This window comes from Podarcis gaigeae (genome assembly GCF_964106915.1).
Source record: "Podarcis gaigeae genome assembly, chromosome: 6".
NCBI lineage: Eukaryota > Metazoa > Chordata > Lepidosauria > Squamata > Lacertidae > Podarcis > Podarcis gaigeae.
The window spans coordinates 96,591,249-96,727,437 of record NC_139682.1 but is presented as its reverse complement, the minus strand read 5'-3'; the positions used below and the strand labels follow the sequence as shown (position 1 = coordinate 96,727,437).

The window sequence follows — 136,189 nt, the reverse complement described above, 5'->3', positions numbered from 1 at the left end:
ATCTGAAGGCAGCCCTGTTCTGGGAAGCTTTTAATGTTTGACAGACTATTTTATTTTCAATATTTTGTTGGAAGCCGCCCAGAGTGGCTGGGTATAAATCATAAATTATTATTATTATATGATGATGATGACTGTGAGGTGTTACAAGTCATTAACTTCAAGCCACACAAACCATCCCAGCTTTTCAGAGCTGGCTATCATGGCTTCTTTAATCTTTGTGTATTGCTCCACCATGTGGCTGAATCATATAAAGCACTGACTTTTGCATATCTCTTGACCTCTAATTGCAAGAAGATCTCGTTAACTTGGATTATAATCTTTATCAATTGGAGTTGTGGAGCAGGTCCTCGAGAGTGGGGGGGGGGGGCTCCCACCATTCCTCCTTTTGATGAAAGGGAAACTTCTGACTTTGGAACAAAATTGGTTGTATTTGCCTATATGGCAGACACAACTCTCCCCATCTTTTGCAGTCTTTGCTGTCTGATTATCATTACCTATAGGCTTAGCCAGCTACCTGTGGTGTGGCTTCATCCTGTCTTGGAGAAAGCAAGAATTTGCTCTTAAGCAGGTGGAGCCAAAGTAAAATCATGGCTGGCCTGTTTGACACCCCTGTCATGGAACTGGAAGAGAAGCTTATCCTTTGAGACAAGAGCAGATGAATCTGAATAATTCTTTAGTTCAGGATGTGACTCTCTGAGGATCTATCAGAGTTAGCATTTTTTTTCCAAGCTTGCTCCTCCTACTTTAACAAATCTTTTAATTTTCTGAAGCTCTTCAGTGTTGTTGTTTTTTTTAAAATGCAATAATCAGACATAGCTCCCTCTGGTCCTCATGATGACTAGCAAGCCTACATTAAAAACAAGCCATTTTCAATTATCCAAATAAACAATATAAAAACACAGTAGTAGTCACAGAACAAAACAGAAAATGCTGTCTGACAAATGCAAGATAAAAACACCGAAGCAAATATTCATAACTGGAATGATTTTTTCTACCACCCTACCCCAAATCCATTAAAACAAATTGAGCTTTAATAATATTTCTTTTTATTTATTTAATCAAAGACTATACTCCAGATGTTGTATGACAACATCTCCAGATGTTGTATGACAACTCCCTTCATCCCTGACCACAGGGAACACTGGCTGGAGCTGATGGGAGCACCGGCAGAGCAAGCCAGTTGGGCACCTGGGGTGGCGCACATGCCCTGCGCCCAGGGGCGGGGTGAGCCAGGGCAGGATGCTCCGCAGGGCCTCCGGAGTCTGGCTGCCTCCTCCCACTCAGCAGCCCTACAGCTGGGGGGGAGGCAACGGGAGGACTGTTTGGGCATCGCGGAGTCTGCGGGCGCCCAAGCCACTGTGTCGCTCCCAGGAGAGACGTGTGGCTCAGGCACGCTGCAGGCTCCGCGGTGAGTGTCGCCCAGCATTTTGTCACCCCCCTCAGTGGTGACACCCAGGTCAGACCACCTCCACCGCACCCCCTTCCTCCGCCCCGGATGCGAGTAGGAGTTGGGCCTGATGTACTCATTTCCTACACTCTTGTGTACACTCTACCTCTCTTTTAAATCAGAACCAGTGAGGGCGGTGAAGGTCCTGTGTGTGATGGCCTGGGATTCCGATTCAGAGGCTGAACCAGAGGAATCCCACCCTGCACAGGAGTCCCCTCCTCCAGGGCCGGCTGAACTGGGGCAAGGCCTAGATGCTGAAGAGCCTGCACCTGTGGCAGAGCACCAGGAGCTGGCCCCAGGTGAAACCCTTCTGGCCCCAGAGGGGCTTGAGGACTCAGTGGCTACAGGTGAGCCTCCTCCAGGGCCCAGTAACCCTTCGGCCTCTCCTGATCTGCAGAGGCTTAGGGCAGAGAGGCGAAGGGAACTGGTTGCTCCCAGGAGGAGTGCTCGCCTTAAGGCCAGGGGAGGCGGGGCTCCTGGGGGCCGGGACCGCCCCCGGCCTTAGAAGAGGATAAAGGTCAGTCAGCCCGGTCCCAGGTTGCGGGAGCAACGTTGTTGTTGGCTTCAGACCTTCCAGTGTTCCTGTTTCCTGCCCGGCCTCCTACTCCTGACCTTCCAGCGTTCCTGTTCCCGCCCGGCTCCCAGCTTCAGACCTTCCAGCGTTCCTGTTCCCGCCCGGCTCCCTGTTTCGGACCTCGCCTCTCGTCTTGTGAACTCGGACTACGGTAACGGTACCGTCCCCCCGGGACCAGCACACTGTGTGAGTGTCTGGAGGCGGTTGGAGGATGGATGGCAGCTAACAGATTGAGGTTGAATCCTGACAAGACAGAAGTACTGTTTTGGGGGGATAGGAGGTGGGCAGGTGTGGAGGATTCCCTGGTCCTGAATGGGGTAACTGTGCCCCTGAAGGACCAGGTGCGCAGCCTGGGAGTCATTTTGGACTCACAGCTGTCCATGGAAGCGCAGGTCAAATCTGTGTCCAGGGCAGCTGTTTACCAGCTCCATCTGGTACGTAGGCTGAGACCCTATCTGCCTGCGGACTGTCTCGCCAGAGTGGTGCATGCTCTGGTTATCTCCCGCTTGGACTACTGCCATGCACTCTACGTGGGGCTACCTTTGAAGGTGACTCGGAAACTACAACTAATCCAGAATGCGGCACCTAGACTGGTGACTGGGGGCGGCCGCCAAGACCATATAACACCGGTCTTGAAAGACCTACATTGGCTCCCAGTATGTTTCCGAGCACAATTCAAAGTGTTGGTGCTGACCTTTAAAGCCCTAAACGGCCTCGGTCCAGTATACCTGAAGGAGCGTCTCCACCCCCATCATTCTGCCTGGACGCTGAGGTCCAGCGCCGAGGGCCTTCAGGTGGTTCCCTCATTGCGAGAAGCAAAGCTACAGGGAACCAGGCAGAGGGCCTTCTCGGTAGTGGCGCACACCCTGTGGAACGCCCTTCCAGCAGATGTCAAAGCGATAAACAACTACCTGACATTCAGAAGACATCTTAAGGCAGCCCTGTTCAGGGAAGTTTTTAACGTATGATATTTTACTGTATTTTTGGTTTTTATGGAAGCCGCCCAGAGTGGCTGGGGAGGCCCAGCCAGATGGGCGGGGTATAAATAATAAATTATTATTATTATTATTATTATTATTATTATTATTGAATGGGTGCAGGCATCCCTTGTTTGAGAAAAAGCCCACTGTAGAATCTGGCACATATGAATGTGGGGGAAACTGTTGCTCTTTTGGTTTGAGTTGAGTTGGGGGTATGCATAATAAGTGGGAACTAACAAATTACCGTTTGGGAGTAGGAAAAGGAACCAGCAAAGATTTCATGGAGGAGCAAGGAGAGAACACTGCTACTTTTTAGCAATATGCTCCTTTGCTTGTCATAATCTAAAGCAACCTATATTCAAGCCACACAACATTTAAAAATATATAAAGTCCCATTCCTGAAAGTTGTAGTGATGGGATTTAGTTTGGGTGACTTTTTAAAAGGGTTAGACTGACATCAGTCACAAATTTATTTATAAAAATGATAGCTACATGGAAAAAAATTCAGAGAGGTAGCCATCTGTTGCAGGGGTTTATGGCACCCTAGATATGTTTGCAGAGAAGAGTCTTCTTCCGATGCCTCGATTTACCCTCAGTTGACAGGTATAAGCACATGGCAGAGGAGAGGTGACCTGAAAGTGAAATGCAAAAAGATACAAAATGCAGCACTTGCAGTTAAGCATATATATGCAAAATAAGCACAGTGACTACACAATATTTAACTATATTGCTAGGTTAATCAACACCTGTAAGTGGGATAAAAAAGCATTTTCACAATTCAGGCTAAAGGTGGCAGTATAGAACTGCTTGAGAAACAGGTCTAAGTTCTTGGTACTTTGATGTGGTAAAATAGCTTATTCTTCCTGCACTGGACTGTGCTGTGTGAGTTGATCAGCAAAGCTGACATGCGTTAAGGATGCTGCTTCTATAGCTAAGGATTTTATTCAGTAACACTTGCTACTTCCCTCACCCCTCTGTAGATATATATTCTGCTTCCCAAATCTAAGTGTGTTGCTATTCCTTAAACCAGCTGAGAATAGCAAGGGTGGAAAAATGTTTTGTTTTTTTTTTTAATTAGTTTCTATTCAATATTTTATTGTGTTACAAAATAAATAAACAAGGAAAAGTGCATACAGCGTCTTCACTTTCAATTCATAGTCTTTTTCACAGTTTGTTGATGTTCAATATAAGACACTGTATGTGGTGAAATGTAAAAGAAAAATCCCATACAGTAAGATATTAGAGAAGCTTTGTGCATCGGGTCCTCAGCTAGAGACTGCCCTTGGAATAGCTCACTGGCTTCCATAAGGTAGTGAAGATAGAAATCAGTTATGTGAAACCTGGCTGCCTCTTGTAAATTTGTCTTATTCTTAATAAAGACATCAGGAAGTGCACCTAATCTGATGTTAAGATTTGACAGTATCCAATATATGGGAGTCCCTGCAACTAAAAATCTTTCAGAGTTATGCTACCACAATTTTTGCCACTTTCTTAAAAAAAAAATCATTTTTATGGGAAAATATACATCAGTCTGATAAATACCAGGCTTTCATCACTGGGCAGAAATATGTTATTTATTCATTCTTAATATGTACATGTTTGGGGGAAATCAATAAAATAAAGTAATTATTTTCAATGCTCGTTTTTTGTATGATTCCCTTCAGTTGTGTGTCCCCTGTGTCCTCAATCTTTCTATAATCTGAATTGAAATATAACCCTGTACTAAAATAAAGACACTTAGATCCTAAAACCCTTGTTTGTATAGTTGTTTTATTATGCTGAATTTTTCAATAGAGAATGTTTATTAAAATACTATTTTTTAATAGTATGAGTTATACTGGAGAAAATATAAGAGAAAAGCTTGATGCCCCTGGCTCCTTGGGGAAGAAGGGCAGAATATAAATTTAATTAATAATAATAATAACAACAATAACAAAGCCTCTGGTAATTACCAGACTTTCCTCATTTTTATAGATAGGTGGGGGCAGGCTGAAGGTTCTCTGACTAGAATTGCCTGGGCTGCTTTGCTCAACAAGAGCGGCAGCGATAGAGGTTTTCACTACCCATGTAATAAATAAGTAAAAATTATAGAATAGAATAATAGAATCATAGAGTTGGAAGAGACCACAAGGGCCATCGAGTCCAACCCCCTGCCAAGCAGGAAACACCATCAGAGCACTCCTGACATATGGTTGTCAAGCCTCTGCTTAAAGACCTCCAAAGAAGGAGACTCCACCACACTCCTTGGCAGCAAATTCCACTGGCAAACAGCTCTTACTGTCAGGAAGTTCTTCCTAAGGTTTAGGTGGAATCTTCTTTCTTGTAGTTTGGATCCATTGCTCGGCGTGTCCGCTTCTCTGGAGCAGCAGAAAACAACCTTTCTCCCTCCTCTATGTGACATCCTTTTATATATTTGAACATAGCTATCATATCACCCCTTAACCTCCTCTTCTCCAGGCTAAACATGCCCAGCTCCCTTAGCCGTTCCTCATAAGGCATCGTTTCCAGGCCTTTGACCATTTTGGTTGCCCTCCTCTGGACACGTTCCAGTTTGTCAGTGTCCTTCTTGAACTGTGGTGCCCAGAACTGGACACAGTACTCCAGGTGACCAGAGCAGAATACAGTGGCACTATTACTTCCCTTGATCTAGATGCTATACTCCTATTGATGCAGCCCAGAATTGCATTGGCTTTTTTAGCTGCCGCGTCACACTGTTGGCTCATGTCAAGTTTGTGGTCAACAAAGACTCCTAGATCCTTTTCACATGTACTGCTCTCAAGCCAGGTGTCACCCATCTTGTATTTCTGCCTCATTTATTTTGCCCAAGTGCAATACTTTACATTTCTCCCTGTTAAAATTCATCTTGTTTGTTTTGGCCCAGTTCTCTAATCTGTCAAGGTCGTTTTGAAGTGTGATCCTGTCCTCTGGGGTGTTAGCCACCCCTCCCAGTTTGGTGTCATCTGCAAATTTGATCAGGATGCCCTTGAGTCCATCATCCAAGTCGTTGATAAAGATGTTGAATAAGACCGGGCCCAAGACAGAACCCTGTGGCACCCCACTAGTCACTCTTCTCCAGGATGAAGAGGAACCATTGATGAGCACCCTTTGGGTTCAGTCAGTCAGCCAGTTACAAATCCACTGAGTGGTAGCATAGTCAAGACCACATTTTACCAGCTTCTTTACAAGAATATCATGGGGCACCTTGTCAAATGCCTTGCTGAAATCAAGGTAGGCTACATCCACTGCGTTCCCTTCATCTACCAGGCTTGTATTTCTGTCAAAAAACGAGATCAGGTTAGTCTGACATGACTTATTTTTCAGAAATCCATGCTGACTATTGGTGATCACAGCATTCCTTTCTAGGTGCTCACAGACTGTTTGCTTAATGATCTGCTCCAGAATCTTCCCTGGTATTGATGTCAGACTGACTGGGCGGTAATTATTTGGGTCCTCTCTTTTCCCCTTTTTGAAAATAGGGACAACATTTGCCCTCCTCCAGTCTGCCGGGACTTTGCCTGTTCTCCAGGAATTCTCAAAGATGACCGACAGTGGTTCTGAGATCACATCTGCCAGTTCTTTTAATACTCTTGGATGCAGTTCATCCGGCCCTGGAGACTTGAATGCATCTAGACTAGCCAAGTATTCTTGTACTATCTCCTTAGTTATTCTGGGATGTGTTTCCTCTGCTGAATCATTTGCTCCAAATTCTTTATAACAACACAGAAGCACTCTGAGCACATGTGGAGAGCATTTCCCTCATGATAGAGTAGCAAAAGCCTGCAACCTACATATCCTGACTCAAAGCATTATGGCAATGCACACCTCTGGGAGAAAGCCCCATTTAACGCAAGGAGATTTACTTCTGTATATTGTGTTAGTTTTATGATGTGCAATGAGGCCGGCTCTGGCCGGGGAGGGCAGGGTACAAATAAAATTTATTATTATTATTATTATTATTATTATTAAGAGTTATATATAGTGCTAACTATATATATATATATATACTGCTAACCAAATAAAACAATATAAGAACACCAGAAAAGAAAAGAAAATCTCCAATCAACAGCAGCTTAAAATAATAAGACACTTTGGACATTAGCAATGTTTAAAACCTTGGGTAAAGAAAAAGGTCTTTGTATGGCTTAGTAAATGCAGTATTTGACCACAGATCTACATGTGGCCGAGAGGCCAGAGGGCTCCTGGTCTGCAGGGCTTCCCAGACACCCCTTTGCGTCCTTCCTTCTCAGAGGACTAAAAAGATTCCCAGGGCAACAACTGTTTCACCTGGTTCCTTATTGGCAGCCGTCCAAAGCCCAGCACTGACACTTGGGAACTGCACACGAGAAAATGTCGGATTTGACCATTCGCATCTTCGGTATCTGACAATGGATGGTGTTGTGTATTGAGTCAAAGGATTTTATATCTGTATTATTACTGTCTGTATTGCATTAGGGTAAAGTAACTGCCTTTTGGTTCCAGAGGGTACAGCTACTATTGGTTCATTTAAGCTGCTGTATTTAGATCCTCTGTCTTATTGGTTGCCTCCAAAAGGCAGGACTGTGATTGCCTGATATTGTTCCCTCCAAAATTGTATCCTTTCTAGCTGGTTCCCTGTCCCTATAAATGTAGCTCTCCCCTCCTCAAGTCTTAGTCTTGTTGCTATAATAAAGAAGTGTTACTAGAGAACTGTCTCCAGCATATTATGTCAAGAGAGCTGAAATCACAAACCCCACGTCGCAACAACTGGCGACGAAGGTGGGATCCGGAATGCTGAGGTTAAACACAGCCCTGCCTCAGAGTCCGGATTGTAGCCAAGAACAAGACTCACTGGCCAGCTGAGAAGACGACCCTGCCCACAGGACAATGGAGAGTCCAAGGGCATTGGAGCCCTTCCAGCCATCAGAGCCCCACACGTGGGAAGACTACGTCGAACGCTTCGAGTTCTTCACAGAGGCTCAAGGAATCACCGATGCCAGCAAAAGAAGGGCCACATTCCTGAGCTACTGTGGGCCTGAGATCTTCACGCTGGCCAAGGCATTGCTTGCCCCAGCGAAGCTAAGTGAGACATCTCTCAAAGATATTCTTGCCTGCCTAACAAGTCATTTAGCGCCTACTGAGACCAAGATGGCCCGGCGGATGGAGTTTCATAAGAGGCAGCAGCGTGCTGGGGAGTCTGTATCTGCATTTCTAGCGGAACTGCGGAAGCTCGCTCAGCACTGCGACTTCCAAGATCTGGAAGAGACTCTCCTGGATCGGTTTGTCGGTGGTCTGAGCAGCAAGAAAGCCAGAAGACGCATCGTGGCTAAAGAAGAGGTTACCCTTGCTTCAGCCTTGAAGGAGGCCACCGCCACGGAGAATTATGAAAGAGAGGAGCTTGATGCCAGTCGCAGGGCCCCTAAGCCACAGATAGAAGTTGTGCATGCCATGGACGAGCTAGAGGCTACTTCGAGCCAGAGCCCAGTCCGTGGGGTCGAGTCAGTGCGTCAGGCCTGCACAGTGCACAAAGATCACCGAGGCAGGTGCCCTGGTTGTGGCGGAAACCATGAGCGGAAGAGTTGTCGTTTCCGGGATGCTATGTGCCGGACGTACGGGAAGACAGGTCACATCGCCAGGGTCTGTAGATCGGCGGCGTTGGGAGCGACAGGAGCACCTAGACTGGAGCATCGCAGATCGGCCACAGCAAACCATGTTCTAAAGGACTGCCACTACGTAACGGAGATCAACGGGAGGGTCGTGCAGTTTCCAGCGCAAGGCAAGACACACGTCAAGGTGAAGATTGAGGGTCAGCTGTGCGACATGGAGGTGGACTCCGGATCTGGATTCACTATCGTGTCGGACCAGACCGCGAGGACATTCTTCCCCAGGGGTAAGTTGCCCCCTCTGGAACCCTTCCCGGCAACTTTGCAGTCATACTCAGCGGGCCGCATCCATGTCATGGGAATGTGTGCCATGAGAGTACAGTTCCGGGACAAACAGGCGGTACTCAAACTGGTGATTGCGAAGGGCAGTCGCCCCAGTCTCCTGGGCACTGACTGGTTCCCCGCCCTGGGACTGAGTATATCAGGGCTTAATTCAATCCAAACCTGCCCCGAGATGAGCGAGGCATTATACAAAGAATTTGCTGGTCTCTTTAATGGAAAACTGGGTTGTTATAAAGGGCCCCCAGTTGACTTCGAATTGGACCCTGGGGTGGCCCCAATCCGACTCAAACCAAGGCGAGTGCCATTTGCACTGCAACCCAAGATCGATGCAGAGCTGGATAAATTGGTCAAGCAGGGAGTTCTCTCACCCGTGGACTCCGCTAAGTGGGAGACTCCAATCGTCACACCCCTTAAAGCAAATGGGGAAGTCAGGATCTGTGCTGATTACAAATGTACTATCAATAAGGCACTCAGGGGAAACTCATACCCCATTCCAGTCGTATCACATCTGTTGGCTAAACTGGGTGGGGGCAAGGTGTTCGCCAAACTTGACCTGGCACAAGCTTACCAACAGCTGCCAGTAACCCCACGATCAGCACAGACTATTGTCACACATAAAGGGGCGTTCAGAGTTAACAGATTACAATTTGGAGTTTGTGTGGCCCCAGGGATTTTTCAAGGGCTCATGGAACGCCTGTTGAGAGGTCTGCCGGGGGTCTTGCCATTTTTTGATGACGTTTTGATTGCTGGAAAAGACCCACAGGAACTGGTTGCGCGTGTCCGTGCAGTGCTGCTCAAGTTCAAGGAGGTGGGGTTGCAAATAAAAAAAGAGAAATGCAGTTTTGGGGTGCCAACTGTGGAATTATTGGGGTTTAAAATTGATGCATCAGGCATCCACCCCACAGATGCTAAGGTTAAGGCCATCATCGAGGCACCACGACCACAGAACAAGACGGAGTTGCAGTCATTCCTGGGACTTATTAACTTTTATCATTCGTTCTTACCCCAGAAAGCTTCGGTAGCTGAACCATTACATAGACTGTTGCAGAAAAAGAATGTGTGGCGATGGGGGCAGGAGCAGCAGAAGGCTTTTGACTCTTTGCGAGGAATGCTGAGTAGCAAGAGCGTCCTTGCTCATTATGATGAATCGAAGCCGCTGGTCCTGGCATGTGATGCCTCTCAATACGGCCTGGGGGCAGTGCTGAGTCATAGGGAACCGGATGGGTCGGAAAAGCCCATCTCTTTCTATTCCTGTACGTTGTCGCCCACGGAGCGCAACTATGCTCAAATTGACAAAGAGGCGCTTGCAATTGTGGCAGGAATCAAAAAGTTCCATGATTATGTGTACGGTCGCCATTTCTCCATTGAAACGGACCACAAACCACTGTTGGGGTTGTTCAACCCGAACAAACAAACGCCACAAATTCTCTCCCCCAGAATGTTGCGTTGGTCTATATTTCTGAACGGGTTCCAGTACACCTTGACCCATGTGCCGGGGAAACGGTTGTGCCACGCTGATGCGCTGAGTCGATTGCCCCTGCCTGGCGGGAGCAATGAGGATCCTACTCCAGCGGAGCACATAATGATGCTGGAAACACTTCCGGGGGCTCCTGTAACGGCTACTGATATTGCTGAGAAAATGAGGAAAGATGCTGTTCTCTCCCGTGTGCTCACTTGGGTGGGGAGGGGGTGGCCAGGTGGTCCGCATGAAGACAAATTCAGGCCTTATGCGACAAGGCAGCACGAGTTGTCCATGCATAAGGGTTGTCTCCTGTGGGGAGATAGGGTGATCATCCCAGCACCACTGAGAAACAGGGTTCTTGAGACGCTTCACATGGGACACCCGGGAATGGTCAGGATGAAGTCGCTAGCCCGATGTTATGTGTGGTGGCCTGGAATGGACCAGAACATAGAACAATGGGTATGAACATGCAAGGCATGCCAAGAGGTGCGGCCAGAAGTGGCCAGAGCACCAGTTCACTGGTGGGAGCAGTCCAGATCTCCCTGGAGCCGGCTGCACTTAGATTTTGCTGGGCCATTCCAGGGGAAGGTTTTTTTGGTTATCGTTGATGCATATTCCAAATGGTTAGAAGTGGCGGTGGTCCCTAGCATGGCATCAGCTGCTGTAATCAAGGTGTTGAGGCAGCTGTTTGCAACCCACGGGTTACCTGAGACCATTGTATCAGATAATGGGGCAGCTTTTGTATCCCAAGAATGCAGGGCATTCTTGGCTGATAACTTCATAAGAGGGGTCACATCCGCGCCCTTTCACCCATCCTCCAATGGGCAGGCGGAGCGCATGGTAAGAACAGCCAAAGAATCCATTGCGCGCTTAATGGAGGGTAATTGGTCAGCTCGCATCGCACGAATGTTATTTTTGCAGCATGCGACGCCGTGTACTGCGACGGGCAAGTCGCCAGCTGAGCTGCTCTTGGGTAGAAGATTGGTAACGGTGCTGGATTATGTCCACCCGGATAAAATGCCAAACCGCAATGCAAGAGCAACCCCCCAGGCTGAGACTGACACAACAAGGTATCTCGCCCCTGAAGATCTGGTCTGGGTGAGGAACTATTCACGAGGTTCGCGGTGGGTGGCTGGTGTGGTCACCCGGGCTAGTGGACCTGTGTCCTATTATGTGACCTTGGAAAATGGGCAAGTTTGGAAGAGACATATAGATCAGCTGAGGCACCGGGCGCTCAGCAGAGAGGAGTCTGATAATTCATCCCTGGCTAACGACGCAGAGCTGCAAGACCAGAGTGAAAATGGCCCAGAGGTGCAGTCACCAGGGGCTTCAGCAAATGAACCAGGGTCTGCTGGTCCTCAGGATGACGAGGTACAGGTAGGGGACCCTGAGATGTCTGGGACTCCATCTGTTCCTGACGAAACCCCTATAGCAGCCCCCCTACCACAGGTGACACCCAATCCAGAACCGGCAACACCTGTTGTCAGGAGATCAAGTAGAAGTTGTAGGACCCCACAGTGCCTGAGAGATTCCGTCTGCTGTGCTCACTAGGGGGGAGGGGTGTTGTGTATTGAGTCAAAGGATTTTATATCTGTATTATTATTGTCTGTATTGCATTAGGGTAAAGTAACTGCCTTTTGGTTCCAGAGGGTACAGCTACTATTGGTTCATTTAAGCTGCTGTATTTGGATCCTCTGTCTTATTGGTTTCCTCCAAAAGGCAGGACTGCGATTGCCTGATATTGTTCCCTCCAAAATGTATCCTTTCTAGCTTGTTCCCTGTCCCTATAAATGTAGCTCTCCCCTCCTCAGTCTTCAGTCTTGTTGCTTTAATAAAGAAGTGTTACTAGAGAACTGTCTCCAGCATATTATGTCAAGAGAGCTGAAATCACAAACCCCACGTCACAACAGATGGTGTATGAAATTTGTTACTTAATGCCTGCAGATATCCACACCATCAAGAGAAACCAGCAAGTCTAAAAACATTGAGGTTATGAATCCTTAGGCAACATAATTTTAACTTCAGAATTCTGCAAAGCTTCACATCTTGGAGCTTTTCGAACATTTGCAAATATCTAGCTGAGCTCTCTTAGCAGCATGATGTGTTCCCAAGATCCAGCTGATATTTCAGCATGAGAACGTTCTCCCTAGGTCAGTGGTTCTCAGCCTGTGGGGCTGTGGACCCCTAAGTTATCTCACAGGGTCTGTGAGCCAGAGCTTGATGGATTTCGCCTGCCTTCCCTCTCCTTCTTCACAGCAGAACCCCCAGGAGCGCCGTATGATTTCTGAAGCCTGTGACTACTGGAAAACGCAGGAACGCAGTCCGGTAGCCTTCACGTGTGCTTTCCCCGCTAACCTCCATTGGTGTTTGGTGTGAGGTGTACTTAGAAGAGCTTGACAACAAGGCATGGGAGTGCAGTGGGTTTTGGTGTTGCAGCTTTGCATGAGGAGGCCTGTGGTCTTTTACATTGCACCTATTTTTATTTCCATAGGCTCTGCCCTGTGGATCGTTGGTGGGTTTTCTGCCTCCTAATTAATGGTTACCTTCAGGATTCTTAGTTTTTGGCATTATTGGGGTTTACTTCTGGTGCTTTGTTGGAATAAATCATGTGAATGGAGGTTGCCTGATTCCTTGGGGGTTCTGGCTTTGGGGGCTGACCATTTGGGGCCGTCTGTGGTTCTGAGTAGCATTTGCAGTTCATGCCCATTGGCTTATTAAAGAAAAACCACAAATACAAATAATAAATAGATTAATTATATACATAAATAGTTTTGCTTACAAGGGATGAGGGATTGCATTCGTTTTATTTTTATGCTGCTTTTTTTTACAAAAGACATCATACTCAAAGTGACTTACAACAAAGAAACAGGTGCATTTCATACAAACACTACAAAAATGATTCCATAATAACATAGCAAAACAAAAATATTGTTATGAGCTGGAGGCGTGTGTTGAACCAAATATGAAGTGTTTCAGAAGCTTCACCATTTTGAAAGTCAATATAACCTCACAATTAATGAGCTCATATATGTTTGTAGTCACTTGCTTTGATATACACTGATTGGCTGGCTATCCTTGTCTGTGGGTTTGGGGTGCTGGGCTCTGAGCCCAGAAAGGGGAGCTATCTGTAAGACTTGGGTATTTGCCGCCTACGCCCTCATCTGGTCAGGTGGATAGTGAGGGGCCAAAGTGATGTCTGCTGCTTTGTGCACAAAGGATGTAATGCACGTTTGCTTGGGTGCGGAGAAGCCATCTCCTGGCTGCAGTGCCCGTCCCGTGTCTGCAAAGCCTGAAAGACCTGGCAGGCTGAGCTACACCTTTATTTAATAAAGCACTAGAACTGGTGTTTTTGGCAACCTTCTTTGGTAACCACTCTCACAAGCCCTTCTTTGGGCCTGTGGTTCAGAAGAAGGGGGTAGGCTGTGTGCAGAGACCCTTCTAATTCCTGCATCTAGCAAAGGATTTGTTAAGCAAGGATTCAAATTCCTGGAATAGCCGGGATAGCTTCCTGATGAGGTAATGGCCCTCTAAGCGTGGGTCATTACGAAAACAAAGGAAGTGACTCTGTGCCAGACAGAAAATGGGTGGTAATTAGAAAGACAAAGGCAGAGTGGAGAGTTGTTCTGGGAGCTGGAAGCTGGAAGCTGGCAGGCTGAGAGACAGAGCCATGCCTAATTTCTTCTGGAATCCAAGGCTGTAGCTATGGGAAAAGCAAGACCCTCTTAGGGTATTAATGTTGTGAACCCCTTCATCATAGGCCCAGGTTGTCTATATGTGTAAACACACCAGATATCCTGAAGACACCACAGTCTCTACTGTCCCTCATTCCAAAGGAAACACAAAAATTGTGTAAACGTCTGGAGCCCTGGGATTTTGCACCTCTAGGAGACTGGGATGGTGTGCAACAACACAATAACATACAACAAAAAACAACCTCCCAAAATTTAATACTATTAATATAACAAGATTACTTAAACAACATGCAGCATTCAAAAGCAGAAATAACAAGGGGACCTCACAGTTTCCCCTTAGACTCAGAAACAGCCCCTCTCCTGCAGCAGCTACGTTAAAGGCTTCCAGGAGCCAAGGAGGGGGGCAGCTAGAAAAACACCTCCCATGATTTCACTGAAGTAATTAAAGTTTTAATTTTAATTCTTTTGGGGATTACTTCAGCTGAGTTCATTGGAAATAAATAAATACATTTTGTTTACATACAGGGAATTAAATGAATTCATAATTATAGATAAATTTATCTTTCATGTCTTTTTGAATTGATTAATTGAGTTGATCAGTGGGTATATTGGGGAAATAAATTAATTTATATTTTTGAATAAATGTATTCGTTTCAGGATTAATAGCTTGGGTTGTTAATTAGTGGGCCCAATGGGGTGGGGAATGGATTTTGCTGCTGCTCTGATTTCAGTACATTTGAGACTTCATTTAACAGCATTACAGAGTTCACTACAGTTTTTTGTCTTCATTATTTTCTCGAGTTAATGTAGTCTGTTTATTCCTAAAGGTTGGGAACCATTGTCCTAGATTGTTATGAATTTTTTGGGGGAGTCCCTGGGGTTCTGGATCCAGCAAGGATTGAAATCTGATGGAGGACTCAACTGTTGAACTAGTTGGGTGTGTTTTTTTGTGAGAGAATGGCTCTAAGGACAGTCATTAGTATAACAAAAGAGGGCAAGTGGGTAGTCAGACACCAGTAGGCTAGGGGAGAAGCAGGCAAAAGTCCGAGTGAGAGCCATACTTGATTTCTGCGGGAATTCAAGACTGTGACTAGGGGGTGTTAATACTGGGAGCCTTCTCCGTGTTAGGTATCAGGTTGTATATATATGTAAATAAGCCATAGATCATAAGCACACCACATTCTCTGCTGACCTTCGTTCCAAGAAAACCCCTTGAGCGCCTGGAATCTCTCATCGCTCCGAGACTGGGGTGGCCTGCAACAATATGTTCCTGACTGATGCCTAGTCTCTTGCTACTTAAACCATTATTATCACGCCACCATCTGCAATCCCACCGTGTAAAAATGGTGGGGGGAAGACATGTTGCTAATATTTTTGTTAAAAACACCTTACAGCTCATCAGTCACCCATATTGATATTTTTCTCTCAGCTTATTCATTGACGCTTTGCAAGCCAGTAAAACATGCCAAATCCTCTGATTTGGGTAAAAGAATAAATAAAACACGAAGCATATTTTTAATATAAAAAAGCGGACTGCATAGATCCCTGGAGCCTGTTTGCTACAGCGTCCCTCCGCTTGCAATGAATGAGTTTTGCCATAAATTATAGTTTAGCTCAAGTTTCCTTGAGTGAAAGAAAAAAGCCTCCAAAGAGCCAGCTCCAATTGGTGACTTTCTTCCCCCTTCTCGTTCCCTAATTGAAACCAAATGTGAAATATGTTGGATTGTGGGATTTCTGGCCAGGACCCAGGAATCCTCAGAATGCTAAATCGCTCGCAAAGGCATCTTGCATCAGCCTGAAGAAGTTCCATTCCAGCCCGGCCTCTCCATCTAGGGCGAGAAAGCGGAATCTGCCTCTTCCCCTTAACCCAGTGGATTAAACTTCTGAAAACCTCCTGTCTTCTTCCCCTAAAAGTTCATCTTAGCATCCAGGTATGGACTTTATGATGTTTTTGAAAAACAGAAGGGTCTCCCCCTTCTTGTCCATCTGAGCGAAGAAGCAGAAAGGCAGCTCGCCTCCTTCCCTCAAACAAAGACTAGTCCAGTTTGCAATGGCGTAAAGCGGAGAAATAAGAGTATGAAGTGAGGGGATAGAAGTGTACGTTTCCCAGGCAGACCTTTCATACGAAGAATTATATATATAAAGATTGTTTGCATGCCAGGCCAAACTGCTTGATTACAGATTCCCTTGACGGTTATGAAAAATGGGAGGCATTTTCAAAGAGGAGGCTTTGGAGCTAGAGGAAAATGGAGGTGGAAGGCCCTTTTAGCTTCCGCGGCTTATAAATTAGAAGTTATTCAAGAGTTGAGGATTGCAACTTGTGTAAAAGTGCTTCCGTTGAGAGGCTATAACATACACAGCCCCCCCTTTTTTTAATCGGACGCGTGTGTGTGTCTCGTGACAACCCTGTTTTTCATTACTGCTCCTCCTTTTGTTGGTGGCGCCGACAGCTCATCCAAGCAAAGGCGGCTGGTCCAACCTCTGAAAAGCCCCAAGGCCCAGAGGTCTTGCAACAGAACCGTTGCTCTTCTGGAGCCGTGATTCAGGAAGGCCTGGTTGGGAGAGCGGAGGGAGACCTTTAATTCTGCTAGTTACAGAATCTGAATGTGATTTTTCGTTTTACATTTGCACTGGCACATGCATCTCCAAATGCTAAAGGCCACTACACACGTGACTCATTTTAGGTGTAGCTCACAAATGATTTAAGAACATGCCTCAAACTATACACATAAATTTAAACCATCTTTGTTTACATTCTCATCAGGGATTGACTCCAATTCCTTATTAAGTGTATATTCACATTTGCTGTTGTGTAGTGAGCGAAAAAGTCCCGGGGAACATAAAAAGTAACATAAAGTAGCATATATTACAATAATATGTTATACTTGGTGTAGAGAAAGTGGATAGAGAATGCATTCTTCCTCTTGAGACTTGACCCTAAAACTTGTCCCCCAGTAGAACTGATGGTCAGTAGTTTCAGGACAGACCAGAGAAGAACACATGATAAAGCCATAAGAAATGGCTTTAGTTATCATGGCCATTGATGTAGACAGGGGCAGAGGAAGGGGGTTCCGGTAGGTGTGGTCTGACCCGGGTGTCACCACTGAGGGGGGTGACAAAAGGGGGGTGGCACTCATTGCGGGGCGTGCAATGCCCCTGGGAGTGAGACGGTGGCTTGGGTGCCCGTAGGCCCCGCGCTGCCCAGATGGTCCACCCTTAAGAAATGCTTTAGAAAATATTAATATTATGAGAAAATGCAATTTTGGTAATTAGGCAGATTGTCGTGTTTTGATATAATAATAATAATAATAATAATAATAATAATAATAATAATAATTATTATTATTATTATTTTATTATTTATGCCCTGCCCATCTGGCTGGGTCCCCCCAGCCACTCTGGGCAGCTTCCAGCAAAGCACTAAAATACAATAACCTATTAAACATTAAAAGCTTCCCTAAACAGGACTGCCTTTAGATGTCTTCTAAAATTTTGGTAGTTATTTTTCTCTTTGACATCTGGTGGGAGGGTGTTCCACAGGGAGGGTGCCACTACCGAGAAGGCTCTCTGCCTGGTTCCCTGTAGCTTTGCTTCTCTCAGTGAGGGAACCACCAGAAGGCCCTTGGCGCTGGACCTCAGTGTCTGGGCAGAACGGTGGGGGTGGATAAAAATACCATGAATAAAAATAATAATGATAATAGCAATAATGATACTCTCACCTTTGCAAATCAACAAATGCAGCATCTCCCTTCCACTCGAGGAGAAGCACTAACAATGCTGCCAAAGGAAGTTTTCCTTAGTATAGTTTTCATCATATTGCAGTCAATTTTCTGCAGTTTTGACTTGGAGAGACCCCCCGGTTTTGTCAAGCTGCCAACTGAGCTCAGAGCAACTCAAATCCTTGCTGTTAGATTTGTTTAAAATGTAGCAGATTGCTGCCAAGAGCCTAATCCTTAGTATGGAAGTGCAACAAAGGGAGACTACAATTCCCAGCATGCTTTCCTCACTAAGCCTGAAGGGGCCTGTTAGCATTCTGTCCAGGAGCTAAGAGCCAAAATCCCCATTTTCAGTTAACTGCTAATGTATGCAATGTAGGTGCGCTCTGGCTTCCGCCACGGGGTCCAAAAGCGGTTGCGTCCTGCTGGCCACATGACCCGGAAAGCTGTCTGCAGACAAATGCCGGCTCCCTCGGCCAGTAAAGTGAGATGAGCGCCACAACCCCAGAGCCAAATTCAACGGGACTTAAGCATCCAGGGTCCTTTACCTTACTTTTACTTAATGTATGTGCCTCTAAAAGGACGATGCCCCAGCTGATGTGGGCCCTAAAATATGGGATAAGTAACTTGTGTGTGTGTGTGTTACAAAGGATTGAATCTTTAAAGAAAAAGGTGGGGGAGGGTTCTGTTTTCTGAGTTTACACATTGCTGCCAAACACTCAACACTCAGCAGCCAGATGATTTCTTCTGGAAATTTATTAGGTTCTGTATTTTTAGTATGTAATGGGGAAAGGGAGAAATTGTTCAGGAATTACAGAGTGACTGAACATATATAGCAATGCAGTCTTTAGTAAGATGTTATTCTATTCTTAGTGATGTTTTAGAATATGTGGAATACTTTTTAATGGAGTTTGACTGCTGCTTTAGAGTTTGACCCTCAGCAGGGTTCTGTCCCTTCTAAACATTTCATTTAGAGTATGATTTTTTAATTGAGTATTTATTCCGATTTGCTCACACAAAGTTTATGCAGAGGCTAGATCATATGCAGTCATTTACTGAGCATTTGTTCTTATTTGTTTGTGGGGTATTTAAACATCTTCTCATTAATCATTTGTTCATCCAATACCTTGGTTATTGAACTTAATCTGTTCTGGGAGTCGGTTTGACTCCTGAAACGTTCGAAAACCAAGATGTGACTTCCAATTGGCTGCAGGAGCTTCCTGAACTCAAGTGGAAGCCGCAGCAGAAGTTCAGCTTCCAAAAAACGTTCACAAACCGAAATATTTACTTTTGGGTTTGCAGTGTTCAGGAGCCGATTTGTTTGGCAACTAAGCTGTTCAATAACCAAGGTACAACTGTACTTTTCAGTGCATTTCCCTGTCACTGTCTAAACCGAAAAAGGCCCAGTTCTTAAAAAATAAAAGTGGATTTATTGTGTCAGGGCAACAGAGCATTTTAATCCCATTTAATTTTGCAAACCGGGGCGGGGGGGAAACCGATTGTTTTGAAAATGTTTATGTTTATGCTTATCTCCCCCTCTTGAAATTTGATAAAATATTTAATTGTATAAACCCAAAGTACCTCTAGAGTCTAGACTGTCAGTATATTTGGGGGGCTAGGGGATTTTCAAGCACATACCAAAACTTTGTTTGCACATTTAAAGTGTATTAAAGGTTCCTGCATAACCTTTGTGAAAACAAATCAGGATGAATTATGAATAAACAGGTTGTCCTTCCTACAAATCATGAGGGCTTGTCTACATTTCCACTTGTGCCATGCTTAGAAAGAACTGGTCTGAGCTGTTTACCTTTAGCCTGCTCCTTCCCAAGGGAAATCCTGCTCTTTAGTGATAGATCGGAACAAATGGCAATCCAGGGAAAACCCAAATTGCTGTTTGCTCCAACTGAGCAGTAAAGAGCTATTTCCCCCAAGGGAAGGCGGCTTGACAGGAGGAAGTGTGGCATCCTTAGATCCAAGATCCAGAGCAATTTCTTCTTCTTTTTTATAGCATTTGGAAAGAAAGGTGTTGCTTACCCCACTTGAGTTTGCAATGTAGCCCCTGTTCAGGTGGTCAAAGAAGGCACAGGAGAGCACCCACTGGTCTCTCACCCTCAACATTCCTGCTCCTATAATCCCCACTCTTGCGCATTCCAATCCCATGCAAGGTCCAAAAGGCAGCTTGTATGCACATTTAGCAGAACATGTTTGGGATGTCCCTTTGGACCTTCACATGAAACACTTGAAGAACTGAAGAGGAGGGTGTAGCCTGCACAGGGATGTTGGGAGTGGGGCCAGCATGGGTGCCCCCAGCTGCCCCCCCAGTTTGTGCCCCCCCCAGTTTGTGGATGCCTGAATAGGGCTTAACTAAGACATAAGACAACCCAAACCAAATGAAGCCCCAGTAATGACCACTAGGAGCTCACTATGCCCACAGATTTTTTATTTTATTTTATTATTTATTTTGGTGGTTTTTTTATTAAATATTTTCTTGATTTACAAAACTGTATGCAATGTCTCTCTCCCGTATTTTTCTCCATATAACATTTTTACAATTCAGTTTCATTTGTTGAGACATTAGGAAGAAAAGGGGGGAAGAGGTGGGTGGGGGTGAGGTCAGGTGGAGATGTTTCTATTTTATTTACTATATGTAGGGTTTGGTATCAGCGTTGCTTGTGCAGGTTCTCTGCTGTTCACTTGTGTTCCTTTGGTGGTGAGAGAGGTTGGGGTTGGCCCAGGGTGTGGCTGTTCATGTGTGGTTGGCTGTGGTGGTCTTTGTTTGTGGGGTGGGTGGGTGTTTTGGATCAGGTTAGCCATGTTGATTTGTATGCTGTTGGTGGATTTTTGTCATTGTCTTGTTGGGCTGTGTATGTGATAAAGGGGAGCCATACAGGGGTGAAGGTGTCTTCTTCTATTTGTCCCCGTGTCAGTTTCACTATAACCACAGGTGATGGCTGGGGGCCTGCATTCAGCTCGATACATTAGGGAGGTTTACAAATCTGCCCTAAGTCTTTGCAAAGGATTGCTTTTAGTGTGTGTGCCCCCCCTTGCAGGACTTAACTTCATTATTACAGGGGATCAAGATGGAATTCTGTTCAGGCCAACTGCATTTTCCCAGTGCTTAAAAACACAACTTTTTGTTGTTGTCAGCATGTGATTGACTTCTTAGTTAGATCCAAAGAGCCATGTTAGTCTGTTGTATCAAAAACTAAAAAGTGCCACAATACTCTCTTGGTTAGTATTTCTGTTGCAACTGAGGGTATATCCACACTTCTGTTTGCCCTGCCACTTTCTCTTGGGGAGAGCCACAGTTTACCGCTGAATCGAATCCAAATCAGCAGTAAAGGGTGTTTTCCCAGGGGAAGTGGTGGGACAAGCAGAAAACCTCTCGGATTTCTAGGTATAGAACAAGCAGGCATATGGATGAGCTCTGAAAAGCCAGCAAGATTGGACTGCTTCTTCCTCCCCTGTCATCTGGTTAGCAGCCATCCCATCAGGCTCCCTCAGTGGGAGAAATGAGAAGCAGGGCTCCTTCCATCAGGTGCCTCCTACCTGTGATCTGTTTCCATTCCATCTTCGCATTTTAAGAACTGCTGTTCAACATTAAGGTCCACTCTTTTTTTTTAAAAAAAAGATTTTTATTAGGGTTTCAACAGATTTTATCATAACAAACAAAACAAAACAAAACAATAACAGACAATAAACAATATAACACAAAAAATCAAACAGAAATATATAAGTTCAATTCTTAATTTCATGTACCTTACTTTCCCGACTTCCTCACAGCTCCCTTTTCTGTATTCCAATTTCCAAATTAGTTTCAGCAAACTCTTCCATTATTTTGTCTGATTTTAATGTTACTTAATTTCTTTTAAATTAACCATTGCCACTGTTAACCACTTATCTTCTAATCCCCCATCATTGATTAATTTTGCTATGTTTCTTTACTTGTTACTTATAAGACATCTTTGCACGTTCCTTTCAACTTTGTCACTAATGCCGCACTATCTCTATATCCTGCATCGTTTTAACATTCAAATAGTTTACAATATTTTTGCAGATAATCTTTAAATTTCATCCTATCTTCTTCTGTTTGTTCTTCTCCCAAGTCTCGGATTCTGCCAGTCATTTCTGCCAGTTCCATGTAGTCTATCAGTTGCGTCTGCCGTTCTTCCAAGGTGGGCAGATCTTGTGTCTTCCAGTACTTTGCGATGAGTATTCTTGCTGCTGTTGTTGCATACATGAAAAAGGTTCTATTCTTCTTTAACACCATCTGGCCAACAATGCCCAAGAGAAAGGCCTCTGGTTTCTTAAGAAAGGTATACTTAAATACCTTTTTCAGTTCATTATAGATCATTTCCCAGAAAGCCTTGACCTTTGGGCACGTCCACCAGAGGTGAAAGAATGTTCCCTCAGTTTCCTTACATTTCCAACACTTATTGTCAGGCACATGGTATATCTTTGCAAGCTTGACTGGTGTCATGTACCACCTATAAATCATTTTCATAATATTTTCTTTCAAAGCATTACATGCCGTGAAATTCATACCAGTGGTCCATAACCGTTCCCAGTCAGCAAACATAATGTTATAACCAATGTCCTGTGCCCACTTAATCATAGCTGATTTGACCGTTTCATCCTGAGTATTCCACCTTAACAGCAAGTTGTACATTCTTGACAATACCTTAGTTTCAGGTTCTAACAATTCCATTTCTAATTTCGATTTTTCTACCTGGAAACCTATTTTCTTATCCATATTAAAGACCTCTCTGATTTGGTAATAGTGTAGCCAGTCTCGCACTTTATCTTTTAATTTCTCAAAACTCTGCAATCTCCATGTATCTCCATCATGTTCTAGTATCTCCCAATATTTCGGCCATTTGGCCTCCATATTGAGTCTTTTCAGAGCCTTAGCTTCCATAGGTGACAACCACCTTGGGGTCTTGTTTTCTAATAAATCTTTGTATCTTGTCCAGACATTAAAAACTGCTTTCCTGACAATATGGTTCTTAAATGCTTTGTGAGCTCCAACCTTGCCATACCACAAATATGCATGCCACCCAAACGCATTGTTGAACCCTTCCAAATCCAAAATGTCAGTGTTTTCAAGAAGTAGCCAGTCCTTCATCCAGCAAAAAGCTGCTGATTCATAATATAACTTCATGTCCGGCAGGGCAAACCCCCCTCTTTCTTTAGCATCAGTCAGTATTTTAAATTTTATTCTGGGCTTTTTGCCCTGCCAGACAAATTTAGAAATATCTCTCTGCCACCTCTTGAAACAGTCCATCCTGTCCACAATCTGCAAGGTCTGAAACAAAAACAACATTTTTGGCAATACATTCATCTTCATAGCAGCAATTCGACCCAACAAGGAGAGCTTCAAATTTGACCATATTTCTAGATCTTTTTTTACCTCTGACCAACATTTTTCATAATTGTCTTTAAATAAGTTCAGGTTTTTGGCTGTCATCCCTAGGTATTTCACTTTCTTCACCACATTTAAATCTGTCTCTTTCAGAAGCTTTTCTATTTCCGTTGAAATCATGTTTTTCTCCAATACTTTAGTTTTTTGCTTATTTAATTTAAATCCAGCCACCTGACCAAATTCCTGAATCAGTTCTAAAACTCTTTTCGTACTAGATTCTGGCTCCTGCAACGTCAAAACCAGGTCATCTGCAAAGGCTTTAAGTATATATTGTTTGGCTCCGACCTGAACACCTTTAACCAACTGGTCCTTCCTAATCATATTCAAGAGCACCTCCAGGACCGAAATAAATAGCAATGGAGAGATAGGGCATCCCTGTCGTGTTCCTTTTTCAATTTTAATCTCTTCTGACACCACATTATTAACTATCAATTTTGCTTTTTGTTCCGAATAGATTGCTTCTATACTATTTTCAAACCCTCGTCCCACACCCATTCCCTTGAGGTTTTTTTTCATGAAACTCCAAGAAATATTATCAAAGGCCTTCTCCGCATCAATAAAAATTAACACTGCTTTTGTATTGGTGTTTGTCTGCAATAACTCCAATATATCAATAATGTTCCTTGTGTTATCAGACAAATGTCTACCTGGGAGAAAGCCTGCCTGATCTTTGTGTATTACTTCATTTAGCACTCTTTTCAGTCTATTGGCTAAAATATCTGCAAAAATTCTGTAATCCACATTTAACAGGGATATGGGACGGTAGTTTTTAAGTTGTGTCTTTTCAACTTCGGATTTTGGTATGAGTGTGATGAAAGCTTCTTTCCACGACTCCGGTGCCTTCTTCCCCTCCATAATCTTGTTGCACACCTCCTTTAGTGGTTGAATTAAATAGTCTTTCAAAGTCTTATAGTACTTGGAGGTTAACCCGTCCGGCCCTGGAGACTTGCCCAATTGCATGTTCTGGGTGGCACCTTCAATCTCCTGTTCCGTTATCTCATAGTTCAGGATTGTCTTATTTTCTTGAGATAATTTTTGTAGTCCATTAGTTCTTAAAAATTGGTCTATATCAGTCTCTTTCTGCGGCCCCTGTATATAAAGTTGTTTGAAGTATCTCTGGAAGCACTTTCTAATCTCCACAGGATTCTGTATGTTTCTCCCTTCTATCTCGAGGTTGGTGACCATATTCAACTTCTGTCTTTTTTTCAACTGCCATGCCAGCAGTTTTCCACATTTATTTGCCGATTCAAAAGTTTTTTGCCTCATTTGCTTAATTTTCCATTCAACTTCCTTATTTACTAATTTCATATATTGTACTTGATATAATTTAATTTCTCTCAAGATCTCCTGTGACTTTGGTTTCGATCTTAGCTTTCTCTCTCCATCTTTTATTTTTTCCAAGATTCTGTCTTTTTTCTCATTTTGAGCTCTCCTCTTTATTGCATTCTGCTGTATCAGAAACCCCCTCATAACTGCTTTGCTTGCGTCTCAGATTATTCTTTTTTCCACTGTAGTTTTCAGATTTACTTCAAAATAGTCCTTTAAATTTTTTTGGGCCTTCTTAACAATCTCTTGATCTCTTAGTAAGGTGTCATTCATCCTCCATCTGAAGGAACCAGTCGTAGTTAGTCTCATTTCCATCTTTACTGCATTATGGTCGGAGCATGTTTTTGGGCAGATTTCCACTTTTCTAGTCTTCGGTGCCAGTCCTCTAGTTATCCATATTTGGTCAATTCTTGTCCATGTCATTTTAGCTTCAGAAAAGCAGGTCCCTTCTCTTCCTAGGGGGTTTTTTGTTCTCCAAATGTCAATCAAGTCCATATTGTCAGTTAGTTCAAAAAAGGTCTTTGGTAGTCTGCCCTCTTTTCTTATATTTTGGCTTTGCGCTTTATCCATATACGTAGATACCAACCCATTCATATCTCCCATCATAATGATGTTATTATAGTCAATGTACTCCAGCATTGTCTCGTGCAACTTCTTATAAAATTCCGACTTCCCCTCCGTGTCTGAGCACCTTCCCCTTCCACCTCATTTGCTCCAGAGCTTTCCTGTTCTTTAAAGCTTAATGAGAGCAAACAGCTCTCCATGGGAAACTCAAACTGATGTTTGTTCTGATCGAGTTCTAAGGAGCAAGTTTTCACAGGCAAAGCTTTGGGGCAAAAACACAAACACTCGGACGGGGAGCTTTAAAGGGTGGAGCAGTGCCTGGAAAAAGCAGGGCAAAAGGTAAGTGTGGATAAGCCCTAAATTTTGGCACCAAAGTTAGCTTTTCCTCGCTTCCCTCCCTGCCCCTTTCCTCATGAGTCATGCCTTTCAGATGGTAAGCCTACAGCCAGGCCTTGTCATTTAAAAACTGATGATACGTGAGCCCCTCTGCAGAGGCATAGCATGGGGGAAGGCTGTGGGGGCCTTGGCCCCAGGCACAATTTTGTGAGGGGCGCAAACAGGCACCCCCACAGCAGGTTCCTTCATCGGAGCCTGGCTTTGCATAAGGAGGAGCTGCCCCTTGGCTGTGGCGTTCATGCCTGGCGCAGCTCCACCCCCAAGTCAGGCCAAGAACAGGAAGTGGGCGGCAGCGCTGCCACACCCTCCTCAGCCACAGCACACCTTGCGCCCAGCCGCCCACGTCTGGCCTGGCGGTGGAGAGCATCCCACCTCAGCCGCAGCAAGGCACGCCTGGCCGCAGAGAGAAGGGGGAATGTGGGCAGCAAAGCTGCCTCCCACTCTCTTTGGCTTTGGCCTGGCTGTAGTAGCTCTACCACAGGAGCAGGAGCAGGCAGCTCAGCTGAGGAGTGCCTAGCTGCCTTCAGGTGGTGCAGGGGCTCTCAGGTGCAGCTTCCGGGCTGCCTCCACCTTCCCCAACCCCAGCACCTATTCAGCCTGGCTGCCTTCATGGGGCTGCAGGGGATCTGATGCGGAAGTGGGGGCTCCTTTAAACTTCTCCCTTGAGGGGAGTGCAGCCGTGAACCCCTCAATGGAAAGTGTGATGGAGCCTGCACTTCCACAGCTGAGCAGCCCGATCCTACTCCTACTTGCCTGCTAGCAGGAGCAGGCTGAGGGGGGTGGGGTGGCAACATCCCTTGCCTGCCCACTTGCCACCGGCCCAGCCTTGCCTCACTCAACGCTGGGGCTGCCAGAGATGGTGGAGAGGGTGGTTGCTGTTGTGGCAGCGGCTGGAGGGTGGCAGGTGCCTGCTTGCTTGCTGCCTGGCCCGCCTTCCCTCACTGGGAAAACAGAAGTGTGGCACTCAAAACGGAAGCTATACTCATAACAGAGCATGCTCGGCTTCCGAAAAAAGTTCCAAAACCGGAACACTCATTTCCGGGTTTGAAGTGTTCAGTTTCCAAGTAGTTCGAGAACTAAGCTGTTCGAAAACTGAGGTACCACTGTATTTATTTTTCCCAGTTTGAACTGTATTTATTTCCCCCCAGTGGTGATTTTATTGAGTCAAAATGAGAGTACCCCTAAACATTTTTTTAGAAAAAAGCACTTAGTTATACCATAAAATTATATATCAATAGAAATATAATTTAATGAAGAATGTAATGCAATAACTTTTATGAAGGATTATTTATTACAACAGCAGTCATAAAGAAGAAATGTGAAACACACAGAAGAAATGAGCTATGCAGGTTAAATTGCCATGTTGGCACTTTGTGATAAATAAGTGGGTTTTGCAGTTTGGGCACTTGGTCTCTAAAGGTTCGCCATCACTGATCTAGTGCAATGCAGAAATATGCACTGTCTCATCTTGGGATCCAACCTGCGACCTTGGCATTATCAGCACCACCCCGAGACGACAAGCCTACAAGGCGATGGGAGCCATCCTTTGAGAGCCACCTGCACCCCATGGCAGAGACTTCACTGGGATCCCAGCAGATGGAGCAGCAAAGAGGTGGCAGCTGGGCCTGGGCGCTTTTCATAGGCATCCCTGGGAGTAGCAGGTCTGCTACACTGCTAGGTTTGGCAATCCTGCACAAGACACGCAACTTGGCAACACTGCAAAAAGCTGCAGCGCTGCCCAGGGGTTGTGGGGTGGGAAGCCATGGGGGCAATTTCCTGCAGGCCCACACAAGGGCTCCCATGCCTCAGTTCCTGGGTGGATCATTGGCCGCCAATGGTGAGTGAACACCTCCTGAGATTTCCCGACAAGGTGCCACCAGAGGGTAATTTCCTGTGGCAAATTCCAGAGGAAGAGTCACAGGAATGCAATATGAGGCCAGGCTTTCAGGAAGGAATCCTTTCCTTCTGAGTGAGTGGGGAAGGCCACAACCAGAAGACCCATGAGGCTGAGCCCTGGGAAGCAGACAGAAGCTCCACTAAGAGGGGTTGATATTTGGAATAGGTCCTCAAGAGAAGGACAACCCAATCCCTGTTCCCGTTTCCCCATGTAAAAAAGAATGTAGCGCTTCTATTGTTTTTGCCAAAAATTCTAATAATGTTTTGATTAAAAATATATGTAATTGCCTGTGGCCCTCAGCTTTGTACACACACGAGTGGGTCCTTGCAGGGAACAGCATGAGGGCCCATAACAGCACACCTGGATCCAGAGGTGAACCTAGGCTCCCTTGTGCCCTGGGCAAGGAGTTTTACTGGCACCCCCCTCCTTTGCACCCTTGCCAGAGGAGCTTGAGCCAACCAGAGCAGTGGAGGAGCGGTCCAGGGAGTGTGTGGATGGGCTCTGATCCACTCCAAGCCAGAGTGGAGAGGCACAATTTTTGCACCCTCTTGGGCCTGGGAACTCGGCGCGGATGAACCTGGCCAGCCCCTAGGTGTGCCCTGCAGTGCTGGCCATGGTGGAGGGAGGTGACAAAGGCACCCCTGGCTCAAAATGCTATTTATCCTATCACTGCAGCTCTGAGCCTGCTGGGCCCCGGTAACCAGGGACACTTTCTTTCTGCATAGGCAGATGTGCTGATTAAGGACATGCACCTGAGCATAAACAAAGGGCCTTTCTTTCAATGAGCCTTTCTAGTTAGCTGAAGGGAGTGGGGTCAATAGCCTAGGGCACTGGGAATGAGCCCAACTGAGTTATGGTTGCCATATTTCAAAAAGTGAGAATCTGGACACAACAGTTGTTGACAGGGCTTTTTCTCAGAGAGAATTCACCGGAACTCAGTTCTGGCACCTCTCAGGTGGGCATCAGTGCTACTCTAAGAAAAAGAGGGGGGCATTCTTGGTGCATTCCGGCACCTCTTTTTCTAGAAAAATAGCATGGGGGGCAAAGTTGTTGAGCTAAAAAAAAATAATAATGAAGTTTTTGAGCTATTTTTAGGAAATTTGCCAAAAAAATCAACACCCTAAGCTGAGTCATATGATTTAAGTGTGTGTCTTTGCGTAAACACTTGGAATGTTCCATTGTTTTAGGTTGAGGAGCTGATTTTATTTCATTCTCTCTATTCTTGCCTTTCAGTATTCACATTGTAAACATTCTAATGAATTTTAAGATAATTCTTGGGGCTCTATCAAATATGCCAGAAATAGATTTCAGCCATATGAGGCTGCCGGCTTCTTTTTTAGGCATTACTCCTGTGCTTTTAATAGTAACTGGAAGCAGAAGCAATAAACAATGGAGTAGGCCAAAAAATATTTATCGATCCCATGTGCTTCCAATCCAACTAGTCCTTCAGGGTATTTTGGAGATGAGCGGTTCAAAACTGAGTTGCGCTTCCACTTCTACTGTATTTCTTACGCTATCAAAAGAAGTAGAAGAGGTAGCACCTCTGAATTTTGTGTATTGTACAACAGGCTAGTTGAGCAGGATACAAATGGGAGATCAGTATTTGAATATGTCTCATGTGCAAAGGAAGAGAGTAGGGCTGGGCGATAGTTTTCAACACTGTGATGTATCACAACCTAAATAGCACAATATTTTGAGATATCACGCTGACTCATAACATGCTTCAGCTCATACATGCCAACTCTCCCTGTGGTGGTCGGGGGCCTCCCAGGGCCTTGCAGCCTCCAGACACGTGTGAAATCATGCGCACGCGACGATCTGCCCTCCATGTCTCAGCACCTCTGCTTCAACTAAACCATGGGTAGGCAAACTAAGGCCTGGGGGCCGGATCTGGCCCAATTGCCTTCTCAATCCAGCCTGCGGACGGTCTGGGAATCAGTGTGTTTTTACATGAATAGAATGTGTGCTTTTATTTAAAACGCATCTCTGGGTTATTTGTGGGGCATAGGAATCCGTTCATTCCCCCACCCCCCAAAAAATATAGTCCGGCCCCCCACAAGGTCTGAGGGACAGTGGACCAGCTCCCTGCTGGAAAAGATTGCTGACCCCTGATACTAAACCATTAAAGATTTCTGGGGAATATATTACTGTTCTATGCAGTTCTGTGGGCATATTTAAAAGTTAAGGAAGTAGTAGATTTAGTAAAAACATTAAATAAACTTCCATATGATATACTGAATATATTTTCAACTAATTTAAGAGTATGTAGTTTAAGTGATTTCCTAGTCAAATTGCATCTGCTTCCCCACTCAGAGGTCTGAGTGGAATTTTATGCATGTAAAAGCCTCACTGAGTTCAACTAAACTTACTTCTACTTTCTTGGGAGTAAGCCCCATTGAACTGAGTGGGGCTTGTTTGTGAGTAGACACACATTTGATTGCACTGCTTGTGGACAAACACACTCCCCATCAATCTCAAAGTACCCAACCTTCCAATTCAGCATGAGGCAGTCGGTTAAATTTCCCCTCCATTTCCCCCATTTCCCCAATCTCTCCCTTTTTATCAAAGGGTGGGAAGGAGGCATAGTAAGCAAGGAGACAGACTCCTTTAATTTTTTTTTTAAAAAACCTTCCCTTTTAATATGGAGGGATGCTGTTTAGGGGAAACCAACAATGTAAACACCACCAGAAAATAAAAATGAAAACACCCCCCTTTTTTTGAGGCGGGGGGGAGGAGAGACATGAGGGAAGAAAAATGAAGAAGGCAAAGCAAATAGAAGGCAAAGGCAGCAAAAGTATCTGTTTAGGAAATCGGCTGCCACGGCCAGATTTTTGCCTTTCTGCATCTCTTTCTTTGTTTATGTTCTTTGTTTGCATTGCTTCTGGATTTTTAATTGTCGGGGGGGGGGGCGGTTTGCTTCTGGATTGGTAGCAGGTTTTGCATAATTAGCTGAGCTGTGCTTAAAGGGGTGGTTTGTGTCCTTGCGAGGGGTTAGAGGGGTTATTGGGAAATTGGCCGCAGCCGAGGGCTTATTGCTTATTTCTCAGCTAGGGAAAGATGGTGACTGCCTTCTTGCCAAGAAAAGTATCAAGAAAAGTTACTGGTTCAGTGAGAGCAAGAAGTTAAGCCAGGGGTCAGCAAACTTTTTCAGCAGGGGGCCGGTCCACTGTCCCTCAGACCTTGTGGGGGGCCGGACTATATTTTTTGGGGGTTGGGAATGGATGAATTTCTATGCCCCACAAATAACCCAGAGATGCATTCTAAATAAAAGCACACATTCTACTGATGTAAAAACATGCCGATTCCCAGGCCATCTGCGGGCCGGATTTAGAAGGTGATTGGTCCGGATCCAGCCCCCGGGCTTTAGTTTGCCTACCCATGAGTTAAGCTTAAAGCATTTGCTGGTTTTTGTGAGCTTGCAGGGAGGACTTATTGTCAGCGTGAGGGGAGGGAGGAGTGAAAGCAAACAAAGCAGAGAGAGATGGTGAAGAGTATCAAGGGAGTTATCGGTTCAGCTGAGCTGAGACTGACAGCCTGGGAAGCTGTCCCCTTTTGTTCACATTTCCCTCACTGGTATATTGCCTGGTTGAAACACTTCTTGCGATGTCATTTCAATACTCTTAACAGATGCTATAGCGATTTATTGCACAGCCCTAGAAGAGAGAGGGAAATGCTGGACATAAACTGCTAGGTTTGGCTTCTTGGACCATGGTGTCTGCTTCCCTGAGGAAGGACTTCTGGCAAGAGATGGGTTGCACCCCACAGTGGTTGGCAAGAATGAGAGCTTTAAACTAAATCTTGAGGGAGAGGGAGATAATATTACCAGGTATACCAGGTACTGGGGTGAATAGTTTCATTGATGCAAAGGAAACTGAGGTGGTGCTCCAGAAACCTGCAGAAGGTCAGGGAAGTATAAGAAGGAAGCGGCTAGAGTGGTTTTAGTTGTTTCTATACTAATGCCCAGAGAATTGGAAACAAGTAATACAAATTTGAGCTGAAATTTGGGATGAGACTCACATCTGGAATGTAGAAATTGAGGGGTATAACCTTTTCAAGAGGAATAGACCAAACGGGAAAGGAGAAAGAGTAGTATTATATGTAAAGCATTTCTTTACGAAGGAAGAGACCCATGACCTGGAGCATGGAAGGCATATTCAGTAAAAATTGTAGGAGAGGGAAACAACAGTGACCTTACTGTGGGTGTCTGCTATAGACCGCCAAGCCAGACTTGAATGATGCCTTCCTACAGCAAGTTACCAAACATTCAAAAATGAAAGCTATAGTAGTCATGGGAGACTTCAACTTCCCCAATATCTGCTGGAACTAAAACTCTACCAAGGTCCAACAAATTCCTCAATTGTTTTGCTGACAATTTCATTTCTGAGAAGTGGCAAGAAAAAGACCATCTCACTTGGATCTGGTCCTCACCAACAGGGAGGAATTGATTGATTGAGAAAGTGGAAGTACTGGCCACCGTGGGAGAAAGTGATAATGTCCTCTTGGCTTGTGTGATACAGAGGCAAGGGAAAGCTGAGTGTAGTCAGAAATACACTCTGGATTTCAAAAAGCTTAAGGAACTACAGTACTGGGTGAGATGCCATGGTCAGAAATACTCAAAGAGAAGGGAGTCCAAGATGGATGGGAATTTCTTAAAAGTGAAAAAAGCACAAATGCAGACAATTCTAACAAGAAATAACAGTAGGAGGTATCTAAGGAAACCGATGTGGCTGCTAAAGCTCTTACAGATGAGCTGAGATTTAAGAAGGGCATGTATAAGGAATGGGTCGAAATTAAGAAAATGAATCTCAATAGGTAAAATTGTAAGGTTCTGCATTTAGGCAGAAAGAACCAGATGCACAAATTTAAGATGTGGGATACCTGGATTGCCAGTAGTACATGTGATAAGGATGTAGGGGTATTACTAGACTGCAAGTTTAACATGAGTCAAGAGCGTGATTCAGAAGTAAAAACTGTGAATGATATTCTAGGCTGCATCGAAGTCTAGTGTCCAGATTGATAGAAATCATAGTACCACTCTATTATTATTTGGTTTGACCACACCTGGAGTTCCGTGTCCAGTTCTGGGCACCACAATTTAAGAAAGATACTGACAAGTTGGAACGTGTGCAGAGGAGTGTGACCAAGATGATCAAGGGTGTGGAAACCAAGCCTTTTGAGGAAAGGTTGAGGGAGTTGAGTATGTTAGGCTGGATAAGAGGAGACTAAGGGGATATGACAGCCATCTTCAAATATATAAGCGGTTGTCAAATGGAAGATGGAGCAAGTATGTTTTCTCCTGTTCTGTAGGGTAGGACCCAAACCAATGGCTTCAAGTTACAAGAAAGGAGATTCTGGCTAAACATCAGGAAGAGCTTTTTGATGTTAAGAGCAGTTCAACAGTGGAACGGACTCCCTCGGAGGTGGTGGACTCTCCTTCTTTGGAGGTTGGATGACCACCAGTCATGGATACTTTAGTTGAGATTCCTGCATTGCAGAGGGTTGGACTAGATGACCCTCGGGGTCCCTTCCAACTCTACAATTCAATGATTCTATGATACTATAAAGCTCTAGTTCAGCTTTGATTGGGGGTGCATTTATTTCTTATTAGTTACTTCACTGTAAACATTGTTTACTGCCCTTCAACCAATGACTGCCGTTAAAAATAAAATAATACAATAAAATTTAAACACATTCACACAAAAGAATCAAGAGCCCATGTGATTAAAAGCAGCACATGTTTATGCATGTCTATTCAAGTAGTTCTAGAAGACTTGCAGCATAAGTAAACAACGGCCCAAGTTTTTCTGGATGATAAAGCTGTGATGGTTGGGGCTGCTAGGAATTGTAGTCCAAAATATCTGGAGGGCACCAAGTTGGTGAAGGTTGAGCGTGAGCAATTTCCATCCATCTTCAGGCCCTGAAAAATGACCTATGCCAAGAATATAACAGGGAGAGGCATCCCTGCTGGTTTTGCCTGGACCCCTCAGTTACTGTCCCAAATACAATATGCTTCTAAATCATTTCATCTGGTCAGGGAAATTGCAGACAGGTTGAAATCTCAAGTCGGATTCTTAGTAGGATTTTTATCTCTTGCTTTCCTAGTTAGTAGGGTTTTCCTAATTCCCTCAAGAGCAAAAGTGGGAAGAAGGCATGTCTGATCCAAAACCCTTGTACATTCAGCCCTCCCTTTAAGGGGTCCATGGATTTCTAGGACAATTTTCAAATGTGATTATGGGCCAGAAATTCCCACTTTGGGGAAGGGTCATAGCTCAGTGACAGAGCACCAGTTTTGCATGTGAAAGATCCAAGGTTCCATGTAGGGCTGGGGATGCTGTGTGCCTGAAACCCTTGACTGCCACTGCCAGTCAGTGTAGGCAGTACTGAGTTTGATGGATCCATGGTCTGACTTGGTATAAGGCAGCTTCCTGCATTCTTCCTGGGCCTGAACTAATTTCAACATAGAAATGGCTTATTTCTCATCTCAGTTCACATTAAAGCAGTGTAATAAGTAGGTGCTATATTCTAACAGATATATGGGATGCAGGTGGTGCTGTGGTCTAAACCACTAAGCCTCTTGGGCTTGCTTATCGGAAGGTCAACAGTTTGAATCCCCACGACGGGATGAGCTCCCGTTGCTCTGTCCCAGCCCCTGTCAACCGAGCAGTTCGAAAGCATACCAGCACGAGTAGATAAATAGGTACCTCTGAGGCGGCAAGGTAAGCAGCATTTCCATGCGCTCTGGCACTCGTCACAGTGTTCTGTGCACCAGAAAGTGGTTTAGTCATGCTGGCCACATGACCCAGAAAAGCTGTCTGCTTTCAAGCTCCCTCAGCTTGAAGATGCCACACTCCTTAGTCAAATTTGACTGGACGTAACTGTCCAGCGGTCCTTTACCATAACAGAGATTAATAAAAATCCAGTCATGCAAACTTAATTCCTTCTTTAAAATAATACAAGTTTACTAAATTTGAGTTTTTGTGGCAAACACTCTGGGGCATGGAGCAGTAAAGCACGGACCTGTGCCTTGAAAAAGTGGGGCCAAAGGTAAGTGTGGCTAAGCCCTAAATCAAACAGAAATAAACTAATCCAAATTCCCCTAAGCTAGGGTTGCCATATTTTGAAGAGCAAAAAAGAGAATGTGGAGCCCCCTTGCCATCCACGGTGTGTGCGCACACCATACCCTCCAACGTTTCTCTGATGAAAGTAGGGACATCCTATTCAATAATAATAATAATAATACCCCACCCATCTGCTCCACTCCAACATATATAAAAGCATAATAAAACATTAAACATTTTAAAACATCCTTATACAGGGCTGCCTTATAAAGGGGTGGGGGAGAAGGGGAGGCAGAGAGAGACCCCCCTCCTAAGGGAGTCTTTCCCACCTGCTCACGGGCAGCTTACTGGGCACTGGCATGGCCAACAGCTCAGAGAGGTCCAGGTGGCAGCCATTTGATCTGCCATTGGACCGTGAGCCCAATCCCAACATCCACCATGCAGGTGCATCATAGAAATAGAAAAATGTTAAGAGTGATCCTCGCACGCACACTTCCTGGCTCTGTTTGCAAAAACCCGGACATTTTGGCAAATTCAAGAAATCTGCCCGGACTGAAATTTCACCCCTGAAAAAGAGGACCTGTCAGGGAAAAACCGGACATATGGCAACCCTGCCTAAGCTATACTTGGTGGATGGTTCAAGAAGTAGGCCTTTCACCGGAAAGTTGCAGTTAGTTCCTTTCTTTATTTAGGGATGTCTTAGAGTGGAGACTGAAAAGGTCTAGCCAAACATCTTCATGGTCTACAAAGGTGTAAAGTGCAGAACAGAATTTCTAGGGTTGCCATATTTTGAAGAGCAAAAAAGGACACATTTGATGACTTCTGCTTTTAACTATGGATTGCTTTGATGTCTCTACTCATGAAAAAGAGGATGTGTCCTGGAAAAAGAGGACAAATGGCAAGCCTAGGACACCTCGCAGCCTATATATCATTTCTGCTGATTCTACTTTCTGTGTCTGAAAAATTCCTTTATACCTGGAGTTTCCAAAAGTCCACCCTTTCTTAAGGGTCCTCTGTCAGATAACCCTTGGAAAAAGCAATGCTCAAGACATTTGCATTTGAAAAGGCATTCTAGCTCTGCTCTGGCTACGGATTGGAAAATAGCATCTTGTTAAATATTTGAGCTGTGAGCACACTCCATTTACTCTGCATGCTGTGTGCTCCCACTGCTGGTTTGGGAAGTGGTATACACACATTAGCCACAACCCATATCTATGGTGTTGCATCTTACAACATACTGCATTTTAATTTGTTTTCCCCAAAACCAACTTTAATCCGAACTGGTGGAGGGGGGAAAGAAAGGACCTAGGTGAGTTTTAATCTGGTAATGTATACAAAGCATGTATAATTTAATGTGTTATTCTGCTGTGCTGCATACAGTAAGATACATGTGTGGTTGGACTTTTAACTCTTCGACTTAAGCTAGCCTTGAACGCAATCAAAGTCTTAAGGGGCAACTCTCTGCATGTTTACTTTGAACTAAAACTCAGGGCTTATCTACACTTCTGATTCTCACGTGCTTTCTAGGCATGAATTCAAGTGGTTTTCTGTTTGTTTGGCCGCTTTCCCCAGGAAAACCTGTTCTTTAGCACTGAATCGGAGCAAACATAAATCCATAGAAAATGCAATTGTCATTTGCTCAGATTCAGTGGCAGAGAGCGGATTCCCCTGGGGAAAAGCGGTGGAAGAAGTGAAAGTGTGGATGAGGCCTCATTGTGCACTGTTCAATGGGCTTTGTTCCCAGGGAAGTCAGCATACGACTGCAGTCTTAATTATGCCTTCTGTGTGTCTCCTGATTTCTTATTCTGGCTGCCATAGGTACGAAACTGAAGATGCTTACTCCTCCCCAGCCACTGATAGCTCTGCTGATCCTGCTGGCTATTCCAAGTGCTGTGAAAACTCAGGTCAATCCAGGTAAGGGATGAAAATGCTGCTTCTCAGTATCAGGTCCACAAACTAAGAGATGTAGCCTACCTGGAAGTAAGTCCCATTGCATATAATACTTCTGAGCAGTATTGTAAATATAGTTACTGGTGGTCATGAGTTGTACCTTTTGATGTTATTTAACACTAAATTGGGCTTATCACAGCTAACAGGTTCCATGTATGATTCTTGATTAAGCTGCTTGCCCTCAGACCTCCATAAAGGTTAGCTCTCATGGCATACAAAAGTTAACAAGTTTGGGGCCCCTAAGAATCCAAAGAAGATTCCCTGCACAAAGCTCATTGAATCCAGCATCCTGTTTCTAATTGTGGCTGGGTTGGTGGTTTTCATAACACTAGGAAGGCCAAAAGCAAGACATGAGGACAACAGCATCTGAAACTGGGAGGTGAAGTTCCATTTAGCTGTCATAGCCAACCTGGTGGCCCTGTCCACCATGCATTTGTGTAATTGCTCTTTAAACCCATTGAAGCCACTGGCCAACACCACGTCTTGTGGCAGCTAATTCCACCCTGTTAATTATTCACTGAGAGAAAAAGTATTGTTACAAAGGACGGGTGCCTGCCCCTCTCTCTGCCAAGAGCCCATGGGGTCCCAGGCACACACATAGGTTCTGTGTCCATTTGAATAATACAATACATGGCGGAGACTGTCGTGGCTTTAAGAAATATGGTTTATTTACCTATTTACACCTTCAGTCTGCATGGAGGGAGTCCAGAACTTATAGCATAGTCCTTTCAAGAGGGGCTCCCCCCCACAGGATTTCAGCCCTTCTTCCTCCTCCTTTTTCCCAGCCACCCTTGCTCCCAGAGCAATTACCCTGGCAACCATCCAAATCCCCAGTCTCTGTTCAAACCTCAAGGCAAGGGAGAAGGAGTTCTCTTGTATTGTTAATGTCCCTCAATTGCTTCCTATTGTTCCTTGATGACCTTAGCTCAGCCACAGGAATTCCTCTGCAGCTTGGATTCTTCCAAATAAATACATAAATGAATATTATTTATAACCTGCCCACCTGGCTGGGTTGCCCCAGCCACTCTGGGTGGCTTCCAACACACATAAAAATAATAATAAAACATCAAACATTAATAGTAACAATCAGATCCTATATAAAAAGTCACAATAACTTTAAAATAAACAACATATCAAATAAAGCAATATTCAATAGTCCATTAGAATCCAATAGTAAACAGTAAAATTAAACATCAGCAAACAATAATTAAACAGTTTACACTTATCAATTACAATAAAGAATTACTAATCTATAATCAATAACAGCAAATCGCAATGCATAAAATACCGCAAAACATACAAAACCATGTAAAACGGTCAAACTGAGAAACAAGGACACACAACTTGTAAAATTATTATTAAAAACTACCCCTGAATTCCTCTCTTCCCAGATGCTTCTTCTGTTCTCAAAGTCATGGTCTGGGAAAGGCTCCAGGGGCTGGAGGGTGGGGCAAGGAAAAGCCATTGCCTGCAGAAAGTCTCTCTCCCCTCAGTCTCTCTCCCTTCGTTTCCCAAATACTGTACAGTAATCAGAAGGTCGGCGGTTTGAATCCCCGCAATGGGGTGAGCTCCCGTTGCTCGGTCCCTGCTCCTGCCAACCTAGCAGTTCAAAAGCATGTCAAAGTGCAAGTAGATAAGTGCAAGTAGATACGCTGCTGTGGTTCGCCAGAAGCGGCTTAGTCATGCTGGCCACATGACCCGGAAGCTGTACGCCGGCTCCCTCGGCCAATAAAGTGAGATGAGCGCCGCAACCCCAGAGTCGGTCACGACTGGACCTAATGGTCAGGGGTCCCATTACCTTTACCTTTAAATCTAGAACAGCATTTTCTTTTTCCGTGTCCTGAATCTACTGCCAATCAGTTTCCTGGGCAACCCAAAGGTCTCTAGTGCAGGGGACTGGGAACCTGCAAATCTCCAGTTGTAGCTGGAGTACAGCTCCCATCATCCCTACCCATTGGCCATGCTGGCCAATGAGAGCTTGAGTCTGACAACAACTGGAGGGCCACAGGCTTCCCATTTCTGGTCCAGTATTTTTAAACCACTGTTGGAAGATGTGTAGGCTGTACTGAATGTGTTGGAATGTGTTTGGCTCCATAAGTGATTCAAAAATGCTGCACCTTCCTCATCCCGTGTAGTTCAGTTTGCTACGAAGTAGTTTGCTGGCAGGTAATGGACAGAGCTTTGGGCTGAGGCCAGCGGTCAGACAGTAAACACTGTGGAACAAGCAGCCCTTTGAGAAGCTCTCTTGGCAGCTAAGCATGAAAAATAATGCTCAGGTAGCTCAAGGCCTGCTTGAAGCTTCTTGGCTAGTCTCTTGCAAATCAAAAGCAGCCACACATTGTAGGCACTGGTAGTTTTCCATATCCAAACTGGGAAGAAGGTGTTGGGGAAGTGAGCTTGCAGAAGGGCTTTACTGAGCTGTCCCTGCAGTGCTCACTCAGCTCAGTCTCTGTATCTTTCCAATTAAAATGTATTTAATGTTTAACTATTCAGTTGCTGTAGGGTCTACAAGTCAGGACCTTCTCTAGTCCACATCTTGCCTCTGCCACGAAGGCAACACAATCTCATCATCCCCCTCTCCCACCTACAGTTTGGGGTAATACTGGCGTATATTACAAAACTATTGAAAATAATGTATGAGAAGTTACTTGAATATTGCAAAGTGCTGTGTAAATGCCAAATATTATAATTCTAGATTGCAAACATATTGGTAGGGGTGCTTCCAGCAGGCAGTTCAGGAATGAATAATTGACTAAAAGTGTGTATGGGAATGCATTTCAAATGATGTTTAGAGTACTCTATATTCTGTCAACTCAAGTCTACCACTGGGAAACCCAGTGAGAACTAGTGGAAAGAATTTGACAGCACTTTAGAAACTAAAAAATGGTATAAATGACAAATGTGATTTTAAAAAATTCAAGAATTTAACTAAACAAGAGATTCAAATCAGGATTGAGATTGAAGTTAGGACATGGTATCAGTATTTGCAGAGATGTCTTTTTCAAAAGTGAGTAATTAACTCCAGATTAAGTGAGCTCTTGCAGGATCTGAGACTCTCACAGTTAAACAGTCCACACATTTTAAACATATTCCTTCACATCGCTACAAAACTTTAGGATTTAATTCATGGGCTAGAGATAAGCAGAAATGGACTCAAGATGCAGGTTCCACTTTAACTTCTACATATCTGATTTGATATGATTTATTATATTTCCATGCCATTTACAACAATAAATAACAGTGACATGACAGAACATTATAGAATATAACAAATGCAGCATAAATCATATAGAAAATTAACAAATCATCAGTGAAACAATTACAATCTATAAAACACTGTTAACAAAGCAACAATTAAACAATACGCTAAACATCACAATTAAAGCAAAAGTCGTATTATATGATTAACTAATCAATACAGCATTTATTATTTATAAAACAAAATAGGAACCAAAAGATAAACTATGCACTCTTAGGTTCATACACACATTCCCCCCACCCCAATAACTCATATCTTTCACTCTGTTCAGCTCATTACACATATACATAGTGCCCATAACAGCAATTCCCTTCTGAAGGTTCCTCGGACTGGAAGTGGGGTAGCATAGGTGAAACCAACCACCCCCTGATGGCAAAGAGTCTTTCACCGCTCACAGATCTTCCTCTGGAAGGCTCCTAGGGCTTTAAAGAGCTTCGAGGAAGATAGAGCTATATATAGCTTTTATCTGGTCGTTATTGCTGCTTAGAATCATAGAATTGTAGATCTGAAGGGACCCTGAGGGTCATCTAGTCCAACCCCCTGCAATGCAGGAATCTCAACTAAAGCATCCATGGTTCTTTCCTAATATTAAGGAACGCGCGTTCAAAATCTTTGACAGGGTAGCATTATGTGCCAGCTAAATTTCACGTTATATAAATTAGTACTCATAATTATAATGATAAATAGAATACTGTTTTTCTAATCTTTCTAATCTATTTTATGCTGGAGTCATTATGGTAATAATGTGGGTTCATGGGGGTGGGGAATAGATAGATAGTGTGTGGAAATTAGTAAAATAACTGGCTTGATCCTTGGATCCAAAGCACAAGCTGAACACCCTCTCCAGCAAGAGGGAGCTCCCAGCAGAGTTTAAAAACACAATCATGTAGCACTGTGAAGCATGAAGAGTATAGGTTGTTAGACTCTTTAAATATTCTGTTTAGTCCACTTACAGAGCTTCCCCTCTCTACTCCTCTCTATCCCTCTCATAAGGAACAAACCGCACTGTTAGTAAGTTTAAATGCTTTACTTACAAACTCCAAAGGTCAGACTCATGCATTATTCCATGCAGCAGCATGTCCAAAATATGCACATGTTTTTCTGCTTCATCCTTTTTATTTTCCATTCTATTTCTTGGTTTATTATCATGGAATATTGTGTTTGCAATCTTTATTGTTTGTTTTACCAAATCTTTTCCAGGTTTTTTAACCAACTCTTTTAAAATCAATTCTTCCAATACTTTTGGTTTTTTTTTGTTTTCTGGTGAATATTTTGTTGGATTAAAAAAACCTGCCATTACTGCTTTACTGACATCCCAAACCGACATCCCAAACTGCTCTCTCTCTCCAGCTGTCTGCCGCTACCCATTGGGCATGTCAGGTGGGCACATCCCTGATGAGGACATTACTGCTTCTAGTCAATGGTCTGAATCCACAGCAGCTAAGTATGGAAGGTAAGAGTGAGATGAGCCTGGGTCTCTCACAAACCCAAGACATTTGAGCCTGAGATCCTCATTCACATACCCCAGTCATTCCCATGCCTCACTGGCTGTGCTGTTACATCCTCCCCTACTCCAAAAGTGATTGGCTCCTCCTAGGCTAAGCTGTCTGAGGGCACCCAAAAAGGTGAAACTGACTCTGCATCCATCCTCAGAAGAGCCCATGGTCTACTCTTGGCACCCTTCTTGTACCAGGGCTCAGCCCCAGAACCTGATTCCAGTGGTAACGTCCAGGCATTGAACATTACCAGCAGTAATAGAGCAGAATGAACAGGTTCCTGCTGGATTGTTCATGGTGTCCTTTGCTTATCACTGATGTAACCAGCTGTGGCTCATGAGATGGTTTGCTGGATGCTGCCAACATCCACTGCTGAGCACCACTGAATGGGGCATGTGAGGTGGTGGAGAATGCATGAGGGCTTTTAATTCAACGCTATGTGGGTGCACAGCTACTGAATGACCAGCAGCGCCCAGTGCCAGCAGAGGCCATGATGTTAACAACCCCGGCTGGCCAGGCCGGCCCAAGACATTTTGGCACCTGAGGCAAGCCACAAAATGGCACCTGCCGCACCAGGGATAAAGTGGGGAGTGAAGCTTTACATCAGGGAAAAGGAAGAGGTGAAGATATTGTCAGGGGTTCAGAAGGAGAGACACAGGAGGGGGAGCAAATGGAGAGTGAGGAGGAGGAGTACGAGGGGGGCGCAGGCAGTGACAGTGGCCAGAGTTATTCCACAAGCCTCTCTAGCGAATCGGAGGACTCACAGAAGGGAGCGCCGGTGGCCAGAGCGAGGGGGGTTCCAGGGGGGAAGCCCCAGGAGGAAGGGGCCAGCGGGGAGTCCCTGAGCAGCAGTTGGAAATCAGGGCCAGCTTCTCCACCAGAGCACAGTGGGGAGGGGGAGTCCCAGGAGTCGGGACCAGTGTCCTCACCACCAGAGGGAGGAGAGGAGTCAGGTTTGGCAACGCCCACATCAGGAAGCGGGGAAACGGTCAGAAGGAAAGTCACCGGCTGGGCGCGCGCGCCAAGTTCAAATGTACAGGAGCGCGGCACAGTGGGGAGCCCGGGAAGGGAGCCAGGTCCTAAAGCCCGCCGGAGGGAGGGGCAAGACTCAGGAGGCTCAGCGTCAGAGGAGTCCAGGAAGGAGGAAACCCCAGAGGGCAGAAGGACCCAGCGAAGGAAAGAACAGCGTAGGAGGTGGAGCCGGGCTAGAATCTTAAACTGGTGTGGGTGGAGCAGTGAGTCAGAGGGGACTTAGCCGGTCTAGCGTCAAGACGTGGGTCTGCGCGCCCAGAGCTTTGAAATGGAAACTAAACTTCAATAAAGACTTTCGTACATTATATCCACCGGGCGTTGGTCCTCTGTGAGCTGGGATCTAGAGGCAGACCTGACAGTAAGTCCCCTCACACCCACCAATTTTATCACCTCGTGACGTGCGGGAAAGCAGTGAGGGGTGAAGATTGGTACTTCGCGAGCTCACGAATACCTGAAAAATGACTACCGAAGAGAAGGTAGCAAGTTTGCAAAATGCCGTGACGCAGCTGAACGCAGAGATTTTGGCGTCCAGAAAGAAGGAACAGGAAGCAGCTGCTGCCTGCCAGGATCTGCGAACCAGGTTAGAAGTGCTGACTGCACAAGGGCTACCGGCCGCCAGACCAGAGGGGATTGGGCTGGGGAACAGAGGAGGGAGCCTTGTGTCGCATTTCGATGGGAACCTGCAGCAGTATCCTAACTTCAGAGCAGATGTAGTATATGCACTGCAACTGCTGGAGAAAGACTTTAGAAGAGAGGAAGAGAAAGTGGGATTTATAGTATCGCATTTGCGGGGAGAGGCTAAATCCTGGCTGCGCAATCTCTGGAGAGATAAGGATCCAGCCCTCCAAAATGCGGGTGCCTTCCTTAAAGTGATGGATGCGTGTTTTTTGTCTGAGATTGATGTGGATATCGCTAGGAAAGAGATTCACGGACTAAGGCAAGGCAGAGCCACTGTAAGGCAATATCATTCACGCTTTTTTGCATTGGTGAATGTAATGGGCTGGGAGAGAGAATCATCTGCCGTCAGAGACCTCTTCTGGGAGGGGCTGAACGGAGCTGTGAAAGACGAGATTGCAAGGGGAGAGAGACCCCAAACCGCCAAAGACGTTGTGGAGAGGGCACTCACGATTGGGGTTAGGCTGGAAGGACGCCCTTGGGACACGGAGGAAGGGCATTGGGGACGCACGCCAGCGAGAGGACCGCCCCCCTTTCCCAAGGAAGCGGCGCGCGCTCGATCCATGCCTCCGCTGGGAGGAGGAGAGGAGCCGATGGAGATAGGTGGTGCTAAGGCTCAGTCCACAGCCGGAGCCCTAACGTCGGGAGCAGTCAAAATGAAGCCTCCTAGAGGGACCAGGAAGTGCTACATCTGCGACAGTGCTCAGCACATGGCGCAAGAGTGTCCCCAGCGGTTTCACAAGCACACTGCAGCCGCAGCGACAGTAACAGAAGCAGTTCAGCAGAGTGAATCACAGCAGGAAAACTCCACTGTCTGGCTGGAAATGGAGTCACTGGGGGCCAGCCAGACAAGTCAGTGAAGCAATCCCCAGTAATGTTACAGCCCACAGACCCCCTCCCACCCAAACCAGTAGTGCAGCTCACCGCATCCCTTCAACTTCCCAATGGGCTCACTGTGGAAATCCCCATTACCATTGACTCTGGGAGCAATGCAGATTTTATAGGCATGGAGTTCATCCAGCAACAGGGCATAGCCCTTCTGCCAGCGACGGTACCTCTGAACGTCGTCACGGTGGACGGCAGGGAGCTACTGGGAGGGCAAGTGCTACAGCAGACGCCGCCAATGGTGATGCGCATTGGTAATCACCGCGAAGTCATCAGCTTCAACGTCACCCGCCTGTCAGACACGCCCATAGTGTTGGGAATGAGTTGGCTGGATAGGCACAGCCCGGCATTAGCTTGGTACCAGCGGCAACTGACCTTCGGCTCCTCCTACTGCGCAGAACACTGCATCCTGGCTGACTTGGAAGATGAGGGGCACGAGGATGGACCACAGCTGAACTTGGGCATGTTGCAAGCGGTACCTAACAAGTACAAGGAGTTTTTGGGGGTCTTCTGCGAGAAAGAAGCGGACAAGCTGCCTCCCCACAGACCCTACGACTGCAAGATTGACCTCCTGCCGGGGGTGACGCTCCCGACGGGGAAACTGTATTCCATGTCTGAGGATGAATTGCAGGAGCTCAGGGAGTTCATAGATCACAACTTGAAGCGGGGATTCATCCGAGAGTCCAAGGCGGTGGGGGGCAGCCCTGTATTCTTTGTAAAGAAGCGGGACACGCCCCAAAAGAGGCTTGTAGTTGATTACAGAATTTTGAATTCGAAAACCAAGCCCTCAGCCTTCCCTATGCCCAAGATCGATGACCTGCTGGCGACGGTGCGGAAGGGGCGCATTTTTACCAAGTTGGATCTGCGCGGAGCGTACAATCTCATTCGCGTGAGGGAAGGTGACGAGTGGAAAACGGCCATGTTTACGCCGCTGGGCACCTATGAATATAGAGTTATGCCTTTTGGATTACAAAATGGCTCCCACTGTTTTCAAGCATTCATGCATCATGTCTTGGCGGGTCTTCTCTACAAGAAGTGCGTCTGCTTCCTGGACGACATCCTCATCTTCTCGGAGTCGTCGGAGGCTCACGAGAGAGATGTCAGGGAAGTCCTGCAGCGGCTGCGGGAGCACCGGCTTTACGCCAAGCTGGAGAAGTGCCAGTTCGACAAGACGGAGGTGGACTTCCTGGGCTACAAGCTGTCCGACAAGGGACTCGCCATGGACAGTACCAAGGTACGTGCAGTGCTGGACTGGAAGAGCCCACGCAATCGAAAGGAAGTCCAGAGGTTTGTCGGCTTTGCCAACTTTTATCGCAAGTTCATCAAAGGTTTCGCCATGCAGACAGCGGCCATCACTGACACCCTCAGTTCCAAGAAGAAGAAGTTCATCTGGACGGAGCAGGCAGAGCAGTCCTTTCAGAAGCTCAAGCACCTCTTCGCGTCCGAGGAACACCTGCTACACGTGAACCCCAGCAGGCCCATGAAAGTGGAGACGGACGTGTCAGACAGGGCCGTGGGGGCCGTCCTGTTGCAGCAAGACCACCAGGGGGACTGGAGGCCGTGCGCTTTCTACTCCAGGAAACTCAGCAAGTCGGAGCAGAACTACACCATCTGGGACAGGGAGTTACTGGCCATACATGCAGCCTTCAAGGCGTGGCGGCATTTCCTCATCGGGGCCAAACACACGGTGCAGGTCCGTACAGACCATAAGAACTTGGAGTACTGGCGCACGGCGAGGTTCCTGAACCAGAGACACATCCGCTGGGCGGAGTTCTTTGCAGATTTCGACTTCAGAATAGAATACATCCCTGGAAACAACAACATCATGGCGGACGCGCTGTCCAGGAAACCGCAGTATCTCAAAGAAGAGGCGCTGGCGGCGGCCAAGCATATTTTCGCACCAAAGGCGTGGGCATGCGCGTCAGCCACGGTGGACCTGGACGTGGTGCGTCGAGCGCTGCAGACGGACTCCTTCGCACGAGCCAAGATGGAGGAGGTGCGTAGCGGCACAGCGAGGGACGACGACTTCCAAATACGCGACGGCCTGCTCATCCGCAAAGGAGCCCTCTACGTGCCGGGAGACAACCTCCGCGCGAGGGTCCTGCAACAGCTGCACGACGCGCCCAGCGCGGGACACTTCGGCAAGGAGAAGACGGTGGACCTAGTAGCCAGAGACTTTTGGTGGCCCAAGATGAGGGGGGATGTCGCGGAATACGTCAAGAGGTGCGACACCTGCCAAAGGGCCAAACCAGTACACCAGCCGCCGGCGGGCCTGTTGGAACCGCTACAGACACTGTTCGAACCGTGGGAAAGGGTGGCCCTGGACTTTGTCACGGATCTGCCCAGCTCGAGAGGCAAGACGGCAGTACTCGTGGTAGTAGACTTGTTCACCAAGATGGCCCACTTCATTCCTTGCGCGAAGGTGGCCACAGCCGAGCAGACCGCCAAGCTGTTTATAGACCACGTGTTCAAGGTGCACGGCCTCCCATGGTCCATCCTGTCCGACAGGGGGCGCCAGTTCATATCCAACTTCTGGCAAAAGCTGATGGGTTTCCTGAACGTCAAGGTCAGCCTGGCGTCGGCGCGACACCCGCAGACTAACGGACAGGCGGAGAGAGTCAACGCCATCATGCAGCAGTACCTGAGATGCTACGCGAACCAGCAGCCCTCAACCTGGGTGGACTACCTACCGCTAGCCGAGTTTGCCTACAACAACACAAAACACGTGTCCACGGGGGTGACACCGTTTTTCGCCAACAATGGGCGGCATCCCAGAACCTTCCCGGGTTTAGAGAAAGTGAGGGAGGGGGAGCCGCAGGGAGCAGATGCCGTGGCAGCGGAGTTGCAGGAGATCCATGAGCAGCTCAGGAGGCAGTTAGAGATGGCGAAACAGGCTTACAAAGTGCAGGCAGACCGACACAGGAGGGTTGGGGAAGACATCCGGGTAGGAGACTGGGTCTGGTTAGCAGCCCAGGCAGTTCCGGCCAGATCGTTGGCCAAGAAGAAGCTCGGGCACAAGCAGCTAGGGCCTTACCAAGTAGAGGCGCAGATCAACCCAGTGGCCTTCCGGTTAACACTCCCGGAGGGGTCCAGAATGCACCCGGTCTTTCATAGATCAGTGCTCACACCCTACAAAGAGCCCCACAGGTTTCAGGCACCAGGGACAGCGCCAGACCCGCTCAGGGAAGCGCCCAAAAAGGGGGGGTCGCCGAGAAGGGGGCCACTCAACGAAGCCACAGAGATTTTAGACTCAAGGTGGGGGGAGGACGGGATTGAATATCTTCTCGCCACAGAGGACACCCCGGCCAGCGCCAACAGGTGGGTGCCGGATTACGCATTGGAGGAGCAGTTGCTCAAGGAAGAATTCCATACACTTTTCCCGCACAAGCCTATGCCGGCGGGCTTTTTCAATGATTGTCTGTTCACACCCACACTCTCGGCCAGCACTTTCCGGGGTTTCTCCGCAGCGGAGGACTCGGCTCCGGGAGGCAGCTCCCCAGAGGGCTCGCTCTCAGGTTTTGGCACGGGGGGATCTTATTGGTGGGAGGACCAACCCGAAGTGGGATGGCGCAGAGACAGGCCGGAGGGACCCTGGGAAGTGGCGTCACCTCAGGCGACAGGGGGAGAAGGGGTTTTGAGTGATTTGGGGGCGGCCTCAGATTTCGAACACACCGCCCAGGAGATGGAAGCGGAGGGAATCGCAGTCGACGAGCCCATGGAGGACTTTCCGGACTTATCACGATGGCTGCATGCCTCGGGGGACGAACTGTATCCTGAACTCACCCCGACAACTCTAGAGCACCCGGAACCCGCACCTGAAGAGGGGGAGGGGGAAGGGGGGCTTCGAGGGGGGGATGGATGTCAGGGGTTCAGAAGGAGAGACACAGGAGGGGGAGCAAATGGAGAGTGAGGAGGAGGAGTACGAGGGGGGCGCAGGCAGTGACAGTGGCCAGAGTTATTCCACAAGCCTCTCTAGCGAATCGGAGGACTCACAGAAGTGAGCTCCGGTGGCCAGAGCGAGGGGGGTTCCAGGGGGGAAGCCCCAGGAGGAAGGGGCCAGCGGGGAGTCCCTGAGCAGCAGTTGGAAATCAGGGCCAGCTTCTCCACCAGAGCGCAGTGGGGAGGGGGAGTCCCAGGAGTCGGGACCAGTGTCCTCACCACCAGAGGGAGGAGAGGAGTCAGGTTTGGCAACGCCCACATCAGGAAGCGGGGAAACGGTCAGAAGGAAAGTCACCGGCTGGGCGCGCGCGCCAAGTTCAAATGTACAGGAGCGCGGCACAGTGGGGAGCCCGGGAAGGGAGCCAGGTCCTAAAGCCCGCCGGAGGGAGGGGCAAGACTCAGGAGGCTCAGCGTCAGAGGAGTCCAGGAAGGAGGAAACCCCAGAGGGCAGAAGGACCCAGCGAAGGAAAGAACAGCGTAGGAGGTGGAGCCGGGCTAGAATCTTAAACTGGTGTGGGTGGAGCAGTGAGTCAGAGGGGACTTAGCCGGTCTAGCGTCAAGACGTGGGTCTGCGCGCCCAGAGCTTTGAAATGGAAACTAAACTTCAATAAAGACTTTTGTACATTATATCCACCGGGCGTTGGTCCTCTGTGAGCTGGGATCTAGAGGCAGACCTGACAGATATGTTCCTTGGAGGCCAGATCTGCTGCCTTTGTGGATCCTACCACCTGAGGCATTCGCCTCAACTTGCCTCATTTAGTTACTATGGTCTATCACCACTGATACATCACCACCATGAATACACATATGCCCCTTTTAAGCCATCTGAGCCTCTCCACATCTTGCAGCAGCTAACTCCATATGATCATTGAATGTGATGTGAAGAGTTCCTTGTTTTGCCTCCCCCGAGTTCTTTCATGTGAGAAGGAGAAAACCATTATCACTATCCAAATTCTGTCCATCTGTCATAGCCAGCTTCCAGCCTATCCCTTTGTCCCAGTCAGGGCTGCCATGCTCTTGTCCTCCATTCCATCCCTCAGGTCAGCCCAACCCAGCTTATCCAGTCCTGGCTCTGCCCTGTTGCCACCCGCGTGGCACATCTATAGTGGCAAGTAGGGAAGGCATAGGTGCTGAGGTGGTGAAAGTAGGAAGCTGAATGGGAATGGAGAAACTGGACTAGTGGCTGAGAGGGCCAGAGCCAGATAAGGGAGTCACAGGAAGGGGACGAATGAAAGAATGAGGCAGAACCACCATGGGAAGCGAAAGGCCAAGATGGGCATTGACCACAAATGAGTGGGTGACGCCAGTCAGGTCCACTTTCCGCTTTTCTCTAGGCTAGGCTCAGAAGAAGGGGATGGTGCGTGGTGCCCTGAGATCCCCGTGGAACCAGATGACCTCAAGGAGTTCCTGGAGATTGATTTACATGTCCTGCACTTCATCACCCTGGTCGGGACCCAGGGCCGTCATGCCGGAGGTCACGGCAATGAATTTGCACCAATGTACAAAATTAATTACAGCCGGGATGGCACCCGCTGGATATCTTGGCGGAACAGGCATGGAAAGCAGGTAAAGCAGTAGGGAGGGGGTGAAAATAATAATAATAATAATAATAATAATAATAGTTGTTGTTGTTGTTGACTATAGAAAATCTGTGGAAAATAAAAGCCACACTTATCTTTTGCCCCACTCTTCCAGGTCTGTGTTTCAAAGCTCTGTGTTTGGAGCAAACAGTAATTCAGGCTTTCCACATATTGCTGTTTGCTCTGACTGAGCTTTAAAGAGCGGGTTTTTGCAGGAAAAGCTCTGGGGGGGGGGGAGTGCTCAGACACGGACTTTTGAAGTGTGGATCATGCTTGGAAAGAGCAAAGGAAGGGTAAGTGTGGAAATGCCCTCAGTAATGCTGTAGTAAGTTCTGAAGCACAGGAGCTCACGAAGACGACCCCATAAAGATTCCAAAAATGCAGGCAACTTTGTTGAATTATAACATACAGACAGGCGTGTGTATGCATGCCTCAAAATGCACCACACACACAAAAAGGTCGAGGAAGCTGGTGTTTGCCCACAGACAGCTTTCTGGGTCATGTGGCCAGCAGGACTCAACTGCTACTGGTACAATGGAACACTGTGACAGAAACCAGATTGCATGGAAACGCTGTTTACCTTCTCGCCACATTTTGGTCCTCAGAACTAAGTCAAGGACCAAAGAATTCCCTGAACTGAACAAAATTTCAGCTGAATTTTTATGTTACCAAGAATCTATGTTTTGGGTGAAGATGCAGAACGTACATAAATTGCCAATGTTCTCTAGGAATTGGAGAGGCCATGCTACTAAAGAGCAAATATGCAACCAATTTAAACACCTGATTAAACTTATAGCAGAATTGAGTTGACCTAAATAGAAAAATCTTATATATTCAGTTGCTAGAGGGCACCATCAGAATAATAGCTACGCAAATTTCAAGGAGAACTGTGGTACAATTACTGTGGCTGCAACACTTCCCTGTCTGCCTGCCGCCCAGCAGCCTTGTTCTTGGTCATTTTATGTCCTTTCCCCCCTCAGGTGCTTGATGGAAACACCAATCCATACGATATTGTCCTGAAGGACTTGGAGCCACCCATCATTGGTCGATTCATCCGCTTTATTCCTGTGACTGACCATTCCACGAATGTCTGTCTCAGGGTGGAGCTGTATGGTTGTGTCTGGCTAGGTAAGTACAGCAATTCATTGGAACTATGACCTATCAGGGTGACTTACAGGCACATATAATTTTTGTAGAGCAATGAGGCTATTCTAGAAGCTTCATCACTGTGTTCCATACAAATGTACCTTTTTTGTCCAAAGTTGAGCTCTTGTGGGAAACGGGGGCAGTAGTTCTGTGAGCTTGAAGCAGAAGCTAACTGCATAGTGTTGATTGGCTAGCCTCTGTTATGTCACCAAGGATTCCCCTCCCCCCCCCCATTTTTTAAAATAAAACTACTAATGAACAGGTAAATCAATATGGTGCTTTAAAGGAAAAATAACATATTTGGCTAACCCTCCATACAATGGCAGTGATCTAGACAAATGTGTCCCTAATTAGTGTCTGCACCCAACTGTTCTGGGGTTTTTCCTTTGCAACAGATGTATCCCATCCACAACATGGACAAATGGCTTGCCAGATTCTTAAAAATAAAAGAAAAAGTGTTCAAATTATTATGGAACCACAGAGGCAAGTGAACAATAACAAAAAAATCAATAATATATTGAACTCAATGCAAGGCATACAAAATCTAAAAACATTAAATAATAACACCCAGTTTAAATAATAACAACCATACTTCACTCGATGGCATGGGGAGAGATACCTGTACATCTGAAACAAAACTGTACGAAATAAAATCCTACCAAACTGAATAGAAATGAGCAGGATCTTCCTGTCCATTAGAGACCTATGACTTAGGTTTTATTTTTTATGCAATAACTAAATTCCAGAGATTATTTTTACCATAAGGATATAGACACATATTTAAATGATTGTCACTGCTGTGCTATAGAGAAGCTGGCAGCAGCCACCACCCAGGTCAAAAGTTCCTTTTGGCAAAACATCTTCATGGTATCTGTCGACACATTTAGTAGGAATAACTGTGGATAAATTTGAATATGTGTTTTAATAATCTTTAATATCTCCTAATAAATTTCATCCCAGAATAAAGCAACCTGTGGGTATTCCTACCGGATATGGAGGGGAAAGTCCCTTTAGTTCCACAACCAGTTTCTTAGATTAAAAAATAGTTTCGAAACTGAGCTGCTGAGATGCAAACTTGCAGAAAAACTCTCATTCACGGCTGTACTTAGCTGGATTATGGCTGTTCTTGGTCACAGATTGTGGCCATTTTTGTTCGCATTACTCTGAAATGAGAGCAGCAAAGAGGAAACTAGAGAGGGAAAGTGGGGGCAAGTGTGGAACTGGTCAGGGAAAAATGTCTCAACTGGCAGCATATTCCTTTGCACAGTGATACGTCTAATTTACTTATGTGTATCACTTTCAAATGTATAATGTTTCCTGGAACTTTAAAAATTCATAGAAATCCAGTGGTTTAGAAAAGTGTCCAGTGAAGTGCAGAAATAAGTCACAGGAAGAGGACAATTTAAGTGACAGAAAGCAAAATCTGCTGTTCCCAAACTGATTGAAGATTTAATGCTTGAAGGAAAAAAGGATTCAGTTTAATTTAAAGGGCTAGAATGGGTAACTTTATGTATTTATTTTTTGTTCTTAATTTCATTTACTACTTTTTAATTGTATCATAATACTTGAATAGAACTACTTATTAATAATGTTATAGTTATAAAATAGGAAAGCAAAGATAGAATTGTCTTAAAAATGATAAATACAGTACAGCATTTCTAAAGCTCATTTGAGTGCTTGGTATCCATTATTTTGCAATCTGAAAGCAACCCTGTAAGGCAGGTCAGTATTTTCCCCTGTACATGTTGGGGGGTGGGTGGAATTATAGATAGAGAATACACAATCACCCCTTAATAGTACGCAGAAACATGCCCCCCAATCTCTGAGCAGTGAGAGATTCCAGGGGTTCCAGGTGTTTACTCAGAGTTCATGATTCCTTTTGGAAATGAGGAACAGTGGAGACTATGGGGTCTTCAGGATATATGGTTTATTTACACACATAAACAACCTGAGCCTAAGATGGAGGGGCTCACAGCTTTAAAACGCCAAAAGGATCTTGTTTCTTGCATAGTTGCAGCCTTGGATTCAAACAGAAATCGAACATTGCTCTGACTCTCCCTGACATTTGCTCCAATTCAGCGGTAAAACACGGGGTTTCCCAGGGAAAGTGCTGGGGCAAAATAACAAACAAACAATTCTGTTCAGACATTGAGCTTTAAAGCCTGGACCTGTGCCTAGAAAGCACAGCATAAAAGGAAGTCTGGATGAGGCCTTAGTTGCAGTGGCGTAGCGTGGGGGGTGCAGGGGGGGCCGGCCTCACCGGGCGCAACATCTGGGGGTTAGGGAAATCCACGGGTTAGGGGGCGCAAATCCATGGGTTAGGGGGCGCAAATCCATGGGTTAGGGGGCGCAAATTACTTGCCTTGCCCCGCGTGCTGATAACCCACGCTACGCCACTGCTTAGTTGCTAGCTCCCAGTTCCTTATTTGCACAAAGGTTTGGAACAGAGATTTATTGCGAATTTTGAAGTGGACACTCCTTCAATCATGCAGTTATACTATATGGACTAGATATTTATAACTTATTTTGAGGTGCAGAGGTATATTAACTGTAGTTCTTGATCAGGCTTACTGACTGACATCTGTTTCAAACTTTTGTGCAAATAAGGAGCTAGGAACTTTATCAGGGGTAAAGAAATACCGTATTTTTTGCACCATAATACTCACTTTTTCCCTCCTAAAAAGTAAGGGGAAATGTCTGTGCATGTTATGGAGGGAATGCCTACGGGTGGCATGCCTACAGATTTTCCTCCTCTAAAAACTACGTGCGTGTTATGGTCAAGTGCGTGTTATAGAGCGAAAAATACGGTATGTGTCAAGTTTTGTGCCGTGAGGTCCTATTTTCAGCCCCCTTCCCAGACTAGTTTATACTGTTAGAAACTCTGCCCTTCTTGCAGCTTAAAGGCACCACAGAGGAGCAATTAGGATCACAGGAAGTACTTTCTTTAAATTAATTAATCTCTGCAGTATTATCTTGTTTTAGTTTCAAAGAGATCGGAGTACGAGTACAAGAGTACCTGAACTGCAGGAAGGCGTGGTTCAGAGGGCTGGAGTTTATTGCGCATTTATTCTGATGTGTTTGCAGGAAAGTGTTATCCCACACTTTCAAGGGCATTACCCCATCATTTTCCTTCCCACAAAAACTCATTTTTAAAAAATCTCTACACCACTTAGAGATTTTCGAAATATTACATGGTGAGTAAGTGCTTTTTAAAAAAAGCAATTTTGTTGCTCGAGCGTGCCAAATCCACTACCTGCACAACCTAAATTTGCAGGTGTGCGAATGATTCCACTTGGAAGCAGCCTAGACCTCAGCCAGACTTTCTTCCCATTTAGCTTATCTGTTCCCAGCCTCCAAGCTCTGTGCTTGTGGAGTTCTTTCCAGACCGATGTTCTCACTAGCAGTGCAAGAGTAACCCCTGTTCCATCCTTTTACAGATGGGCTGGTTTCATACAGTGCTCCTGCAGGGCAGCAGCTGGCTCTACCTGGTGGCACCGTGATTTACCTGAACGATTCAATCTACGATGGGTACAGGTGGGTTCCTGAGTATCACGCAACTGGGAAAGGTGCATGATGGGAGGAAGGAAGAGAGGAAAGCCTTCAGCCAAGTTAATATTTCAGAGTAAAGGGAACAGCCAATCTCATTGAGTTAAGAAACATAACAATAGTTTCACATTTAAAGATAAATTGTGAAGAGTAACCAGTGCCTTTTTTCTAGAAAAATAGGTGCTGGTACTCACCATAAAGGGACGCAGGTGGCGCTGTGGGTTAAAGCCTCAGCGCCTAAGACTTGCCGATCGAAAGGTCGGCGGTTCGAATCCCTGCGGCGGGGTGCGCTCCCGCTGCTCGGTCCCAGCGCCTGCCAACCTAGCAGTTCGAAAGCACCTCCGGGTGCAAGTAGATAAATAGGGACCGCTTACCAGCGGGAAGGTAAACAGCGTTTCCGTGTGCGGCTCTGGCTCGCCAGAGCAGCGATGTCACGTTGGCCACGTGACCCGGAAGTGTCTCCGGACAGCGCTGGCCCCTGGCCTCTTAAGTGAGATGGGCGCACAACCCCAGAGTCTGTCAAGACTGGCCCGTACGGGCAGGGGTACCTTTACCTTTACCTTTACTCACCATAAAGTTGTTACAATAAGTGTCACATTTTTTAACAAACAAAAAAAGAGGTTCCGGTACTGTGTTCCCTTGAGTACCCCATGAAAAAAAAGGACAGTGTAACTCTTTTTTTAATATAATTTTTGGTTCTCCATCCAGTTTCTTCCTTGTGGTGTACTTTATAGTTTAAAGTGCCCCCAAGTTTTGTATCCAACCTGAACCAAAGTAAGTCAAAAGTGATTATTTTTCAAGAATCTGCTCTATTTTCCTGCTATTTGGGGAATTTGAACATAAGAACATGAGAACAACTCTGCTGCATCAGACCAGTGGCCCATTTAGTCCACCATCCCTTTCTCACAATGCTCAACCCTTCAAATAGCCCTCAGAAGGTTGTCACCTCTTTCTGTACCTTTATACTTTCTCATGGTCACATGACAACCCAGTCAGATGGGCAGGGTATGTATGTAGGTAGATAGGTAGGTATAAACAAACAAACAAAATTATAATTATCCTCATTTTCCAAGTTCAACCAGAGACAGAATTCATGCTCATTTTTCATGTGATAAATTCCTTGTGCAATGTCTACCCATCACATTTTTGTGGAGCAAATGACCTTTCTGCAAAATTAATTGTTTCACTAGCTTTTACTATGGTATTTGAGCAGGTAAACAGCAAAGCCTTCATGGCATGCAGGCCACTTTGTCTCACGTGACTTGCCTGAATGAGTTTGGGATTCCCATGTGGACAAATTCACATTTTCTAGAACTGAAGGAACTGTTCCAGTAACTTCGTTTTCTTTTTCCTGTATGGGGGACTATTCCACAAAGCAAGTTATCACATGGAAATGATCCAGCAAAGACACTATAGCTCAGGGGTAGCCAACATGGTGCCCCCCCAGATGGCCAGCATGACCAGGGATGATGGAAGTTGTAGTAGTCCATGACTGCTGGAGAGCACCACGTTGGCTACCCCTACTGTAACTAGATTTCTAGAGAACTACAAGATTCCTTCCTTGTGTAACCTGGAAGCCCCCTGTGCCTCACAAAAAACTCTCATGATGATTTGTGGATAATCAGGGCATGTACAAAAATGCTTTACATTGCATCACGTGAGAGGAATTTACTGTATCAAAAACGTGAGAATTTGCCTATCCCCGGGGCTAAATTTGACTTTCAACTGAGTTTCCAGCTGCCAGTTCCACAATTTATCCATCCATTAAATGCTACAGGAGGCCACCATCTGTCTCCTTTGCCCTCCTGTTTGAGCCAGGACAATCTTGCTGATATTTAGAAGGAAAAGGTTGGGATTAACTGTGTTCTGCCTCCCCTCCCCTCTTTTAACCTGCCACTCACTAGCATGATGGAAGGACTAGGCCAGCTGACAGACGGGGTTTCAGGCCTGGACGATTTTAGCCAAACCCACGAATACCATGTATGGCCTGGTTATGACTATGTTGGCTGGCGCAATGAGAGCACCACTAACGGCTATGTGGAAATTGTCTTCGAATTTGACCGGATCAGAAACTTCACCACCATGAAGGTTAGTTGCTAAATTCAATGCTGGCTCCCATGTTTTCTTTAGACTGGCAGCAGAGTGCAATTTATAGAAGGTGTGTGGGGATCCTTTTCCTGCCGCCCAACCCCACGTTTCAAACCTCAGGTCTGAAGGCTCCAGCTGGTGCAAAAAGGTTCAGCTTGACTGTTGACTGGGGCAGACCAGTGCTAACATACAACTTGGATGCTCAAAAGCTTGCACTGGCTTCCTATATGCTGCAGGACCAAGTTCAAGATTCTTATATTAATTTACAAGGCCCTTATCTGCTTGGGTCCAGATGCCTCAAGGATCACCTAATCCCTTATATCCCACCCCAATCACTGAGGTCTTGAGGGACCCAATTTTATGGGACTCACTTCCAGCTGAGGTCAGAGGTGCTGAGCCTCCAACACCTTCCAAAACTCTTTTTCCAGCTGAAGTCTGATTTTATTGTTTTAACCTATTTTTATCTTTTCTGTATTGTATTTCTGAGACTGATAGTTAAGTGATATATAAATGGTTTAAATAAATAAATAAACTTTTGGCCTACACACTTGAGTTACTGTTATGATAAACAATTACACATGGGCCTTTGTTCTAAATATGTGTGCCAAAGTCCAAATCCCCTACCTTAAAAAAGGGGTCTGTGTATTCATTTGACCTGTGTTGATGACAGCCATTATGAAATCTGGCACATCTGGTTGGCAGAGAAGAGTGCAGACCCTGCGGTACAAAGGGATCCAAAACTCAGACGCCATCTTCTGGGACTGCAATCCTGTGCAGGTCATGTTACCCATACAAGTTCTCAGCCCCCCCCCAGCACTTGTTGGGGGCATGGTGCCCCAAAACATGTGTTTTGGGGCGCTGCACAATATTTCTGCCCTGAAAAAAAGCACTTTTTCACGGTGAGAGTGTACTGAAATAATGTGAGCTCACAGTGGCCATTTGGGCTGCTGTCCTCTCACGAGAAAAATCAGGATGCCCTCTTTTTTTTCTGGGAGAGTTGATGTGTATAAGAGTGGCACTGGCAAAGGATAAACAGGTGTTATATTTTGTGCCTTGTGCAGAAAATTCAAATCTTATCTTTCCCTTCTACTAACTGGTATGGGACACAATCCACTGAAACCTTATTCTACTGAAATTGATGAGAGCTTGGGTCGATTAAGAGCAACGGTTTCAAGCTGCATCCCATTCATTCCCGAGGGGCCTGTGCAGGAGAAATCAGGAGAGAAGAGCCTGGCTTTGCCTAGCACCTCAAGGGTGCAACCTGATGGATAGAATGGGTGGAACAAGTGGCAAAACAGTCAAGAAGAAAATAGTATGTGCGCGCGCACACACTGTGCTTCTGGACCTCAGTCCTGAAATTCTGCTGCTTCCCCAGAGACCCTAAGAAGGCTAAAATTCTAAAATTTTGCCATACACTAAGATCTGGCAGCCAATGGTGTCAGGACAAGAGCCCAGAACACAATTTGTAAAAGCACAACCAATTAATTGCTGAAGGAGGCATCTTATAGCTTGATTACTCAAAGGGAAGCTGCACTGAGCTCAATGAAGCTTACTCCCAAATATATGTGCATAGGAGCAAAAGCTTAATGTGGCTGCCTTGCATGCAGTTACAGTGGGAGAGTATTATTACTTATTTATTTCATAACATTTATATAACACTTGATTGCTTCCCCTGTTAGTTTTCTATGTTTCACTCTACTGTTTAATGTAGCAGGGCTTTCAAAAAATGTGGCAACCTTAGTTGGAGCATCTCATAGTCTCTGGGTGGGATCACGTCACCTCCTGCTCACCCCTCTCATGTCTCCATTACACAGGTTCACTGCAACAATATGTTTGCCAAGGGAGTGAAGATTTTCAAGGAGGTGCAGTGCCACTTTCGCTCTGATGCAAATGAGTGGGAGCCTAATGCCATCTCCTCAGTGCTGGTGCTAGATGATGTGAACCCCAGCGCCCGCTTCGTCACAGTGCCCCTTCTCCATCACATGGCTAGTGCCATCAAATGCCAGTTCTACTTTGCGGACACCTGGATGATGTTCAGTGAGATCACCTTCCAGTCAGGTATGACACAGGGATGGGTGATGGAACTGTGTGTGTTTATGTGTATCCTAGTAAGTGAGAGATATTTTGGGAGGGAGCCAGGAATCCTTGTTCATCGCTAGGCCTGATGTGCTACGAAAGTAGGTTTAATTTTCTCATATGTCTGGACACAGCATAGGCTGATGAACTGTATTTGTCATAATGATATACAAGATATGTGGACCTGTACAACACAGAAGACCTGTTCTGTACATGCAGCAAAATTGGTTCAGTGAACAGGATTGTGCCCTAGCCACTCCTGCCTCATAAGCCATGTAGGCATTTGCTCTAATGTCTAAAGTGTGCATTGGTGCATACACTTCATTGCACATAGATGTGACTAAGGCCAGGTCTATTTTTCCCAGGGAAGGATGCAGTTGATAGACCAGAAAGTCAGTTAGGAGTTCCTTTTACTAATTTATAAACAGTGGCCTTTCCTGGAGAAGTCAGACTTAGACATGCTTATTCCTGTTCTTGTTACTGCCAGGTTGGACTACTTTAATTCACTTTACATGGGATTGCCCTTGGAGTCCAGAAACTGCTGTTGCCAGATTGTTATCAGGAACTGGGCAGACACAGCTGATTGTACCATGGGTGGCCAGCTAGTTTCTAGACTCAGTTCAAACTGTGTGCGAGCCTCCAGGTATCACTGCCTGTCCCTTGGGCATCTTCCTAGGCTACAGCCTTTATTGGCCTTGCTCTGTCCCACCTCACCTGGTGTGTTTTTGCATGGCCAGAATGTGTCCGTCCCTGAATTGTGATAATCTCTTCCTTTCCTTTGTGTGGTAAGTTGGGTTCAAGCCATACAAAATTTGGAGGTTTCTACACCCACCCACACCCCTCTCCAGCCAAGCGAAAGTCACATCTCTGCTCATGTTGTTGCCTTTGGCTGTGCCTGCCACTGGTATGCCGCTCCCGGTATGCAACTGAGGGAATATGGCTGCTGGGCTGAAAAGGGCCCCCTGTAGTTTAGACCTTTAAAAAGCCCTAAGCAGCCTGGGACCTCAGGGTATCTACCTTCTTCCCATAAGAGCCTGGTCACAGAGCGAACTCCTAGAGGCTGAGGTCCCTTCAGACCCCCCACATTTGAGGGGACCACCCCCCAAGTTGATGGGCTTTGCCATTCAAATGGTGCGCATGTGCCGCATATTGTGATCAATTATGTGGGGCAGGGCTTACTTTCCCCCTCCCCCATATTTTATTCAAGTTGGCACCCCTGAGCCTGGTCTAAACTTTGCTCAGTCTCTGAGGCCTGTCCTCTTGTCCCTCTCACACTTTCCCTCCCATGTCTTCTTGCCCTGTTTTCAATTGGGTCCAGGGCTGGGTGTCTCCACTTGTGATTCTTGCCTCAGATTTTATCCCTGAAATCCCATGTTTTCCTGTTCTTTAGCCCTATAATCAATAGTCTGCTTCTTGTGTTCTCCCCAATTCAGCTCTGCCCACCTACCGCAGTCAGATAATCAGGGAACCAGATAATCAGGGAACCAGAGGCTCAGAAAGCTGGATAATCAGACAGTCATTTGACATACAAAAGAAGTGGGGACCCTTCCACTAAATATCATTTTATCACAAGTTTCACATGAGCAGTAAACAGGGGAAAGTAAAATAAATAAATAAAACATGGTGAGAAAACCGGAAGTGCTTCTCAAAGCTGAAGAGACAACGGGAAAAATTACCCTGCAGGGCTAGGTGGGGAAAGAAGGAAGGGGGGGAGGAGACTCTCCCCAACACATGAAGCACATGAAATCTGATTCAGGAGCTATATTAGGACTGGTTCAGAAGAGGGACAGATTTTTATTCAGGTTTTCTGCAGACTGGCATTTGCTCCAGTTCAACAGTAACCAGTGGGTTTTCCTGGGGAAAGTGGTGGGACAAAAACCCTATTGAACCCGTGATAGTAGATCAGTAGGAATCACAGGTCAGACGAAAGTGTGGATGGGCCACTGACAGGAGTTTAGCTGGTTGGCCCAGGGAAACCGCCTTTTCCATAACCAAACCTAATGTTTTGATCACTGTTTGTGTGACTAGAGGAGCAAAGAGGCTGTGTGCACAGCCATCAGGGGCTTTCACATCTTTCTTCATTAAGCCAAGGTGAGATAAGTGAAACCAGCTCAGTGTCTTGAAAAGCACCTATAATCTGATTTTCCACATTTAAAAATGAAAGTTTCAAACAACCACTGTGTCTGCTGGTTCTGCTGTTTAAGTCTGGATTCCTCCCCCCCTTTTTCTTTATTAGATGCAGCCATGTACAATAATTCTGGAGCCCTTCCTGATTCTTCAGTGACTCCTACTACTTATGGTATGTGTGACGCTAGTTTAGAATGTGGACCGTAAAGTGATCTACCTGGAATGTTGTGGATGAGCTAGTTGTGGAACAATGCTAACTTGGCACCAGGGAGATGCAGAGTAGCAGGTTTGCACTGTGGTGGAGGGGTGGGGGTGAGGGTGAGGCCCTTACTTTCATTTTGCTACTCCTGCTCCAAGATGTCATAGCTGAGGGACCCAAAGATAGGACCACTTGGGAAACCCTTCACCATTAGATGATGACAACGATGATTTATTTGTACCCAGCCAATCTGACTGGGTGGCACCAGTTACTCTGGGTGGCTTCCAATATATATAAAAACATTTTTTTAAAAAAATTAAAAAGCTTCCCTATACAGAGCTGCCTTCTAGTGTTTTCTAAAGTTTATATACAGATAGGTAGCCGTGTTGGTCTGCCATAGTCAAAACATTTTTTTTTTTCCTTCCAGTAGCACCTTAAAGACCAACTAAGTTAGTTCTTGGTATGAGCTTTCGTGTGCATGCACACTTCTTCAGATACACTGAAAAGTTTATATAGTTAATCATCTCCTTGACATCTGATGGGAGGGAGTTCTACAGGGTGGGTGCCAGTACCAAGAAGGCCCTCTGCCTGGTTCTTAGAAGATCCTCAGTCCTAGATCTCAGTGTCTGAACTGCATGATGGAGGTGGAGATGCTTCTTCAGGTATACAGGGCCACGGCTGTTTAGGACTTTATGTGTCAGCATCAACACTTTTAATTGTGCTCAGAACATACTAGGAGCCAATGTAGGTCTTTCAGGACCAGTGTTATATGGTCCCAGTGGCTGCTCCCAGTCACCAGTCTAGCTGCCACATTCTGGATTAGTTGTAGTTTCCAAGTCACCTTCAAAGGTAGCCCCACATAGAGTGCATTGCAGTAATCCGATTGAGAGATAACTAGAGCATGCACCACTCTGGCAAGACAGTCTGCAGGCAGGTAGGGTCTCAGCTGGTGTATCAGTTGGAGCTGGTAGATAGCTGCCCTGGTCACAGAATTAACCTGAGTCCAAAATGACACCCAGGCTGCACAACTGGTCCTTTAGGAGCATAGTTACTCAGTTCAGGACCAGGGAATCCCCCCCCCCACCTGCCCATCCTCTGTCCCCCAGAGACAGTACTTCTTTCTTGTTAGGGTTCAACCTCAATCAGTTAGCCACAATGCATCCTCCAACTGCCTCCAGACACTCACACAGGACCTTCACTGTCTTCACCGGTTCCAATTTAAAGGAGAGGCAGAGCTGGGTATCATCCGCATACTGGTGAACACCCAGCCCAAACCCCCTGAGGGTCTCTCCCAGCAGCTTCATATAGATGTTGAAAAACATGGGGGAGAGGACAGAGCCCTGAGGTGCTCCACAAGTGAGAGCCCAGGGGTCTGAACACTCATCTCCCAACACCACTTTCTGGACACGGCCCAGAAGAAAGGAGTGGTACCACTGTATAGCAGTGCCCCCAGCTCCCAACCTCCTTCCCAGCCAAGAGGATACCATGGTCAATAGTATCAAAAGCTGCTGCAAGATCCAGCAGAACCAGGAAACAGCTTTCACCTAGCCTGCCAGAGCTAGGGACCACGAGACCAAGGCAGTTTCAGGCTCATGAAGGGGCCTGAATTATGACTGGAAGGGAACCAAATGGCCCGCAACCTCCAGATATGCCTGGAATTGTTCAGCGACCACCTGCTCAATCACCTTGTCCAAGAATGGAAGATTTGATAGATCCAAGGCCAGTGGCAGCCTTCCCTGAAATACCTTATTTCAGTCCTTTTTCCTTTCTACCAGAAGGGACAGCCGTAGCTTTCCACCCTCTTGATGGCAGCTGGACTTCCCATCATAATGAAGACCAGTGGCCCTCAATACTGGAAGGGGCTGGAATTGCACTCTTAGTTATTCAGGCTGCTGTTCTCAGTGTGAATAGAGGCAGTATTTGAAAAGACACAGAGAATAATTCTGGCGGAGTGGGGAGGTATGAAACCTAGGGCAAAAGATGGCAGCTTGCAATATGCCATATGAAAGTCTTTTTAGTTTTCATAAATTCACCCAAAGCTCACATTTTATGGTTGTATTCTGACAGATCCAACCCTCAAAGTGGATGACAGTAATACTCGCATCTTGATTGGCTGCCTCGTGGCCATCATTTTCATCCTGGTGGCCATCATTGTAATCATACTCTGGAGACAGTTTTGGCAGAAGATGTTGGAAAAGGTAAGCCTGCAGACAGATACAGTCTGCATTAGAAACTTAACTGCCAAAGTGAGTAAGTTACTTCCTCAGGATAAAGCATGGCACATGCAAGTAAGCACAGAAATGTGTAGGAAATGTGAGTTTAGTATCAAGATTTGAAGCAACCCATTCAAGGTCCTTTCATAACTGAATATCTGTCTGTTGAGGAAGCCTACTTGTGCCCTTAAGCTGTTTCCTACTCACAGGGGGTGAAATCCCCATCTCTTTCTCCCTCCCTCGTTCTACGCTTCTTAACTTAATAGCATGTAAGTCTGGCCCAAGGAAAAGCTCTGTACGTCTTAAAACCTTGCATGCGCTTGCACCAATGAATATGATTGAACAGGGATATTAATATCAGCTCATAAAGCCAGTCTCTCCCTGTTCTGCCTGTTGTACAGTAAAGATGAAACCTTGACTTGCTTCCAGGCCTCTCGCCGGATGCTGGACGACGAAATGACTGTCAGCCTCTCTCTGCCCAGTGAGTCCAGCATGTTCAACCATAACCGCTCCACATCATCCAGTGAGCGAGAATCAAACTCCACTTACGACCGCATATTCCCACTGGCTGCAGACTACCAGGAGCCTTCTCGGCTCATCCGCAAGTTACCTGAATTCACCCCAGGGGAGCAAGAGTCAGGTCAGAGCAACGGGGCACTCTCTTGATCCCTGGGCTAGAGACCCCCCTGTCCCAGCTTCAACGTTCCTTTATTTTTTTCAAAGTTAAGGGGGTGAATGAGATTGAATTATTTACTTAGGTACTTTTATACTGCCTTTCAGTCCCCAAAAAGCCATCATAAGGTCATTTTGTTATGCTTCTAAAAGCACAAATTTATTTTAAAACATAAAATAGCAGCCTTATCATAGAATATATAGATAAAAGAGTTATTAAATTATAAATCAACAGCCATATTCAGTTAAAATGAATTGTATGAATTCTCTGAATTTTGCAATGTAGGTCTTCTGTCACGTAATGCATACAAAAACACATGTATTGTGGTAAACTGTGTCTAAAAACACATATTTCCAAAAAATATATATAAAACCACATTATATTAGGAAGCGCTACCCTGCAAAAATGTGTAAATTATGCAGAATTGCGTACAAAAGTTTATTAGGAGAAATTCACACACGGGTGAATTTTCATGAGCACTTAAAAAACAACAACTGATGTGCAAATGTGGAGAACTGAACTTAAGACTGGCAAAATGAGAAACTGAGAAAATCCTTAATTTGGCATCCAAAGATAACTTAATGGCAGCAGGCGGTCTTCCTCTTGGCAAACTCCAAATACACAATCGGGCCTGGTCTTGGGTCACCCCTGCCAACAACTTGCAGCCGGGCCCAGTCCCCTCAATATTTCTGACCCTGACCGCCTGCCTTCCCGCCTTCCTCTCTCACTCCCTCGGTTGGCGCTTCTGTGTAGCGTCTCCCTAGAGGAAGGCTGCCCTGCCCTGCACAGCATTGCGAGGTGCATGTGCGCGCCAGTGCCCTTCAGTTTGGGGGGCAACCTGGAGCCTGTGGTGCCTGCACAAATCTCCTTACTGTATGAATAACAGAAACAGAAGAACTTACATAAAATAAAGAATAAAGTTCTTAGTATCCATAAGTTGCAGCATTCAACATTTTTATATACAGTATTTATAAATATTTTTATTTATGTGAAGAGTAAGCAACAGAATACAAACAGAAGAAAAAGAAAGAAAAAAAACTTCCCCAACATAGGAGCTATGGCATAATAAACATATCCAGAAAGACACTGCATAAATTACTGGTATCTTGCTATAATAAAAAAAAAAAGTTTAATGTTGTCCAAAGTTCATTTTATTGATTCAGCACTTTATATACCATCCTTCAACTGAAGATCCGAGGGTGGTTTACAGCACAAAAATACAAAGTGAAAACGCAAAATACTTAACAGCCACAAAAACCAATAATCCCCTCCCACAAAGTCATTTAAAAGGCCATTAAATTGTTTAGTCAAAGGTCTGGTTATAGAGGAACCTTTTTTCCTGGCACCTAAAGACATGTAGTGAAGGCGCCAGGTGAGTCTCTCTGGAGAGAGCCATTCACAAATGGGGAACCACCACAGAAAAGGCCCCATTCTTGTGCTGCCAACCTTCTGGACTTCTCATGGAGCATGGCACATGAAGAAGGGCCTCGGGTGATGATAGCAGGGTTCGGGTCATATGCACAGAGGTGGCCCTTGAGGATTGCAGCCAAAGACCCCAAAGTATATTTGGCTGAGACCCTCTCCTCTATTTTCTTCCCTTCCCAGGTTGCAGTGCGTCTGCCAAGCCAGCCCAGCCCGGTGCAGCTGAAGGGGTTCCCCACTATGCAGAGGCAGACATTGTGAACCTGCAGGGGGTGACAGGCAGCAACACCTACTCTGTCCCTGCAATCACCATGGATTTGCTATCCGGCAAAGATGTGGCTGTGGCCGAGTTTCCTCGAAAGCTGCTGACTTTCAAGGAGAAGCTGGGAGAAGGCCAGTTTGGAGAGGTGAGTTCACGGCTTGCTCCTTACAATATGTGTACCTTCCAACAAGGATTGCAGGAGCAGGAGACGGGTGATAAAAGCTTGGCATGGTCTGGTCATGGAGACAAGAGAAAGACTCAGCTGGACTGAGCACTAAGGCAAGAAGGCCATGAGCAGAAAAGAAAAAGGAGTTGGATAAACTATGGGCTGGGATAGGAATGCCAAGATGTTCTGATCAGGGGTGCCAGTTATAGGGGACAGAAGGTGCTTCAACCCCCTCAATATTTTGAAACAGGGGGCTGAGCCCCCCCAGTATTGAGGGGAGGGGGCTGCCCCCCCCGCTGCTCCTGGGTGAGGTTGGGGTGGGAGGTAAAGAGGGTGCTTTCCACCCTCTGTGCCCCCCCTGATGGGTGAGTGTCTGCCCACCATGCACGGCAATTGCCAGAGTACCTTCCGCACAACAGGTGCCCCCCCAATGTTGGGCCCAACTTGCCGTGCCTGGTAAGGATCTTAATTCATTGGGACAGGTGATATCATCCTACTGGACATTGAATCGGCTAATAATGGGTGTCTAATAATAACAGCAATTTTTGTTTTGTCCATGGGGTGGGGCTATGAAACTTTCTGTGTTGCTCATCAGTAAAGGAGAAGTCCCTCCAGACCCACCGTCTTGGCCCTGGGACTGTGGGTGCCCTGGGCCACGCACACCCCATGCACACGTGTGTCTGGCGTTAGTACACCCACTAACATCATAACTACATAAACATGTGGTTTATGTACTTATGTATGTGTGCTTACCTTGGGCACTTATGAATATTCATTTTATTTATGGTACCTTTGAATTCCTATAACACTTGGAATATGTAAACAGAGAAGAGATTGTTGCTTCACCCCAAGCCAATCCTGCTTCTCAGCCGGATGAACTGGTCTCTGGGTTGGGCAATATTAATACAGGGACAGATTTGTCCAGTTTTCTAAGCTATTGCTTGTTTACTGCTTAGACTTCATTGTACAGCTCAGTGATTAAGGGAAGAAATGCTGAATTTACCGGAACAGTGTCTGGTTCCTGATTTACGAGTTGGTGTTACTTCTATCAAATACACAAGTGATTGTAAAGAAAAAGACTATGCCTATATTTGTCTGCTTGTCTATACTCCTGATTGTGGAGCACTTGTCCTTGGTGATATATTTTTCTGCGACTTTCCATTGTGCTACTAGGTCAATGTCTGTTGAAGTACCACTGTACTTTGGCAATGCTCTGCTCGTCTGTCACTGCTGACCTTCTGGAAATGAATGGAGGGTGTTAATTTGGAGGAGAATTATGCATAATAGGGGATGTGGGTGGCTTGGGACGCGGGTGGCGCTGTGGGTTAAACCACAGAGCCTAGGACTTGCTGATCAGAAGGTCGGCGGTTCGAATCCCCGTGATGGGGTGAGCTCCCGTTGCTTGGTCCCTGCTCCTGCCAACCTAGCAGTTTGAAAGCACGTCAAAGTGCAGGTAGATAAATAGGTACCGCTCCAGCGGGAAGGTAAACGGTGTTTCCGTGCGCTGCTCTGGTTCGCCAGAGGTGGCTTAGTCCTGCTGGCCACATGACCCGGAAGCTGTACACCGGCTCCCTCAGCAAATAAAGCGAGATGAGCGCCGCAACCCCAGAGTCGGCCACAATGGCACTGAATGGTCAGGGGTCCCTTTACGTTTACCTTTATGCATAATAGTAGAAACTGATAACTGCTTCACTGTATATGCTGCTCTGTCAGGTGTCCACTATGATCAACAGCCCAATAAAATAAAATACAAAATCACAGGCTCATGTGACCCACCTTATTTTTGTGATTGTGGAGTTTTTAAACTGCTTTTAATATTGTATTTTACTTATTGTAGCCTGCCATGGAAGCTATCATTAATAATAATGATGATGATGATGATGATGATGATGATGATGATGATGACAGCTTTTATTTTAATAGCCACAGCTTCCAGCAAACAATTCCCAGGATTCTCTGAAGGAAGACATGAACTTTATAAAAAAATTCCTTCCACTAGCACCTTAAAGACCAACTAAGTTAGTTCTTGGTATGAGCTTTCGTGTGCATGCACACTTCTTCAGATACCCTTCTTCTTTTCGTGTGCATGCACACGAAAGCTCATACCAAGAACTAACTTAGTTGGTCTTTAAGGTGCTACTGGAAGGAATTTTTTTTGTTTTGACTATGGCAGACCAACACGGCTACCTATCTGTAACATGAACCTTATATTTATCTTATGGATCTGAACATAAATACCAGTGCAAATTAAACTCTGCTTTTCACCACAGCAGTGACAATACATGGACATGGTGACAGTATCACCACCAATGATGGCTTTCAATTTTCACTGAAAGTTCAGGTTTTATTTATTTACAAATTTTTTAAAAAATGTACCCTGCCTATCAAGGAAAATTTTATTACCAGGGTGTATAATAATAAAGGGGGACGCGGGTGGCGCTGTAGATTAAACCACAGAGCCTAGGACTTGCCAATCAGAAGGTCGGCGGTTCAAATCCCAGCGACGGGGTGAGCTCCCGTTGCTCAGTCCCAGCTCCTGCCAACCTAGCAGTTCGAAAGCATATCAAAGTGCAAGTAGATAAATAGGTACCGCTTCAGCGGGAAGGTAAACGGTGTTTCTATGCGCTTCTCTGGTTCGTCAGAAGCGGCTTAGTCATGCTGGCCACATGACCTGGAAGCTGTACACCTGCTGCCTCGGCCAATAAAGCGAGATGAGCGCAGCAACCCCAGAGTCGTCCACGACTGGACCTAATGGTCAGGGGCTCCTTTACTATAATAATAAACCAATTTAAACTACAATGCATAGGAATGACAATATAGAAGCAATTAGATAAAACAAAAGTAAGTACAGTATCACTCTTTAAAAGACCTGAACAAATGAAGTTACTCGAGGGTTTTTTCTATCACTGTTCATGTGGCAAGGCATTGTTTATTATAGTGCACAGGCTCATCTCACTATCCTTTCTGATAAACAATTGGTTTTGCATTTTTGTTGTGTCTCCAAAGCCTATTTGAGCAGAGGTGACCGTGGGACAGAAGCAATACGTGTGTTCATCGAGTTCCAAAATGCCACTATCATATCACTTTCAGCTCTCTTAAAAGATAAGTGGTATGACAGAACCACTGCTGCCCTTTGTGTTCAAACATTTATTTTGCTCCAGTGTTATCTCAGGTCAAACAATTTTGCAGATTTTTGAAAGGTTTTAAAATTATACCTCTATCTGTCATGCCAGCTACAAAATCATAGAATTGTAGAGTTGGAAGGGATCACAAGGGCCATCTAGTCCAACCCTCTGCAGTGCAGGAATCTTTTGCCCAACGTGGGGCTTGAACACATAAACCTGAGATTAAGAGTTTCATGCTCTACCAACTGAGCTACGTAGCATGCTGGACAAGCTCTGTTGGTCCTTAACTTTGATCTTGTGCAGATATTTTTGGGTAGGGAGTGAGGGGAGAGACACAACATATGTGTTCAGAAATCTCTTTGCATTTCTGAAAATCTCTGTATATTTCTGCTGCATGTTTCTAGGAGTGCTGTTACATTGCTTGATTAACCAACTTAACTGATTGGTTATAAAAACTGGTCCAATAAAAAGTGGTTCCCTGTCCTTATCTCCCCACTGGAAACATAGGGATATGTTAAAGTTAATGTGTGCGTTATCAACGAGATAACGTGGCTTGTGAACCTTAAAGGGAAACAGTGATGACCCAGGAGCTCAGTCCTGGAGAGCCAGCTCAGGGCTCATCTGCCCTTACCTTTTGCCCTGTGCCTACTAGGCACAGGTCTGCAGTTTAAAGCCCCGTATCTGAGCGCTTTCCCCCCTGCCTTGACACTTTTGTCAGGAAAATGCGCTCTTTAATGCTGAATCGGAACAAACACAATTTGGGTTTTCTGCAGATTGCTGTTTGCTCTGATTCAGCGGTAAGGAGAGGGTTTTCGCGGGGAGAGCGCCAGGGTGAAAAAAGAAAAGTGTGCTTAAACGTGGTGCTTTAAAGCACGGACCTATGACTAGACATGCAGCACAAAAGGAGGTCTGGATGAGCCCTCAGAAGTGTGGCCTGGCTCTAGGAATTTGTTATTGTTCTGTCTGACTCCAGGCCTTGAGAATAAAGTTTGTTTTACTGTATGTTTATGGCACGTTCCTGCTCAAACGACAAAGGACAAGAAGTAGTCTTTAGGCCACCACTGTTTGAGGTAATTGCCACTGGCCTTCTTATTGCTCATACACTTAGCTTTTGCCTCGTTCTTTCGAGACACAGCTCCTTACTTAAAAGCTCTGTGTCTGAGCGTGGAAAGATCTGGATCTTTCACAGGGAAAGATCCAGAACAAAAATGATGCCCCTTAGAGATGAAGCTTTTAAGAGCAGAGGAAAAGTAAGTGTGGATAAACCCTTACATTTCATTTCCCCTGAACTCATTCTTCTGTTTCCCCCTCCATGTCTAGATGGGCTCCCCAATGCAGAATTGCAATTCATCCATCTGATGAAGTTGATTGTGGTCCACCAAAAGCTTATGCTATAATATCGATTCGGTATTTCTATTCTGCTTTTCAACAACAAATGCTGAGCTCCAAGTGGCTCACAATAATCACAATAGCATTAAAACAACAAGCATTGCACTCATTGTACTATCAAATACAGTAATATAAATATTATAAAATAAAGCAAACAACAAATTTATAAAAATGATTAGTACAATTCAATAAAGTCATAGTAATTCAAAATATCAGAAAACGTAAGAAATCATTCGTCAAAATGATTAATACTGTTCAGTAAATACGGTATGTTAGTTTTTTAGGTACCACAAGGTTTGGGAAGCTACAACAAACCAACAAGATTACAGTTCTGGAAAAAAACTCAAAGTAAAAACTTCTCTGCCTCCTCACACTAATTGGAGGCTATCTAAACCCTGATGGGTATTACAAGCCAATACTAGAGAACTATAAAGCAAAACATCAGTATTCATCTGTTAAATTCCTGATCCCCAGCAAATTTAGGCAAAACTAGTCATAGATCCATTTATGGTCATCCAGGCACCCAAATTCACAACACCAGATTGTTTTATTTCATACAAAATATGAAGAAGCTCATCTGATGGGTCACTCAGCCCTGAGGCTGATATCAGTCTGGTCATGTTGCCTCTCTCTAATATCCTTGGCAGCAACTCTGTTGTGTCTGGGGAGCTTTCCATTATGGATAAGGGGACTTCAGTGGAGTGATAACACAACCAGAAGATAACAACCATCTGTCTGTACAGGAAATTCACAAGCAAACTGACTCTCAAATTGGCTGCACAGCACTTTGAACTCATTTCTACTCCAGAAGCAGAGGAGGAAGTGGGGGTGGGAGAAGAGTTGAGTGGGGAGGGGAAGGCCATTCTCATGATCTTGCTTTTTTTTTAAGTCCAGCCCTTCTCTCTGTGAGAGCTATTTGCCCAACCATTTCTGCTTTGCTGCCTTCCTTCTAGGTCCACCTGTGTGAAGTGGAAGGAGGGATGGAGCAGTTTGTGGAGAAGGATTTTATTCCGGACGGGAACACTAGCCAACCTGTCCTCCTGGCTGTGAAGATGCTGAGAGCTGATGCCAACAAGAATGCCAGGTGCTTGGGAGGTGGAATACAGCTGTAGCATTCCTAAGATCAGTTACAGCAGCTCCTTTACCCACAACCAGACAAAAAATAAACAGAATAACATAAACAGAGCCCTGCTGGACTAGAACAAAGGCCCATCTGGTCCAGCATTCTGTCCTCATGGTGCCCCACCAGATGCCTATGGGAAGCTTGGGTGCAGGCAGGTTTCCTGCCCTGCTTGAGAAAGGAATCTTGAGTAAAACGCACCAAAAGGCTCTTAACCATTTATAATTACAGTTCAAAAGCATTAGGTGAAATACAAAGTATGTTCAAAACACTTCAGATACATTTTATTGCCGTAATCCTTAAAATAACGCTGTGAGGTAGGCTGGTATTAGTATCTGCATATTATAGAGAGTGCAGGAAGTGAGGCCTAAGAGGTTCATGCTAGACTCGAGGCATGATTTGAACCAGGGCCTTTTGGATTTTCAGCTCAAGGCTTTCAGGCCCTGGGCCACATCCGTTCCCCATGCTGGATTTAATTTCACTTTTAATATGTATACTGCCTTTATATATTACTATACACAAGGCAGTTTACGAGCTGAAAAACAACAAAATATACAAAAAAGATGCTGATGTTTTAATGTATTTTTAATCTCTTGTTGGAAACTGCCCAGTGTGGCTGGGGAAGCCCAACCAGATGGGCGGGCTGTAGGTATAAATAATTATTATTATTATTATTATTATTATTATTACACACCTTATAACAATCTGATAGGATACAAAGGATTCATAATAAAAACATAGTAACTTTAAAACAAACAACTTTTACCAAATAAAGCTGTATTCAATAATCCATTAGAATATAACAGTACAAAATAAAATTAATTCTCAAACTATCAGCAAATAATAATCAGAAACTTACTCTTAACAATTATAATAAATGATTACTAAACTATAATCAAGTAAAATAACATCAAGTGACAATGCATAAAATACCACAATACATACAAAACCATGGAAACTGAAAAACAAAGACACACAATTTTACAAAATTATAATAATTTTGTTTCTGAAAGGAATGACTTCCTCAAGGAGATAAAGATTATGTCCCGGTTGAAGGACCCCAACATCATCAGGCTGCTGGCCGTGTGCATCACTGACGACCCCCTCTGCATGATCACTGAGTACATGGAGAATGGCGACCTCAACCAATTCCTGTCTCGCCAGGAGCCCCAGAGCTTGTCGGAGTGCTCCACCCCTTCTGTCAGGTAGCTAATGAAGGCTGTGTGAGTGCTGGGCTGTGCACTGCTTCCTCTGTGTGCAGGCCTCATTTAGGTGGCAGCTGTTCCACGTTCTGACTCCACAAGCCGCTGAGCTTGTGTGTGTGCATGTTGTACTGTGCTGCACGAAAGGGCTCAAGGTGCAGTCCTTGGGCGTTTGCCCCTCAGCCTTTCCTGGAGCAAAGGGGGTTCTCATTATCCCTCTTCTGCCCCCGCAAATATTTGATTCCCACCCATTTCATCCCACCACATCCTGCAGCCTTGTCTGTTCACAGAACTATGTTTGCTCTCCAGATGCTTCCTGTATAAATAATATTACAAGCTCGTTTTTTGCTCTGGGGAGACAACAAAATCAACGGCAGAGTGGAAGGGCTTGGTAAAAGTACTTTCTCTCATTTCACATTTCTGTCCAGGCTTTTGTCCGTGATGGAACTCAGAGCAGCATATCTGAGTCTTCTAGTCAGTGTCCTCTCCAGGCACTGGTCAGAACCAGGCCTGCTTCGCTTCGAGAAGGTTGCTGCACCCTGCAGGTTCAGAGTGTGGCATCCTGGGATGGATCCATAGGATTTGCTAGTTGGGGATGAAGACTGAGGTTGTTAAGGCAATAGCTTGAAGAAGGGGGGGGGGGGCACCCAGCATGTTATGGGAGGACATACTGTCTGCATTAGGCAGAGTTATTCTGGAGAGCAGGAGACCTTCAGGCAGATGAGGATGATAAAGTGGGAAGCTGAGATCTATCGGGAAAAGAGCAGGAAAGGTGTAGCAGAGACATGGAAAAACTAAGGGTAGGAAGAGAGATACTGTACTATCTCGGGGACTCTGAATTATAGGGATCAGTGTAAAAGAAAAGCATCATCTAGTTTTTCTTGTTGCAAAGCAAACTCAGCCATGTATTAAGTAGCCTTCACAACTGCATGTTAGGGATCGCCAGCACTTCCATTTGTCCTGCCCCTTTCCCCTGGGGAAACCCTCTATTTGTGGTTGAATTGGAACAAGCATTAAATGATTTTGCTACAGATTGATGTTTGTTGCAATTCAGCGGTAAATAGAGGGTTTTCCTGGGGAAAACAGTGGAAGAAGCAGAAAACCTCTCCGTCCCGTGCTTGACTGGCCAACCAACTCCCTCTAGATTTACCCACCTAATTAGGGCTTTGCTTTTGCTGCCCCAGCTGATGGTCAAACTACATGCAACTTCAAAATGTGTTTTTAAATAGCGTGTTTAAGGCTGCCCACATCGTTTTTCTCTTATAAAAAGCAGCTGTGGGAGCCCCCAGTCAAGAGAGGCTGTAACATAGAGCAGCTGGATTAGCAGTTTGCCCCATGCATTCCCCACCCCCACTTCCCCCACTGGCCCAAAGCTGCTATTTGCCCCATTTAAATAAGCTCAAAATCAAAACCACCAGAATGCCTATATTACGCAAATCCAATTGAAAAAACACGTAAACATAATAGGCTGTATGATACCAATTGCAAAGTTATTTACTAGAAACTACTTCCTAAAAAATTAAATACAGCTTCTCATAGTGTCAAAATCAACATCATGACATAATATATTACAATGTAGCTTATTCTGTTGACAACCAAGTCCAGTACGTACAAAATACAAATCCTATTTTGTCAGTGCCATAATACATTCATTTCCAATTTCTTCATCTTCTCTTGTATTTTTCTGTCTGACGTATTCCTTAGAAGAGGGACATGAAATAATCTTCTAAGTGTCTAATGACGATGATAAAGTTGGTAGACAAAAGAAACTGGCACTGGTAGATGCTGGCACAGGCAGACAAGACAAGGATTTTTAATTTGTGTACCTATTATATTGCAGTGTCTATGCTTGTATGATTTAGAACTACGCATAGCTGATGAAGCCCCTTCGGGCGAAACAGGGGAATATCCAGGAATATCCAGGAAAAATACAAGAGAAGATGAAGAAATTAGAAATGAATGAATTATGGCATTGACAAAATAGGATTTGTATTTTGTACGTACTGGACTTGGTTGTCAACAGAATAAGCTACATTTTAATATATTATGTCATGATGTTGATTTTGACACTATGGGAAACTGTATTTAATTTTTTAGGAAGTAGTTTCTAGTAAATAACTTTGCAATTGTTATCATACAGCCTATTACGTTTACGTGTTTTTCCATTTAAATAAACAACATATTTTGGGTGGCAGCAAGGGTGAAAAGGTTAAAAAATGGCACCATAGTCCCATCCGGATCACCTTCCCTCGGCGGCCTCTTTGAAAGATTGAAATGCAACCCTTCTCAAGCCTGCAATTTAAAAACTCCCTCAGTGCAGTCTGACCCTCTGTCTTTTGGAAAACAGCTCTGGGTGGCTGTTCCCCTGCCTAGACAGGAAGGAAGCATGCTTTCTGCAGTTTGGGCACTAGGCTGGCCACAAGCCATTCCTTCTCTGGTGCTTCTTATTTCCTTCAGCTATGCCAACCTGAAATTAATTGCCACACAGATTGCTTCTGGCATGAAGTATCTGTCCTCCCTGAATTTTGTCCACCGTGATCTGGCTACACGCAACTGCCTGGTAGGGAAGAATTACACAATCAAGATCGCTGACTTTGGCATGAGCCGGAACCTCTACAGCGGAGACTACTACCGGATCCAGGGCCGGGCCGTCCTCCCCATTCGCTGGATGTCCTGGGAGAGCATCCTTTTGGTAAGCCTCGTCTTGCACTTCCTCTTAGAGCTGGTGACTGCATGGAGCCTGGGTTCATCCTTTCTCTACCGAAAAGCCAAAGACTTTTTATATATGGGGAGGAAAGGAGGAGAATGGGTCATGGGCTAGGTGAATATTGCACATTCTTAAGGTTTTTTTAAAAATTATACTTTTAATCAAGTTTGTGGAATCCAGTTTAATACCATGGTTGGCTTTGTTAGCATCATGCAGGAATACAAATTAGAATCGCCACTCTATTTTTAAAACATTCCTTTGCCCCATCATGCTTTTATTTCTCTGATTGATCACAGGCAATTGACCTTTCAAGGGTTCCTTCTGATAGCAAACTCCCTGATGGTGACCACAGAAAGGAGAGCTAAATTTGGCAAAGGCCTGAAAATAACAGCTTCTTTCAACATGCCCTGCAATTCCAGCTGTGCTTCTCCACCAATGAGGGACTGAGAACTAGACTACCAAACTAGACTGCCCCATAGCCTGAAAAGTGTCTTCTGCTGTTGCCACATATTTTTCTCCTGGAAGTCTCTTTGGGCTCTTGGGAGATGTACATCCCTGGATGTTTGTAAGTGCATGTTCCTAAATGCTGTGCTTTCTTTCTTCCTTTCTCCTTCTCTCCCACCCACCCATTTATCCACCCAGGGCAAGTTCACCACAGCAAGTGACGTGTGGGCGTTTGGTGTGACACTCTGGGAGACTTTCACCTTTTGCCGCGAGCAGCCATATTCTCAGCTCTCAGATGAACAAGTCATTGAGAACACAGGAGAGTTCTTTAGGGATCAGGGACGGCAGGTATGGAAACAACAGGAAATAGGAAAAAACGAAATGTACCAGGTCATCTGCGGTCAGGGGTCCCTTTACTTTACAGTATAAATCAGGAAAGCTGTCATTTTCCAAATGATGTTTGACTTCAACTTGTCTCTGGCTATTGGAGCCAGGCACATCTGAAGCACATTTCTCCCCTCAAAAAATTCTGGGCACTGTAGTTTAACCCACACAGAGTTACAATTCTCAGCAACTCTTTGCATATCGCAGTGCTTTTGGGCACTGCTTTTTGAGTTACAGGTGAAGCTCAGAAAATTAGAATAGTGTGGAAAAGTTCATTTATTTCAGTAATTCAACTTAAAAGGTGAAACTAATATATGAGATAGACTCATGACATGCAAAGCGAGATATGTCAAGCCTTTATTTGTTATAATTGTGATGAAAATACAGCTGATGAAAACCCCAAATTAACAATCTCAGAAAATTAGAATGTTAAATGAAACCAGCAAAACAAGGATTGCAAATAAAGTAATATTGGACCTCTGCAGCAGGGGGGCGGACGCTCAGGCAATCAGTGGTTGGGGTGGTGGTGGCAGGCAAGCTGTGGGGGGGAGGGCAAGCGGGCAGGGTGGGGGTGGTGGCCTGATTTCCCATTTGCACTACGGCATGTTGACAATTTTTCACCCCTGTCTGGAAAGACTCCAAGCCTTGAGTGGTCCTTGCCTTGCAGATCATGCCATCTTCTTCTTAGAAGAAGGAAAACGAGAGTTCTCATGTGGTCTACTGGGTAGAGTGATTGGCCCTGAGTTCAAATTCCCCCAGAGCCATAAAATTATGTCAGCCTCTGATTAATCTTTCTCTCAGCCTCAACTTGTAAGCCATCCTGGATTCTTTGGAGGAACTGGGGCTACAGATCTGATTAATAAGTAATCATTAGTAAATGAAGTAGATTACTTTCAGCTACATTCCAGCTCTGCTGTTACATGCCACAAATGAAATCTGAAGTCTCCGGCTTCTAGTGCCTTTTTGAGAGGGGTTTTATCTGCCTTTATTCAGTATCTGTTCTCTCTCTCTCTTTTTCCTATTTAAAGACCTACCTTCCACAGCCTACCTGTTGTCCTGATCCTGTATATAAGCTAATGCTCAGCTGCTGGAGACGAGACACCAAAAACCGACCCTCCTTCCAGGAAATCCATTGCCTGCTCCAAGAAGCAACCACTTTGTAGTGATGCCTTTCCTTCATGCCCTAAATACTCTGGACCGTCCCAGCCCATCTGCCCTCAAAAACTTACACATAGAACTGAAGCCACTTCATCTGGACTCACAATTTCTTTCAGTAGCGGAGTTGGGACTTTCGTTATCGGCCACCAAAGGAAAGGAAAAAGATGGGATCTGACCAGGTCTACCACACAACCTCATTCAAGGTGCTATACTTTGGATTGGCAAAGACTGGGGGAAGGGATGCTATTTATCTTGTAATGTCATAGGTTCCGGTTTATGAATGGGTTTAGTCTGCGATGGGAAGAGGAACGACTCTTTATTTTCCTCTGAAGGAGGAACTTGAGATGTAGTCTGACTACACAGACTTGAGGTGGCAATAGGCAAACACACACACAGCTAGGAAGAGCGCCAGCACTTTATGCCCGGGGCTGTGTGTGTGTGTGTGTGTGTGTGTGTGAGAGAGAGAGAGAGAGAGAGAGAGAGAGAGATGCAATTCTGCCTGAGTGTAGAAAAAGAGTAGAATATGATAACTGGATGTAGAATTTGGCTTCCTTAGCTCAGCTTTCATTTTAAATAGGAATAAGTTTTATGGTCTTTATTACCACGTCTATACACTTGAAAGCGTATGGACAATGCTTGCTGAAATCTCAGAAGCCAGAAAAATCGCTGAGGTAGGTTTCCAGTGGTTTGTGAGACAGTCCTAATGCACCCCCCCAAGTAATTAACCAGATATGAAAAATTGTGCAGATTTGCCCAGCTTGCACATTTTACACAATAATCAGAATTTGGATCACTTTGTGCTGGTTAAATGTTCTTTTTCAGTGTGGAGTACAGACTGCCTCAATTTAGGGTTTTTTGTATGCTATATGAAATATAGAAATGTTTCCTCCTATACACTCCAGATCTAAAGCTTCTGAGAATCTCTCGATTTATCTATTTTAGAGCGCATGAAGAATTTTAATACTGTGTACAGTCCTGGTTTCTCCCATCTCAAAGGGGTTAACATAGAGCTGGAAAAAGTGCAGCAGAGGGCAACTAAAATGAACTGGCCAAAGTGGCCATTTGAGGCACTTTAGATTAAAAAATGGCAAGTAATGGAGGGCATGATAAAGGCTTAGAAAATTATTCACAGTGTGGAGAATGATATTTTTTTCTCACTATCCCTCATAAGGCTAGGACTCACAAGTATGCAATGAAATCTATGGCACATCAGCTCAAGAGAGTCAAAAGAGAGCGTTATTTCCTACTATGGATAATTATCATATGAAATTCAGTGCCACATGCTTTGGTGATGGCCACTGGCTTAGATGACTTCGAAAGGGGATTAGATAAATTCATCAAGGGTGCAGTCCACAAGTGGCCATTAGCCATGACAGCTAGATTTCCAGCTTCAGGGACAGCTTATCTCCTAATTCCGGTTACTGGGACCAAACAGTGAGGTTCCTGTTTCTGGATTTCCCAGAAGCCTCTGGCTGGCTGGTCTGATGCTCCAAGTTTCTACTTATGAGGATATTTCACTCATTGCCCAGGCTTCACCTCTCTGTAGCATCCCATTCTTTCATCTTTTTTCTCCGGAGCCTCAAAAGCTCATGCTCCAAGCTGTTTGGAGAAGGGGAAAGGCCTATCATTATGCTTCTATGTAATAGCTGCCTTCTGCAGAATAGATTCCTGGGATTGTTTAGTAGTAGGGCATGGTATCTACCAAAGTTCCCTGTCAAAATCTTTGTATTTGTACCTTCAGAATTTGTTGGCTGGCTCATAATAGCAAGGGAAGATGCGTAGAGTTGGGATGTTCAGCTACAGCAGAGTAAGCGGCTAGATTTAGCCTTCAACAGTCAGGGCAGCACAACGTTGCAAAATCTGCCTTTTGGAATTGGGCTATATCTGGAATCTAGGGAACAAGAGAGCCAGAGAGCAAGAGCTGTCACCATACAGACAAGTCCCATTTTGATCGAGTCACAAGCTGATAGTGAGGCAGCGGAGGTGTGGCAGGTGGCTTGCTTGCTGAAAACCAGAGATAGTATGAAACCTCTTGAGGTGGCCTACTATGAGGGGATAGGAGCTCTTGTAAGGCTGCTACTCATTTCAGGGAGGCCTTGGCAGGTGAATGGTGAAGGGCTAGCAAGCTGGAGGCAGTTGGGTACCAACCAGGGAGCTAGTCTGAAAGCAGCTGAGAACCAAACTAGGCATGAAGCAGGCAGCTGCATCTGTACTTACATACCTCTGCCTCCTTCCCATATAAAGTGGGAGGTTGGGGGAGGTCTGAGGAAAGAGCTGGATTCTTGGTCTTTCCTCCCCTGTATTATCTTCCCATGTTTCATCTCCCCAGCCAAGTTCACGTTTGCCATCGGACCAAAGCCGGGAGGAAAGTGTCTCAAGCAGCAGAGTAAAGGGAGGGGAACCTGAGGAGTAGAGAGCCAGCTTCTCTCAGATGCATGTACCTTTTGTTGTGGAAAAAACCAGACCCCACCCTCACACGCCCCACACTTTATACCGTATTTTTCACTCTATAAGACGCACCAGACCACAAGACGCACCTAGTTTTTGGAGGAGGAAAACAAGAACAAAAATATTCTGAATCTCAGAAGCCAGAACAGCAAGAGGGATCGCTGTGCAGTGAAAGCAGCAATCCCTCTTGCTGTTCTGGCTTCTGGGATAGCTGTGCAGCTTCGCTCCATAAGACGCACACACAATTCCCCTTACTTTTTAGGAGGGAAAAAGTGAGTCTTATAGAGCAAAAAATACGGTACATGAAAGGGGCAGATGGGTGAACAAATGCGGCTATTTCCATCATGTCTGCTTTGGCCCTTGGCCTGCACAAGTTGCTCAGACTAAAGTGCCAGGCAAAATAAGTAAGTTTTATAGGATCAGGCAGTAATCTATTGGCTGTTTGTGTCAGCTCCGCCACAGGCCGATTGCAGGTCTTTTCAGCAAAGTGGCACAAAAAGCAACGTGCTTCAAGACCTCCAGTGCCTTATGGGATGTTCCAGTCGATTATGTCCCATATTCATCGACAGGAGGGGCCAGGCATCCTGCTTCAAGTACCAAAATGCGTTGGGCTAGCCTTTTGTGAATGGCAAGCATGCTGCTTCTTTCTTCTTGCAAGGCTTAGTGAGGTGAGACTTTGTGATTTCAGATCTGAAAATCTTGCTCTTCTGGGTGTGGAGCATGGAGTTGTAATCACAGTCCTATGGCCTCCAATGTGGCAATTCACACGGGTGGGGTGGGAGCCATCAACAAGCAGATGAAGCATAATAAGGGATGAATAGATGACTTCCTTCTGCAGCAGGACTTGGCACCAACACGTGGGTTCTGAACAAAGTCAAAATTGTCTCTATGGATCTGGAAACCATCTGGAAACCACAGCCCTAAAAGCATAGTTCTCAAGGTGTGAGGTAGGCTTCTGGGACAGCGCAGATAACAGAAAAGAGAGAGACAGATTGTTCCCTGAAGCTGCAAGGCCAATTTGGGGTATATTTTGACTGGGCTGAGAGATGGATTGCATCCTTTCACTCCCAGTCAGTTATGGGTGGCTCGGTGCCTAATTTCAACATGTACTAATAGTTTGCAAAATGTGTATGTTTTCCTCTTTCTCTCATCTGGCACTGCTCTTCACTTTCTTGGGATTCATCATGCAAGGAACCTTAAATCATGCTGTGTCAGTCTTCCTTCCTTTCCCTTTGATCGCTAGCCAAGGACAGGGGGAACGAGCTCTTGCCAGGCTCCCTTTCGGTCTTTGTATCTTGGGAGGCTCAAGCATTCCAGTTCTTCTTTTCAGATTATCACCATCGTCAGCATCATGTTCTTTGTATGCTGCCTTTCCTTAGTTAAAGCAATGCTCAGGGCAGCTTACAACATGAAAATATTTACGAACACAACTGAAACAATTATAAACAATGATTAAACACATCAAAATGTACAAATCTGAACAATTTCCACATTAATCATAATAAGATCTAAAAATCAAGATAAAAATAATAATAATATCTATAACAGCAACAAAAGCCTTTCGGCACTTTTAGTGGTTGCTTCATTTAAATATAACTTTGTCAGACTTGACGCAAGTCACAGTCTGCGGGGAGAGACTGGCAGAAGTGAGCTGAGGCAGACCTGGGCAGAGTGAAATAATCAGGATAACTGAGGAGTCTTCTTCCTGTGGTGTCAAACTCTCCACATACCCCTCTGTCCAGCATCCTGAAAGGCACCACGCTATTTTCCCTGCTAGAGGATACATTCTTGCAATTGCCATTTTACAATTACTTACTAAGATCTAAATATCTCACTTAGATGTCTGCACAAACAGCCTGGCTTCCTTCTATGGGCTTTGCTGCTTCTGATTCAGTAGCATTCAGCTAATTTGCATCTTAGCGACTGCTCATTTACTCATACCACAAAACTAAACTAGGGGTGAGGAAATTTTGGACCATGAAATGTGGGGAGGTAAGATGTGCGTCCATAGCTCATTGCCTTCCAATGTGCTCCTCACTTTTTAAGGATTTTTTAGGATTATTGCACATTTGTTGGTAGCATTGGTACGTGCAATTAAGCACATGCTTGTTTTATTTTGTCGCCAAGGGAGTCTTGTAACTAGATTTTTGAAGTATGAAATCGCAGCTATAACAAAGAAAAACAAACACCAGAAACCCCACCTTTCACGTAAAGAGAAGAATCTACTTTTTCTCCCAACTGTAAAGTTGATTTTTTAATTTTTTTACCATAGTAACACCACATTATATGATACAGCTTCCCACCATTGGTGGTTTAGATGGAGGTGAAATAACTCATGTTTGTAAATAGTTTGCCACCTGATTGCTTATGGGAACTAAAAATTCCATCCAGGCTCCAGATCACCAGGTTGGGAAGGTTCTGTAATCTGCCCCCCCCCCCCGCGCCTTCCAGTCTCTCCCTCCCTGCCTTTCTCTCCTATAAAAGGCTCAGGTGTATGTATTTAAGCAGACATTCTATGAAATTATTCACAGTATAGGTCATATTTGCACTACATAACAAATGAATTACCGAGACATCAAATAACACAGAACTGCAGTATGTCACAAGTGAAGATGCTGTCTTAACAACAAAAATTTCTGTTTATAAATAATGCTATTGTATATAGGCACACTTTGGTCAACTCTTCATAAAGCACCTTGGCAGAAGCCAGAGGCTTCTGCACTCAGAATGAGATGCCTTGAACAGCTACTTTGGTCTTTTTCAACAAACGAACAAAATAAACAGAAATACATAACAATTCAAGCAGCAGCAGTGGGGTCCCAGAAGGGTTTGTTCATAAAAAAGGAAAGGGAAAAGGGAATAGAGGATCTGGCTAATTCAAATTGAAGGCCAGGCGGAATAGCTCTGTCTTACAGGCCCTGCGGAAGGAGATCAAGTCCTGCAGGGCCCTAGTCTCGTGGGACAGAGCATTCTGCCAGGTCGGAGCCATCATTGAACAAGCCCTGGCCCTGGTGGAGGATAATCTGGCTTCCTTAGGGCCCGGGACCTTTAAGCTATTATTATTCATGGACCTTAGGGTGCTCTGCGGGACATACCAGGAGAGGCGGTCCCGTAAGTATGATCTAAAAAGTTTGGGAAAATAAAAAGAAACAGTTTATTTTAGAGCAGGTTGTGTATTGCATCCATCACATTACAAGTCGGCACCTACAAGTGGAAGTGGACCTAACAAATGTTTCAGGGTGGAGGGATCCTGTTTGGAGTGTGGGCCAGCTCAACCACCTACGCCATTGTTCAGGATACTCCGTTCCATTAACTCCCTCCTAGTTTTCTGACACACACACAACTTTCCCCCAACAGATGCTCAGTTTTCTGTTGCCACTGAAAAGGGGTTGATAAAGGGGCTGCCTTACTGTCAGATCCAAAATTCGTTGTTGTTAGAGTCTGCTCAGTAGGTGTGGTGAGCCTGAAGCACCGACCCGCCCCCCCAGGCACAGAGGCAAGTGTGCCCTTTCTCTGAGTACCAGCAAATGCTATTAAGTGTCATGACCACTGCTGAATATAGAGGTCACCTATTGCTGCCATAGCTAATAACCACTCACAGATTTTCCCTGCATGAATTTGTGTAATACCCTTCTAAAGCCAGCAGCCATCACTACAGCATCTGACAGCTAATTAACTATTATTGTTTGTTAACTAAAAGGTAAAGGTACCCCTGACCGTTAGGTCCAATTGCAGACGACTCTGGGGTTGTGCTCTCATCTCGCTCTATAGGCCGAGGGAGCTGGTGTTTGTCCGCAGACAGCTTCCGGGTCATGTGGCCAGCATGAATAAGCCGCTTCTGGTGAACCAGAGCAGCGCACGGAAACTCTGTTTACCTTCCCGCTGGAGTGATACCTATTTATCTACTTGCACTTTGACGTGCTTTCGAACTGCTAGCTGGGCAGGAGCTGGGACCGAACAACAGGAGCTCACCCTGTTGCGGGGATTCGAACCGCCAACCTTCTGATTGGCAAGTCCTAGGCTCTGTGGTTTAGACCACAGCGCCACCCACGTCCCTTGTTCATTAACTATGTACAGTACCATACAAAGAAGCAAAGTCCTGGAACTCCTGCCAACCAGTTTCATTGGATAAGCGCAAGTTCTGCTATTATTAGCAAGAAAAACTTCTCTTTGTCTCCTTCTTCACACAGTGTATAATTTTATAAACCTCCCATCATACACCACATTGCCAGTGACAAAATGACTATCATGGAGGGCATGTCATAACACAAAATTTGAGTGCAGCCACTGTGAAGCTTTTCTCACAATTGTATGGGAAAAGGCTTTGGGAAAATGTTCCTTGGCTTCTTAGCGTAAGACTAAAGGTAAGCATTATATTAATCCTTTTTTAGCATTTTCCTCCAAAAATAATGTCAATAGCAAGCATAGCCACACTGTATCAAAAAACTAAACTCTGTCTTCACACATTTACAGCAATTGTATCAAATAGATATCTGGTCTTCAGAGTGCACTTCCATGTGTGGTTGTGCATACACACATTGATTTTGGTCATTTTGTAAATCTCAAAAATGATGATCCAGAGTGTTACAATGGGTATGCCTGAGTGGTATTATGCTTATGAAAGTTCCCTCAGATTCATTTTTTTTAAATAAATATTTTATTAAGATTTTTGAATAAAAATGCAAAGATAAAGAAACAGAATAACATATATCATAACATACTTTCTTGACATCTTTGGACTCCCTTACACCTCCCGCTCCCATTTGCATCGTTGTCAATTCTTGCCCGCAATTTATCATCTTGTTTACACTCTTGTGTCAGATTCATTTAAATATAATCTGTTAGTTCTCCAATAGATTTATAATTTTTCCTCAAACTTACTTATCATCTTAATTCCATCTAATTTAGTGGTGCACAATTATTTATGATCTAGCATCCTTTCTTAACATTCAACCAAATTACAATGTTTTTTTAAATAAGTCTTGAATTTCTTCCAATCTTCTTGAAAGTTCCCTCAGATTCAAAGGTGATCGGGGTGCAAAACTAGTTGTACAGTTCTTTGGAACCAGTCTGTTTATAATACGTTGTATGTTAGGCTTCTTGCTTGTAACGATAGTACAGTATTTGTCTTTTGGTTGTACTCCATTCCTCTCAATGCAGAGCACATTTTTCTGAGATGTTCTGAGCTATCACTGCAAGTAATTGGCCCCTCTGCTTTATAGTGAACACTGGTAGCTGTGTTCCCTTCATCTCTAGTAAATATTAATGTCAGGCTGCTTAATATTAGTTTATGACTATAGTACTCATTCAAAAACAGCCCTGTATTTTGAAATGGAGACTTAAAGACCAATGTATAGTTTTTTCTTTATTTATTCTCTGTAAGGCCACATTGAACTGTATTCCTGTAAAATGATCCATTTGTAAATAAGATTCTTTAAAACAAAACAATTCCTTGTGCTTCTGAAGTGAAAGTGGAGGGTGGTCAGTTCAGTCCTGAGTTCATTGATCAGTCTTCATGGTTTAATGGCCCTGCAGATCTCAGTTTAGCTTCTCTCCAGCACAGTAATAATGGGGGGGGGGGCAATACTACATTAATGGTGAGAAGTACAGTCTAACAGCAAAGTTCATGTTAATAAAGGAGGTTATTTGAGCAGCTGGAATGAAGACTGGAATGAAGAACGACTTCTGCCTCACTAACACAGTGTATGGAGACATTCAAGGAATGTAGGGGCAGTAGTTGTGGTCTGCAATCCACTGCCTAATGCTTGCCAAAGACACTGTTCTACCAGCCACTGCCAAAAAAGAGGAAATGCAATGTCAAAAAGGGAGAGCAGATTTACAGATGCTAATTTCTATGAATAAAAGCAAATTTAGAAATAATTACTGCCAGTGCTATTTTTCTAGAAAAAGAGGTGCTGGAACTCACCATTCAAGCCTCCTTTATTTTCTTATAATGGCAATGGTGCCCACCTGAGAAGTGCCGGGACTGAGTTCCAGTGAGTTCTGGCTGAAAAAAAGCCCTGATTACTGCAATTTAAATAGAAATTCAGTACATCTCACCACAGTGCAGAAGAGTGTGACCATGACATATGTGCCAGTCAGCTGTCCTGGTAATAACCACTGAATGGGCAACCTTGAGAACCCTGCTCTCTCTTCTTTGACAACACTACCCTTCACATGGAGAACTGTCCTTCATCAAGTAAGACACATCAAGTAACTGTCCTTCATCAAGTAAGACACCCTACAACTGAGCCAGAGCAAGGAGCAGTCATGACACTGTATGGACACCATGACCTATGGAAAAGCACCTCATCCCAAAAAACCACTACTTCTCCACAGCCTAGTAGAGCAAATGTCAGAATTGCAGGAGGGCCCAGCGCCAATGCTGCCTTGTTGCCATTGCAACTAATGTGGCTCAGCTGGATGACAGCTATGTTGAGCCGAGTTTTGAATCTGTTCAGCGAACGAAGTGGCTGGCACTGCCCCTAACATTTACATGTCAGAGCATCATTCATGAAGTGATGCTAGCCAGTGTCTCAAATGGGACCAGAGCAATTCTTGTTTCCAGGGCCAGCCCAAGACCACTTGGCACAAGATAGTGCCCTCCTCCCTGGCAGGAAAGAAGTGAGTGCACATCTATGTCAGGAACAAGGGGGTAATAAAGATCTGCATTGGGACCCACTACCCCTGTGGATCCAGCTGCCCAAGGTGGTCGCCTCACCTTGCCTCATGGCTGGGCTGCCCCTGCTGGGTTCAGGCGGCTATGACTCCATCCCTGCTGGGCAGTTGGCCAGCACATACGCACAGAGCAGCCCCAGAATTCCACTTGATTCCTCAGCCACCATCACTAACAAGCAAGTGAGAGAGGGCCACATGTCACTTGGCCAGGACTGAGGCGTTCTCAAAGTAAAAGAAGGATTGAACTCTGATTAATAAGAATACACACAGAGGCTTGAACCAGCGAGACTCTGGGAAGGGTGCATATACTAATCTCTCTCTCCACCCCCTGGCCCAGGTCGTTTTATTCACAAAACACTTTTTTACAGAGTGTTCTAAGAACCAATCAGATTTCTTCTGAGCATTTCAACAAACCCCACATGGGGACAAAGTTAAACTACCAAAACTAATTAAGCATGGGGTAAATAAAACAGAACTACAAAGGAGTGCATTTGGCAACCACGGGAGGTGATAAACAAGCAATATATATGATAATAAGGATGGCCAGGAGGACAGCGATCATTATCACCTTCAGGTAAGATCTGTTTCCTGGCCCTAAGATTAACATCCTAAGATTAACATATCAGAAAAGCTACATCAAAAGAAGCTGCCTACTTTCTTTGATGACTCAGGATGCCTGCCTGCAGTATGTGACTTGTCAAGAAAGAGGAATGGAACAGGGATGCAGAGGTTTGGATTGATCAAGAATCGTATCAAAATAGTTCATACCCAGTCAACGCAATGCTTTCATTGCTGACACAGATGGCTTCCTCTATATTTGTTAAACCGTATTTTTTGTCCTACAGTGCGCACCGGCCCATAGGGCGCACCTAGGTGTTTTTTTGGGGGGGGGAATAAAGGGGGAAAAATTATTTCCTCCCCAGGCACAAGGCTTTGAACTCATGCGTGCTTCTCTGGCTGAGATGAAGCCAGCAGCCACAAGAAGCTCAGCCCTTCTCAGGTATAGGCCAACTTCAAGCCTTTGGGGAACAAGTCTTTGGCTTTTTGCTGTTTCTTATATGTATTTTAAAAAGAATGTTTTAAATACTAGTGTTCTTTTAATGGCACATATCTTTGTTTTGACAACTTACAGTTTTTACTGTATGTTTAAGCATATTTACTCAGAAGTCCCATTGCTCTTATTGAGTTTTATTTATTATTATTTATATATTTTTATACACCATCCTTCATTTGAGGATCACAGGGCAGTTTACAATATAAAAACACAAAAATACATGCCGTGGTAACAAACAAAAACAATCCCCTGTCACACAACGCTTAAAAGGCCATAGTTCGTTTAATTAGCCAAATGCCTTCGCGAAACTAAGAAAAGTTCGACACCTTTGGCCCCAAAGAAGAAGAATTTCACTTTTTGAAATATGGCCGCCGTGTTTCCCGGGCGGGCCCTTCTCTCGGCCCCAACGGGCATCCCAGTTGAAAGCAAGGGGTTGGAGTTCTCTTTCCGAACTTCCCGAGCGTCCTTGCTAGGGGGCAGGAAGTGGTCTTGCTTTCTATCCCAATCCCTGCCGCACTGGTCGGTGCCACGTAACACGTGTATCGTGTGTGAGCCCGCTTCCAAAAGCAAGGGGGATTTTCAGTTCGAAATTCTATCCAGGGATCACCCGATCTGGCACCGCATGGCACGGGCGTCCAGTAGGGCCCCTTTTCCTGAGATTGTGACGATAGGTAGGAGGTTGCCAGGAGGGATAGCCCATGAGGAATTGGGCGGGATCGGCAGAGTGGAAAAGGACCCCAGGTTATTAAATAGGAAATAGGAAAGGAATAGAAAAAGGAACTGAGTGGGTGAAGCTCGTTAAATTGTTAGGAAGTTGCCAAGCAACAAGGAAAAGGAAAAAACCCTAAATAGCCCCCTGTACAAGTTACCCAAATCCAAATCAACCCCTCTCTTTCTCCCTTCTCTACCCCCCCCCAAAAAAAAGAGAGAAAAACAACAACAAAAAAGCAACAACAACGCATGCATATATAAAGGGGTACCCAGTCAACTAAGCATTGTGAGCCCTGCCAGTTTGGTTAACTGGTTGTGTTTGAAGAGGCAAGGAGGCTCTTAAAACCATGTGGGATCTTCCTACTAATTTCACTTAATGAAGCCAAAGGGAGCGGCCCAACTCCTTGCAATAACCAACTAAAGAATGAGAATATATATGTTTACATGTTGTCTGTTATGTGTGTTGTCTGTTAATACATATATGAAAATATGTATGTTTACATGTTGTCTGTTATGTGTGTTGTCTGTTCCTTCTGTCTCTGACAGACTGCCTTTCTTAAGTGCGCATAGTTTAAACTGCAAGCTTGCTTCAAAATTTAAATCTAGGGAAGCCATGCTGGACCTTATCAATCTTAAAAACAGAAAAAACAAAACAAAATGAGAATGAAGGGTGCAAATGTTTGTTATTTGAGAGAAGCTCCGAAGAGTCTTTCTCCGAGTAGCTTAAGTGAGGAGTATGATTTTAAGTTGATGGTAGATAATGTTATGTTGCAACCTTTGAGTTTGTGATTCTACATCCGTGTTCCAGTCTTTTTTCCAATATTTTGAAATATGCTGTGAAGAAACTAATGTTTCTGCTGCAAAAGACTAGTTGAGCCAACTGCTCTCTCAAGCTAAAATGCAGTGTATGTATTTCATGAAGCACATGCCTATGAAAATAGGTGTTCCTTCTAAGAAAATTGTTAATAAAAGGTAGAAGCTTTGATAGACAACAATTGTCTATCTATAGAGTCCAGTCCTGATACCAGTCTCTAAGATCAACCAGGGTTTCCTGGCTTCTTATTGGAAAATACCTCCCCCACTTGTTTCAGTCTCTTTCAGGTTCCCCCCTTCTTACTTCTGTGCCAAGTGAATTTACTCCTGAGTAAGCTTCCTTCAACAAGGGAGGGGGGCACATTCTTTGGTAAAAGTACCCGACATCTCACTTTCCTATGTATCGTTATTTAAAAATCGTAGTTAGGCGTACTATTCCTATGCAAGTTCAGAGACATTATTAACTTTTGTATCCCGTCTAAATCAAATCCAGGACTGGTTTTATTATTTGAGTGGGTATATCAACTGAAATAACCCTATGCTTATAAAATATTCTCTCCCAGATTCTCTTCCTATCTTATCTTAGGAAAACTGTTCTTCCTTTAGAGGGTTCTGTATAAAGCTGGGTACTTTTATTTTCCTCTTCCTTAGTACATGATAGGAGCACTGATTGTGCTCTATTCCCCAGTAGTGCCTGTGTACATAAGTATGTGTGTGTCTCTTTGGTAGTACAAATCTTGCTGTGAAATCTTGCTGTGAACCCTATATTTTGGAGGGTTGGACTAGATGACCCCAGGGTCCCTTTCAACTCTCCCAATTTGTGGCTGTGTGGAAGGACATGTGTCCGCAAGCATTGCAGGGTAATTCTTAAATTCTGGTGTGGTGATGGAGTTGAAATTCAGCCTAGCTTTGCTCTTTAGTTTTAAAAGGTGAGAGGTGAAGTTGTGATGTTTTGAAGCACAACTGGTAATATCAAGCATTTGAGTGATTACAGTGTTTATCATTTTGTCTACTATTTAAAATCAGACTTCAAAGTCAATTCAAAGTTTAAGCACATACAAATACATTTGCGCCTTGACCAATCCTGTATAATATGGGCCTTGACCTATCCAGTAAATAAAGGGCAGGAAAATTTTTGTCTGCAAATGGTAAGGCTGGAATGACTTAGAATGTTAAAAATCCTATGAATTCTGACTCTCTGGCCATTTTTCCATATATAAGGGCGTGGCATTGTTCCGCGAATGGCCAGAGGGATATTAGCCCTTTTCCTGTATATAAAGGAAGCAGTCCTTTTGCTTGGGCTGAAATTGCTAGCTTTGGTTGGTGAATACTTCACCAACCTTCACCAATACTTCAGCCTGGGAGTCATTTTGGACTTACAGCTGTCCATGGAGGCACAGGTCAAATCTGTGTCCAGGGCAGCTGTTTACCAGCTGCATCTGGTACGTAGGCTGAGACCCAATCTGCCTGCGGACTGTCTCGCCAGAGTGGTGCATGCTCTGGTTATCTCCCGCTTGGACTACTGCAATGCACTCTACGTGGGGCTACCTTTGAAGGTGACTCGGAAACTACAACTAATCCAGAATGGGGCAGCTAGACTGGTGACTGGGAGCAGCCGCCGAGACCATATAACACCGGTCTTGAAAGACCTACATTGGCTCCCAGTATGTTTCTGAGCACAATTCAAAGTGTTGGTGCTGACCTTTAAAGCCCTAAACGGCCTCGGTCCAGTAGACCTGAAGGAGCGTCTCCACCCCCATCATTCTGCCCGGACGCTGAGGTCCAGCGCCGAGGGCCTTCTGGCGGTTCCCTCATTGCGAGAAGCAAAGCTACAGGGAACCAGGCAGAGGGCCTTCTCGGTAGTGGCGCCTGCCCTGTGGAACGCCCTTCCAGCAGATGTCAAAGCGATAAACAACTACCTGACATTCAGAAGACATCTTAAGGCAGCCCTGTTCAGGGAAGTTTTTAACGTGTGATATTTTATTGTATTTTTGGTTTTTATGGAAGCCACCCAGAGTGGCTGGGGAGGCCCAGCCAGATGGGCGGGGTATAAATAATAAATTATTATTATTATTATTATTATTATTATTATTATTATTATTCAATTGCTGAGTTTCTCTTTTTTGGTTTAAAATCTAACCCTATTTTTAAAATCTACTCCTTACCCTTCCCTTATTCAAATTCTAATTTAGCCAAAAGATGCAACATTTTCAATAGTATAAAAGGTTTGCTGAGACATGAACTCCGCACATGCACAGAGGCTAGATCAGCGAAAAAGGGAAAAAAAGAGATAGGAAAAGAAAAGAGAGAGAGGAAGGAGGGGGAACTGTGGGGGGGGGAGAGGAGGTTTATGTAAAACTTGGAACCATTGAGAGAAATCACCCTTAATGTGTCCCAAGTTTGAAATCTTAACATGCCAAATTCTTTTCACAGGTAAATATCAAAGCATTCCACCCCTCAATGGGATTTAAATCACAGACTTTGTTTGTGTGCATTTTAACAGGATATGTGAACCCCGATAACAAAGTGTTTGTCCCTTTTTCCTCCCACAGCAACTTTCTTTCTGTTCTGTGAAACAAGTCTGAATCCCTACTATATTAGTGACTTCCATCTCTTTGTGGCTTTGACACTTTTAGAGTTACAAATAATCTGTTTTCACTTATTTAATCCGTTTTTCCATGATGTCTATGAAGTTAATCGAAGCACAACCAAACATTGTTTGTGGAATGGTATTTGTTTACCTTTTGCCTGAGCATTTCTTATTAATTCTGTCATTTTGGCTAGTTCAAGGTACTTGCACAACTTTAAATTGCCATTAAGTCATTTCCCAGTATTTTGCTATTAACATTCTAGCCGTTGTTGTAACATCAAGAAACACTCTTTTATTTTCATTGTTACTTCAGATTTCTTAAAATTGTGTGTCTTAGCATTTATTTATTTTTGGTTCCTCATAGGTCATTGTGTGTGTGTGTGTGTGTTGTTATTATTTTAACCTTGTATTTTCTTACAGTTCTCTTTCCCTACATATGGAGTAATTTTTTATTTAATAATATGGGAGGGAGAAGAAAAACCAAAGTGAAGGAAAGCAAACGAACTTAGCAGATAATAACAGTAATTATATGGAAATGTGATAATAATATTGAAATGAATAAAATGCTTAATCCGCTAAGATTTTTATTATTTGCAGCTTCCCACGGAAACTGAAGGACATTCTTTTGCCTTTCGCCCCTTTCCTTTTTTTTTAACTCTGTCTTTAAGCCCACCCTGCCCCTTACAGGATATCACTTCTACAAAGGTGTTACTACAGATCCAATGAAAAGCTTCGCCACCACAAGACCTGCAACAACAACAGACACCAAAGTTTTCAAAGTGCCCACAGCTATCTCTTTCAAAGGATATAGACTGCCGGGGGAGTGGGGCTGACAAAGGGGGGAGGAGTTGAATTGCAAGGACATTTTCTTACTTTTGAACCTCAAGACTGTGCTCCGGCATTGAGAAGATACATGCGTAAAAATATCACAATTGTCTCAAGATATGCAACTGATACTTAATTTGTTTTGTATTATGTGTTATTACGTAGGAATGTTAAAATGTGTCCGACAGTGTGTTATTTCCACAAATGGGGGGGCTATTTCATGGCTATTTTTGTGTGTAATTGTTTTTATGTTTAATGTCTTATTCCTTACGCCCCAGTGGAGGATCCTCATACATTTTATGCCTTTTAACAGATCAGGCTATTATGTAGTCCAATGTTTAGAATTAGATAAATTCATAACCACATTTAGTTGTTTCACCTGGCACTCTGCCAACTTCCCTACCCATTTTAAAATGTGCTAAAACTCACTTTACCAAGGAGAAGCTTCAGGAAGGTGGATATGCTTTGGTTTAGCAGGAATGATCCCTTATAGAGTTAAATTGACTTATTTGGACAAGTGCCCCTTAAGAATGGTTTTGCTTTAACAGATTGGTTTGAAAAGTTGAGAACCATGGGGCAAGATAAATTCAAATTGGACTCAGTTTGAATTGGGCAAGTGTATCCAGGCTGCAAGTAGCTTTTTGGTCCTTGAAGTGCAAGTGAGCAACTTCCCATGACTGCAAGACCTGAGCCTATAATAATAAAATCCCCAGGCAAGGACATTTCTCTCCTGACGTGCCCAAACCTGTGCCAGCTTTACATGCCCCCCTTCCGCAACAAGCCCCTCGGCTCTCCTGGGGCTCCGGGGGGGGGGGGGATAAAGGCGCCTCAGGAGTCCTGACGGGCCAGGCTGCGCGCAGACCCTCTGTTGCCCGGACTGCCCCCCCCCCCCCGCTCACGCTGCTCTTCTTCTTGACTCGCCACCCGCCTCGAGCCCCCGACTTCCTTACGGCCCAGCCAACCAATGAGGAGCCCGAGGGGCGGTGATGGACAGGCCTGGCGCCCTCTCCCAGGCCCGGCCCGGCCTCCCTTTGCCGCCTGCCCCGCCATCGGGCTACCGTCACGCCACTTGGCCGCTCGGCCCCGAGAGAGCCCTCTGATTGGGCCAGGGAGGCGGGGGAGGCGGGGCCTGGGCGGGGCCAAGCCCGGCTTCTGGCGGCTGGTCCCGCGGCGCTCGCCTCCAGCCTCCAGCCGCCGCCGCCGCCGCCGCTCGCCATGCAGAAGGTGGCCGTTGTCACCGGCGCCAGCAGGTACGGAGCGGGGTCTCCGGCGGCGCGGAGGAGCCGGGCTGGGAAGGGGAGACTCGGCGGCGCGGAGAACGAAGGAGCGCCCGCTTGGCAGCTGGGACGGGGCGGGCGCGGGAGTCTGGCGGGGGCGCTGAGAGAGGGTCCCGCGAGATGTCAGTGGGAAGGGACCACCAGGGTCATCTAGTCCTGCCCGGCGGGAACCCTTCCCCACGCGGGGCTCGAACCTGCAGCTCTGGGATGACGCGCCTCGCGCTCTCCTGACTGAGCTCCTCGGGGGCAGAGGCTGCCTGGGGCTGCAGCCCATTTCGAAGCCCCCTCCAAGCTCACTCTTTCCCCGGGAACTGGGAGCTCTGCTTTGTAGATTTGATAAACATTGAGAGGCACTAATAGTGTCTGGAATCAAAGTTTATCACTGGATTTTAACATTATTGCAATGTGCTTTATATCTTGCTTCTTAGAGAACTTTTTTGTTTTGTCTTGAAGTCTTGAATCTCACCTCTGTACATTATTGAAAACACAACAGGCAATATTTGTAAATCCATGGTGTGGCCATATTTGGAATGCCATGTGCAGTGCTGGTTATCCCACCTCAAAAGGTATTGTAGAGATAGCAAAGGTATGGGAAAACACCTACCAAGGGTGCAATCCTGTACATAGCCACTCAAAAGGAATAAGCTTCATTGAGTTCAGTGGGGTGTACTTTCAGGTAAGTGTGTACAGGATTGCAGCCTAAAACTAGAGTCCCAGTTTCACTTCGCTGAGAGTTTAAGCCCCATTGAATTCAGTGGGGCATCTTCTAGTGAAGGGGCTGAAGCGCCTGCATTGTGAGCATATATGTAAAAGTGTTCTGGGGTTTTTAGTTTAGAATAGAGGGGGGTGTCAGGATTTTAGAGATGCTTAGGTGGGTGCATGGCCAAAAATGCTGGGAACCACTGCTCCAAAGAAAGCTTGAGCGGAAACTGAGTTGTTCTCAGTTTGCTGCTGGTTAACACAAAATGCCAAGCCAAAGCTCTGGTTTATTTCTTCCTGGCTGGGGATGAGAAGGGAGTGCACTTCAGCAGCATGCACCAGGATGCTGCTCATTCAAGATGAGCCACAGTTAGCTGTCTGGGTGGTGAATGATTAGAGTAAGAAGTAGTCCTCCAAGTGTAGCCCTTGACTTGCCACTAGCCAAGCTACTGCAGCCTTGATTTGCAGTCCCCTCCAGGCCAGTCTGCTCTGCTGCCTTCTGCTCTTCAGTTCAGCCACTGCCTCCCTTCCTTCCTTCACAGGGAAGCAAGCGGTTACTTTATTATAATTCTGGGTTTGTATCAGCTAGACCAATATATTGCCCTGAGAAAATTTTGCATACTATTCCTATGGACATTTTCCTTCTCCTGGAAAACTACCCCCAAAATGGTTCATCTCTGAAAGTTCAGTACAGCTGCTTTCAGATCGCGGAACCTGTGTATCGTGAAACTGTGAGTTCCTGGGGTTCCTGCTCAGAGGGATGCACAATCAAGATCCAGGGCTCCTTTTTGGCCTCTGCAAAGCTTTCCAAGTGCCCTTTGAATGCATGGCTTTCGTAGTTGTGTACCTCCATTTGAAAGCTTTCCAGGTTTCCCTTACCTACCTAGATAACGGATTCCTAGTTGATATCTTCTTAAGTGCAGTGCTAGCAACATTTTTATTTTAATTTTTGCCCCAGGTTGTTATTTTTTTAAAAAAAGGCTAGTTTCGCCCTTGCATGAGTGAACTGTCCTCCTCCTTCAGTCCTTGGTTCTATGTCCTATGCCTTCCTCTCAGGTTTGAAATCACAGTCTTGGGGTCAAGTCCTTGTTCTTGCTTGAGGTGTTTCCTATTGGGGCTCCATCAGGGCAAACTTGTGTCTTCCTAGCGGATCTCCAGATAGCTTTGCATACTTATGAACTGAGTTTATATAGCCATTCCATGGTTTCTGTGGCAAATTGTCACACTTACTTTCTGTAGGCTTTTGAGACTAGTTAGGCATTCTTTCACTCTTTAGATCATGGTGTCTGTGTAGGGCAGGATTTGCTGCCTGCTTAAATTGTAATCTTGCTCTCTGAAGCAGAATTTATATATTCTGCCATGTTGGTTTCATGTAAACTTTATTCCCTCTCTGTGAAAACTGCTTGTTGGCATCAAATTAAGGATTAACACATATTCATAGCAAATGCGGTCACAATTGTTGGCAATGTGTGTATGAGTGCATGTGAATGGTGAACTCAAATGTGGGTTCAGACACGTGTCATTGTCACAGTCCTACTCTCCCTCTTTCAGGGAGGGATTTGCAACCTTCTAGACTCAGATGGACCTCTCCTTCATGCTACTTTTAATAAGCCAAGAAGGGCAATCGTCAGAGACTTCTCAAATGTCCTGCTCACTAATTGTGAAGGCACGTTATTTCATGTGGGGCTGTGCAAAATACCCAGAAGGAAGAGGAGAGACCCTTGAAACTGCACAGTTCTTGGTTTTGTTTCGAAGGGAGTGTTTTCAGTTTGGATCTCAGAAAGTAGCATCATATTGGGCCACATGGCAGGCTGGGCATGTTGCACTTAACCTATCTGGGAGGTGTTGCTCTTTTGGTCGTCAAAGGAAGGGCTCCCTGAGACCGGGAGAAGCCTTCAATTGTATGGAGTTGTGATGCTGGACGCTCTGTGGCTGGCCCTGATCCTGTGCTCTTACTGTTGCAGTGGAATTGGATCTGCGCTGTGTGAGCGTCTCCTCCAGGAAGATGCCAGCCTCCACGTGTGTTTGGCCTGCAGGAACCTGGAGAAGGCAAACGCCACCCGGAACCACCTGTTGTCCTGCTTCCCCAGGGCAGATGTCAGCATAGTTCAAATAGATGTTAGCAAGATGGCCTCTGTCTTACGCGCAGCGGAAGAGATCAAGGCAAGGTATGTGGGGGGAGTGGGAATGGTTTGGTTAGGCTGCCTGTGCTGTGGCTGGTCCTCCAGGGAGCTGCTTCCTTAACTCATCACCTTTCCAGGACTTGCTTTTCTTACCTGAATCAGACCTGTTCTGAGATGTGATTGCGTGATGTGTGATGGCCAAGAGAAGTGGTTTGCACAACTAGCAGAATCAACTAGCATATATGCTGAAATGTTCTACTGTACTCTGTGAAAAAACTCCTTGCTGGTAGAAAGTAAGTATCTCAGGGGAAATGTTTCATCATAATCCCCTGGCATACTAGCTTTCTGTATGTAGGGAGGTTTCTGCCCCTCCTCCCCCAAATGGAAGAGCATTCCAGCCTGCAGCCTAAAACAGTTTAGGGCAAGCTTGACCTCTTGATTATGAGAATTCACCCCTAGTGTGCTTCCCCAGAAAGATTTGGTGTTGGACCAGACATTAGGGGGAGAAATTACTAACTTTTATATAAACTACTTAGAGGTTTGGGATGATTGGTGTATGAATCCTATTAAAAAATAAATGTATTTTAAATTCTGGGGTACTCCAGTTATGTTTAATTGCCATTTAATGCTGCTTTCCCATCCTTTCAATAACCAGCTTTTTTGTTTTGGTGTAGATTTCATCGTTTGGATTATCTCTTTTTGAATGCTGGGATCATGGTAAATCCACGTATCAGTTTATGGGCATTTATACGTGGCATCTTCTCCAGGTATGTTAGATATCTAACTGTTCTGTCGCTCGTCTTCATTTTCTGCCTGGCTTTGTGGATAGGAGGGGAGGACACGGAGTTACTTAGGCAGGGTTGTCCAGGGAAAGAAAGTCTTGACCTCACTCTTTATCCGGCCTCCACCCCACATGTTACAAACCTAAAGTTATGGAATGTGAACATTTCTCTTCTGAGACAGAATGCTGCAGTTTGTCAGTGAGCGAACTCTGACTCAAGGCTACCCTCTTAGCATTGCAATTCCTTTCCTGCGTATAATACAGGAAGAAAATTAATAAGCTCTTATTAGAGGTTAGAAAAAGTGAAGCTTCCTCAGAGTGTGTGTATTTGTTTAGTTGCTTGTTACCCTTCACCATTGCAGAGGTACATTTGATTATGCGACAGCACTGAGGAGTAAACAAGGAATAAAACCAAACAAAGCCCAATTCTTTCTGATTCTACCTCTCAAGGTGGTGACCCCCACCCTCCACCTCAAGGCCTCCACTTCCAATGTTCCTAATGTGAAACATATTAGAAGCCAAGTGTATCGGAAGCCATTTTGGCATATAAGTGGTGTGCAAATTAATAATTAATAATAAAATTGCACAGTGAGTTCACACTGGTATTTATGTTCGCTTATATGTGTGTGTGTGTGTGTGTGTGTGTTTGTGTTCAGAAGGGTTGCCTTTTCAGCCTGCTGCTGCAAAAACAACAGACTCTTGTGACGTGTAAAGTCTAACAATCTCTCTTTCAAGGATTTGCATCCACTTTGTCAGATGTGTGAAGTTTTATATTCTGTTCAGGGAGAGAGAGAGAGAGCACAAACTAATGTGAAAAAGGAGGGGGAATGACACCATTAAGACACAATTGGTGTCAGTCTGCCTGAGCCCCCTTAGACATGCATAGAGGAGCCTGCAGAGGGATGGGACTCGAGTTGGGATCTGCCTAAATATATGGGTTGGATCCTGAGTCCGGTCATACTTTGAGTAGACTCACAGGGAGGAATTCAGCATTGTGCCCTTCCAGTGGTCCTGTCAGTGTAAGCATTTCCTGGGGGTTCTCCAGCCCCGCCCCCCCAAAAAAGAACCTTCTCTTTTTGCCAGAGGACTAGTGAGATTCATTGTGTGTCTCCCATAGTGCACCTGCGTAGTAGAATTCAGCCCATGGAACTCAATGAAACTTGAGTTACCTGACTGACATGTCCCATTAATATCTATGGGTCTGCACTAAGTAGTAATGCTAATATTTGTTAGTCTTTCCCCCCCCCCCCCAAATGAAACAAATTGACTGAATCCAGCTACACACACTCATACTTACCTACCTCTGTGTGACAGGAACAGTGCTTTTATGTTGAACAGGTGGCTAGACCAGTAAGACAGCAACAAACCTACCCTGGAACATGTGTGACGTTTGCAGTTCACTTGCCCTTGTCAGTGTAGTTGGAAACACAGGAAGACTGTCTAGCAGTCCTGTTACAATATCTGTATCTGGAATAAGTTGAGGATCCTATTTCCTCTCTCCTTTTCGCTGTCTCCCTTTCCCGTGTCCCATTTGTCGTAAACTCTTGCTGCTTGCTTTCAAGATCTTGCCTTCATCTCTCGTCTCTTGTTCTTTGACCTTTGTCCTTCCAAATTCTCACCATTCTGTTGGCCTCATCCTGTCTGCCAAACCTAAGAGTGCTGCTTCTGTCTCTTCATCTCTGTTGCCTCGCACTGTTCCTTGTTCTGTCCTTTGGCTGGCCCTGTCTCCCAAGAGACAGGCACTTTCATTTGACTTTATTTTGAAATAGAATTATATATTGAAATAGTGGCTGAGACTTACCTGCTTTCAACCTTTACCTCCTCGTTCTTTTTCCCCATTGTGTTTCTGCTCTTTTCTATTGTGTTATTTTCCCAGCCTCCATCTTTTTAGTCTGTGAGCTTACTAGAAGGGTAAGTCCAAAAAAGAACTGTGAGAATAAAAATTAAAACGTTTGCATCAAAAACACGGGCTGGACCTTGAGAAATGTCTTGATGAACCTAAACATATGAGAGTTGGGAATACTTTCGTTTGGGCATTGGTACTTGACGCCTTGACTGAGACTCCCCACATTTTCAAATGCATCTCTGAACCATGTATACTAGAGAGTTTCTTGTTTCCCCCCCTAATTTCTGGATTCTATCAAGTTCTTGTGAGCCACAGATTGTGCCCTCAGATGCAAGGGAAGGGAAGGTTCCAGTCTCTCTTTAATTACTGAATAGAAGAAGGCATTTCAGCAGGTGCACCCCCTGTTCACCCCTTTGACACGATAAGCTGCATCTGCCAAAATTCCTCCTTATACACAATTGTCAAAGGCTCAGGAGCTCTGGGCGGCATGTTATCCTGTGTGCTTTCTCAGTTATCCAAGCTGCAATGTCTTAATATTTACCTGTTTTACTTTCTGTGCCTGCACTCATTCCTTTTTCTTTTTTCCCAATTTTTGAGTTCATCCTTTTTAGAAGTGGGGAAGACGCACACAAATTCGAACTGTGAGAACACCATTGATGTGTATTTTCTGTAATCTGCATTTTGTCAAACCGAGTGTGATCTCCTTGTTAGACTACCGAAATGCATTGAGCTAGTGTTCCCAGAGAAGAATCCTGAAACGGCTTAAAATATCTAACCTGTAACCTAACAACTGCCTGTTCTATTTACACTTGTATCCTGCTCTTCCTCTAAGGAGTTCAAAGCAAGACACATGGGTTTCCCATGCAGTCTCCCATCCAAACACTGACCAGCCCCAAACCTGTCTAGCTTCAGTGATGGAACATCCTCAAGTGGAACAAAATGAAGCAAAGTCCTCTTTTGCCCAGTATGTGCTACTTCCTTTGTGACACGGGAACTACATTTCTGTCTTGGTTTTATGTAGCAGTCCTTATTTGCATAAAGTTGTTTGCTATCTTCATCTTGTGTGTTCTGATGATGAGCCTCCAAGGTAGGTTATACTGCTGAGGAATCAACAACCAGGTATTGTTACTTATCTAAGGTAGCTGTAGCCGTTGGCTCTCTCTGGCAACAGGATGGATCCCTGCTACCTCACACTGCTGTGCATTCTGCCAATCAAAAATAACATCAAATCTGCCTTCTGTTTTAGGTTTCCTGCCAACTGCAATATACTTTCTGCTAGCTTTGTTCCTGTTGTAGAAGTGGACAACTCCACTTTTCCTCTGACCCATTGCTAATTATTTCCAGACACACACCTGGCTTTCTACCACAAGAATCCCGAAGTATCAGGCACCTCATAGGCTTTGTTCACACAGAACACAAAGCCATGGTTCATTTAACCCAACTGTGGGTGGTTGTTTTTTAAGTGTCTGATTCCACTCCACACTAACCATGGTTTATTTCCAGACAGCAAATCATGATTTGAAACCATGGTTCATTCTTGGCTTTTTTGGTTTTTCATGACGCCTGAGCCAGCATCCTGGTTTTGTAACCTTTGTTTGGGTGTCCTGTCACAGGCAGGTGTGAGGCAAGACCCATGGGAGAACAAAGCTGCTCCCCCGGCTAAGCAGCTCTTGGTGTTACTTTTCCAGAAGTAGGTCTCTCGCCTCAGGTTGTGATGCCAATGGAAATAAAATTGAAAGAGGTTTGACCTGCTTTGCTACTTTGCTGTCTATACATGACTGTTGTGTTGAAAACACAACAACTTTTTAAAGTTGGCTATCCTGATCATTACACTTACCCACAAATTATATCACTTCAGCCAGCAAAATGCTTTAAAAACCCCCAAAAAAACCCCAAACTAATGGGGATGTTGTCAGGAGACCTGCAGGGCAAAAGTCTCCCCTGTCACTTAATGGATTCTGAATTTCTGATCTTAAGGCAGCATGGTGTGTGTCTGTGCTGGGCAGCTGGTTTGGCTTGGGGCATGTGGAGAGCCGTTGAAAATCTGTGAAAATGTCTCACTTTGATTGCGCAACTGTCCGATCGTAAGGAGGCTTGCGATGGGGAAGCAATGCCAGTTACAGGAGCAATGTGATGGTTTTGGGATAATAGACAGGAGGGAGAAATACACAAAATTGAGCAAGCCAAGCTGTGATTTCTTTCCTCTGAGTCTCATCATAGCTTGTTCAACAATCCATGCGAATGTGGCCACTGTTTCTGAAATCTTTGTTCTAGAGTAGCAGCTCTTGGCTGAACTGCAGGCTGCCATTTTGGTTTGCTTCTTAAGAGCCGCAACCTGGGAAGCTGCTTGAAGAATCTCTCAAATTCAAACACAACTATTATATTTGTCCTTTGTGGATGTGATCCAGAGGAAAGCTGTGCACACAGCTAGGGGGTTCCTAGAAATTTCCTGCAACTGCTTGCAGTGCTGAAAAGAACACAAGGGCACAGCTGGATCCAGCCAAGAGTTCATCTCATCCAACATCCTGTTTCCACCAGTGGCCAACCGGGCAACTAACATAAAGACTTTTCAGTTTAGCATTTAAAAAACCAACCGCCTCTTCAGCATGTAATTAAAACATCCAATCACATTCTGGCTCTTATATTTATTTTACTTGTTCTTCTGTTCCTTTCATTGTAATCATGGGGACTGGGATTAGTGGTAGTCCTTGGATCACAGTTTAACAACGTTCCAAATAAAAACCAGCTACAGTTTCTCTCATTTCCCAAAGATTGCTTCCTTTTTGCCGGCATAAGCCATCTCCACCCACACTCACATTTAGTTGCAAGGACCATAATATTGGTTGGCGGTTTCTCTTAAGGGCAGCAGTCCTCTCTTCTATGCTCTAACCTCTTCCCCTGTTTTCAGGAGGGCATACCAGATGCTGACTACGGCAGAGGGGCTGATGAGCCAAGAGGACAGGGTCACTGCAGACAACCTTCAGGAGGTCTTTGAAACAAATCTCTTCGGACATTTTGTTCTGGTAGGGAAGCTTTTACCTAGTTTGTGTCTCACATCCTGGTGTTGTGCAGATGTTATCTGGATGTTTGTACCTGTATTACAAGACATTATTCTAGGTGATCTATGTATTGTGGAACGTTGCCCTACTTAAAGATGGTTGTGAACAAGCTCTCACCTCTTTAGTTAATTCATTGGTATATCCGCTGAGCCTTCCACAGGTAAGAATAAGGATGCCTATTTGCATAGGTAAGTTTGCCAGTCCTTTGTCAGTCACTGTAGTGTAATATCTCTAGCTCTCATCTTTGGTGGCTGTTGCTGGTCTCAGAATATTAAACTGAGTGTGCTAATTCTCAAAAACTGAAGAAGTCTCAGTAGATTTGTTTTGGTGTGGTTGCTTTTTTAGCATGAGGGCTTAATTCTGCACCAGCAGCCTCTGGTTTGACTTTCTGGATGTGATCTGCCAATTTCACAACGGGTTGTAGCTGACAGAAAAACTGACCAAAATTTCTGCCTCATTGACTGAACTCACTGCTGGTCCTTTTGGTGAACTTCCAGCAAACAATGTTTAGAGGCAATCTTGTAAGCTGCAATTTGGCCACACAGGGCAAAAAAATATTAACAATAGAGTGCCAGTATAATAGCTTTATCTCCCTAATTTTATCCTGTCATTTCCTTTAGTGTCCACTGCATGGAGCTAATGTATTTGACTCCTCTTTACTTTTGCAGAATGGATAATCAAAGTTTGTGGCATCTTGCAATCAGCAGGGTAGTGAGCACACTAACTGGTCCTACCTGTGTCAGATTCTATGTCTGTGGGCTCCTATTGCAGTGCATAATTGTGATGTGTGCCTGGTGGCAAGAGAGGCAGGGGTGAGTTGGGGCAACACAATCGTGATGGTGTAGGTTTTACTTGCAAAGGAGGTGGAACCTTAACTGTCAAGAAGGGCAAAACCTCTTGTCCAAGGACAGTGGCGACGCTGCCGGGCGAGTGAAGATGCAAAGTGCTGTGTTACAATTTCATGCCCGTGCTGTGAAATCGGAAACCAAAGACCCGTTCCAAAGGTTTATGCTGACTTGTGGCTCACTTAAGAAGAATATGTTTTTCCAGTGTATACCGTTATAAGTCATGTTGTATGGACAGGAAAGTAAATACATTTGTAAAGTATTTTAGGGATCTTTGGGGAAATCCTGTTGGTTCTGTTGAGTGTGGGTCAGCTTTGTTTTAGAATGTATACAGTGGAACCTCGGGTTACGTACCGTCCTCCTTGAGAATGCTTCGGGTAACGAGCTCCGCTAACCCTGAAGTAGATGTCCCTAGTTGCAAACTTTGCCCCGGGATGCAAGCAGAAGTTGCGTGGCGGCAGCGGGAGGCCCCATTAGCAAAAACATGTTAAGAACAGTTTCAGCTTAAGACCGGACCTCCGGAACGAATTAAGTTCGTAACCGGAGGTAACACTGTATTCTGAAAATAATATTGATTAAAAAAAATTAAAATGCCAATAGGAGGGGGATAGCTATTGAGTCTGTGCTAGACTCATTCTGATTTATAAGCTTTTTTTCTTTCACAGATGAAAATGCAGAACATACTTCTTGCAAGTAGAACTTGTGAGGAAGGATCTGTATCGGGGGTTACCAAACATTTCCCTCCATGCAGAGGGGCTTAGTGGACAATGATTTTTTGCCCTTTGTAGTAATTGTAGTGCACTATGCTAGGTGCTGTATGATTTTTAATTTTATTTTTATTGCTCCTTTTGTTTTTTATATATTATATTACAGTTTGAATTCTGATATTAAATATATTAAATATTTATAATTATTTTAACCGTATTTTTATTGCTGCTTTTATTTCACATTGTACAGTATTACAATTTAAATTTCTTCAAATCCAAAATTTAAATACAATATAAGAAATAAAAGAAGCAATTAAAACAGTTAAGAATCAATATAAATATTTAATGCGATGGATGTCCCTGTCTCCAAACACAAATCCACAGGCATACTGTGGACCACCTGAAAGCCCCTGGTGGATCACTAGTGGTCTGTGGACCACAGTTTGGGAACCTCTGTTCTAGATTGTATGCCTCTTGAGGAAGGAACCCGGAGCCTTGCTAAAGTCTGGTTTCTTCATTTTTGCAGATCCGGAACCTGGAGCCTCTGCTCTGCTGCATTGAAAAGCCCAGCAAACTTGTCTGGACCTCTTCAGTCAATGCCTGCAAATCTAACTTCAGCCTTGAGGACTTTCAGCACAGGCAAGGCAAGGAGGCCTACAGCTCTTCTAAATATGCTACTGACCTTACAAGTGTGGCTCTGAACAACCGGTTCAACAAGCAGGTGAGAGCACCCTATCCTAGTCCTTCCAAAATGCTGCTCATCCCATCTGTGTCCACTGGCCCTTCCGACCGAAAGCAAAAGAAGGTGGCATTCTTTTCAGGAAAGTTGGCGAAGTGTGGCCCCTCTGCACACCTCATGCCTCCCAAATTGGCTCTGAGGTGTGTGGGTTGGGGGGGACCCCCAGAATGTGGTGAGAAGAGTGAGGGGGCCGCTCCGTCTGGCAAGCGGAAACGCTTGTGGTGGTGGAACACTTGATGTCGTGTGACTCTCATTCCTCCCATTGTATTGCGACTTTTCTGAACCCCTGCTTAATCCCTGGAACAAATGTACTCAAATGTTTTGAGAGTTCAGCACAAACTCAATACAAGCCACAGAATTTGATACTGGCTACAGAATTCCTGAGAATCTGTCTTTTCCTTTTTTAAAAGTAGGTTTCTAATCCACATGGCTGCAAAAACAAGCTTTCAAGTTAACAGACAATGTCTGGTCATATGCCTGAATTTTGAGGGTGGAGAAAGGGGGGCTTTTATCAGATTGACTATTCTTCTATTTCCTCTTCTTGTGAATAGTGAAAGCAAAATAATTCATGCAGACTAAGGGATCTTGAGCAAATTAGTTTAATTTGCATAATTTATACAGGACATAGAATTTTAGCTTTTTTGTGCTGTGTGGGTGACAAAATGAGACTGCATTCTCAGTGGTGGCCCCCAAATTATGGGACTCCTTCCCAAATTACATTTGGTTCTCCCCCCACATTGGACTCATTGAGATGCAAGGTAAAAGCATTGTTATTTACCAAGATCTTTGTATATGTGATGTTGCTGCTAATGTCATTGTTGCTCTCTGCTCCTATTGCAATGAAGGGGGTAGGATATAAGTACAAGGAAATGAATAAATACAAACTTTGGTTACTTTGGTTCAGATTTTGCCATTGTTTTGGACAGCATTATACACTGTCACCCATGGAGTGTCTTATTTATATTTGCAACACCCCCTGTAAAATGTTCTTTCCATATTGGGGTGAAATAAAATTGACCATGGCCAATAGCAATTTCATGATAAAACAGTTCTTTTTCTAAAATGCCTTTAAGAGCTGAGAGCAATTTGGCAAGGTGTATTGCTGTTCCTCTCGGTCCTACTTTAATAGTCACAATGACCCTGGAAAGTCGCTTAGGCTGTCCAAGGCCACCCAGTCAGGAGTTGAACCCTGATCTCCCTTCTTTGGGTCAGACTGCTGCACTGTGGCTTCTCACATCTGTTCCTCCCCACCAAGCCCTTTCCATTCTGTCTGCCCTCCTTCCCCACATGAGTCAGAGGCCTAGTCCACACCATAATTTAATGTGGACTAGAAGCTTCTGCTATGTGATGTCCACACAGTACCTCATCCAATGGCAGCCCACAAGGCCCACCTTCGCTGTTTTATTCAGATTCTCCCAATCTATGAATAATTTGTTAAGAGGACATAAAAATCCAACATAAAATCGCTTTCCACTGGCGTGTGGGTGTTAGGATATTTCCGTTCCACCTTAAAAGGGAGCAGGCTTTGTGAGTCACAGAGTCTGCTTATTTCCTGTTCACAGGAAGTTTATGCTTTTGTATATGCTTTCGTTTTCTCTCTGTGCCTGAGACATCGTAGCAGGCAGTCGTGTTTTCTCTTTGTTCTGACCAACGCTGAATAAACTTGTAAATATGCTCTCCTGAGTGCACCTTTCGCTGTACGTATCTGCTGACAGAGCGTGCACGAGCTCTGGAATGTGGCAAGCTATTTCTGGGGCTCCTGTCGCTAATTGACTGATACTGCGTTATCTACGGGAGGTCGATGGATCGCAACGGAGACGGCTTGGGGGCATGATGGCCTTTGTCTCCCTGGCAGTATCCCAACAGTGGGTCCCCTGAAGTGCATTTTGCGACTGGGGTCCCCCCTCCACAATGTGTGTGGTGATGTTTCACTGGGTGCTTTGGAGGGGAGGAAGAAAAAGAAAAGTGCTGTGTCCACATCTCCACCCTGTTGCTCTCCTTGTCGTGCCTTTGCTGTTTATGTCCTTTTGGAAATTCCACAGCGGCTTTATGTTTTTTGGGGGGTGAGGGATTTCTGGAGACCAGCTTCCTTCACACTGACATGCAATCACATGTAAAGCAGTGACTTGGGGATGCCGTTCTTTCCACTCCATCCTTCCACAATAGCAAAGAAAGTGGTTTCTAATGAATGGGCAGGGGAAACCTCTCAGGTTTCACAGCTCTGAAGTCAGCCAAATGCAGGATTTCCGCCTCCCATTCAGAAGTAATTCTTGTGCTAGTTTATGCCATTCACATGTAGAAAGGGCAGAATAGTAAGTTAACAAAACCAGGAGGGAATATTTTTAAAGCTTGCACCTCTTTCTGTTACAAACCTGGCACAAGCCCTGTCTATGTGGTGTGAGTGTGGGTGTCTGCCAGCAGTTGTGCGTGTCACAGTGTGGCCCCATAGAGCCATCTCTTTCTCTCTCCCCCCACTCTCTCAACAGGGCATGTATTCTAGCGTTGTGTGTCCAGGTGTTGTGATGACCAACATGACATTTGAGATTTTGCCTCCTTTCGTGTGGAAGTTATTTTTCCCCATTCTGTGGCTGGTGAGTGAGATGGTCTTCAGAAACTGCAGCAAACCCTTAGGTTCTAGGAGCTGGAGGCTGATTCAGATTCCCTTGTAAGCAGAGAGAAAAGCTGAAGTGGTCAGTGGAACAAATACAAGCATATGGCATGATCAGACTTTACAGTATACAGTGGTACCTCGGGTTACAGACGCTTCAGGTTACAGACTCCGCTAACCCAGAAATAGTACTGGGTTAAGAACTTTGCTTCAGGATGTGAACAGAAATTGTGCAGCGGCGGCGCGGCGGCAGTGGGAGGCCCCATTAGCTAAAGTGGTGCTTCAGGTTAAGAACAGTTTTAGGTTAAGAATGGACCTCCGGAACGAAGTAAGTACTTAACCTGAGGTACCACTGTATTTTACTATAGAGGAAGCCCTTTTTGTCTCTTTCTTGTTTGGGGTCAGACCATAAGAAGAGCCACTCAGGTCAGCCAGGGCCCCTCTACTCCAGCACCCTGTTCTCGGAGTCGCCCACCAAGTGCCCACGGGAGCCCCATAGTGGGACCTGAGCACCAGAGCCCTCTCCCACTTGGGATGGACAGCAACCAGCATTCAGAGGCATACTTCCTCTGACAGTGGAAGCAGAACATGGCCATTGTGGCTTCTCCTCCAGGAATTGGTCTCCCCTTTTAAAGCCATCCAAATTCGTAGCCATCACTTGTGGGAGCAGCCTCCTTCGTTTATCTGGCGCTGGGTCTGCCCTGAAACTTGCAACCTTCAGCTTTGCTGGGTGTCTTCAAGTTCTAGTGGGACATGGCTGCTATTTGGGGGCAGAGGATGGTGGTGTTTTCCTTGCCCTCCTGGAGCTGCTTCCCCAGCTTCCGTGCCATGGAGTAGAAAGAAGAGAGAACTGACTTCTTGCTTTTCTCTCCCCGCAACTCCAGTTCCGCCTTTTTACCAACACGTATACACTGACGCCGTACAATGGAGCAGAAGCACTGGTAAGATGCTTTGGCACTGACATGTTGTACATTGTGCCTGTCTGATCCATCGCGTTTGCCTTGCGATAGCCGATGTACCAAGAGGTTCACAGCCACTTTCTTTCCTCTCCTGGGGAACGTGTTGGCTGCTCCCACCCTCACCCACCCTGTGATGTGAGTAGGGCCAACTCTGGTCTGCGCTCCCAGCCAGCAACTGTGTGTGTGTGTGCATGCGCGTTTGCTGCATCCGTTTGTTTGCTTGATCTGATTGATACCTGCCTGCCGGTAGAGTGTGTTTGTGCTGATCATAGTGTGGGATGTCGCTTGATGGCTGGGTGAGTGAATGCCGCTTGGTGGGGGTGGGGGGAGTGGTCCAGGGCCGGTCTCACTATATAACAACAGGCCCTAGGGGACTTCAATATCCACCCAGAGGCTGCTGGCTCAAGACTTTGTGACTACCATGGGTCTTTCTCGGTTGGCCATGGTTCCAACACACCGGGCAGAGCAAAGATGTAGTCTTTGCCCCAAGTGATATGAAGGACGGAATGAGGATGGGGCAGTGCCATGCCCTCCCTTGTCATGGCCAGATCATTATCTGCTTCAGTTTGGACTGACGACTAGTGGTGGACACATTGAGATGTCTCACCCTTGCAGACTGAGGGAACTCGATGTGTTCCTGAAGGCTCTGGGGAATTTTCCAGAGGAGAAAGCTAGTGGAGTCCTTATCTGACAGTGGAACAGCAAGATGAAACAGGCAGTTGCCCTGAACACTCTGGACCCTTCAGATGGGAACAGCTCTCCGCCAGTTGCCAGTACCTCCTTTGGGGGGAAGGTGGTGGAGAGGGCTGTGGTGGGGCAGATACAGGCATTCTTGGAGGGGACAGATTATTTAGATCCATTGGAATCTGTGTTCAGGCCTAGCCATGGAACTGAGTTGGCCTTGATCACCCTGATGGATGACCTCTGCAGAGAGTGGGGACTGCTGGGGGGGGGGGGAGTGCGTCATTGTTCTACCTTCTTGATCTCTTGTTGACATTTGATACCATTGACTATGGTATCCTCCTGGACTGGGAATTGGGGGCGCTGTATTACAGTGGTTCTAATTCTACCTTCTGCACCAAGTCCAGAGAGGAGCATTGGGAGAGTACCTGTTGGCTCCCTGGCAGCTTACATTATGGGGTTATCTCGTTTGAGCCCCTTTAGATCCAAATCCAGCCCCACAGAGGTTTTTAGCACTGGCAGCGGTTGTCTTGAGTCAAACGCACTTTCAAGGAAAGAACTGCTCACTTGTTTGCATCCCCTTTCTAGATTTGGCTGTTCAAGCAGAAGCCCGAGTTGCTGGACCCCCTGGTGAAATTTCACAGCTGCACCACATTCTTTGGGAAGAACTACGTTGAGATCCGCAAGGTAAGTAGACCCCTTCGTGTGCATTGTGTTGTCACGAGTACAGTGGTACCTCGGGTTACATAAGCTTCAGGTTACACACTCCACTAACCCAGAAATAGTGCTTCAGGTTAAGAACTTTGCTTCAGGATGAGAACAGAAATTGTGCTCCAGCGGTGCAGTGGCAGCAGGAGGCCCCATTAGCTAAAGTGGTGCTTCAGGTTAAGAACAGTTTCAGGTTAAGAACGGACTTCCGGAAAGAATTAAGTACTTAACCCGAGGTACCATTGTATTGCTTTCATGCTTTTGGTGCAGGCTACGCGGTGGGAAATCATGGAGGACCTACGTCATGAGGCAAGGCAAGGCAGCTGTCTTGGAGGGGGGATTCTGAGTTCCATTAAGAGGCAGCAGAATCTTCCAGAAAGTTCCACTGCAGAAAGCCTCGTAGAAATGAATGCTACTCGCCTGGAGCTTTGGAGATAGGAAGGGCTAAAACTTACATTTATTTTTAAATGTTACTTACCTGCGAAAGATGTGTCTTGCTGGACTAGATCAAAGACCCATCCAAGCCAGCCTTGTCTGCATGGCCACAAGCAGGCTGTGGTCACATCAACACTCCCCACTTGCTCCTGCCATTTTGCAACCCAGGGGCCAGCCGCCTGCCCCCTTCATGTCCCCAAGAAAGCAGCTGGGCCCGCCTACTACGCACCTCTGCAGTTGGGTCAGAGCCAGCAACTGTGGTGTACAGTTCCTAGGTTCCTTTAGCTGATGGAAGGGAGGGATGGCTCTGGGGTCTCCTCTGGGGGGGTGGGGGGGGGCTTGGGGTAAAGGAAAGAAAACTCTGCTGGTTCTATGGAATCTGTTCTGATCACAGCTGTGTCTTTCAGATGGATCTCAGTGAAGATACCGCAGAGAAGCTTTACGAGAAGCTCCTGGAACTAGAGAAGCAACTTCTTGCAAGGTGCAACAGCCCACAGCATAAAAAATAGCAAAGCCAGACCAGTCTTTCGCCACCATTCCTCATGGCAATGAGTTTCTTCCACTTGGGACAGTTAAGAACCTTGGCTCCTCACCCCCACCCCACCCTGGCTTTTGCCTTTTGCAATGCAAACCTCTCTAGAGATGTATCTTTGGGCTGTCATGAAGCTGAAGTGCTGAAAGAAACCAAAAGGTCTTACAGTCCAGTCCCTGCCGTCACTGCAGCATTTGTCTTTCCCCGTTAGGTGTTTCCTGAAGCCTTTGTACTCCTCAGAGCAGGATGTTTCTCAAATAATAAATGAAATGAAGGGTCGCTGTGTCCTTATTTCAGAAGTGGGCATTCGGGGGGGGAGGGGTAGTCCTGTCATTAGGTTGTGTGGCATTGCCTACTAAAGAGCAAAGTGGAGCTGGTTTGTGCCCTGTCTCCACTTTTAACCCAAACATGCATTTGGAGACCCCTTTCTTAACCCTTTCCATGTGTTTGCATGGTAGAAGTGCTCTTGTGACCCACCTTGGATGCCAATCTGGAAAATCCAGTTCACCTTTGCTGGGATTCAGCGGTAAAGAGTGGGCTTTCCCTGGGGAAAGTGGCAGGACAAGCGGAAGTCTGGATGAGCCCTAAGATTAGTCAACATCCCCTCCCACTGTAGCTTCTTTCCAAGAACTCAAAGTACAGTGGTGCCTCGCAAGACGAAAATAATTCGTTCCGCGAGTCTCTTCGGCTAGCGGTTTTTTCGTCTTGCGAAGCACGGCCTTTAGCGGCTTAGCGGATTAGAAAAAGGGGGGAGGGAAATAGCTCGCAAGAACTTGCAATACGTTTTCGTCTTGTGAAGCAAGCCCATAGGGAAATTCGTCTTGCGAAGCACCTCAAAAACGGAAAACTCTTTCGTCTAGCGAGCTTTTCGTCTTGTGAGGCATTCGTCTTGCGGGGCACCACTGTAGTTTGTATTTTAAGCAGAGTGAAAGATGGATGCATGGGAGTAGGAAAACAGAAATGCTGTCCTACACAGACAGTACTACTCTGCCATTCAAACATCAGTGGGAAGCTGTTTTAAATGCTTTAGATGAACGTTGGGCATTCCCCTTCTATCAGTAGCATCACCTGGCATGAAGGGGTTCACTCAATAGTTTGATTTCCCATGGGCGAAGTATCCCCCCCCCCCATTGCAGCTGCGCAACTGCCCTTGTGATCCCAGGACATGATCTGAGCGCACCTGATGCAGCCACCTTGCAGAAACACAGCAGGACTAGACTGTGCTCTGGACACCCCATGGGATTCATCTCCTGTAACAGCAGAGTCCATTGTCTTGGTGGACGCAAGCAATTTTATCCTCAAAATGTTTTGCAAACAAGCCACAGCAGCTACTGTTGGTCCCGCCACCTCCCCTGGGCCAGCCTGTCCAGTCTGGAAAAGTTCTGCCAGATGACATGATGAGGATGCCATGGAGGCAGCAAAGTCGGCCTTTTTTGCTGTTTTCCTGCCACTCACTGGGTAGGCTCCATAATGAGCCCTTACCAGTGTTCGGTTGCATTCATTTGGATCTTTCCTCCACTTGCGTTCAATATAGAGGAATGATTTTTGAAGTTATTTGAGGTAAAATTGATATGTTTGATTAGAGAAAAACCATTGCTGACATTTATTAATAATAATAATTAGAGAACCCCTTTTGGATTTTGAGTGTGAAAAGAAAATGAACAAATTTGAGACATTTGGGTCTGATGATTGTGAAAATATTGCTTAACAGGAAGTAGAATAGTTGGATGTCATCCTATAGTGAATGTTTTGAGTAATTTCTTTTATGTAAAGGCAGCAATCATTTTGTGTGTTTCCACTTGAAACACAACTGCTGTTTTGTGGGTCCTTTTGGACCCGGAAGAGGACAGAAACCACATGCAAAATGGTTGCTGCCTGTAACTGACAAATGGAAAATCAGAAGTCTTTTTTATTTTTATTTCTCTCCCCCTTTAATTTCCCATTTCCCTCCCCCCCTTTTTCCTTTGGGTGTCCTCTGCTCTGGGTCGTCATTGGGCTGCAAGGATGACACACACATGAAGGAGTGAAGGACGCAGGGAGGGGAAGATCTCCCAGGGTGGGAAGCTGGGAGAAAAAAGGAAAGCTGTAGGGTTAAGAGCTACCTTTGAGGGACACTCTGCATTTTCTTTTCTCTTTCTCTGTTTTCTTTCTCTCTTTTTGTTTTGTTTATAATAATAATAATAATAATAATAATAATAATAATAATAATAGTAATAATAATTAATAATAATAATAGTATTTTTATTATTTGTACCCTGCCCATCTGACTAGGTTCTCCTAGCCACTCTGGGTGGCTTACAGCATATATAAAACATAATAAAATATTAAACATTAAAAACTTCCTGATACAGGACTCTTTCATCTTACTGTATTATGAAAAAGCTTCAGTAAAATCTGAAAGTAAAACCTTGAGCCGCCTGGTCCAGTAGCATATAGGCATCCAGTGCAGTTCCTTCCACAGTAGTGACATGTTGACGATGGGTCACACCCTGCAAAGCAATTACCTGCTGCACTTTGCACTAGCTGCAGCTTCTGAACTGGCCTTAAGGGCAGCCTAACCTAGAGTGCCATGACAGTAGTCTAGTCTTGGAAGTTACCAAGGCATGCACCTCTGTGGCCAAGTTGTCCCAGTCCTGGAAAGAATGAGCCACTTCAGGCATGTGGGCCTCCAACACTCCCAGACTACAAACCTGCCCTCCATCTGTGGCTCTCAGGGGGTTCGGAGCATAAAAATGCAAGATAAAAACAAAATACACAATAAAAAGAGCAAAACAAAACAAAGCCCCTTCCCCACCGCCAGAAACATATTTAAGAGGATATAGGATGTTGTAAGCCAAAGGCCAGCTTGAAGAGGAATGTTTTCGCCTTGCGCCTAAAGGTGTATAAGGAAGGTGCTGGGCTCCTCCTGAGCACATGAACCTGCAAAACAGATCAGAATGCAGTTTCAAGAAACTTTCCACCTTCACCCCACCAAACTGACCAAGAACTTGCGCAGCTGATTCATATGTTGCAGAAAAACAGAGTTACGTGCCATCAGCATGCTGAGAACACCCTACCCAAGTCCAAAGCCCGTGGTGTCATATGGAAGAGTCCTGGGAACAACTGGCTTGGTGTGCTATTTCAGGGTGTGCAAGCCTGCTTTGAGCTGATGGTGATCTTCAATACCATGATTTTGGAGGGTCATGGCATCCTTTCCCCGTGCACTCAGGGCTATGGTTTCATCATAGCCTGCCCCTGTGGTGAATGCTGCATGGTCTTTTTGTGTCCAAATATTTCCTGGAGACTCAGTTCCTTTTCCCAGGCAGGAGCGTTCTTGTGGCGAATGTAGCGGGCTTTCCTAGCTTCCGCATAAGACTTTAGGAAATCTGGCCTGGCATACATGGTCCTGAGGCGTCCATCTGCTGCATAGGCCTCTGGATCCATGATCAGCCTCTCAGGCCCAAGGGAAGGCCTTCGCTGCCCTGGGAGAGTCACCAGCTTTGTGCCCTTGGCTCCAGCAGCAGCTCTGCTCTCTTTCTCTGCAGGCCCTTCCCCTTGGCCCTCGGTTCCATCTGCTTCCTCTCCCTCCCCAGCCTCTGAGGAGATGCTCAGCTGCTGGGCGATGGAGTCCTGTAGGGTGGCGATGTCCCTGTCAGCAGTGGTGTTTGGGTCTGTGACATTCAAGGGGGGCAAGTGCCCTTTTCTGCCCTCTTCATTTCTTGCGACATCACCATCCGGCTTCTGTAGATACAAGGAAGGCTGGCTTGTCTCCAGAAAGCCTCCTGCCTTGGCCAGTGTTTTCCTCCTGGATCTAGAAGAAAAGAGGGAGAGTCACACAGCCCTGGCCTAAGCAGGGTGGTTTCACTTCCCCACTGCACGGAGTCTAAAGAAACTGCAACCACCTCAGTGGCCTAGAAGTCCATGTGCTTCTGAGGGAAAAGTGGTAATTGGTAGGGTCTCCTCATATCTTTTTTGAAGTGGAAAGAGTGAATGTGTTTGCAAACATGTTATCAGGCAAGTACCCTCACGAGGCTGCTGCTTCTTGTTCAGTGTTTGCTGTGACAATGTGGAATAGGGAGTAGGCTGCTGCTACTTTGCATGAGGCAAAGTTTACACAGTGACTCTGCCTCCATCCTCCATTTAAACTTCCAGTCAAGGTTTTGAAGGCTTTGTTCTGTCTCCACAGTCAGAGACAGTTCAGGTGGTAGTCAGTTAACTAATTGTGCTCACACAAGGATTATTGCTGGCACAACAGGACTTTCCCCACTCTGCACATATCCTGCACTGTTACCAAATCTGTTCCAGAGATTTAGAACAGATTCAAGGGGTACACATGGGAGGAGTGGAGGAGAACCAGAACCAGCCCAATACATTTTCCTGCCTGAGGCAAACCAGAAAATGGCAACCGGTGGGAATTCTGGGAATTGTAGTTTGTTCAGTGTGCATGGATAGCAAATATCAGGCTCAGGGACCAGATGCAGCCCTCCAGGTCGCTCTGTTGGGACTCAAGCCACCCCCTTCTCCAGTCCTACTTTGCACCCTTCATAAGCGTTTTTGACTGATGCACCCCTTCAAAAACATGCCTCCTCTTTCCATTCCACTGACTGACCTCTCTCTCGCCTTTGCACCATGGCTAACTGGCTGGAGGCTGAAGCTGCTCTCTAGCAAAGCTGGGAGGGAGCTTGTCTGTCAGGAGGCAGTCATTTGATAGAGATATGGAAAGGAAGGGCTAGTATGATGCCGTGAAATGGGGAGATATTCTGTGGTAAAGCAAGGCAGCTGAAATAGAAGAGGAAAATGGGCGGCAGATGCAGTGCTCATGAAATGAGAATAAAACTTGGATTTCCATTCCTTAGACACATGCATGGCATTTTAGGAGCCCAGATGTGAAGTTCTCCTGACAGACACCCTTACCGCTGTGCTGGATCTTGGAATCTGCCGTAATCCCGTCCTGCCTGAGGGGACAGGAGCGGAAGAGCCAGTTTTATGCTTCTGCGTCCAGGGCCCACTGAAAGCTTCTGCTTGGAGCGACCTTGGGAGAAAAGGAGCAGGGTGGTTATCAGGATCCCCCCTGCATGAAGAGTCCCCAAACAGGGACTTTGGAGTCAATCTAGATCAAGCACTGTCAACATGGTACCAGCCAGATTCTGTGGGCTGCTGGATAGGGTTAATAGTGGGTGTAACTCAAAACATGTGGGGTGCCCCACATTGGCTGCCCCTGCTCTACACAGGAGATGTGTGAATGATTTGTGATTGTTTAAACTGAAGAACAGCTGGGAGGAGGCTGTCAATTTCAACAAAGGAACAGAATGGGATGGCTTAATCCTGCCATGCTGTTTGTCCACTCAAAATGGCTTCCCCAAGTTGCTTTTCACCCTGAAAGGAAGATTCTTTCATCAACTGGGCTACATTTGAGTCAAAGAAGGGTGGGGAAAGGCTCTTTACCAAGGAGGATGGGGGTCATTTTCTGGCATTGAACTGCAACCAGACTAGGGTCTGATTAGGACCATATTGATTGATGTTCTAATCTTAAACTAGCCTTAGTCATGGGGAACAACTTGCATTGAATGGGCAGTCTCAGATGGGCAGAGATGCCATTTCCAGTCTACAGTACATCCAAAAGATGCACCCAGCCAATTCAGGGGAAAAATATGCAACCCCATTGGCACACATGAAAGCCTGCTTCTTCCCTTCCTGGATCAGGATCGGGGCATCTGTGGCCTTCCAAGGGTAATCTTGGTGGCAGGGGTCAAATTCTGCACCAAATTAATTCCAGCTGCAGAATCCCTGCTTTCAAAAAGTGGCTTTATTTGTCATTGCATTGGGTGAAAGAAGGAGGAAACAGCTCCTCACTCTTCTGCATTCTCATGAGCTCCTGCTGGAGTCTCCGCTGCTCCTTCATCATTGAATTCAAATAGGAGAGGCGGGCGTCTTCTAAATGCTGCAGTCCGCGGATGAGCCTGGCCTCTGCCCTCTTGCCATCCTGCCTCTCGGCCTCCCAGCGTCTGGAGGTCTCCCCACCTGCCATGTCTGTCTTTAGTCCCAGAGAGAGAAAGGCTTCCTGGCACCCCTGGAGAATCTGAAAAAGATTTAGCAAGGTCAGCCCCACATCCTCAGAAGATAGCTACATATCTCCCAGCTGTCCAATTAACAGCCCAGCATTTGCATAGAATTTCTGAATGTTGTGATTAAACATGCAAATTTATCCTCCACCAGTGAGACATTATTTTTGTACAAGCACCCCCCAATTATGTGCATTCTACTTGCATGACTGCATATATTTGTGGTGCCGGGAAATAATTAAATAAATAGAATCGTACCAGGAATTTGTGGGAGAGAGCTGGGGTAGTGATCAGGGGGGATTGCTATGAGGAATTATAACAAATATAGAGTAAGCCATCTGTGTCAGCAATGAAAGCATTGCGTTGACTGGGTGTGAACTATTTTGATACGATTCTTGATCAATCCACACCTCTGCATCCCTGTTCCATTTCTCTTTCTTGACCAGTCACTTACACTGCCACCAGTTGCTTCACCAGGCAGGCATCCTGCGTCATCAAAGAAAGTAGGCAGCTTCTTTTGATGTAGCTTTTCTGATATGTTAATCTTAGGATATTAATCTTAGGGCCAGGAAACAGATCTCACCTGAAGGTGATAATGATCGCTGTCCTCCTGGCCATCCTTCTTATCATATATATTGCTTGTTAATCACCTCCTGTGGTTGCCAAATGCACTCCTTTGTAGTTCTGTTTTATTTACCCCATGCTTAATTAGTTTTGGTAGTTTAACTTTGTCCCCATGTGGGGTTTGTTGAAATGCTCAGAAGAAATCTGATTGGTTCTTAGAACACTCTGTAAAAAAAGTGTTTTGTGAATAAAACGACCTGGGCCAAGGGGTAGAGGGAGAGAGATTATTATACGCACCCTTCCCAGAGTCTTGCTGGTTCAAGCCTCTGTGTGTATTCTTATTAATCAGAGTTCAATCCTTCCTTTACTTTGAGAACGCCTCAAGCTGGAGAGTCTCCGTCAGTGAGGGCAGAGGAAGTCCCAAAGAGACCAGAGGCACAGTGGGGCTTTGTTTAGGCTCCTCAGCCTCCCTGCCTTGGAGCTGATGAGCAGGGTAGCGCAGCAGCAGCAGCCACTTTTCTGCAGCCAGCCCCAAAACTTCAACTCTAGTTAAAGAGAGCGTTATGGAGAGAGAGCGCTGGAGAGCAGGAGAAAACAGGCATTTAAAGGCTTGTTAGAGGGTGCTCCCCACTTTACACAATTTCACTTATGTGTGCAGGGGCCCAGAACGTAACCCTGACATAAGTGGGGAGATGCCTCTATTTTTGGGGTGCCCAAATCTTGTTTAAAAATTTGGATCCCATTAGAAGTTGCCTCATTACAGCAGAACAAGCAACATTAAACTGAACAGGTCTAGGCTCACATTCGCAGTGGTCTCAGGGATCTCCTGTGATTCTGTCCACACTCAGGCCTCATCCAGACTTCCTTTTGGCCTGTATTTCTATGGAAAGGTGAGGTCTGGGCTTTAAAGCTCTGTGTCCAAGTGTGTGTTTCTTTGGAGCGGGCGCTCTCCCTAGGAAAATCTGCGTTGTACTTCTGAAGCTGGGCAGACGGCAACCGGGTTTCCCTCAGTGGGACTTACTTCTGAAAAAACATGCAGAGAATCAGGCTGTGAACTGGGCCGCGTGGGGTCAGGCGCTCCCAAAGATCTGAAAGAGAAAGGGAACAATCCTGGAATTGCCAAACCCTTAACAGGGGGCCTGTGTTTGTTGTGTTACGCAGATGGTGTTGCTATGAGAAGGGCTGTTACCTAAGCCATAGTTAACACATTAGGTGAACTCTGTTCTGGAAAGCTAAAAAGTAAATCTTGCTGTTGACATACCCCTTTTAATGCCTGAGTAAACAGTGCTGAACCTGCTACACCTATAACTTCCTTAAGTTATTCACTCCTGTGCCTCCAGTTCAGCTGTAAAGGAGCAGAGTCCTGAAGCTTTGCATGGGTTGTGAATGCTAGAAGGAGATCCAGTAGTGGATGCTAGACTATGCCTTGACTCTTGGCTACGTTATTCCTTCAGCTGCCCAGGGGCATTGCTGTACAGAATTTCAAAAATGCCACTATTCCATCCCAGAAGATGTGCAATGTCTGTTGTGTGAGTCGCATAGGAACGGGGGAGGGTTGAGATGAAGAACTCTGGGATTGGTTAAGGAAGAGGCGAGTGGCCTGGCTGCAGTGGAGCAGGTGGATCAGGCCAGCTGACCTGTGCCAGTGTAAAACTAAGCCACCCAAAGTCCTCTTTGCATCCAAAGAACGATGGTGCAACATTAGGTTTCTTGGGTTTCTTCCTGTTCCTTTAATGCTCAGATCAAAGAGGAAAATTTCTAATCCCTGCAATGGCAAGCTGCAAATGCCAAAATGGCCCACACAGCTATGAAGCCCTGTCCTCCTTGGCACCTGGCCTTGGCACACACTCTGCAAGGGCCCCTGCCAACACACAAGAGCAGAAATGCTGAAGAGCAGCAGCAGCAGCACTTACAGTCGAAGGATTCGTCCTGTGATTCTCTTTTGCTCAAGATGACAGGGACCCTGAGGCTAGTTGCAGAAATCCAGACACAATCCACAGAGCAAAGAAAGGCTGATCATGTTAAAAGCCAGCAATAACTTTCTGTTTCTGTCTTTTGCTTGCCCTTCCCCAAGGAACGCATGGCGGTGGGGAATCCAGAAAGCTCCTGAAATCCGGAACACTAGACCCAAATCTTCCCACAACTGAGGCTGCTTGCAGGGCAAGTGAGAGCCGCACGCTCCCAGTGCTGCGTGAAAACTCCGCTGCGGCTGCTGCCGGCTCTACTACATGGATTTGGCTTGTTGCCTAGTAGGCGGAGGCAAAGAACAGGGCAGCTACTTGACTCAGGGGAGCAGCCCACATCAAACTGCTCTGCAAATAAGAAACAGACATGTGATGTGGAATCATCACTCAGGAAGGGTCTTTGCAGTCGATACAAAGCAGCACACATTTATTTTCTTAGAAGAAAACGTAATACATAAAGTAAAGCACTAAAGTAGTGATATGTCAGCTCTTCTGACAATATCTTCTCCCCATGCGATGGAGGGGAGATTTTCCTTGTTGTGGGGCCTTGGGGGAGAGAGAACCGTGTTGCAGGGAGATAACTGATTACCCTTTCAGAGATATTCCTCCCTTGGAAATGCTCTCCCCTAGCCCTCTTCCTTTACAAAGCAGAATGCACAGGTGAACTCCCTTCTGGGCTCTCTTCCCATTACAGGTGTGTGTTTTGATGCTCCAGACAAGAACAAAAAACTAAAAAGAAAAAAGGTTTGCAAGACTGAGCAAAATCTGCAATAATGAGAGGAGCCTTGTCATCGCCTGCTATTTTTCAGCTTTGTAAAAGGCTAAAAATAGCATGCTTGGGTAAGTGTGCCACCAGTCCCCAACACTAATTATTATCTCAATTTATTTTGAAGCTGTGAGAAAGCCAGAAATCTTGATACTTGGAGGCTTTTGCAGGCGACTCTATAGCCTTTTCTCCTACAAAAATTCCCACCCCACAATCCATTGCATGCAAATGTAATAGTAGAGTGACTACTGGCAACTAAATTGACACAGCAACCTGCGCAAACGCAGGCAAACATGCAAGTATGCATACATACAAACAAAACAAAACATCATGCACACTAGGTAATCTTACTCAAAGGATTAACCCCAGTCCCCTGCCAAAATCACATGACTTGAAAACTTTCCCCACCATCGGAGATTCCAAGAGGGGGTTCCAAGGAACCCTTAGGGACTTGATTTATTCTGTGGAATTCATTTGGAGCCTAGTTAACAAGCAAATCTTCAGTCTAAGCCCACAAGCAAGCCAAAGGTAATTAAGAACATCAGCCCAAAGATAGCTATTGTGTTAGGAAAGCCTAGCAACTAGAAACCAAGAGACTTGCTGGCTCCCAGACTTGTTTTCCCTGGTTCCCTCCAGAGATTAAGACGAATCTCAGAGTGCTGCAAGGACACGGTTCCAGAGCCAGCTCTGAAGCGAACGGCTTCATGCAGCGCAATAAAGTGTGCGTGTGTAACAAATGAGGACAGGAATTGAAAGCTGAGGTGGTGTGAGAGGGGGGGGGCATCATTTGGGCTGGCACTGGAAGGTCTCTGACATTACAGGAGGAAATGGTAGCAGGTTCCAAGGTATTATTGGCAAATTACTGCTAACATACAGAGACATTTACTGGGGCATTATCTTCCTCAGCAATAGTTGGATGACGTGCTGGAGTGCTGGGCGTACATCCCTCCATGATGCTGTTGGGCCAGACCAGGGCCTGAACCCAAATCCAGTCTTAGAGACCTAATGTATTTCAGGTGATTTTGTGAGCGCATAGAGGGAGGAGGGGCAGGCAGGGAGGGAAGGGCTGCCGTGGCGCCGTCTACTATGTTCCATGCATGGAGATGCAGAGCTACAGAAAGACAAGCCCCACAAGTTTCTGATATCAGTAGGCTTTCCCCATCTCACTGAGCAAACACGAGACCTGTCCATAGAAATTAATGGGGAAATCAAAGATTTTACTGCATGTGCGACTGGGAAATGTCTCCCCCACTGCTGGCAAAAAGCAAAACAAAAACAGCAGCAGAGACAAGGTCCCTACACTTTCTAAATGTGGTCTTGCTGTTGGGGGAGGGATATTTTCACAAGTTCTTTCTTGCACATTTAAAACTGCAACCCATCTGCATGCGACTGAACAAAGCACAAAGCTCCTGCCTGCATGGGCGCAGCCTTAAATCAATAAAAATCTATATAAATCTTAGGTTCTGCCTCCCCCCCCCAACAAAAGTCTGCCCTCCGTAACAAAAACCCTGGCTATGCCCATGTCTGTATGTGATGAAAAGCAATGTTTTTATGTGGAATATGAGCTGACTTAGAAAAAGCAGGACTTCCCCTGTTTACAGGACTTCCCCTGTTTACTCTGTTTACAAACTACAAGAAAGAAGATTCCACCTAAACATTAGGAGGAACTTCCTGACAGTAAGAGCTGTTGGACAGTGGAATTTGCTGCCAAGGAGTGTGGTGGAGTCTCCTTCTTTGGAGGTCTTTAAGCAGAGGCTTGACAACCATATGTCAGGAGTACTCTGATGGTGTTTCCTGCTTGGCAGGGGGTTGGACTCGATGGCCCTTGTGGTCTCTTCCAACTCTAGGATTCTATGATTCTACTGCTTCCATTTGTTTGTGGGGTGTCCAGACACACAGCTACACCGAAATCTTTGGCTAGGCCGCTGCTTTCTATGGATAACTCTCAGTTCCACCCCAGGAGGCATTTAAAAATGGTTTCCCAGAGTGAACCAGGAAATGGTGAATCTAGATTAGGAATAGCCCTTGTGGTGCTCTCCTGTTGTTGCTGGACTACAGCTCCCAGCATCCTTTGATCATTGGCCCTGCTGGCTGGGGCTGATGGGAGTTGTGGTTTGGCAGCACCTGGAGGGCAGTCCGCTATCCCTGACCGCGAGATCGCTCTTTCTCTGATTTCTGACGGTCTCTGTGTCTGGAGGGGATGATGAGCACCCACCACCCACAGAAGCTTCGTCGACCAGGTCCCAGTGCCAAACCTTGAGGTCTCACAGGCTCCGGAGTGCTGAGACAGGCTGGGTGGGCTGGGCTGTTTCTTCCCACAGGGGATGCCCTTCTGGTTGAGGTAACTACTATTCCCCTTCTGATAAACATAACATATTGGGCATGGGAGGCCAATTAGCTACCATGCTAAGTTCAAGGGTTTGGATTTGGCGTATAATGCCCAATGTGCAGCTTGGGACCAGGTGACCCAAAAGATTGTCTCACCTCTCCGTAGCATCTTCTCAGGTAGTCCCATTCTGGACAATACAGTGGTACCTCGGGTTATGAACTTAATTTGTTCTGGAGGTCCGTTCTTAACCTGAAACCATTCTTAACCTGAGGTACCACTTTAGCTAATGGGGCCTCTCGCTGCCACGTGATTTCTGTTCTCATCCTGAAGCAAAGTTCTTAACCCGAGGTACTACTTCCGGGATAGTGGAGTTTTTAACCCGAAGTGTTTGTAACCCGAGGTACCACTATATAGGAACGAGGCCTAGCATCATGGCTGGTGCCCTCTGGAATCCCCTCTACTTGAATATTAGCCAGGTGCCCTCTCTGTTGCCTTCATGGGGCCCACTGAAGCCCAAGCCTTTTAAGTGGAGAACTTTCCCAGTTTGGCTCTGTACTGGAACTGGTTTTAAAATGTTTTTAAACTGGGTTAAACCACAGAGCCTAGGACTTGCTGATCAGAAGGTCGGCGGTTCGAATCCCCGCAACGGGGTGAGCTCTCATTGCTCGGTCCCAGCTCCTGCCAACCTAGCAGTTCGAAAGCACATCAAAGTGCAAGTAGATAAATAGGTACCACTCCAGCGGGAAGGTAAACGGCGTTTCCGTGCTCTGCTCTGGTTCTCCAGAAGCGGCTTAGTCATGCTGGCCACATGACCGGGAAGCTGTACGCCGGCTCCCTCAGCCAATAAAGCGAGATGAGAGCTGCAACACCAGAGTAGGCCACGACTGGACCTAATGGTCAGGGGTCCCTTTACCTTTACCTTTAATGGTCTTACTGTTTTATTTCTTGTTGTTTGCCACCCTGGACTCATTTGGGTGGAAAAGCAGTATATACATTTAATAAATAACAATAATGCTGGGGCCCCCATGCTGGGGTCTTTTGCCTGGCACATTTTCAAATAATTCTTCACATCCATCCACGAGGGCTAGAAACCTTCCTTTAAACAGAAAGAAATCTACAGCTCTTAGGAATTATGGTTTGGAGATGCCTTGCTAGAAAAATATTAAAGCGGCAAAGTAAAAAAGTGTCCACTTCTATGGAGCACGCTTCTCTCTGGGAGCAGAGCAGCATCACTGCAGAGGCAACAACCCATTCCAATTTAAACTGGAAGTGGCAACCAATGGCTCTGAACGTGTTCTGTCCCTATGGTGCAAATATAGTTTATAAATAAAACAGGTATCTACCACAAGGTGTCACTGTGTTCTCACCTAATCTTTAAAGCACAAAGGATGTCAGTTTGCAGAAGGGCCGCCTGGAGGTGCCTCGAACCCACGACTGCCCTGTCCTTTTCAGGTCAGCTTTGTATTGTTCTTATTAAAGGTAAAGCTTCATCTCTCTTTTTTTGCCAGCAAAGCATTTCTCCTTCCCGGTGCTGGACTACCCAACTGGCAGGCTAGGCCCATGACTGGGGCATCAGCAAAGCAGGAGACCAAAAAACCGAGAGATTTTTAATAAGGTAAACTAAAACAGGAGATCTATGCCATGCTGTTAAAGGCACAGGAAGAAGATAAAGGAGGAAGAGGAGACTTAGACACACGACTTGGCAGGACTGTTCCAAGTGTGGAGACAGGAGAGGTTGTGGCTGCAAGATGCCGTCACAAGGAGGAGTCGGAAGGGGAAAGGACAACACGGAAAAGCTCATTTTGTGAAGCTCAGGGAACAGTTATACCAGTCTTTCCCAGCCTGGTCTCCTCCAGGTCTTCTGAGCTACAACTGCCATTTTTCCTGCCCACTCAACTAGTCAGGGCAGGCTAAGGGGGGCTGATGGGTGAGGTAGTCCCCCAAAATCTGGAAGGCACAGGTTTGGGGAGGTTGGGCTGGAATTAGACCTTTCAGGCTGATCAGTATACAGTGGTACCCTGGGTTAAGTACTTAATTCGTTCTGAAGCAAAGTTCTTAAGCTGAAACTGTTCTTAACCTGAAGCACCACTTTAGCTAATGGGGCCTCCCGCTGCTGCCGCGCCGCCAGAGCACAATTTCTGTTCTCATCCTGAAGCAAAGTTCTTAACCTGAAGCACTATTTCTGGGTTAGCAGAGTCTGTAACCTGAAGCGTATTTAACCTGAAGCGTATGTAACCCAAGGTACCACTGTATTTGAAAAGTGACTGTTAAAGGGAACAATGCCTGTTATTAAGCAAGATAGCTAAAGTAACAGGGTCATGTCCTCCATTGTGACACGTCCCCCTGCTGAGTGACTTGGCTGAGCACATTGGGAAGAGCAACCATTTGAGGATAGCAAGCGAGGGAGAGCAGAGCAAGATGTTGCGGGAGAGATTTCAGGGACTCTCTTCGTCTCAAGTGTAAGTAGGATTTCTACTTCTTTCTGAAACGCAGGGGAGGTTTAGCTGCCAGGTGCCCCAAATCCAGCGCAGAGATCTCTAGAACCCATTTCCTCATGGTTTCCTCTTCTTCCCTAGGTTCCAAAGTCTGAAGAGGCTCCGTGGGCTGCTGGTCTCCTGCTGCCGGTTGCCCAAGATACATCCCCTGGTCTGCCAGAAGGAGGAAGGAGATGAGTGGAAGGAGGAGGTAAACATCATGAAGGACGGGAAGGAGGAGAAAGTTAAGATTCGATCGATTTTTGTGAGACCATGCGACCAGGGGATGGAGTCCACCGATACCAACGTGGATGGTGAGTGTTGATCTTTCTTCCTCAGGAACAGGGAGGCCAGAGAAAATCTGGCAGTGGGGCAGAGGGAGCAGAAAGATGGGTTATCAGCATAAGAATCAATTAAAATATTAAGAATCCTTTCTCTTCTTTTCTCTTCCAGGCAACGGCAGCAGTGAGACCAGCAGCTCGAGCGGAGCTCTTACCCCCCCTCCTACGCCCAGTTCCCCCCTCCCCACAATTCCAAGTATATAAATAAATATATATATATATAAATAATTTTTGTATGGATTCAAATAAAGTTTGGAATACAAATATACTAGTCTTTGATCATGTTTTTTATCCCCGGGGGTTCTTTTCCCCAACAGCTGTGAGGATGGGCAAGAAAGTTACTTGCCCAAAAATGGAAAGAAGAAGAATACGTCCCAGCGAAAGAAGAATGGATACAAAAAGTTATAGAACATGCCGAAATGGCGAAACTTACCGGGAAAATAAGAAAGTAAGATAACCAACTGTTTATAAAATAATGGAAATTGTTTATTGGAGATTTACAAATAAACTGTAAATGGATAAAAACATTATAATAACCTGCAGTTTTATAATAGTATACAGTGGTACCTCGGGTTACATATGCTTCAGGTTACATGCACTTCAGGTTACAGACTCCGCTAACCCAGAATTATTACCTTGGGTTAAGAACTTTGCTTCAGCATGAGAAGAGAAATCGTGCTCCGGCGGCGCAGCGGCAGCAGGAGGCTCCATTAGCTAAAATGGTGCTTCAGGTTAAGAACAGTTTCAGGTTAAGAACAGACCTCCAGAATTAATTAAGTTCTTAACCCGAGGTACCACTGTATATATTTAAAGTACTTGAATAGATGAACAAATTAATTCATTTGGATATGCAGAAAACATTGGGGGGGGGGAGGAACAGCAGAAAGGGGGAAGGAGGTTGAGTTTTGAAATGTTAAAATGATGGTAAAATTATTGGACTGTATCAAACTGAAAATCATAAACTATAAAGAAGAGAAGGGCAGGGCAGGGCAGTGAGAGATGACCAGCCTTCCTGTCCGCATTCACCTGCACACCCACCTTGCCAACGGAAGCCTCCCAAGTGGGAGGGGAATTATCTCCAGGGGCACCCCATACCCAGGCCCCGCAAGCGGAGTCAAGGGCAGCACCTCAAGATCCCATGCTGGCGCAGCACAGATGAGATGACTGTGAAACCATTCAGATATGAATTGTGCAGGGCGAACTGTAGAGTTGGAGGGGACCCCCAGGATCAAGGCAGAAAGATCCCACTGCCCCCCCATCAGGATCAAACATGCCAACGTGGCCCTATCAGTGCCATGTTTTATCCAGCTGAGCTGACCAGGCACTGAAGAAGAGAATTCATGAATGCATGCTCCCACAGAAAGAGTACCACAGACCACATGCGAACTAGCCATACATTGTCACCCCGCATGTGCACGCATGCCCATGACCGCATAACTAATTAATAACTAATGAACAGGATCCTCCTCTCGTGTTACTAAAACAGGCTTAGAAGGGGCCCTGGGTCATCTAGCCCAGCCCCCCATATACTGATGCAAAGTAGATTAGCCCAGAGGCCTCTGGCCTCCTTTAAATCTGAGGAGCGGACCAGAGGGAAGCCTGCATTGGTAAGGTCCACTCCTCCTAGTTTTGCCCCCCGGACCGCTGCAGATTGGCTGATTCAAACGGCTGGGTTCCGGCGGGAACTCAGAGGCGGTGACCCTGGGAGGCAGAGCAACGGCCACGGGAGCAGTGTGGCTCCAAGATGGTGGTGCAATGCTCCAGGCTGCAAATGTCGCCCACCGCCGGGACATGATGAGCGGCCATGAATGGCTGCTCATCCTCCTGGGGAAAAGTGACTAGTGGGGTGCCGCCAGGTTCTGTTCTGAGCCCCTTGTTGTTCAATGGCTTTGTCAATGACTTGGATGATGGAATTGAGGGGATGCTCATCCAATTGGCAGATGACACCCAACTGGGAGGAGTAGCTCATGTTGCAGAAGACAGAATCTGAATTCTAAATGACATGAACAGATTGGAGCACTGGGCGCAAGCAAACAAAATGAGTTTTTCAATAGGGAATCATGTCAGGTTCTGCACTTTGGCAGCAAGAACCAGATTCACTAAGATAGGATGGGGGACACCTGGCTTTCTAGCAGTATAAGAGGAAAAGATCTAAGGGTCTTGGTTGACCAAAAGCTTAACAGGAGTCAACAGCGTGATGCAGCAGCAAAAGAAAGCTAACACTATTCTAGGCTGCCTCAGCAGAAGTCTAGTGTCCAGATCAAGGGAGGTAATAGTGCCACTCGATTCTGCCTTGGTCAGACCACACTTGGAATACCGTGTCCAGTTCTGGGCACCACAGTTTAAGAAGGATGCTGACAAGCTGGACCATGTGCAGAGGAGGGTGACCAAGATGATCGAGGGTCAGGAAACGAAGCCTTACGATGAATGCTTGAAGGAGCTGGGTATGTTTAGCCTGGAAAAGAGGAGACTGAGAGGAGATCTTCAGCTATCTTAAGGCCTGTCACATGGAAGAGGGAGGATGCTTGTTTTATCCTGCTCTGGACGGGAGGACTCGAACAGATGGCTTCAAGTTCAAAGAAAGGAGATTCCGACTAAACATTCGTGAAAACCTTTCTGGCAGTAAGAGCTGTTTGGCAGTCAAACAGACTCCCTAGGAAGGTGGTGGACTCTTCTTCCTTGGAGGTTTTTAAGCAGAGCTTGGATGGCCATCTGTCATGGATGCTGTCGCTGAAATTCCTGCATTGCAGGGGGTGGGACTAGATGACCCTTGGCTCCCTTCCAACTCTAAGATTCCATGATTCTATGAAATGGATCTGAACTAATGGCAGCCACCCACCAGTTTCCTTTTCAAAACTGCTTCCCACCCCAACCCCTTCTTGATTACCGTTCCAGAGCCCTGTTCGCATCCTGAGCAGAACGCAACCCACGTCTGTGCATCTGCAGGTCACGATTCGTCGCTTCTGAAGATGCACATGACGTCATTTTGAGCATCTGTGCATGTGTGAGCGGCGAAACCCGGAAGTAACCTGTTCCGTTACTTCTGGGTCGCCGTGGAACACAACCTGAAAACGCTCACCCTGAAGCATATTTAACCCGAGGCATGACTGTATATATAAATAATACACTAAAGTAGACAAATGATAACTTACAAAAAAGATCAATAAATGTCTCACCCAATGTCTATAAACCTTGATCAGAATCCCATGTCAGGTTTTCTTTTGTGAATGGAATAAAATGGTTTCAACCAGTTTTTAGTAACCAAGAATCAAATGTAGAGCTTGGGGTACATTTAAACGTAATACTGGGCAGATTACTACAGGGTGTGGAGAGGGGTTATTTTGAACTATGAAGTGAGAAACAGCAGCCGTAGTCGAGGCCAGAAGTGCTTTCCCTTGTGACCCCGCCGTGCTGAAAGGGGGGGGGTGTTTGCAAGGGTTTTTCTGTCCTGTCCAGAAATGCACCGGGCTGGATGAAGCCAGCTCAAGATCTTTTCTAAATAAATGGAATAAAACCGCTTAAGCCACTGAAAGATATGCAGTGGTACCTCGGGTTAAGTACTTAATTCGTTCTGGAGGCCCATTCTTAACCTGAAACTGTTCTTAACCTGAAGCACCACTTTAGCTAATGGGGCCTCCTGCTGCCGGAGCACGATTTCTGTTCTCATCGTGAAGCAAAGCTCTTAACCTGAAGCACTATTTCTGGGTTAGCGGAGTCTGTAACCTGAAGCGTATGTAACCTGAAGCGTATGTTAACCCGAGGTACCACTGTACTCGCACAGAGACTCAGAAGTTGAATGCAAACCTGGGCTGGGCTTTATATTGTGGTGGCAGCACCAGCTCCTTGAATGGGTCGCCCGTCAGAGGATGCTTGCAGGCACTCACTGACTTCCTAATAAAGACAGGCATTCTTATTTAATTTAGCACATTAAAACCCCAAGCTTTCTCCACATCTCATTCAGGCTGCCAACACACCTTACATTTAAAGCGCAGGACTTCTCCCAAATAACCCTCCACAAAGCTGCCATTGCCAGCACCCAGAGGAAACTACTGTTGCCAGGATTCTTCGGGTGAAGTCATGCCCTTTGAGAGGAAGAACTTGTTTTAATTCTTGTTAAGGTTTTGCTAAAAGGCACTTTCTTAATCTGGTACTGTGCTGAGATAAAACCCAGTGAAATTATAGTATGAAAAATCAGATTTAATTGGTGAGAACTCCAGTTTAAGGGAGGGAGAATTAAATTGTTTTAAAGACAAAAGAGATCTAACTGTATATAGGAATGGTATCTAGTGTCTGTGATTTCCCTATGTTAGTTCCTATGGGACTACACAAACTCCTGATATCTTGTTCATTTATTACTTCATACAACATAGCCTGCTGAAGCTACAAATAATAAGTGGTTTAACATCCCTTTATCCTCAACTGCTGCGTGAACATAAGGTAGTTATTATGCTGTCAAATGATAGTTTTCACCACATTAGGAACAGTGGGCCCCACCAGACTGGTGTTTTATTGAGGGTGTGTTCTGCAGCATGCAATTAACACAATAATAGTGTATTAGTGGTAGATTTATTCTGATTTATTAGTTGTTCTGCATTGCTTTCCCAATATTACCACATTATTGCTTTCTTGAGGGGCTGTACTGCAAGAAAAGCAGGGCAACTCCACCCATCTTAAACCTTTGTGGTAAGAAAGGTTATGGGATATGCACTGATCGGAAATGTAGTGCTGTGACTTTCCCATTTTTTTGCAGGCACCAACATTGTTGAAAATGGGATCGCGTAAACAGTGCTTTTTCTAGAAAAAGAGGTTCTGGAACTTACCATGTTCTCTTAAAATGGCAATGGCGCCAACCTGAGAGGTGCCGGAACTGAGTTCTGCTGAGTTGGGTGCAAATCCTCATGGGCATAGACTGTCCAGAGGGGCCCAGTTTCATTCTCCTGCCCCCATGCTCTTCCACAAAATCCTAAAACTAAAGCAAAACTAAAACGCCAACTTTTTAACGAAGGAACATGAGATGGCATGGGTTGGGTGGGATGGAGAATTTTGCATACTTCTCTGATTCTAGAGACATAATTGCTGGTTGACCTGATTCTGTGCAAGAGACCAGGTTCCATGTGGAACTGCTGGAGAAAGGCACCTAGTCTTGGATAATACCAGTCAATCAGAGAATTGCTGAAATTCATACAAGCAAAACAGGGACATGAATTGCAGGGGGTGAGAACAATCCCTTGTGATGCTGGCAAACATCCACTAAGTTGGAAGCAGCAACCTGGAGATCACACAGGACTCTCAACTTTTTCATGGGCACAAGAGTCTAAGAGGTGCTAAGCCCGTAACCTTAAAACACCTCGTTCCTTGGCTGTGCACCAGCAAGTCAGCCAGAGTCTCCTACAGAGTTCTGAGCCACAATAACAAGCTGTTGCTGAAAAGAGCTCTGATGTGTTGGTGAAGTTGAAGTCCTAGTTCAGTTCTCTGTCTGCTAAAGCCACAGGTGACCACTTGGCTCATGAATCTAGTATGCTGCTAAGCTTTTATCTGATTAAGGTGACCACCTATGATAGATGTTCCAGCACAGTAAGGCTCTTTGTATTGTAATTATTGAATTTTCCATTATATATTATTTTTTCGCCTTGTTTTTTGTTCAAAAGAGCTATCGACTTCCCTCCCTCCCACCTCATGGTTACATGAATTACAGTCATACCTCGGGTTACAGACAGTTCAGGTTGTGCGTTTTTGGGTTGCGGACGCGCCAAAACCTGGAAGTACCGGAATGGGTTACTTTCAGGTTTCAGCGCTCGCGCATGAGGAGAAACACTAAATCACAACCTGCGCATGCGCAGTGCTGCGGGTTGCGGACGCTGCGGGTTGTGAATGTGCCTCCTGCATGGATCACATTTGCAACCTGAGCATCCACTGTATTTCTATTTCACAGCATTTCTATTTTTTCCTGTTTATATCCAATTATCAAATTTTAAATAAATATGTAAAAAGTACATAACCTCAACATTACAAGTTTCTTAAGTTTCTTAAATCATCCTTCAAATATTGTATAAATTTACTGCAGTCTTTTTGGAACACTTGATCCCGCTGGTTTCGGATTTTCCCGGACAACTTTGCCAACTGTGCATATTCAGTCCTCTTCATTTGCCACTCTTGAATCGTTGGTGTCTCCTGTGGCTTCCATTTTTGAGCTAATAAAGTCCTTACTGCCACTGTTGCATACCTGAATAGTCTTTGGTCTTTCTTTAGAATTTCCTCACCTATTATCCCCAATAAAAATGTTTCTGGTTTTTTAACAAATGGACTGATGGACAGTCAGAGGGTTCTTGAATCAACTGGCAAGGAGACAACCATGTTAGAGTGTTCTTGCTTAGTGGTGTCTCTCTTATAGTTTTTCCTCTTAAACTATTTTCCATGAAACTAATTTTTAGAAATACAAGTCACTCCATGCGCTGTCCCTTCATACCAAGGGAAGCCAAGTAGTGATGCTAGAAACCATTATGGATGTAGAAAGTTCAGTGGAATAAGGTTTGGATCCTAACCAGTGAGCTCACAAAAGTTCAGTAACATGACCCGTGGCCACGATTATATTTAGATCTTAAGCAGCATCTTAGGCCACTTCTTATTGCAGTAATATCTTGCTTTTCCTCCTCATGCAGTCAGGCTGATGTTCTTGGTCCTCTGCTAATGTCATCAGCTGTTAAGTGGCACATAACACCAGCACATGTTCATCCCCCTGATCTGCTGGAGGAGACTTTTTGCCACATTGCGTGTGTACTAAGAGTGCTGGAGTAGCAGTTTTCAAACTTTTCTTCCATTGACTAATATTACTTTGCAGACCACTTAATACGCTTCATTTTTGTTCTAATAAATCAAAGAGCATATGTAACTCATATTCACGTTTTTAAAAATAAATACAAGAGCTGAATACAACTCTTGCAGTCAGACCCCCTCCCCATTTCTGTGGAGCTCTAAGGCCTTCACATGGCTGTCTGCCCTGTCAAGAATTGTGGACAAGTTATTTGTTTGAATCTATCTAATCCATCTTAATTGTTTTCAATCCATATCTATACATCCCAAAGTCCAGCAAATGTAGAGTTTATGCAAATTCTGTCTGAATTTTATTACAAAAGCTCACAACCCCTTTCACTTAAAGGTTGAAGACCTTCCAACATACTTGCCTGTTGGAATACGAGCTTGGATTTGATATCTTTACGAGTACGTTACTCCAGGTATTTCGAGAATCTTCTCATGATGCCTTTGACGAATCACAATTAGCATAATCTACCTAACAGAGTTATTGTGAACATAAAAAGGGATAAAATTTTGTTCTTAGACTTTTACTACCTTGTCTTATATAATAAAAGGGAAAAAGACAGTTGTGGTTTTTAACCCCCATTCTGTACTTCTTCATTCTTGCCTTGCTTAAAAGCAAGAGCTTTTTATTGCAAAAGGAAGAGCCTTTGGGTTGTTTTTTCCTCTCCCTGCTGATATTTTTACTGGCTTGTAGGTGCTTTTCTTTGGAATAGTTTGCAAAAGATAGTGAATGCCTAATGAACAAACCCCTGGGGCTTTAGTCAGACTTATCATGACAAGCTAAAAATTAATTTAGATTGTCTACCTTTTAGGTACAGGGGGAACCTTTATTTGAAAGCTACCGTATTTTTCCTTCTATAACACGCAGATTTTTTCTTCTAAAATGGAAGGGGAAATGTCTGTGCGTGTTATAGAGCGAATGTGTGGTCCCTGGAGCCGAAAAATCATGCAAAAATCAAATCGCGGCGCTGCACGCTGCACTGAGAAGCGAAACCTGAAAAGAGGAAGCGGCTGCTTTCCTGCATTCTGCCTCAGGGTCTTACTGCCCACCCTTCTCTGTTTCCTTGCTGTGTTTGCTGAAACGGAACAAAGAGCAGAGAAAGCCCCTCCCCTCCAGGCAAGCTCCGGTGCTGCTGGGGGAGAGGGAGAGAGAGGGGGGAAGGGAGAGAGAGAGGGGGGAGGGGGAGGGAGAGAGAGAGGGGGGAGGGAGAGAGAGAGGGGGAGGGAGGGGGAGGGAGGGAGAGAGAGAGAGAGAGAGAGAGAGATGGCTGGCTTGGGTGGGGGGAAACTTTTGCCTTTCTTTCCTCCCTCCCGTGAATTCCTTCTCCTGCATTCTTAGCCAGCTGCTTCTCTGCACACCCCTCTAATGTCCCTTCTTTGTTTTTCCTTCGCTCCCCACTTAAAATGTGGTTACAAAGCATGGATCCTCAGGATCTTTGCATTGGGTCACCCCAAATTCACCATCAGATCACATAGCATGTCCATGGCTACAGCCTGCACCAAAAAAATCACGCACCCACTGTTGCCTGGGGCTGCAATGGTGCAAAAATGTGGTTAAAAAGCATGGATCCACAGGGATTCTCAGGATCCTTGCATTGGGTCACCCCAAATTCACCATCAGATCACATAGCATGTCCATGGCTACAGCCTGCACCAAAAAAATCACGCACCCACTGTTGCCTGGGGCTGCAATGGTGCAAAAATGTGGTTAAAAAGCATGGATCCACAGGGATTCTCAGGATTTTGGCATTGGGTCACCCCAAATTCACCATCAGATCACATAGCATGTCCATGGCTACAGCCTGCCCCCCAAAAATCACGCACCCACTGTTGCCTGGGGCTGCAATGGTGCAAAAATGTGGTTAAAAAGCATGGATCCACAGGAATTCTCAGGATTTTGGCATTGGGTCACCCCAAATTCACCATCAGATCACATAGCATGTCCATGGCTACAGCCTGCCCCCCCCCAAATCACATACCCACTGTTGCCTGGGGCTGCAATGGTGCAAAAACATGGTTACAAACCATGGATCCACATGGATCCTCAGGATCTTTGCATTGGGTCAGCCCAAATTCACCATCAGAGCACATAGCATGTCCATGGCTACAGCCTGCCCCCCCAAAATCACGCACCCACTGTTGCCTGGGGCTGCAATGGTGCAAAAACGTGGTTACAAACCATGGATGCACAGGGATTCTCAGGATTTTTGCATTGGGTCAGCCCAAATTCACCATCAGATCACATGTCTGTGGCCACAGCATGAAGCACAAAAATGATACATCCACTGTTTCATTCAGAATGTTTTTTCCCTTGTTTTCCTCCTCTAAAAACAATGTGCGTGTTATGGTCAGGTGCGTGTTATAGAGCGAAAAATACGGTAAATTAAGACACCAGCCTATGGTGAGGGAGTGGAATTATTAATAATATCTAAATAAGAAACTGCTGAGAAGGAATTTTCTGTTTTACTGTTAATGGGAACTAAAACCTGCAATTTACTACCCAGTCGAAAGGCTGTATTTAGCCATGGGCAGAATATTTGATGCAGTTTCCACTATCTCAGCAAATCACCTACCTCAAATCTACCAGTGATTGCAAAGTTTAATGGCCATTTCCAAAAATGGAACTTAAAAGAAAATGAAAGTCTGGACAATGTGGGCAAATGAATGAAGTTTCCAGAGGAGTTTAGACAACCCATGGAAGGAAGACTGAGAAAACGAGGTGCTGTGCACTGAAAATCTGTCTGCAGAAATCAGATGCATCAGAGTTGCAATGAACTGGAGATCACTATCCAGTTAGGGAGGGAAGAAGCTATCTTGGCAAGTAACGTATGAAGTAGGTTAGCTCCCTCTGGTTACAGGAAAGGCTTTAGGAAAGGATACACACATACACACAACAAGAAATGTGCTGACATTAGGGGAGCCCCCGGATTAATTTATTCATTTTATTTGTATGCCGCTTTCCCACACACCAAAAAATCATGCTCAAAGTGGCTTACAACAAAGAAAATAGGAAAACATTTCAAACAGTTCCCTGTGTGACCCCAAGTGTGTCTTCTGAAGGACCTTCCCCTTCACAGTGTTCTTACATATAGCAAGGGTCTGATCTTTAAAGAGCGATAAACCTCTCCCAGCAGCCTGTCCTTCAACCTCTTGTCTCCGCTGGACTCCAATACTGAGAGAAAAACGCCTGTCTGGGAGGAGTTTGAGAGCTGAAGCCCCAGGGTCGGAAGCAACAGAGGCTTTCGCTGTCTCCTGAGTCACTTGAAAACACACAAAGAGGTCTTTAACATCACCACGCTATTATAGTGTGGACAATAACACTCTCAGAATGTTTCCTTCATGTACTTCACAAAACCTCAAACTTTGTGATGAATTCTACAAGTATAACAAATATGCAAGCTGGACAGATTTACATACATTTACCTACTTTGCTTGTTCCAGCAATTTAGACAACTTTATTAATTTTGTGCAAGTTGTCGTTTAAAGTAACTGCATTAATCGATGATTGAAAAAGATACAGGGTCAGCAGGCAGATGTTAGCAAAATGGGAGGTGCAATGGCCTAGTTTTTGCAAACAGAGGGTGAGATGGTAAACCTGTGTCAGGACTGTACCCGGTTTATTTCTGGGCACAATTCAAAGTGCTGCTTATAATCTATAAAGCTCTACATGGCTCAGATCCAGGCTATCAGAAAAACCATCTTCCCTCACACAAACCTGCCCAGGTTCTGAGACCTCCAGGGGAGGCCCGTCTCTCAGTCCCACCACCCTCATCACCACCATCCTGGTTGGGGACACAAGAAAGAGCCTTCTTGGTGGAACTCCCTCTGGGGTAGCTGTCCTGGCTCCCTCCTTGTTGTCCTTCTGCCAGCAGGGAACTGACTGCTTTTAAGGTTCTGTGCTATGTTTTCAATGGATCTTTTTATAGTATTTTAATTCTATTAGTGTTTAATGAGTGTCTTTTCTATGCTTTTAGCTTGTTCTATTTTAGCTGCGTAAGCTGTCTAAGTTCCAAACTGGGGGAAAGGGGGATATAAATAAATAAAATAATGATGATAACAATACCCCCTCCATACTGCATGAAGGTTTCTCCATTCAAAAAACCAAAACACACACACCAGTTTATCTGAAACTGGTATGTCAGAATGCATTTTATCCTGACATGCCAGTTTTTATGTGGGGGGTGTGTGCTTGTGTGTGTAGGAACATTATTTTATGCGAGCCTCACCTGCAGCCTGAACTTTTGCTGTCCTACTCTTCCTTCAACTGATTGATATAAGAACTAGAGACCTCAGGTGTTTATTTTTGATTTTAATAATGTTTCAAAGTTTCACTTTAATTGCATTTAAGCTTTTAGAATGTATTAGGCTTGATTGTTTTGTGTTCTACATTTCATAGAATCATAGAATCTTTGTGTTGGAAGGGACCCCAAGGATCATCTAGTCCAACCCCCTGCAATGCAGGAATCTCAGCTAAAGAATCCCTGACAGGAGGCCACCCAACCTCCGCTTAAAAACCAAGGAAGGGCAGCCCACCACCTCCTGAGGGAGACGGTTCCACTGTCAGACAGCTCCTACTGTTGGAGCTGTGAGTCTCTCCCCTCCTACGCTGCCTTCCAGCTCTCCTTATCTGACCCTGAAGGCAGGATGTTTTCCTATGTCAGTTATGAGTTAGCATCAGGGAAGAAATCCTTGGCAGTTTCCTGAAAGATAGACAGGAGAAATGTCAATCAAGACTGATCATAGGCTAGGAGGCCAGGGCAACATGGGACACCCGATGCCTAAATTGGACAAAAGGCCTACACACATCTGGTCAACCCCAAGGGGAGGGGAGTGAATAGCAGGAAGACGCCGTGTTTTCTATCCCATGACTTGTAACCTTTCTTGATGTATGTGAAGATGTTTTGTGTCTATTTGTTTGCTGTGTTTGAACTACGATATAAGCCTTTCTTCTGAGGTGTCTTGGGGCAGCCCTTCTCAACTGGCCTTTGAGTGGAGTGAGCTCTGTCTTATTGCAATAGCTATAATAAATGCTGGGTCCCTAAATCCTGATGCTGGACT

At 45.4% G+C, this 136,189-nt stretch overlaps 3 protein-coding genes and 2 long non-coding RNA genes across 9 annotated transcripts; 2 read left to right on the top strand and 3 right to left on the bottom strand.

Moving 5' to 3' along the window:
• Positions 1–15,365: 15,365 nt before the first annotated feature.
• On the top strand, positions 15,366–78,425 carry DDR2 (discoidin domain receptor tyrosine kinase 2). Of its 2 annotated transcripts, XR_014565541.1 has the most exons (18): positions 15,366–16,007; positions 36,274–36,369; positions 41,015–41,117; positions 49,026–49,257; positions 50,252–50,399; positions 53,855–53,951; positions 55,868–56,051; positions 57,866–58,109; positions 60,364–60,426; positions 62,521–62,651; positions 63,096–63,306; positions 64,945–65,168; positions 70,657–70,787; positions 71,837–72,028; positions 74,483–74,717; positions 75,375–75,524; positions 76,589–77,168; positions 77,206–78,425. XR_014565541.1 is itself a non-coding variant. In XM_083743832.1 (17 exons), the coding sequence occupies exons 2-17, from the start codon at positions 36,288–36,290 to the stop codon at positions 76,721–76,723; spliced, it is 2,562 nt and encodes an 853-aa protein (XP_083599958.1). In that variant the 5' UTR covers positions 15,366–16,007; positions 36,274–36,287; the 3' UTR covers positions 76,724–78,425. The 2 variants fall into 2 exon arrangements, 1 of the variants encoding a protein (XP_083599958.1); XM_083743832.1 differs by having other exon boundaries at positions 76,589–78,425.
• A 6,093-nt stretch (positions 78,426–84,518) lies between these two features.
• LOC310847827 lies at positions 84,519–85,370 on the bottom strand. The gene is made up of 2 exons (XR_014566043.1): positions 85,093–85,370; positions 84,519–84,958 (listed from the first exon to the last, which is right to left on the bottom strand). It is a non-coding gene; the product is annotated as an uncharacterized lncRNA (long non-coding RNA).
• A 7,588-nt stretch (positions 85,371–92,958) lies between these two features.
• HSD17B7 (hydroxysteroid 17-beta dehydrogenase 7) lies at positions 92,959–110,115 on the top strand. 2 transcript variants are annotated; one of them, XM_083743964.1, is made up of 10 exons: positions 92,959–93,087; positions 95,778–95,981; positions 96,611–96,703; positions 99,396–99,527; positions 101,472–101,586; positions 103,701–103,895; positions 106,400–106,504; positions 107,406–107,462; positions 108,750–108,848; positions 109,712–110,115. In XM_083743964.1, exons 1-10 carry the CDS (start codon positions 93,053–93,055, stop codon positions 109,811–109,813), a joined length of 1,137 nt encoding a protein of 378 aa, XP_083600090.1. In that variant the 5' UTR covers positions 92,959–93,052; the 3' UTR covers positions 109,814–110,115. The 2 variants fall into 2 exon arrangements, with proteins under 2 accessions (XP_083600090.1, XP_083600091.1); XM_083743965.1 differs by lacking the exon at positions 99,396–99,527 and having other exon boundaries at positions 92,961–93,087.
• Positions 96,542–99,389, bottom strand: LOC310846885. The gene is made up of 2 exons (XR_014565583.1): positions 98,519–99,389; positions 96,542–96,753 (listed from the first exon to the last, which is right to left on the bottom strand). It is a non-coding gene; the product is annotated as an uncharacterized lncRNA (long non-coding RNA).
• Positions 110,116–112,060: 1,945 nt separating the features above from the next.
• Positions 112,061–118,739, bottom strand: CCDC190 (coiled-coil domain containing 190). 3 transcript variants are annotated; one of them, XM_083743995.1, is made up of 6 exons: positions 118,355–118,739; positions 117,463–117,529; positions 116,739–117,018; positions 115,669–115,894; positions 114,730–114,847; positions 112,061–113,626 (listed from the first exon to the last, which is right to left on the bottom strand). In XM_083743995.1, exons 4-6 carry the CDS (start codon positions 115,841–115,843, stop codon positions 113,047–113,049), a joined length of 873 nt encoding a protein of 290 aa, XP_083600121.1. In that variant the 5' UTR covers positions 115,844–115,894; positions 116,739–117,018; positions 117,463–117,529; positions 118,355–118,739; the 3' UTR covers positions 112,061–113,046. The 3 variants fall into 3 exon arrangements, with proteins under 3 accessions (XP_083600121.1, XP_083600120.1, XP_083600119.1); XM_083743994.1 differs by lacking the exon at positions 116,739–117,018 and having other exon boundaries at positions 117,244–117,529; XM_083743993.1 differs by lacking the exon at positions 116,739–117,018 and having other exon boundaries at positions 118,355–118,736.
• Between the last annotated feature and the right edge of the window lie 17,450 nt (positions 118,740–136,189).

What these genes read in the sequence shown, in the direction of transcription:
- DDR2 (XM_083743832.1), top strand. Translation starts at nt 36,288, where the DNA reads ATGCTTACTCCTCCCCAGCCACTGATAGCTCTGCTGATCCTGCTGGCT. An exon ending in TCAATCTACGATGGGTACAG is followed by an intron (nt 53,952 to 55,867) that starts GTGGGTTCCTGA and finishes GCCACTCACTAG; the next exon opens with CATGATGGAAGGACTAGGCC. An exon ending in CCCAGGGGAGCAAGAGTCAG is followed by an intron (nt 63,307 to 64,944) that starts GTCAGAGCAACG and finishes TTCCCTTCCCAG; the next exon opens with GTTGCAGTGCGTCTGCCAAG.
- HSD17B7 (XM_083743964.1), top strand. Translation starts at nt 93,053, where the DNA reads ATGCAGAAGGTGGCCGTTGTCACCGGCGCCAGCAG. An exon ending in GTTGTCACCGGCGCCAGCAG is followed by an intron (nt 93,088 to 95,777) that starts GTACGGAGCGGG and finishes TTACTGTTGCAG; the next exon opens with TGGAATTGGATCTGCGCTGT. An exon ending in ACAACCGGTTCAACAAGCAG is followed by an intron (nt 103,896 to 106,399) that starts GTGAGAGCACCC and finishes CTCTCTCAACAG; the next exon opens with GGCATGTATTCTAGCGTTGT.
- CCDC190 (XM_083743994.1), bottom strand. Translation starts at nt 115,843, where the DNA reads ATGGCAGGTGGGGAGACCTCCAGACGCTGGGAGGCCGAGAGGCAGGAT. An exon ending in GCTCATGAGAATGCAGAAGA is followed by an intron (nt 114,848 to 115,668) that starts GTGAGGAGCTGT and finishes TTTTCTCCCAAG; the next exon opens with GTCGCTCCAAGCAGAAGCTT. An exon ending in TTCCAAGATCCAGCACAGCG is followed by an intron (nt 113,627 to 114,729) that starts GTAAGGGTGTCT and finishes CTTTTCTTCTAG; the next exon opens with ATCCAGGAGGAAAACACTGG.